Source organism: Hakea prostrata, chromosome 3 (assembly GCF_041222555.1).
Source record: "Hakea prostrata isolate BN-2017 chromosome 3, UWA_Hpros_2, whole genome shotgun sequence".
In the NCBI taxonomy this organism is placed as follows: domain Eukaryota; kingdom Viridiplantae; phylum Streptophyta; class Magnoliopsida; order Proteales; family Proteaceae; genus Hakea; species Hakea prostrata.
This window is the reverse complement of record NC_142602.1, coordinates 14,723,795-14,828,698: the sequence shown is the minus strand read 5'-3', so window position 1 is coordinate 14,828,698 and position 104,904 is coordinate 14,723,795. Positions and strand designations below refer to the sequence as shown.

Below are 104,904 nucleotides of genomic sequence, written 5' to 3'. Positions count from 1 at the left end.
GGCATTGGTCTTCATTCGAAGCATCTGTGAGGTAAACTTACAAAAAGCCAAAAAGCATACAAACTCTGAATTCCACAGGTAAATTATTACAAGTCACTGCATTAGATGTCTCGCTTTTCCACTACAGTGCCCTCGTAACACGTCACATCTATTTCAGGGCTTCCAGGCTTGCCAGAATTCTCCTTCCCCTGCCCCTGTGACACTAGTAATGTGGGTTGTTACAGATTTGGCTCAAACTTAAATGCTGTGCATTCATTGTACATTCATTGTGCTTGGCCAACAGGATTTGGATTTGATTCAACTTTAAAACTTCACTGCCGTGCATCTATTTTGTTGTCAAAAGTAGAGACTGAGATTTCTATTTCAACCATTGACAGCAGGTGTTACACGTTTACCAAACTTTAACGCGCAGCATGCAAGTCTCGCCCAACAAGACTATCAGATAATGTTGTGCAAAATGTACCGGCTGAAAACACTGCACACCCATGTTGGGAAGCTCCAGTCTCTCCATCTGGTATTTTTACCCAAGAATGGATCAATGCTTGGTGACTGCCCCCCCCCAATTTCTGGTAAGTCCCATGGTGGAAAATGAGGTCAGATTGCATTCTATGGAAGGATCAACACCAAAAATCAAGCACTTGTGCCTAACATCAACAAAACCATCCAATTTATTCCGATAAGCAACAACTTGCTTTCATGGGCATATTTCACTAATTGACTGTTCTTAGCACAGGAGGGAATTAGAGTTCCAACCTCATGTCGGCCTGTACATTTCTTCTCACTTATCCGGTAGATGGCCTACTGTTTATGTTTCCACATTCCCAGTGTATAATTAAGATGCCAAGTTATCCAAAACAATTCAAAGTTTTCATGATCAGAAAAGCATCTTATATGTCCTTGTACCATGCAACTTGTAGTTGGCCACTCAGTAATGAACATGGAGATCATCGAGCCTATCCTTTCTCAGATTCATTTAAACATTTAGAATGTGAATGCAGCATGGGTCCACAAATAAAATATTTTTGGCAACTTGGGCTCTCATTGGCAGTGGTTCCTTGAAATGACATCTTCCAGTCAATGATACTGCTGGTGGTGGTGGTTAAGCTGTTGAAGATCCATTGTCATGAACCAACCATCTTCTTCTATTAATCTTGATGAAGCTCCATAATTGATATCATTCTATCATGGACAAGACCCCACTTTGGAGCACCTGTTCTTCTTGTCGTTGCCTGCTGTAGGGAAGTAGGTCTAACTGAGAAGCCATCAACCATGTATTAGTTGACAATTAGCTGCAAATGGTTGGAATTAGGGGTCATTAAGAAATTAAGTGTCGCACTCTTTGGTTCTATCTTTGATCAAACTCCAAAATTTTCAGCTCAGATGGTGACACATCCACGAGTAGGATTTCATTGATGATTTAGACCTGAAGCTTGCTTTCAAGGATGAGACATGGTTTAATTAAATTTGATTCATTTGAAACATTAAGGCTTCCCATCCAAAATTCTTATTTACCAACACAAAAATACAAATCGTTGTATCCAATGCATAATGCTCTTCTCAAACAGTCAAAACTGTGTGCGTAATGAAGCAACAAAAAACTGTGAAAGACACCATTAGGTTATTTTTTTCTTTCTCCTCCTTTTGTCAACTAAGTTATCATAGTGATTTTATAGGATTCTCCACTTTGATAGAGAGAGGGAAAGAACATTCAACGGCTCCAAATGACCAATGCTTGATGCAGGTCTTACGTAATTTATCTTCTCATTGAATGATTGGAGAGCATTGAAGAAAACCCACTAGCATTGGAAGTGGGGGATGAATGGTGATGATGCAATTGGGGGTGTGGTGGTGAGTCTTTGTGACTTTAATCTCTTTCTCCACCTCCATACGCCTCATTTGATTAATAAAACAACATTTAATTATTTTCTATGGAGGCAAATGAGCTTTCACATCTTCTTCTTCTTATATCTTAATGATGTCAAACTCAAGCCTCTCATATATAGATATTGTCAAACTCAAGCCTCTTATTTATTTTTAGTAAATTCCAACCACCTTCATATCAATTATTGTTTAGCTATGATTTAAGAAAGGTAAAGTGAAAGTATAGTGGATGAAACATTTTCTTAAATTTGTCTTCATTTATTTACTTATAGTTCCACTAACTTTTCTTCTTTGGTGAATTGTTTTAGCAAAAAAAGTAGAACCTTTTCCAAAGGTGTTGGTATTATATAAGATATCTATAAAATTAAGTTTTCAAAATTAAGGACCCTGACAACAAAATTATAGTAGGGTTATCAATATATGATCTCCCATTAGAAATTGTGAAACATTTTTTTTTTTCTTCTTCTATTTGGGTGAAGGAAATTGCATGGAAGAGAAGTGAATATAGAAAGCAATGGATTCAATTTCTGTTCAAGGAGTCCAGCACTAAAGTAGTACAAAGTCCAGATCAGCTTTTATCGGTCTCCACCATACAATAAGGATAGGGATTATGTAGAACCCACTAAAGTTCTCCTCTCTAAATGATTTTATTTGTACTCAGATGTGGGTTCTATTATGTGATGAAGAAGCGCTCAGGTAGCCCAAACTTAACAGGTCTCGGGAGTAGCCAACTGTTGGACTGTGCCACACACATTTTTACGATTGATTGGACATACACTAGAATATGTGGCATAACCCTGTCATTGGATGCCGTATCCCCGGGTGCTAGGGTCCTTTAAAAAAGATCCTGATCCCAATGTATTCTTAAGGGCCAATTCTAGTGACAATTGTTCTAATGAAGGAAACAAAGCAAAACATGACTAAACATTATGGATCAAAGAACCCAAGAAGAAACAATGCAGGACCACAAATAATTCAACCATGAGATTTCTTAAGATTTGATTCCAAGTCCAAGAAGAGGAAGTAAATCTTTGTTTATCCCTTCTCCACCATAAATGATTGATAGTACTGGCTCAAAATGCCATTCTAATCACCAAATTACACATCAAGTTAGCCTTGAATTTCTTGGAAATTCATCTCCAAATTCTCCTTCAAAAGGAAGCATGCAAAGGCCTGGGATGGAGTCAGTACATTTGCAGGACTCCCACAAGACCTTCAATTGAGAAACTGCAACTGAAGAAGAGATGCTCGGTCTCCTCTGTTTGGATTCATAGAAAGATAAACAGGTCCAAATCATGAGGTTCCTATAGAGAAGGAAACCTTGAGTAGGAAGAGTGGGTGGTTCCTCTTTGTTTGTATTCATGGAAAGATAAACAGGTCTAAATCATGAGGTTCTTATAGAGAAGGCAACCTTGAGTAGGAAGACTGTAGGTGGTCAAGGCATGCCAGACAATGAAACTATTCATGGAATGTGATGCTTAAACCATCCCTACCTAAGGGCAGAAGCACTGTTGGATTAAACCAGGACAATCTCGTTATAGAGCAAGATACTGTCTTGATTTGAACACATAACCAACAACCAACAACCAACTTCAATCTATTGACCAAAATTCCTTGGCAATGAATTTATAGAGAAGTTACTAGTAGGGTAAGATTCTGTATATGATACATTCAGGTGATGGTTAAATGGACTACATTTTTCAATAAGAGTTCCTATATCATCCTTAGACAAATACAAATGGGAATAGAGGATGGCCTTTCCTTTTCCTTTTTACAGTAGACATCGATTGATTGATTGATGAACAAATAATTTTTTGAGTGGTCTAATTACTTATAGATAAGGTAATGTTGTTGGTTGGCTAGTTTTTCCTGTTTGGTTTTCACACTAAATAGGATTAATATAATTGTCTATTATCTTTGAGCATGCCTTTAAAAGATATGGCCATGAGGTAGGGTTGGGGGGACCTTAAATTATTGGCCTGAGAATTACCCAATTCAACACCAAGAAAAATATTACATATGCTCTCTAAAAACCCAAACCCTGCAAACCCAGATGGTGATGGAACAAGTTCCTTTCCCATTATCTGATGCTCTTAGCATATACTTCTTCACCATTTGATCAAGTTTTGAACACTGACTTCAACCTTAAGACCATTATTCAAAGCCAGATAAATATACCCTTGGTTGAAAACTGAAGGCTGACAGTATCTATTCCCTTAAAAGATAATTAATTCTCTGTAAAGTAGTATATATCATTCTAATGGATATAAATTAAGTTAAGTGCCCATTAATTTTGATGCCAAGATTATCAAATAGGGGGCTAAGATAGCAACAAGTGGTCATGAATCATCAGAACAGTAAAAGCATAGCCAAGTGCTTAAGAGCAACAAAATACTTTATAGATAATGCTTCTTACTTCATCTTGACTGGTCCTTCAATATGCTTTTCCTTTTCAAACTACAAATTGGGTAATGGGTATCCATAAGCTTTAATTTTCTTTGCTTGGCTCTAAATTGAATAACCTAAGCATTTGATCCTAAACTTTGGATAAAAGTTGTTTTATTTGCTTTTCTAATTTTCGATCTCCATTTGTCATCTAAAGGTTTTGGCTGTTTTTTAATAAAATAATCTAACCTCAGCTTCTCAGAAAAATCCTCATTCATGATGAAATAAGGCATGATTCATACACATTTACAAATTCAAGCAATTAGTTGGGTTTTACAAGTAAATGGGTTTTGTCAAAAATCCACCTAAGTTGACTTGCAAGATATGATAATATCTCAGAATCTCATTGTCAATGGAAATTCGTTAAATTTGTCACTGTAGAGATAACAATTAAGCAAATTTAATTGTATTCATTAGTTCATTAACACCAAAAAAATAATAATAATCAATAGCTGTTTGAGGTCTTCAATGTAATTTTTTTAAAAAGAAAAGGAGAATCATATTTTGAGCTACCAATTGTCCATTAGAGAAAACTATCAAGTTCTCAGAAAATATAGTTCATTATATTCCAGTATAATCTTTACATCCATGCAAATTGGAGTTGAATAATTCGTATATGTAAACATGATTCATGCCTTTACTGTTTGTCGCTCTTCTAACTACAATAGATAATCATAAAAAAAATTAGAGCCCAAGTGTAATTATGCTTAAATTGACTGGTAGACAATTAAATCTAATTGATTTAGCATTTTCTGAATCAACTTTAGCCATTGAGACAAAGGCACTTAAAACAATTTGTCATACAAATGATTTTCTAATAATCTGATTAGCTTGTTTTGTATTTTTATGTAAAGAACTATAAAATTATTTGATTTAACAAAATATTCTCTTTAAAAATCCTCTTCACATTGGTAATCTAACTCTTTGTAACCTAATTAGAGTTTGACCTACTTGTGGAATCTTTTTATCTTTTGGGGGGTGATGCATGTGTAGGGCAAGTGCTGCCATTCTGATAAGTTGAAGCCTTTGATATATTCTCCAACAGCTTTCTAGGGTTCCATGCATTTTAATCACTGCTTAATTCATGCTTATCCAAATGGGTAGGAGTGCACTTAATTTTAATTAATTTTATAGATTAATTCAAACACTCTAATCAATTTTTTAATGCAGATTTAATTATCTTATCTTTAAACTGTGTTTAATTTGGGAGAAAGAGAAAAGGAAGGAAAACCAACGAATTAGATCTTGAAGGTAAAATGACCTTTTTAGACTTTCAACTGATTTATCCAGAAAAAGAAAAGAAAAAAAACTTTCAAGTGGGCCCCACTTCCTGTGGATTCTTCTTAAACTTCCACTATGTCTATCTTCTATGGGGACTTAGGGTTAGGAGATATTTATCTTTATATCATTTTATTTTAATACAAACATGTGGTGGGGGTTCATCGAAAACGTGGCTCAGTTTGCAAAGACCAACGCTTCCACATAGGAGGTCAGTGTTCGAATTCCCTCGGGCCAGGGCGAAGCCTTGCCTATATTAATTATATGAAAAAGCGCCTTGAGGATTTAGTCGAGCAAGCTGGTTTGGATGAAGCTCATTTTAAAATTTTTTTTTGTAGAAAGTTATTGAAGTAATGTAATTAGCTTTTAGTAATTTATGAAGTTAATCTCGTAATTAACCCTTAATTAATTAGGTTTTGTTGTCTACATCAGAATGCCGCGCGCGTGAGAGAGGGAGAGGGATTTCGTATCCATTGCCGCAATCATAGTGGGCCCCTACACACGTCGCAATTAAGAAATAAAAAACATATCAGATGGCTCTTATCGTATCTTATCGTGTTCGGACTTTAGATCTTAGTGGGCCCCACATGCTTCCACTGTTTGGCCCCACCTGGTCCGCATTTCTCTTCCTCCCCTGCTAAACCAACCAGCTGCGCCTGCGCCTGCGCCGATGTATTTAACAAGTCTAAAATTCAGGACCAATGAAAATGAGACACGTGTCCGCCGGATGAAGCTCCTTTTTTTTTTTTCAGCTTCAGCGCAGTATCGTTGTAAAGTCCGGTCATTCATTCAATCAAAGGTACCGTGGGTCCCACCTGCACCCTCTATAGCGCGTGCTTGTGGGCCCCACTTTGGCTGAGCTGTAATCAACAAAGAGCTTGTGTCGGAATGTATAGTGGCGGCTTATTATTATTGTTATTAATTTTTTTGCTTCTTTTAACGTCCTTCTGGAGCCAATTATCGGGCACTGCCACGTATGCTATTTTGAACAAGAGCCAAACCATATTAGACACGTGTCTGAAAAAAGAGTAAAGACAGCTAATATACTGTTCTGTGGGACTCTATTAATTGTAAATGTCCGTACTCCTGGACCGCTAAAGCCTCGTGGCAGCGTTTCTGCTCTGCTTCGGAAAAATGGATAGATTTTTTTTTTTTAATTCTTTTTCTTGAGTTTGAATTCATTTTTAGGAGGAAGAGAAATTGAAGAAGAAAAGTTATATAAATAATTTGATAAATCTTTTGATATTTTCCAGCTCCGTAGAAGAAATCCAGACAGAGGAGGCCGTAGAGTGTAGATTGAACTGTGTGTATGTATAAAACAAAGCTAACAGCTGAGAAGATAGTAGAGGTGAAGGTTGCTAATGGTTCCAGACAATTTGGGTCCTGGAAAGAAGTTGAGGTGATTTTAGGATAGGATTCTTGGGTCTTGTCCAGAAAATGGAAGGGGGTTTCTGGTGAAGGTAAATTTCTGAAATTTTTATAACCCATCTTGCTTCTCTTTTTGTGTCTTTTCTGTTCTGATTTGTATTGTTTCCTGGCTTTGAGTGATTCTGTTTGTTGCTGAGTAAGACTCATCTCAGTGGATAGTTGGCTGTAATGAGCTGAACGGAATTGATTCTCTTTCCATCTTTGAAGTTTGTAGAGTTGTATCATGTGTGGCTTGATTCAGTGTTCTGAGCTTCTTGTCCCTAGGAATTTCTCCCCCTCTTTTTTTTATCCTTTTTGGTTGGGTTCTGTTCACATAGTCATTTCTACGCGAAAAGTGGCTTTTTTGAGTGTTTGGAGTCAATGAATTCTCATATTTAGCTCTTGTGTTGAAGCTGAGTTGCTTTCAACTGAAGAATTCCCCTTTTGAGGCGTTTATTTGATGTTATTTTTCTTCTTTAGATACAGGAAAAGCTTCTATCTGGGTTCGATTTTTCATTATTTGGTGGTGCTCTGTGTTTCTACCGGAAAAAGTGAAGGTGGTTCTGTGTGTGGAGGAGGGTAACTAAAGACAATGGTCTCGAGATCATACTCGAATCTGTTGGAGCTCGCCTCCGGTGAGTCTCCATCGTTTGGTCGAATGAGCCGTCGATTACCTCGTATAATGACAGTTGCAGGTATAATGTCAAACCTTGATGATGACCCAGCTGATAGTGTCTGTTCTGATCCTTCTTCCTCCTCGGCACCCAAAGACCGTATAATCATAGTGGCTAATCAACTTCCAATTAAGGCTCAAAGAAAACCAGATAACAAAGGCTGGACTTTCACTTGGGATTCAGATTCACTTCTTCTTCAGCTGAAAGACGGTTTCGGAGAAGATGAAGTTGAGGTCCTTTATGTGGGTTGCCTTAAGGAAGACATTCACTCCAGCGAACAGGATGATGTGTCTCAAACTCTGCTTGAGAATTTCAAATCTGTTCCAGCATTTATCCCACCTGACCTTTTCAGTAGATTCTATCATGGGTTCTGTAAGCAACATCTATGGCCTCTGTTCCATTACATGTTACCCTTATCACCAGACCTTGGCGGTCGTTTCGATCGGTCTCTATGGCAGGCTTATGTCTCAGTTAATAAAATATTTGCTGATAGGATTTTAGAAGTGATTAACCCAGAAGATGATTATGTCTGGGTCCATGATTATCACCTTATGGTGTTGCCTACCTTCTTGAGGAAGAGGTTCAACCGTGTGAAGCTTGGATTCTTCCTCCACAGTCCATTTCCCTCATCGGAGATCTACAAAACGTTGCCCGTCAGGGAAGAACTCTTGAGAGCCTTATTAAACTCTGATCTGATTGGATTCCATACATTTGACTATGCCCGTCATTTCCTATCATGTTGTAGTAGGATGCTTGGGCTCAGCTACGAATCCAAGAGAGGCTATATAGGCCTTGAGTACTATGGCCGAACTGTTAGTATAAAAATCCTTCCTGTTGGCATCCACATGGGTCAGCTGCAGTCAGTCCTGAGCCTTCCGGAAACTGAAGCTAAGGTTGCCGAGCTCATAAAGCAGTTCACAGGGAGGGGAAGAATAATGATGCTTGGTGTAGATGACATGGACATATTCAAGGGGATTACACTGAAGCTCTTAGCTTTGGAGCAGTTGCTTCTGCAACACCTAGAGTGCCGTGGCAAGGTGGTTTTGGTACAGATAGCCAATCCAGCTAGGGGAAGAGGAAAAGATGTGCAAGATGTTCAGTCGGAGACTTACTCAACTGTGAAGCGGATTAATGAGACATTTGGCCGACCTGGTTATGAACCAGTCATCTTGATTGATGAACCACTTAAGTTCTTTGAGAAAGTTGCATACTATGTTGTTGCTGAGTGTTGCCTGGTCACTGCTGTTAGGGATGGGATGAATCTTATACCATACGAATACATCGTTGGCCGTCAAGGGAATGAGAAATTGGATAATGCTTTAGGATCAAGTCTATCCTCCATAAAGAAGAGCATGCTTGTTGTATCAGAGTTCATTGGGTGCTCTCCTTCTTTGAGTGGTGCTATAAGAGTTAATCCATGGAATATAGATGCAGTAGCCGATGCAATGGACTGTGCCTTGGGGATGGCAGATTCTGAGAAGCAGCTTCGGCATGAAAAACATTATAAGTATGTTAGTACTCATGATGTAGGGTATTGGGCACACAGCTTCTTACAAGATTTGGAGAGGACATGTAAGGATCATGTTAGGCGTAGATGTTGGGGCATTGGATTTGGATTGGGGTTTAGGGTTGTAGCCCTTGATCCAAATTTCAGGAAGCTCTCAATGGAGCACATTGTGTCTGCCTATAGAAGAGCTAGAACTAGAGCCATTCTTCTAGACTATGATGGCACTTTGATGCCTCAGGCTTCCATAGATAAGAGCCCAAGCTCTAGATCAATTGAGATCTTAAACAGCTTGTGTAGAGATAAGAACAATGTCGTATTTCTTGTCAGTGCTAGAAGCCGCCAGACTCTGAGTGAGTGGTTTTCGCCCTGTGAGAAGCTGGGAATTGCTGCTGAGCATGGGTACTTCCTCAGGTGTGTGAACAAAATTTATATAAAATTCTGTTGTATTTCAGGCTTTTGTTTACAATATGAATTAAGTAGGCCTTCTTTGAAGGTTAACGAGTTATTTGTTTCAGACTAAGCCGAGATGCAGAGTGGGAAACATGTGTACCAGTAGCTGATTGTAGTTGGAAGCAGATTGCAGAACCTGTCATGAAGCGTTACACCGAAACAACTGATGGTTCAACTATTGAAGACAAGGAAACAGGGTTAGTGTGGTGCTATGAGGATGCTGATCCTGATTTTGGATCTTGCCAAGCTAAGGAACTTCTTGATCATCTTGAGAGTGTCCTTGCAAATGAACCAGTATCTGTAAAGAGTGGGCAGAATATTGTAGAAGTTAAGCCACAGGTTTGAGGTCACCTTCTGATTTAATTAAAATAATTTGCGACCATTTGGGATTCTGACCATGAACTAATCCTGATTTGTTTGCATATACACAGGGGGTGAGCAAGGGGCTTGTGGCAGAACGCTTACTTTCCACCATGCAGGAGAGAGGAATGGATCCAGATTTTGTTCTCTGCATAGGTGATGATCGATCTGATGAAGACATGTTTGAAGTGATTACTAGAAATATGGCTGGATCATCTTTAGCTTCAATAGCGCAAGTTTTTGCCTGTACTGTTGGTCGCAAACCCAGTAAGGCCAAGTATTATTTGGATGATACAGGAGAAATTGTTAGATTGATGCAGGGGTTGGCCTCTGTATCTGATCAAGCACTTGGGGATTCATAACACCACAAATCAACGGCAACAAACCAAGGTGCATTGATTCTTCTTTTCATTACCAACTTGAAGTTGGGTAATTGAATCATCCTTTGAATTTCGTGTGCATCATAGTTGTTGTAAATTGTAGTGTTAACAAGAGAATCTGTTTCTTTGAGTATTTCACCAGTGTTTCATGTCATCCAACAGAACCTCTGTAAATAGTTGTTCATATCATAAAATATTGCGTATGTTCTTTTGTTGGCATTGCAGCTTCTAGACCTGGGGCAGGAAGATATCATTGAAAGCAAAAAAATTTCCTTACCATCAGAATTGAAATGCCTCTTGATATTCCATGGCCATCTTTGTAATACATGTCTTTAATTTATATTGAATTTATGCCTGACACTTGCATGCTTCTGTTTTTTCTGTTTCTTTGGTGACTGAGATGTGTCCTTACTGTGCTTCGTAACCCTTCTGATTGTCCAGCCACATGAATCTTCAAACAGGTCTTCTTCTGCAGTTTTGGTTCATGGATAGGGTGCTGTTAATACATGTCTAGTGGTTGCTTATACCTTTAGTTGTTTAATGTCAATTTACTAGACATAAGCAATGACTTACCATGCTTGTCATAAACCAAAGTAGTACTAGTCATTCTAGTCCATACTCAACTCCATGTATGATCATTTCAAGGTTGTGTTGTTCGGGTTACTTCTCTTTGGATGACTCAACCAGTGAGGGGAAATATTTGATATTAGCAGAGGGGAGGAAAAAGAAACACAAGGGGGGCAATATCTGCATTCCTTGTAAAATACATTCCACTTCAGAGAAATGTCTTGGATTTCCCATGCAATGAAACTCAAAAGATGATTTTCTATGTAAATTATGTTTCACTTTCCAGGTAAGCATTTGTATTTCCTTTGCATCCAGTTGCAGTTACCCACAAAAAGGGATGTGAAATTGAACCATTAGAGTGGGATTTGGGTCTAGGGTTGGCAGCAAAAAGTAGCACATTTGCTTCTTGATGATCTTTTGTTCCTTGAAAAATAAATTGATGGATGTGTTAATGAATGCGTGCTGGGATTGAACGTTCTCTCAGAGTCAGGAACATAGTCCTCCTGTTGGCAGATCCTTGCGTGTTTGGTTTCTTAAGAAGTGATTTTGAAGGAATACACTTAAAAGGGGATAAGCTTATGTCTTACTGATTTTACAACTAATTGAAAGGAACTGCATGAACACCTGGCTTGCTTTATGTGTTAAAAACCCCCAGATTTGACCAGCGAAAGAGACCTTTCTTCAAGAAAGTCTGATCTTATGTTCCTATAAATATCTATTAGCTAGGCATTTCGTTCGTTGGTAAGCAATGGAGACTAAAAAGTTGTTTCTTTTTTCGCTTTAATAAAGCAAACCATAAAGAGTGACTGATCATGTTTCCAAACTTGGAGCATGCTGGAATTAGTCAAGCCAATCAAATCTGGGTTTGTACAGTTTATAATGTTTACGTAGAATCTGGGTGATTTTCTAGCAGATTCCCTGTGGGAATGGATCAACGCACTGGGTCCAACGAAAAATTAATGTGAAACAAGGAATTAAAGAGATTACATTGCTTATGGAAGCATTATCTGAAAGACTCGTGTTGATCATACTTAGCAGATTGCCAGGACTACATCGAGGTTGATTTAATCTGACAACCAGCAGTTGATTCTATCCTTAATGGCAAGGTGGAGTGTCCCTTCCAATGCCTTGTAAATCTAATGAAGTAGCCTAACACGGATGACCTTCTCCCAACAGGAAGAAACAATGGGTGAATTGCAAGAAGTGGGGAACCTGAGGTTTAAGGGATGTATTGCAATTTGCAACTGACTTTTCGGATGAACTTTATATTAACGAGATTCTGGAAAAACAAATTTCTATAATGAGAAGTTTTGGATTAACAGATCCAAAGTTGAGAAAAAAAAAATTCTAAACCCATGTAGCATTACAAAACAAAAAAGATGACCTCTATACTTGGATCACTAATGACAATGTAGACTTAACTTTCCAACTACCGACTATAGAAGAGCTGGAAACTAATATCAGCTCTCCTCATATCAGGGAAAAAGCCAATGATGCATACATTCAGGAACACACACCACACACAACCTGCGAATTAGGTGGAACTAGAACAGCCCAACAATAAATTTAGCCAGACCTACCAACACTCAAGAGGGAAAGGAAACGGTGGGGTGTTCGGGAAGGAAAAAGAAGACAATCTAGACATTCTACTCGAATGCATCATCATCGTCATCAGGGAGAGGCTGTGCTGCAGCAGCCACCAACTCAGCTTCATGCCTACAAAATCCACCAACAGTTCATGTTAGCATACAGTAATAATCATAGTAACTTCAAGGGAAGGAGTTACAATAGTACATGCAGTTAATAAACCACAAAAATAATTCATTAGCAACATTCAATTTGATAACTGCACTGTTTTTTAAGTCATTCTATCAACAGGTTGGGCTTAATCTACCACCATTTAGAGTCTGAGTGTTGTGTCAAAATAGGATCAAATATTCAGAATCTATAATTAAGTTGTTGGAAATGGCCTTCAAGCAAAAACCGCACTTAAACAGATGAATGTAACGTGGTTTCTTATCTTGTAGATTTGTCAAAATGAATCCCACTATGATTTCCGAAAGAAATGCATGAGACAAATCCAAAGAACAAGCCTATTTTTGATTATATAGATGTCTCACAGACAACCAACCAGCTTCATGTGCTGATCCTCTGGAAAAGAATATGGGCCACACTTGTGAATGGGGCTGCAACCCTAAAACCAAGAGAAATTCTAAATGCAGACACAATACAGGCATTATATTTGTAAAATTAATAGTGTTTCTTTATATCCACATGATGGTTTTGGTTGTCAAGACATTAACAATCAAATTAGATAGAACCAATGTACAGAAAAAAGGAGTAGATACTCACTGTTCTTGTGTTGCCATGTCTATTTGAACTTCAGGTGGAGCAAGAGCTGGAGACTCGACAAAGTGGAGGTTAGCATCTCTGCAATCCATATTGAATTATATTATATCTTGGCCATAATATTTGACAAGTGGAAATGGACCAACCTATAATTGGGGGGGGGGGGGGGGGGGACTATAGTAATAAAAATAGTAGCTGTGGTAGAAAAAAAGGGCACATTATTTTGACATTACCCAGCAAGTTTTCTAGCAAGATAGAGGAAAGGTTTCTCAAAGTTGTAGTTGCTTTTTGCTGAAATCTCGTAATATTGGAGATTCTTCTTCCTGTGGAATGTAACCTGCTTTGCTTTCACTTGTCTGTTCTTGACATCAACTTTATTTCCACATAAAACAATTGGAATATTCTCACACACCCTATAATCAGGAGCAGATAAACCAATGGTCAGAAAATTGACAGTACATCTTGAGTGCGAGAACTTATGAGACAATGGTGTGCTTCTAGGTTTACCTGCACAGATCCCGGTGCCATGTAGGAACATTTTTGTATGTTAACCGAGCTGTGACATCGAACATAATAATGGCACATTGTCCGTGTATACTACAAGGGCAAAAATTAAATTAGGAAATGATGGATGAAAACAAGAAAAATTTAACTTGAATGAACATTGCTTTGGGTTGGGGAAGTTCTAGGAAGAATACTAAGGAACCACACACAAAAATTCCACTCATGTTCCAGACCTACTTCCTTTACTGATGACTACTGAAGGGTGTGAACTCTAAAAGACTGCATATAATACTTTGAACTTCAATCTATTATAACATTCATTCTAACAGGAATAGCAGTAAGAGATTCTAAAGTCCAAGGGATTTCAACTCCGAGAAATTCAACCAGAGCCACAGTATATGATAAACGAGGAATATCCAATTAAAAAAGTTCTGTTCGGAAAGACAGCGGGTTGCTTGGACGGGACTTCTTTTAAGAAAATGGATACTCAGTAAACAAAATTGCAACCACTTTTTCCCTTCACAAGCAATGCAATGCCTAATACACATTTGACAAGCAGATAGACCATTGTTTTGGGCATGCAACATGTTTTCTATCCCACATCAAGTTCAAAAAGTTTCAAATCAAATACAATACAGAAAGTGAGAAAGCTTAATCAGAACATTCTAAGCGACAGCCATTCATCATATTCAGAAAAGAAAATTTTCAGTGAAAATAAGGAACTAAAAAAATTAATCTGGCGGCGAGGTACCATATCTAACAACAGAAATTCTCAAAGCTATTTCCACATAACATTAAGAACCTGCACAGAATCCACATACAACATAGAATTTTCACCGTAAACTAGTAGTAGCAAGGATTCATAAGCATGACTCCAATAACTTACTAATATCCGTCTCTCAGTCCACCAAATTTCTCTTGGCCAGCAGTGTCCCAACAATAAAACCGGATCTTTCCACAGTTGGTGAAGAAGTCCAACGGATGAACTTCGACACCAATCGTCGCTGCATTTTCACGAAAAGATCATGAGACCAATATTTACTCAGACTAAAGACTAACAAAATTATCGAATCACTCGAAGACTTACGCTCATATTTTTTCTCAAATTCTCCAGTAAGATGACGTTTAACAAAAGTCGTCTTTCCTGCATCGACATTGGACTCGCTTTGTTAGCTCAAAATTCAAACCAAAACAACAATGCCAACTCAAATAAATTCAGAAATTCAGAAAATCCCATCGAATCTTGATTTAAGAAACCAAACCGAAATAAATACAAGACAAAGGAAAAAGTAGATCCTGGATAGTAAAATCCACGGTTACCTGTACCGCCGTCACCAACGATGACTAGCTTGAAGCTTGGATAATCGACGGTTTGCTGGTTCGGAAGCGCCTGAAGATAGAGCACAAAAACAGAAAATCATCCAAACGATGAAACTGAAAACCCTAATTTGAAAACCCTAACGAACATCGAGAGTAGAAACGTTACCATTCGATTTCTATCCTGTTCTTGTTCTTCTTCTTGGGAATCAGTAATGTGAAAAAGACACTGCTGGAGACGCGTCTCTTGCTTCTGGAGATTTGAATTGAAGGAGAGAGATTGGACGAGCAAAGTATATAAAGAGGTAGGTTGTTGGAGCGCCTAGATTTCAGCTTGCAATTGACGCGACTTTATATGCCGTCCGATTAGAATCTTTACTCGCTAGCCTTTGTTAAACTCCATAAACTCTCAACCCCGGTCTGAAGACTCGCAACCCAGTTTGGCACGTTAAACCCGGTCCATGTAGAAAAAACGCTACTGGTCGCGTTAATCTTACGCCTAGACAAACGATGGGTTACGCGACCTGTTCAGCGATCTCTTTTTTCTTTTTCTTTTTTAAATAAACGACTTTTTTTTTTCTTTCCAATTTTATGACTTTTTGTTTGTGTAACAAGGAGAAAAATCTAGATCATTTAAAGAAGAGAATACTTTCTTATAAAAAAATATATATAGAAGAGAATTCTTTCTATCTTACCAAAAAAAAAAAAGAGAGGATACTTTAACGTTTCTTATGTTTGGTTGGGATGAAAGTAAAAGTTGAAAAGTTACTCCCTATTTCCTGGAAACCAAATATTAATAAAATGAAGATACTCTTCAATGCAAATTTTTTTATTTTGGGGGGTTATTTTTCAGTAATGTAAGATTTATTGATTGATTATTTCATGAACAACATATAATTATTTTAGTGTTCAAGTTTTAACCAGTAAAGCTTATAAGCTAATTGGAAGACTCAATTTGGTTTCCTATGTATTTGGCGGACTTGACACAGTGAGAGTCGAGGGGAAGATTATACACATGGACCCAGACTTCCATCTCCTTTAAAGAGGGAATGGATTTACTCTTTCAGGGTATACAACATTGGATTGGCAATAGAAGGACCACATTTAGCATTTGGATTGGCAAAGGTACTCGGTGTGCAGCGACTAAGGTTGTTTGGCAATGATGCAATGCTTCAATGACCAGCTTTTGATCAATTGGCTTTGGGTATCCATAGTGCGACAATCCCTACACTTTCCTCATTCATCGGTTCTTCTTTCAGTTTTATTCCTCGTTCAAAGAATAAAGAGGCAAATTTTCTTGCTTGTAGGGCTTGTTCCTTGCGTCTCTATTGGATTTGGAGGTTACAAAGCCTTTTATTATTCATGTGAGTTTCGCTCAAGATGCGTACTAGATACTTTTATTGAATAATTTTGTTCATTGGCAAAAAAAATAAAGAAATAGCAAAGCTTCGTTCTTTGGTGTGGGTTGAAGAATCTCCAAAAGTTTTAGGATAACATAAAGTTTGCATTTCTCCGAAGAAAATATCTATGAAGATTCTTTCAGCTTCTAGTATTCTATTTGAAAACTTGAATTGATAAATGCAAAGCAATGACATTAATCTTTGAAAGACAAGTTAAACCTTCCCTTCAAAAGAAGCAGTTTTACAAAAGTACGTACATCAAAGTTAGGATATTGCTAATATGAATTATCTGAAAATAGATGTTACTTACTGTTAATGACTAAAATAGTTATTCTACCCTGACCGGTCCGACCAACGGATTCAATACAGTTGTCTCGACCATAGTGTTAATGGACGGTCCAACCATCGTGTCAAGAGTACCTGATCAGGATAAACTTATATAATCTGCCAACTTCCTAGAAAGGATAAGTCAGGTAAAAGACTCTTTCTAGTGTTACTTTTCTAACACAACTCTTTTTAGTGTTATATTCAGAGTCTAACTCTGATATCTAAAACTATATAAGCACCTCAGGCAGGCTTTATATAGTAAGTATTCATACTCTGTGTGATCAATTACTTGAATTCTCTATTGAGTAGTTGAAATCATATCATTGTTACTGACTTGCTTGTCGGAGACATACCTCGACCATCCAAGGTCGAGCACGTATTTTGCAGGATCTTGACAGGGAAGGATGAACAGGATTTCGTATCAATACTTACTATGAATTTAATTCTTTGTTTCTTATAGAATATGAACCTTTGTTCTTAAGATAAAAACTAAAAGAGATCATTTGCCATGCCGTGCACGAACCTGCTGCAGGGTCTTTCTTCTTTTATCCCCATGCCAATTTTTGGTAGCTTTGAAAGGATTCTTAATTCTCTCTGCAGGTTTTCATTGTTTCATGGGTTGAATCATCCAATCCTGATTACTGAACTGATGACCATTCATATATATATATATATATGCACCTGCCATTAATGCCTTGCCTTCTTCGGGTCAATGGAATTAAGTCAGGATTGAAGAGTGGGCGATCATTCAAACACTCAAAATAATCAGAATAATAATAGGAACGATGCAAGTTAACTGGGGTAGCATAAGGAGGTCGACCTCTCTTCTCTTGACTCGCTTGACGCGTTATCTTAATTATATATATAGGTGTCTTACCATGCATGCATGTAGTCCACACGCACCCAACTGTACGTAGCAGCTATTATATCTTCCTCTGCTTGTATCCACTGGTTCACATATCATTTGCATTGAACTTCCACCATTAATGTTGCCATGGAACCCATGAAAGTTCAGTTCACATCATCATCATCATCTCAACTGGGTAGGCCATTTTTCCTACAGTGGTTGAATCGATTGGAAGTGATGACCTAGCTTGTTTCCTTTGTTTCACACTTAGCTTCCAAGTCTAGCTAGCTAACGTCTTTCTTACATCTCCCAAACTTGTTGCATGGGGCTTTCTAGATATGTGGATGAGATTGAGATCAAACTGAACTAACTCTCTCTCACTGATCTTAGCTAACAAGCAGGTAAGGATAGATCATGTCATTCATGAAGAATCTTGTAAGAGTCATACGTTCATATGGACCTTGGAAATTGACCCTTTCTTCCTTAGTCTTCCTTTGACCCGGGAGAGGAAGAAAAGGATCACTTAGTTCATATTGTGTGAACATGACATTCAACCGGATAAAATTCCTCCAATTTGTTCAACTTGCATATTTTGGCTTGTAAATAAGCATACTTGATTGTAGTATCTCAACTCTCAAGAGATGTATACATACAAAGATATATAATATAAAGTCTACTACTCACAAATAATAATCAATAGCTAGTTATTATAGAATAAAAGAGGGATTAGAGGAAATAAAGAAATTAGAGGGGATAGATAAAAATGAAAAGGAGTTCAAATCCTCTGTAGTACTCAAGTGAGCAGTCATCTAGCAACCAGCTTCATTGTAACACTACGTGTTCTCTATGAGTTTCCAACTCTTAGATTATGATATTTAAAATTGGTTCGATCAATTTGATTCATTAGTCCAACCAAATCGTGAATAATCCAATGGTTGAAAATTCATAGAGGACACACGGCGTTCATTAAGAGCTGGTTGTTGGATGGCCGCTCACTTGGGTGTTGCAACGGATTTGAATTGAATGCAGAGTGGCATGAGTTGTTACACCAAGACAACTAGTTTACGAATATTCTAATTGCGCGCTTAGCTAGAGGAGAAAAAATTGAATCTAAAAGAAATTTGAATAAATAACTTCCAAAGATATTTATGAATTTTTTTTAAGAGAAATGAACTATTCCATTTTTTTACTAGTTCAGAATGTTAGAAATATTCTTGCAACATAATTTTCAAATTTTCTAGATATCAAGTGGAAATGGCCTTTTTTTATTTTTATTTTAATTATGTTATTCTCATAAATTTTCACTCATAATATGGTAGCTTTAATGGTTCTATGATATTTATTAAAAAAAGACAAAATTACAAGGACACAGCAAGATAATTGGCCAAAAGAATCGACACCTAAAAAATATGTCAAATTGGTAATGACATCCCAAAATGTTTCTTAAATAAATTTATATAACATTACATTTAGACAAAAAATTATATTTAATCATGATTATATAATATTATAATTCTTAAATTATTCTTAATCTCTAATGACCTTTCAGCATTGTCTTTACTAAAATAGAATCCTAAATTTAATTTTCTTTCTTCCTCCATAATTTTTTTTTAACTTTCTTTTGTCATTTTATATTATTTATTTTCCCATTCAAAAATTCTTCTACGATCACCAACATATTTTTATTTGTGGATTGATAAAGCTACTCATTCTCTTTTCCTTCATGTTTCTGACCCTCAAAGAGAATATGTCTCTCCTGATATTATTTATTTATTATTTAATTAAAGGAAATAGGTTATCCAAGCATTTTGTGAGGCAATATACATTATTCTTTTACAGAATAATATTGTTTTACAATACAAAATTGGAATTTGTCGGTTGCTTAAAAAACCCTCTTGCAATAAAATATTAATTACATTACAAAATAAAAAAAATCAATAAAGAAAAAAAATACCCTTAATTATCTCTAAAGAAATGAACTAATCTCTCAATTAATCCACAAGCTTCTATGAAAAAAGAGCATGGAAACAACCAGTTCCATAGGATATCCACCTATTCTTCAACCTTGATATAAATATTATTTTATACTATGAACATGAACAAGGTAACTAGTGATTTAGTAACTCAATTAATTTAAGACATGCATCCAGCTTAATGGTCTCAATATCTTTCCCTTGTCAGGGCTTTGAATATTATCTTTAAATATTATTTTTGGTCGAATTTAAATATTGTACTTAGTGGCACACGCGGTCAACGTTCTAACAAATTACAACAGATTTTATATCTGGCTAACATAAAAAAATGTTACTATCTTCTATTAAAAAACAAAGTAGAAGATATTTTTTGCATTGCCTATGGACTTCTAAGGCTAAAGTATATAGGTGTTTAAATTCTTTTTAACCCTAATTAATTTTCTATTTTTTTATTTAAAAAAAATATATATATACATTGTCACTCTCAAGTCTTAAAAAACTATTTAGATATTTGTATGAAAAGTGGATATACCGTATTAATATTTTCAGATATAGACGTTGAAGCATATAAAATTACTATCTTCACCCTTATGCCCCTCCACCTCTGTTTAGTGTAAATATATAATTTTGCTAATGGTGTAGTGACAACATTGACAATGCAATTATCTTTAACTCAAAAATTATTTGAAAAAAAAAGAAGAAGAAGATTTTTATGGTCTCCAGACTGTAGGCTCAAGAGAAACATTAAATTATAGAAAGTCTGCTCTTGATATTGACATTGATATCAATTAAAGGAAGTAAACAAAGACTTTTAATTTTTTGAAATTAGCTTAAAAACAGAGGTTTTGCAAGCCACGTTGTGTGAATCTGGTTGCAAGACGTAATGCTTCAATTAAGACATAAACCTACAAGGAACAGAGAAGACCAGTCAAATTCAATGGCTCATCAAGAGCAGCTACAATAGAACTGAATTTTCCTTTTCTGATTTACAGATACCCACCTGCCCGTTTCTTCTCCTTTCTTTTCATTTCTTTTTAAATCATAACTAACTTGAATCTTATCATTTCAGAATACCTGAACTCATAGAGTCAGGTTTGACATTTTTCCCTTCTCGTCTGCTCTGCTCTGCTCCTTTTCCGTTCTTGTTCATCAACATCAGATTCATCATAAGAGGGAGAAGAAACAGAGGAAAGGGATGAGTGATAATCGTGGTGTCATTGTGCAGAAAGCATTGAACAGCTTGGGAAAGGGGTTTGATATAACCTCTGATTTCAGACTCAAGTTCTGCAAAGGAAAAGAAAGGATAGTTTTGATCAATGATGAAGAGAAGAGAGACCTCACGGTTCCAGGATTTGGCGTCTTCGATAATGTTTCTGTTGATATCAAATGCGATAAAGGTGATCGGAGCCGATGTCAATCTGATTTTCTTGGGTTCAACCAGGTAATGGGTCTTCTCTAATTAATCTCCCTTATATCCCATTTAGAGCAGAAAGGCTTAAAAGCTTTCTTCCTCGTGATTCCTGAATCGGTTCCTTGATAATCCCTTTTAATTCATAGATGAATGAAGCCATAATTGGCCTGGGAATTTGCAGGGGAAGATTTTTGTTTGGGTTTTCTTCCATGATCAAGTACTTTGTGAAAGAAAACCAGTCGTCTCTGAATTTCTATTGTTCCAAGATCATTTTTTGCCATTAATGGTGGGTCTGTAGTGGTTGGTAGGACTAGGAAATGATCTTCGACGACTGCGAGATCAGTATATTCCAGAATTATTTGTGCTGAAATATTGCCAGTTACATGTTTTCACGTTTTCTAGATACCCAGATATCTCCTCCTATTTAATAATTCAGAAATCGTTCTTCATGCACAAAAATGTCAGAAGGCTTCAAGCAAGGAATGCTCAGTTGGGGAAGACTATACCTCATAGTTATGTCATGAATTCAATTCATCTTAGGTTTTATCAATCAATCGTTTTAAAAGAAAAAAAAAAAAGGAAGAAGAAGATATTTTAATTATACTAACTGTCTTATTCTTAAAAATTATTTTAACTGTGATTAAAATATAATTTTCTTAATCAATTAATGAAAATTCTTACAATTATGTGTTACAGATGTCAGAGTACTTAAACCAGAAGTGTTCAGTAACAGGGAAGATCCCTTCAGGACTATTTGATGCAATGTTTGGGTATAGTGGGAGTTCTTGGGCTTCTGATGCCTCTGTTACCAAAAGCTTGGCTTTTGATGGTTATTTCATTAATCTCTTCAACCTTCACATTGATCGATATCCTCTCATTCTTTCTGATGAAGTAACAAAAGCAATTCCAGCCACTTGGGACCCAACTGCCCTTGCAAGGTAATTAATGTCTAATTCCTTCTTAATTGACTGCATTAATCAAGATATATGCTTGGCACTTACAGACAAGCCACCTTAATTCACTTCTATCTGAAATTTTCTTCTTTCAAACCTCCCATTTGTCCATGTAAGCTTAACCCAATGTAGGCGTTCAGATTCATGAACCAAAGTTATAGCTGACACTGACTTCAGCAAGCAAGCAGATCAAGCCCTCTGACCAAGCCAAGCAAATCCACCAGACAGTTCTTCCCTTGTTTTGACTAATTAATAGGTTCACAATATCCATTAATTGACCCAAGATTAAATGACCAATACAAAGGCACTTAACGGTATACTTAGTCGATGGATTATCTAGCCATTGACATTTGATGTTGTGTTTTTTTCTTTTTTCTTTTTGGATCTGAGGTTTGTCCAGACTAGTTTACACTTGAATCTTCTGCTATCTGGATAAGGATTTGTGTTCTTCTCATACTTTTTAAAAAAAATTATAATAATGGTTGCAGGTTCATTGAGAATTATGGGACCCACGTAATCGTAGGGCTGGAAATGGGGGGTTTGGATGTGGTGGTGGTTAGGCAAGATAAATCTTCGAATTTGCAAGCATCAGAGCTGAAGAGGCACTTGGATGACCTTGGAGATCAATTGTTTACAGGAACATGCCCCCTACCTTTCTCACCAAACCAGGCCAAGGAGTCTTCACGCCCTTACAAGATTAAGGTACTAATTATACATATTTTGATCCCTTAATCTTCATGAAATGTTCATTATTTATTTAAACATGTAATGGGTGACTTGCATGCAGGCTCCAGAAGCATTCAATGTGTTCAACCAGCAACAACATATGCTTATAGATAGCTTCTCCTCAGTAACAGCAAAGGATGTAGGTGATCTTATAGTAATTAATACATATAAGGAGCTAGGATATATATATATATAGAGAGAGAGAGAGAGAGATTATAGTGTGTTCTAAATCCTAATCCTGATTAGCATATTGATTAATTAAGAGAAATGAAATTGTAGGGCATTATGGTGATATGCTCAAAGAGGGGAGGAGATCCTACATCACATAGCCACTGTGAGTGGCTTCTAACAGTTCCACAAAGACCAGAAGCCATCAATTTCAAATTCATACCCATATGCTCTCTACTCAAAAATGTTCCTGGCAAAGGTCTCCTCTCACATGCCATCAACCTATATCTTCGATGTAAGTTCTTACTTCCACTTCAATGGCCGGCCCATCATGGGCCCATTATTCAGATGGACCTGTTTACTGCTTTTCTAGTTCCAACTTCAACTCATGCTCTGATCATGCCTGCAGACAAGCCCCCGGTTGGAGAATTACAGTACCTTCTGGATTTCCAGTCTTACAAATCATGGGCTCCCAGTCTAAATGAACTTCCATTGGGCCCAGCCACAAATAGAGGTTCAAACCCAACTCTCCAGCTCAACATAATGGGCCCAAAGCTATATGTCAATACAGATCAGGTACTCTTTTTTTGGGTAGATTTTCCAATGAAATTGAAGACTTGGGATCCTTTACCTCTCAGGGTAGAGATTTATGCTCATCTTACGCTTCTTTACAACATAATAGAGGTAACACTATGTAGATTCCACCTTTAATGTGTGGTACAAAAGTGTGAGGGAGAGCATAGATTTCTACTCTGATGGGTAGAGGATCCAGACTTGAAGTAAAACAATTTTGAGATATCATTATTCTCTTTTGCAACAAATAATTCAAATCAAACACTTTGATTGCTAGGTTACCGTGGGAAGGAGTCCGGTCACCGGAATGCGGTTGTATCTCGAGGGCATGAAATGTAACAGGTAGCTTTGTCCTTCATCTTTATTTAGAGCATATTGCACTGACATCCCCAAAATGGAAGCCTTAAAACACTGACACCCCACTTTATGTTTAAAAAGCACAGAGATCTCAAAATTGAATTTTCATTGGATTTATTTGTCAAATTTATCACTGAAAACAGTTAAATCATTGTTTATTTTAAAAAATATTCCTATGGTATCAAAAAGATTTTCAGTGACAAATTGGACAAATATATCCAATGAAAATTCAATTTTGGGGTCTATGATCTTTTTAAACATAAAGTGAGTCAGTTTTTTAAGGTCTCTATTTAAGAGTACAATGCAATTTACTCTAAAATTTAAATAATAGTAATGGTCTCAAATGGTGTGAGTTGTTAATTTTAGGTATTGAAAGGACCCAACTCGATTTTAGGACTCATTAAAGAAACCCTAATGTAAAATCTTCTTTTAGGTATTGCACAACTGATCTTGAAATTTCTCCTGCTCGATCAGGTTAGCTATACACCTGCAACACTTGACAAGCACACCAATGATGCTTCAAAACAAGTTAGGAGAGTCATTCAGATGGCAAAGTTCAAGCGATATCGACGACGAGAGGTTTTTCGAGCCGATCCAATGGAAGAAATTCTCACACGTTTGTACAGCACCAGTAAGATTTAATCCAGAATGGGTTACAAGAGAAGATACAGTGTTCATAGTAACCGGTGCACAGCTTCTAGTGAAGCAACACGAGTGTAAAGACATACTTCACCTTTCCCTCTTGTTCTCTGAGGTCTCAAATGCTATTGTTGCAAGATCGGTATGGCAGCAAGGTCCTTCTAATCACTCTCAGAAGTCAAGATTCTTCTCCACTGTAAGCACACCCTTTCTTGGCAATATGGAAAAACTAAAAGAGAAGCCGATGGTGATTGATTCCGGCGTGTTTCCGACCGGCCCGCCGGTGCAAACTCAGAAACTTACCAAGTTTGTGGATGTAGCAGAGTTATGCAAAGGGCCTCAAGATTTTCCCGGTTATTGGATAGTCACTGGTGCTAAACTGGACGTGGAGAAGGGGAAGATTTGTTTGCATGTCAAGTTTTCTCTCTTGTGTTTTACAGAAAATCCTTAAAAGCTTTCCTTCACGAGTCCGGATCACCTTTACGTTAGGGGGAGACATATATTCCTTTAGTGATAAGATCTACTTCGAACACTGACAAAATAAATCAGAGGAGAGATCGAAATTGATCAGATCACATATTATTGAAAGAGACATCATCTTTTGGTGATATGAGCTTATGATTGGATTCTCATCCCACTTAATGCTTGATCTAATCAAGATGGAGATATGAGAAATTTTTTCTCTCTACTGTAATTATAGAGAGATTGCTAATGCACATGAATAGGTATGAAATTCAAAATAGGTAATATGGAAGTTGTAAAGCATGTTTTGGCTGTAAATCTCTTGTGATAGACAACTCAAAAACAAAATTGGTTCAAGGGTGCACTTGTTGGGCTACAAGGAAGACTACATGATATGGCATTGCAGAAATTTTGAACAATGTATACTTATAAAATAGTATAAATAGGCTTTGTGTTTTAATTTTTGACATCAAATTCAATTATTTATTTATTTTTTTCATCTTTTTCTTTTTGTGTTTGAATTAGTAGTTCCATTATTATAATGGTAGTCTTAATTCCTTGGGCCAGAATATCTAGTTTGTGTCGGCTCGAATTGTATGACTTATTTACAATTTATGATTTTTCATTTTTAGGAAAAGAACTGGTTTACTTTTCGTGTCTGATAAAGCTTCTTACAAAATAACTTAGGCATGATTTGTAGTTCTTTAAAATAAGAAGCACATCTCAAATTACAACAAAGAGGGACATTCAGTCGTAAATCTCATTCATACACAACTTCTAACTCCTGTCTTCATAGGTGTGTCTCTTTTCCTATAAGTCAAGAAAAATAGTTAAAATTACTCTTGTGAACAAAACTTACCAAAAGTCAATTTGTTCCATAGGCGTTCTCTAAGTGTTCTTAGCACAAGTTTTACCAAACCTTCAAAATTGTTTACAAATCATCATTTTTTGAGTAAAATGCAAAAAAACAATTCTCACAAAGAACGTCATTCTAAAAAATATCGCTACTAAATGCGCACCATAAAGATTGACCCTACCATTGAGAGAATTTGGAACATATAAAACACCTTTTGTCCTAAGGCTTATAAACTTTTTCCTGAGAGTCCCAGCCATTCTCTCTTTTTAGCTAAACTGGGCCAGTAGATACCTGTTTCATTCAAAAACTGATTGATGGATGTCTCAACATGAATATCAAGGAAAGTCACTTACTAGATAAATCACATAACAGTTGAAGCATCAAAGTCATACAGCATAGCATATGTGACCCATAAAATTGATCGATGAGTGGACAAGTTTCCTAAAAAACTTTTGTATGGAGAATTGAACTTGACAGGCGAATATTACGGTTCCACCAAGTCACCCCAATAATCACCGACAAATTAAGCGAAATTGGCATTTATGGTCAAAACAAAATTTCAATTTTGATCGAGATTTTGATCCGATGGATTAAAGTGTTTGACATGACGGTAAATGCGGAGACTGAAGCAAGGTCCCAAACTAAGGAAGAAACTAGAGAATCCATTATCTGGACCGATTCCATCTCCAATCTGAGTTTTATCATTCTTGGTTGAACCGGTCGTGTTGAGTGCAATTAGCCATCACCGACTCACCAATCCCGAATCAGAACTGCTTTTAATGTTCATATCTGTCTTGTCTCGAAATTGGTGGATCTGTTTTAATGTGGCCCATTATTTATTAAGGCCCAACTCCCCAAAAGAATTCCTATAAAAATGAGAAAAAAAATTCATATAAAAGAAGAACCAAAGAAAAGAATTATACCAAGTATAGATTCCTACAAAGAAAGAGAAAAAAGGGGGAAAAATATATATAACAAAAGCCAGTTAAAAAATCAACACATAATGAATTTATGAGGTAATAAGCATAAAATCAACAATTAATTTATTTATGGGTAATAAAAAATGAGACCATCAAAAGTTGTATGAATAGGACACGTGGCTATGTGTGATTTTGATTAACGGTTGCTAATGGGAAATACATAAGTTTCAACACTCTCAAGGTGGGGTTGAGGGTGGATTGAGGTGAACTGTTTTCGAAATATGTGATGGAAAAATATGAAAAGAGAGAACCTCGTGCAACATCATCAGCTATGAAACTGGTTTTGACTTTAACTATTTGTAACCCATTATTGACCCTCACCATAAAATTCTTTTTTTAAAAAAATAATAATATATCATTCTATACTATTTAGTTATTTATTTTTTTTTCTTTCTTAGAAAAAATTCTCATTAATAACAAAACCACGAAGAAGGTTACATCTAAGATTATAAAAAAGTAAGACCAATATAAAAAGGGGAGAAGGGAGTAGAGATGCATAAATCATTCTTGAGTTTTAGTTGCAACTTTTGCTAACACATCTGCAACAAAGTTAGCCTCTTGATGAACATGAAACAAAGTGACTTTCTCTAAAGTTTGTAGTCGGGTGAAGGATGTCCAAAACCAGTGCCAAAACCTTTCATGAGGGACAGGTGGTGGTAATAAAAAAGGATGCTAGGGCTTGATAACCAGTTTCCAATACAATCTTTGAGAGCTATAGTTGAGAAGCCCACCATAGAGCCCTTCGAACCGCCAAGGCTTTCGTGACTATCGCTACTGCTTGTACATAACAGAAGACAACATGATTATCCTTGTTGCGTGCAATTCCTCCAATACCTAAGAGGTGAATGTCGGAATAAGACGAGCCATCGACATTAATCTTGATGGTGTATTCCCTTACTTTTATTAAAAAATTGTACTATGATTGAGTCAAATAGGAGTTAGTCAAATCCAGACTTAATCAGACAATCAACCCTTACCTTTACAGACTACTCTTCAACAAATTGCTTCAGTGTTGCGCAACTGTGCAGCCTACGGTGTAGATTGAAACTTTTGGTTGAGATGATATCTAAACCACTTGTTTCGCTTCGTTTCGTGTAAGTAATTTTTTTCTTCTCGACCACAAGTTTCAATCTAAACTGTAGGCCGCATGGTACATGCTGCGTAATAAATGCATAACATCGAGTATAGCTCCTACTCTCCAACCCTGACCTGCCTCTCAAGGCTAGAATTTTAACTTAGGAGACACTACAAACATCAAGGCCAAACTTTCCTAGAAACATAACTCTAACCCTATAATTATACAATAAGGTATCTGATATCCTTGAGGCCAACCACATAAAATAAATCATGGTACCTATAATGGTAATGATTTCTGCACCCAAAAAAAAGAAAAAAGAAAAAAAAAATTAATGGTATGATTTCATCTCAGATGATTAGTGAAATATGATGGGAAGATGACCCATCTCATCGTGCTAATTATAGGATCAGGATTGAGGACCCTGTTCTCCTTGAGAACATCAAAGAAGTTAGATATTTTGTCAATACAATCATATCAGATATTTGCACAGTAGTAATCAAGTGTTGTTCAAGACACTCCAATTATTAATTATAGGAATCCAAGTATCCAACCACACAATACTGTGAGTAAAATCACTGACAAATTGGATTTCAGATGATTGGTTCCCAGAGTTTGTACAGAAGATATGATCCAAACTTCTCAGATCATTATCGATCACCTTCAACTGATATAATGTTGACAGCATCAATCAATCCCTATCTCAATTTACTTCAAAGTTCAAACCAAATTTCAAATTGCCACGCCATATTAATCCTGGCAAAAGGCTCGGACACACGGCAGATAAGCAAGATAACTTCAAACGGGTGGAGATTAATTCCTTCAGTTGCAGAATCCGTATATTGAGCAGAGCTTGAGTGGTGTACCTGCTCCAGGTGTTTGGTTTTGAAAGCTTCCTTCCTCTTCTTCCTTCTTCAATTTATTCAGTGCTGTTCTCTCTCTCTCTCTCTGTGTTTCAGCCTTCAGGTGGTAACAGTAGCTGTTCTTATCTATCACTGTTTCAGGGAAGAGATGGAAGAGCAAGGTATCAAATCATCCCCTGAAGCATTTCCCATGAATGCAGGAAATGGGCCTTACAGCTACTTCAAAAACTCAATCTTTCAGGTATGTATGTCGACTGCATGTAAGCTTCAGGTCTCCCTAGTCATTATCACTGAATGTCTTCTGTTTTAACTTTTGTAACAGAGAGAAATTACAAACGCTTCCAAAGCTAGCTTAGATGATGCAGTTGCCAAGAATCTCACCACTTTTATCGATACTGTGTTCTGCATAACTGATTTGGGTTGTTCTGTCGGACCCAATACATTCATAGCGATGCAAAACATCGTGGAAGCCATTAAGCTCAAGTATCGATCAGAAGGCCTGAGCACCCACCAGATCCCAGAATTTCAGGTGTTCTTCAACGATCATGTCTCAAATGATTTCAACACACTCTTTACTTCTCTTCCTGTGGACCGGCCGTACTATGCAGCAGCTGTGCCAGGATCTTTCCATGGTCGCTTGTTTCCCAAAGCCTCTCTCCATCTGGTGCACTCATCCTCTGCGCTTCACTGGCTCTCTAAGGTGCCTGATGAGGTGTTGGATAAGAACTCACCGGCATGGAACAAAGGAAAAATCCATTATGGAAGTTCACCAAAGGAAGTCGTAGAAGCTTATTCAGCTCAGTTTGCAGAGGATATTGAATCCTTCATGTTGGCCAGAGCTGAAGAGATCGTCCCTGGGGGGCTTATGATACTGAGCATGCAAGGTACCCCAGATGGGATTCCTTCTTCACGAACAGGGATTTTTGTTCTTTCAGATCTTCTGTCATCTTGCCTAATGGATATGGCCAAATTGGTAAGTCATTATAACTCATGATCATCATCTCATTATTTTCTGAGCAGAATTGAGTTAAGCTTGGTTAATTAACCCCCAAAATTAATGTTTGATCTTATCTGTAGGGATTAGTGAGTGAAGCTGAGGTAGATTCCTTCAATGTACCAGTATACCATCCACGTTTCTCAGAATTGGAAGCATTGTTGACAGGAAATAAGTATTTTAGCCTTGAAGGAATGGAGTTAATAAATCTCCAACTGTTGACGGGAAATGTTAAGCCCACTCCAGAAATGACTGCAATGCATTACAGAGCTGCAATGGAAAGCCAAATCAAGGAACATTTTGGAAGTGATATAACTGCTGAGCTATTTTCCAGGTTCGCTGAGAAAATTGCAGAAGATAACTTCTTCATGAATGAAGGTTACAATAACTTTATCACGCGATTGTTTATCGTTCTCAAGCGCAAGATGAACTGATTGAATGATGCAATTGGTTCCTTATGTACCTTTTTTTTTTTTTTTTTTTTGGTTATAATAAGTTCCTAATAATATGGGAATTTTCCTCCTTTACATATACAAGTTTTTTCTTAAAAATATAAGAGGATTAGAAGGGCTGAGGGTTCCTTCTTCTTTTTATTTATTTTTGGATATGAGGTGGCCAGCTTACGCGCATCACGATTACATCCTCAAGAGAGTTTTTATATAATTAATGCTGCCGAATGGGTGCGAAACCAAGACCTCCTCTAAGGAGGTTGGGCCTTTAATTGCTTTACTTACCCATCATTGACAAGGCTGAGGGTTCTTTTCCCTACAATTCCCTACAATTACCTCTTAGGATTGTGTTTTGTGCCATTTAAGTAATTCAACGGTTACCCAATTCAAATTAAATTTGAATTTTATTTAAATCCACCCATAAATTTGAATTTTATTTAAACTCTAGTTTGTTGGGTGATAGTTGGATTACTTAAATGCCACATGGCACAATCCTATGAGGTAATTGTAGCGAATTGTAGGGAAAGAAATTACAGAAGATGTGGATTCGGGCTGAGGGTGTGAATTTGTGATGGATTAATTAGGGATACAAACGCATTTAATTGCTTGGGAGTAGCTTTGCCCCCAATAGTCTGCCGCCCATATTTGATTTGGGGTTCAGAGCAAATCTAGACTGTTGAATTAAGTGTTTATTTATCTACTATAGTGTAGACCCCAAATTATATTTGGACCATGCACTGCTGGGAGCGTGCTGCTCCCAAGCATGATCGTAGGGATATGGTCAATCTATTTAGGATATGACTAATTAGGGACAACAACAATGTCAGCGGACTTTGTTTTGGTCCAAACACGGAAAATCATGGCAGGACAGAGATGAATTTGGCCCATCAAGATTCAAGATCAAGGACAATAATCTTAATCCTTTGAATCAGGGTCAAAGTGAAAATGGACTTAGCTATGAGCATTAAGGGCTGAGATTGAATATCACCAAATGGACACAAATAGTACCATTACTGAATTGAATTGAATCCATTTACAAACTAGTGGAATCAAACCAATAAAGTCTAATAGAATAATTTAAATATAGAAAGCTGAATGGTTTTATACATTGAATATGAATGCCAACAGACCTAGCTAGATAACCTTTTTTGTTGTACAAGTACATACATGAAAAAGATTCTCTATCCTCTTTGATCTTGTTTTAGCTAAACAGTCTCACAAGCTTGTCTCCATCACTAACCCTAATTTTATCTAGATGTCTTAATTGTAATATTTTTCTAGTAAAAGTCTTTATTGTAAAGGAATCGTATGAGTGTAGATGATTACTTGATTTGCACCAACATCATACATTATTGCTCTCTCCAAATCTCTATAAGGTTAAATGTAGATGGATATATCTAGAAGAAATCAAGATGAAGCATTTATTTCTATACTAAAAGAGTTTTGAGTGATTTGACAATCGAATAAAAATCTTACCAAAAAAAGACAATAAAATAAATTTTAAGCTGGAACTTGTAACCTTCTCTAATTTAAGCTGGAACCTACAAGAGCCGAAAGCATATTTTTCTCTTTAAACAACTTCTTCGGCTGGAAATGGACCAGACAACTACACCAATAATTCAATCTATTACATATGCATGCATGTATGTATAGAAACTCTATTTTAGAATGAGGCTGACCTACTTGTCACCTTAGGGTAGCCAAGTATATTCATAATAATTATGATAGCAAAGATTTGGAACAATCTGATACAAATGATAATAGGGGGGTAAACGGATCGGATAATGGTAATATCATATCCGCATCCTATTATATTCAGACGGATTTGGATAATATCCTATCGGTTTTGGATGATAATTGGATAATTATTTTCTTAAGTAGATTCTGCTAAATAGGCATGTATATAGATTGAATATAGGTTTTTGACTACCTGTTGACATCTTTACTATTTTATTTGTGAGGATAGGTTTGAAATTTAAGAATTTAGCAACTTTGGTAGTTATATTTGTAGAAAGTTTATAAAATAGTCAAAAATCTCAAGTAAAAAATTATAAAATAAAAAAAAATAAATCCAAATAAGTAACTTAATCGGACGGATTCGAATACTGTAAACAGATGCCAATGCGAATTTGGGAGCAGATTTCAGTTTTCCAATTACACCGCTAATGATAACTATACAAATAGTAACTACAACAATTAATAAAACTGTTGCGAAATATAAGGTTTGACTAATTCAAAATTGTTTGAGCATATAAAGCCAAGGCCTTCTAAGAAAGTACTAAGCCGTTGAAACCAAGCACGTACAGCTTGTTTGAGACCATATAGAGATTTGTGGAGTCTACAAATATAATCTGGTTTATCTGGATCAACATAATCTTGGGGTTGACGCATATAAAACTCTTCCATTAGGGTTCCATTTAAGAATGCATTACTCACATCTAGTTGGCAAAAATTCCACTTGTTGGTGACTGCCACAGAGAGGACTGTTCGCACTGTTGTGACTTTCACAATTGAACTAAAGGTCTTAATAGTCAATACCTTCTTGTTCAAAATAACCCTTGGCTATTAGGTAAGCCCATTTAGAACCAACCACATTTGCATTAGGGTTTGGTGGGACCAAGAAATAAATAAGACACATCCCACGATCAAGAGCAAAAAGAAATAAAAACAAAAAAAAAAAAAAAAAAATTCAATATTTAATTTATAAAAAAAAAAGTCTACAAAACATCTGAGAGAAACAAAGACATTCCACAGGGATGAGAAAAATCTTTGTGTTGATCATCATGTCTATGTGCCATTTCAGGGTATTTCGGTTGCTTTCAACAGGAGACTGAGGAACCCAGGCATTATATCCTAGGTTCTCAACCCCAATATGTTGTTGGTTATCATGCTCAGCAAAATCTGGATCGTTAAGAGAGGAGTTTGCCTTAATTGACATCGATTCTTAAATCTACTTTTACAATTTTGAAAACCTAATAACCGAATTTAAATCTGCAACTTTGCTGAATTTCTCTTGCTTCTGCAATTTCTTCTTCTTTTGATATGGATCGAAAAAGAGGAGTTCAAAAATCTGGATCGCTAAGAGATGGAACCAGCTTAATCAATATTTGAATTTTCTTTTGCTGCCGATGCTGGACAGTTAGGTCGGTTGTTCAAGACAAAGAAACCAAAAGATGAAAACAGAAGAAGAAGAAGAAATTGCAGAAGCAGAGATCTAGGGGTTGCTAGGTCGATTGTTCAAGACAGAGAAACCGAAACAAAGATCGTGGGATATACAAATGAAAAGAAGAAGAAATTGAAGAAGCTGATTTTTGCCGACATTTTGCAGCACACAAAGAATGGTTTTATTATATCCTTTGAGCCTAGTGGTTTTCATACCATGTCCAGATTTTGTGAATGGGCTTTCCTGTTGTAACCCAACACAGATTATAATATACTTCGTCACTAATGGTCCAGTGGATGACTACTTGAAATTTAGTAATGGTCGTATTAGGTGGAGTAGGGAATTAAGAAGCAAAAATGATCTTGAAATGTGAGACCTTTGGAGTTCCATTTCTGAGTTTGCTAATGTTTGTGACATGGACTTACCACCAAAATGTGTGACTGGGTGTTGTGTTCATTCCTTTTTTAATGAGGGTTGAATAGATATTTCATGCATGGTTGGATTCGTTCATTTAGGGGTGTCAATAAAACCCTGTTGACTCAGTTCGGTCTAATTCTAGTTTGATTTTTTCAACCCGAAAAGTAGAGTTGAGTTACAAAATAATGAGCTCTTACAAGACTAGGTCATTACATTTGGTACAACCAACAAGCTTAAACAAAGAGGTTGTCATGGGTTCGGTTCTATTTGGTGGCAATATCATTATCAATTTTGTCTCCCACTAAAATTTATATAGGGCTAGGGTCAAGCTTAATCAGGGCCAACCCAACCCTATCATGATTAATTAGGGAGGGTCAGGCCTTGTCAGGGTCGGATTAGGGTTGAACCCTCACAGGATTGGTTTGGGTTTGGGTTTTAATTTTGATCTCTAGGGCAGAGTTAAAGTTCAAGGCTAGACTAGCCCAACACAACCCGTTGACTCCACATAAATTATAATATACTTCATCACTAATTATCCATGCGTCGTCAATATTATTATGTATGAGTAATTTTCATTTAGACTCTGAGGTTTGGTTCAAGTCATTTTCAATTTATATAAAATAATTTTACATTTGTCTCCCCTCATACCATTCAAGAATAATCAATTAAAGGTGCATCATCATTTTTGGCATTAGAGTAAACTTCAAACTTTACCAGTTAGAGAAAGAAAATTATATATTTATAAAGATATTTTTATGATATGTTTTTAATAATCTTTCTTAAATAATACCCAAGAAAAAAAAAATGTAAAATGTCGTTTTCTTGAATTAAAAATGACTTGGATTGTACTAGAAAGAACCAAATGAAAATTACGCAAATTTATTTATTGTCATTGACCCTTGCCACTTATAAATTTAATAATACTCTTGATTATATGGAGTAGGGAAGAAGCAAAAAATCTTGTAATGTACATGAACATCCACCAAAATGCGTTAAGATGAACACGTACGTACGTGCAAAAATTTAAATAAAAAATTCTACCCGAAAGTGTTGGTATATGATCTTAAAGGCGCGACAGGAATTGGTTGCTTTTTTATGAATTTTATTGGATTTCTCATCAGCAGCATTCAGATTGATAGACCACAAAAGGTGAAGATTATAAAAATCTAAAGCAGTTGTCACCTGTTATTTTCACAGCAATTTTAGTGAAATTTAGAAGTCTCGATTCAAATTAAGTATTATTAGCAAGTTGTACACTTGTACTACATTAAATTTAAATATATTACTATTATCAGATTACGTAACTTCATCAGTAATCACATTTGTAATTAATGATAATTAAACATAACATGGCCAATGAACTGTTCGATACTTTTTATCTTGATTTTTGTGGACATCGATGAGAAATCTTTGGGAACTGAGAACCGAATCAATCGTTCATTATTAAAATCCCCATGAGCTTCTTTGTTCAGATGTAGTGCTTTCTGCCCTGTTGATCACAAGAGATGGAAGAAGAAGAAGGGAACATTGTCAAACCATCTTTTGAAGTATTCTCCATGAATGGAGGAGATGGTCCTTACAGCTACACCAAGAACTCTGCTTTCCAGGTCTGTATGCTTCACTTTTGCTTGTTTCTTCTTTTCCAATATTGGGTTGATGATCTGATCATCAAATATATATGGTCTTTTCTTGAACAGAGACTTATAACAAACGTTTCAAAAGCAAAGACAGAAGAGGCAATTGCTGAGAAGCTTGACATGAATTCCCCTTCTTTCGCCAATATTAGCACCTTCCGTATAGCTGATCTGGGCTGTTCTGTTGGACCCAATACATTCATAGCCATGCAAAATATTATTGAAGCCATCAAGCTCAAATATTCAAGCCTAAGCAATATCACTCATCAGATCCCAGAATTTCAGGTGTTGTTCAATGACCAGGTTTCAAATGATTTCAACACTCTCTTTGCCTCTCTTCCTCTCGATAGGCCATACTTTGCAGCAGGTGTGCCAGGTTCTTTTCATGGTCGTTTATTCCCCAAAGCCTCTCTGCATCTGGTATACTCATCATCTTCTGTTCACTGGCTCTCCAAGGTGCCAAATGAGGTGTTAGACAAGGAATCTCCGGCATGGAATAAAGGGAAGATCTTCTATGGATGCTCATCAAAGGAAGTAGATGAGGCATATTCAGCTCAATTTGCCAAGGACATAGAGTCCTTGTTGTTGGCTAGAGCCCAAGAACTGGTACCTGGAGGGCTGATGGTACTGACCATGCAAGGTGTCCCCAATGGAATTCCCTCTTCCCAAGCAGCTCCTCTTGTTCTGATGGATCTTCTGGCCTCTTGCCTGATGGATATGGCCAAATTGGTAAGTCATTAATGTTAAAGGAGATCACATAACTGCCTCATGATATGAATATCTGATGTAAAGCCATATGGTTAATTATAGATGAAGCTTTGATAGAAACCAAAATGGTTGATTTTTATTTACAACATACAGGAGTTGGTCAGCGAGGCTAAGGTGGATTCCTTCAATGTGCCCATGTACGACCCACATTTGTTAGAATTGGAGGGGTTGTTGAAAGCAAATGACAATTTTAGCATTGAAGAAATCGAATCGGAAAGTGTGGATTTCTTGGCCGGAGGAATTGAGCTCAATCCACAAATGATTGCAATGCATTGCAGAGCAGCATTGGAAGGACTGATCAAAGAACATTTTGGAAGTGATATAATAGACGAGTTATTCGATCGGTTTATTGTCAAAATTGCTAAAGGTACCTTCTTCACGAATGAAGGCAACAAGAATTTTATCTCATCCCGATTTTCTGTCATTCTGAAACGTAAATAAGATGTAAAAATGGGTGGGTTTGGTTTTATTTTTGTTTGTTTTCTCCTTGGCCTTGATTGTGTGTTATTAAGGAAATCAAAACCAATTTGTTAAAGATCATTGGTTTGCCTTTGATTTGGTTTTGGCTTAAGTTAATGGCTTGTAATGATTTGGATTTTATTTCATGTTACTAGTTTGGGTTTCATTTGTAACTATTTTAATTTTTTATTTATTTTCGACTATAAAAAGGTTGTATATTTCCATTTATTACCCCCCAAAAAAAATTGTATATTTCCCTCTTGTTGGCAAAAAAAAAAAAAAAAAGTGCTTGAGACCTCGCACCTACTCCACAGAACCTCTGCCTTAGGGGCCCATTGGATGCATGGTCGCCCCTTAAGGCGACCGTTGCGGTGGGCTGAACAAGATCACTAAAGCCCAACCCAATCCACATCATTAACAAAGCCCAACAAAAGCATCGCTAGGCCAGTATATGCAGTTTGGGACTTATTTGCGAGCTCAAAGTTGTTAAATAGGAGGTCAGAGTTCGAATCCCTTCGACGCCAAGGGCGACGTCCCGTTTTATATTATGTACTACGCTCATCTCCAGTATATAAGTGGCCACTCCCAGGTGTCTGCGTGGGGTAGTTCCTGCATAAATATGGATCCAACACCTTAGAGGTGGGTCCCATATCCTCATAAAAGGTTGAGATTTATCCCCATCCATATCAAGCTGGATTGCTGATCGATCTTTCTTCCCCAATTCTTAATCCAGCTACTTTTTTCATACTAGTTAGAACTTGCACATGCAAACGTGTGGCTAAACTCCAAAAAGAAAATAACAATATAGAGTAGGAATAATGAAAATTAACATTATAACCAATATAATTCTCAAGAAACTAAACTAAAATTAAATATAAAGTAATAAAAAACTAAGAAATTAAATATAAAATCTTGAATAAATTGGGAATTTAAGTAAATCTAATCTAGCTGATTTTTCTTTATTTTGATCTCGGTGTATTTACTGTTTTTTTTTTTTGGGTTTAAGTGTATTTATTTTTTTCATATTCTTTTAGGTGGACCCATTGTTTCATCTCATCATTTTCTTTTTATATGACATCTGCAACAATTGGATATTAGTATCTGTTGTTATGTTAAATTAATTTTTCTTGGGGTATGACCCACCACAAGAGCTAGCTAATGGGGTCTTCACGTGTTGCTCATGCGTTGCACTCTTGCACGGGCCTGGCTTACCCCTATCAATGCTTAGTTATAGTTCAAATGTTTAATGTTTTTATAGTAGAGGTTTCATCTCATATTAATAAATCTACAGATTAATGTTTTTAGTATAAAAAAGTGATTCTCTAGATTTGATGAATCCAAAAATTCACACAACCACTCTTCAAGGTCGTTTGCATGCAGCAGCTCTCCTAGGTTAACGTGCAGGTTCTTCTAAAGCCGTATACACTAAAAGACATTAATAATTTCAATTGTAAAAAGCAATTCTAATAACTACAGGAACTGAATTCTTACAAATAGGAGACTTCGTAGGAATTATGAATATCAAACCTTTTGACTCTGCTACAACACCATCTGCTTATCAATCTGTGTCAAATACATTCAGTGTTGAACACTCATTTGTCCTTATCTTGCCCATTTGGACATTGACTTATTAGTGAAAATAATGCTAAAAAAAAAAAATAGTAAAAAAAAACCCCCCCCCTTAGAAAACAAAGCTCCACTGACCAACCCGGCCGGCCCGGAACAAAAACCCCCAATCCAACTGCAGAGAAAAGGCATAATCTAAGAAGAAAGGTGATGAAGAGGAAAGTAGTGAGCCACCTCCTACCACTTTTGAGCTGTCACACAGTGCCCTACCACTTTTGTCCGCTGTGCTTTTCATTTTTCCTTTTTATTAATAATTATGCTCAACTTTCACGACAAAGTTTTATCAATTTTCTTCTTTGAACTAGGATGCTCAACCGAAGTGCGAAATATCGTTCGGTTGGTCGGATTTGCTATCCAGCTAATCAAGCAATATTCGGCGAGATTTTGCTTATAGTTCGGTAAGTTTTGTCCTCTATTTTGGAGGGTATTTTTGGTCATTTTGAGCCCAGATTTGATGTCTATCCTAATTTAATGCTAATATGTGGTAAATTTAAATTATTTTTTATAAATTATTTTATTTAAATTATCTTATTTAGCCACATTTAACATGTTACCTTCTGAGACTTAAATCATTCGAACATAATTGGAATGATTATATATTCATTCTGAAGATTCTATTACAAAATCCCTTTATAATTTAAATTATTTCATGTATATACTCTTCTTTAATTACATTTGGCATGTTGACTTTTGAAGCCTAAATCGTTAGAATATAATTGGTAAGATTGCTCATTAATCTTGAAGATTTTACTATAAAATGTCTTCCTAATTTAAATTATTTTCAGAAATTATTTTATGTAGATTCTCTTCCTAATTACATTTAGCACATTACTTTTTGAGTCTTGAATCATTGGGATAAAATTTGTAAGATTGTCCATTGATTCTAAAGATTTTGCTGTAGAATTGCGAGAGAAATCGCCTAAAAATTAAAAGAAATAACATAAAAATCACAAAAAGAGAGGAAAATATTGATATTTTCTATATATTGCAAGAAATGGAGAGATATTGTCGAAAAATTGGTGATATCCTACAGTATTGAATTTCTGTGTTGGGTTCGTTTTGCCCAGCACCGAAATACAATTTTTCTTACCTTGTGCTCAACGACTCAAGTTCTAAGAAATAAATAGCGCATGTCTTCATCTTCTAAATCTAGATTCATAAATCTAGAGATTTCAAATCTTTGATTCATGTAACCAAACAGGCCCTAAAATATTATTGTTTGTGATTTGGTATTGATTTGAGTTAATATGACTTGTAATGGGTCGAATTTGATCATATTATTGGTTATTTTTTTCTTTTTTTATTTTTCCATCAGTTTAACTATGAAAGGGATGTATGTTACTCTCTCTTTGGCAGAGGAAAAGAAAATGTAAAAACCATTCTAACATCACCTCTTAAAACACTTTGTAATTGATAAACAGATCTAAAATTTGCCTTACCTAGCCAATTCTTTATATATATATGCTAGCAAGAAATTGCACGAGTAAATGCACATCGCTCTTTGTGCAAATCACAGATGCATAAGAAAAAGTATTTGAAAATAAATGTAAAAATAATTAATGAAAAGTGGGTTTAGTCATTTTTATTTTTCTATATCCGTCTCTAATAATAATTCTTGAAAAATGAAATTGCTTATTCTTACTATTAATTTCAATATGCATCCACACTCATAAAAGAAACAAGGGTAATTTTCATTTCGACCCCCCTAAGGGATCCAAATCATTTTTAGTTTTAAAAAAATGTCCTTTTGCATATGCCTTCCCTATAATATCCAAAAGTACCAAGTACATATTTTCAATTTTATAACCAAAATACCCTTACATCCTTTCTAGTTGTACCATTGTTAGGATTGTACACATATATACAAAAGATGTCACAATGACAAAATGAATTTGTGGGGCTTAAGTATAAATAGAGAATTTCTAATTTACGTCATGAGGGCTTTTGATTTTCAATTTTACATTTTTAAATCCACATAGCTTTCTATTCTCAGTCTTCTCCTCTCTTCTCCTCTCCATGGAGATTTACAGAGAACAAGGTTTTTCACTTAAGAGGCTAAGTTTGATCAACACAAAAAATTCTTATCTTCTCGACCCAATGAAGTCTAGATTTATTGAGGAACGGAAACATGCACCAAATAATGGTAATGGGAGTAGCAAACACGATTGAAATTGAACTATTTGGACTACTCTAAGGCACCATGGAAACTTTTCCTCCTATTTAAGAACCTATTATTGCTTGCAGTAGTAACAACAGAAATTGCAGAGAAATCCATTTCATTTAATAAACTATCTTGATATAAACTCAATGTTGTTGCTGTTGTAGTAGCAGTGGTAGTGATTGCACTATGATCCCTTACATAATTTTGAGAAAGATTGTGGTTTTTACTTTGGAAACCCAAGATAGAAGACTAGTAATATGATGGATCTAGTTTAATGGGTATTACAAAGTTGAGAGTTGTGGAAGAAGGTTGTCAAACAAATGACATGAAAATGCCTAGAAGAGATGGTCTGTATCTTCTAACCTGCAAATTGATTCTAAAGAAGCTTTGGTTCTATTTGTGATGCCTCCAATGGGAAGAATGTTGTTAGCAATGCTTTTCACATTAGATTACCTCATGTTGAAATTGGTCACTTCCCTAAGACCTCTGAACTTGATTCCTACAATCTCATAGGCTTCGATTGCCTCTTCTTACACCCCTAGTTACTGAGATTATATCAACAACTCAGTTTGATATACCAAGAGAATATCATGATGAAGAACAATAAGAATTAATAAATACTCACTGAAGATTCTCTAATAAAGATCATTGTTACTTGCAACTCTACATATCCCTTATATATTGAAGCTCCGATGAAGAACCTACTACTTTTTCTATAAAGAATGATAAAAGTTTAATATTTTTTGCAAACCCGAAGGTAAGAGCTCTACTACAAACTCAACAAACTCATGTTGTTTAAGTTCTTCATCTCCTCCAGCTTCTTTTCATAGTTAGAAACCTTGAAGTAGAAACAAAAATAACCAACTTCTATGAGAACCAAGAAAACCAGAAAAAATTGAAGGAAAAAAAAATCTGAATAAAACTACTCACCAAAAAATTTGTGGTAGTGGTTGGAACACAGTACTTCAAAGTTGCAATACCGTACACTCTTGCTATTTTCTGTTCCTTATCATAATTACCTGCAAATCATTTAAATAAGAACCCAATCAAGAATATGATAGACAAAAATTGTTCAAGGATCTTGAATGTTGAAAGAAAAAGAAAATGAATGATGAGCATTGTCAGATCCAATGCTTTGTTCCCATCATTTTCCACACTACTATCACCTCCATCAGCACCATCAATCAAAGATGACAAAAACACAATTTTAAACTCAAGGATCTAGAAATTTTGCCATTGTTGTTAAGGAATATCTTGACCTATCAAGGCCCATTAGAGGGCTTTCAAACCATACACCTTCATTGATTTTGGAATTCAGAGAGATGAGAGGGGGAAAGGAGAGTGCTTAGGAGTCACTCTTCGTGTGAAATTTAGAAAAAACCCCTCTTCATTGTGTGTCTCACTATCGGCTGTCGAAGACTTCTCTTCTTCACGAAATTTAGAAAAGTCCCGAAGACGTGTAGCATTCAAAGATCACACAGAATATTTAGATACTTTACCGAAAATGTCAATTCCATCAACAAACTGAATAAACCACCAAGTAACAAAAAAGGTGATTGCTACAGGAAAAAGGACCACACTGCACTCACAGAAACGAACTTTTTGTAGAATGGAAATTTGACGAGAGAAACAAGGTAATGTTTAACAAATACCAACTTGTGAAGTGATTACTTATTACCATCCAATCATGAACTTTTTGGAGATCCAACTCTGAAAAACAACAAAAAAAGCCAACCAAGCATAAGAAAAGAAAATCTCAGGCGTGTATCGTTGGGGAAGAAGACAAAGTGAGATTGATCCCTGCAATTCCAGCCAATCTCTCAGAATTTTGTGAAGAGAGTGGAGAGAGCCGTGAGCCTTGCCGAGGATGAGAGTATCGTTGTAATTCGAGGCTTCTCTAAATTTCGTGAAGAAGAGGAGACATGGACAGCCAATAGTGAGAGACACAGTGAAGAGGGGCTTTTTTTTGAATTTCACATTGAGAGTGACTTTGAGAGACGGAAAAACCGCAGAGGTTTCAGGGTTTTTTTTTGAATTTGGGGAAAAGAGAGGAGAGAGAAATATATGGATGGGTTTAAAATTTGATGACTGTTGAATTACATAATGCCACGTGGCACAATTTTAAGAGGAAATTACAGGAAATTGCACGGAAAGGAATTACAAAGATGTGGGAGCAAAAAAAAATACTAAAAAAAAAAAAAATTAAAACTCCAACGGAGAACCCACTACTTTTACTTTTTCTGTAAAGAAAGATAAAAATTTAATATTTTTTGCAAGCCTATAAACAGCAGAAGGTGGCAGCTCTACTACAAACTCATGTTTCATGTTGGTATTAAACAAACTCATGTTGCTTAAGTTATTCATCTCCTCCAACTCACAAAAGTAGCCAACTTCACCTTAAATCACCAGAGCTTCGCTTCTTCTGCTCTTACCAAAACAAACCTGCGCTTCTTCTCTCTAGCTATGTCAGGAAGCTTCGCAATTCAAACTCCACTGTCTTCCTTGTCTGTTCTTATACACAAAACCACTCCCCTTTATGTAGGAACAAGAGCAATTAGTTCCACTATTAATGTTCTGAAGCTTCAAAATCCAGGTTTGCGGTTAGTTAACTGTACTGCTACTAGGCGAAGGATTAGATACGAAGATGAAGACGAGGACAAAGACTACGTTCACAATTCCGACATCGCTGCTATGTTGGAATCACATGGTAAGCAAACCAGAAAAGAGGGTCTTCTGGTGCGATCAATCCTGGATGATCAAGAAGAAGTAAGTCTTAAATCTTTAACATCAATTTGCAGCTTTGCTGCTGCTGTTTTTTTTTTTTTTTTGTTGGGTTCTTGGGGGGGGGGGGGGTGCAAATTAAAAACATGAAACCATACTTTGACATGGCTGGCCGAGGATGACACACGTTTAGAAGCATTTCCATGCATCAGGAACCTCTCAACGGTCCTCTGGTAACTGAATATACATATTGTCTTTATAAACTCGTGCCCGGAGCTATTTGCTTCTCAGGTAATGCTTCTTCTGCGTTCTTGTTTACAGGAAACAATGGCGGAAGATGAAGCCAACTTCAAACCAATTTCTCCAGTATTTTCTATGAATGGGGGAGATGGCCCTTACAGCTACACGAATAACTCTACTTTTCAGGTCTGTATGCTTCAAACTCATCTTAATCACTTCTTGAGTTATCAGTCAATTGGGTCGATGATCTGATCACCAAATATACATGATGTTTTGTTTCACAGAGACATATAACAAACGCTTCAAAAGAAAATACGGATGAGGCAATTAAGAAGCTTGACATAAAATCCCCTTCTTTCAACAAGATTAGCACCTTCTGTATGGCTGATTTGGGCTGTTCCGTCGGAGCCAACACACTCATAGCCATGCAAAACATTATTGAAGCCATCAAGCTCAAATATTCAAGCCTAAGCACCACTCATCAAATCCCAGAGTTTCAAGTATTCTTCAATGACCAGGTCTCAAATGATTTCAACACACTCTTTGCTTCTCTTCCTCTCGACAGGCCATACTTTGCAGGAGGTGTGCCGGGTTCTTTTCATGGTCGTTTATTCCCCAAGGCCTCTCTGCATCTGGTATACTCAGCATCTGCTGTTCACTTCCTCTCCAAGGTGCCAGACGAGGTGTTAGACAAGGAATCTCCGGCATGGAATAAAGGGAAGATCTACTATGGAAGCTCAGCAAAGGAAGTGGTTGAGGCCTATTCAGCTCAATTCGCAAAGGACATGGAGACCTTCTTGTTGGCTAGAGCCCAAGAACTGGTACCTGGAGGGCTGATGATACTGATCATGCAAGGTGTCCCAAATGGTTTTTCCCCTTCCCAAACAACTCCTGCCGTTCTAATGGATAGTCTGTCATCTTGTCTAATGGATATGGTCAAATTGGTACGTCAAGAACCCACTAACTATAATCGATTCTTGTTGTTTATTTTCATTTTTTAGTTCTTCGATCTATATATTAAAATTGAAGTTTAGTTGATCCAAAATGGTTTATCTTATTTGTAATATATAGGGGTTGGTGAGTGAAGCTAAGGTGGATTCCTTCAATGTGCCGATGTACCACCCAGAATTCCTAGAAATGGAGAGGTTGTTGAAAGGAAATGGTTGTTTTAGCATTGAAGGAATGGAGCTGGAAAGTCTAGATCTCATGGCAGCTGGAGAAACTGATCTTAGTCCGGAAAGGATATCATTGCACCTCAGAGCACCATTCGAAGGAATGATCAAAGAGCATTTTGAAAGTGATATCATAGACGAGCTATTCAATAGGTTCACTGTGAAGTTGACAGAAGATAACTTCTTCATGGAAGAAGGCTACAAGAACTACATCACACGATTGTCTGTCATTCTCAAGCGCAAGAATGACTTAACAGGCAATGCCAGCAGCTAGCTCCACCATTTCTCTCTCTTCTCCTCCTCTCCTGCTCTTCCCACCTTGTTCCCATCCCTCCTCTGCTCGAAGCTGAACTTCAGACCGAATTTTTTTTCTTTTTTCTTTTCTGTTTTGTCTTCTCCTTCTCTGTTTCGAAAACCATATCTGTTTTCGAACTCTCCTCTCCTGTCTCTTCGGTCTCCGTCTTTCCCGTCTACGGCTTCTGCTCCTCACCCATCTCCATCTCTGTCTTCGTTATTCTCGCCTCCAATCTCCGTCTCTCCCTTCTTTGGTTCCATCACCAGATCTGGGGTTTTTCCCTTAGATCTGTTTGTTCTTATCAATCTGTCTCTTCTCTTCCCAATCCTTTAAAAAAAATAAAAAAAAATTCTGGTTGCAGGGAGATTTGGTGCACAACGCAGAACAACCCAGATCTAGAGTCCAAGTTCTTTTGCGGCAGGCTTTACAGGTACGCCTCTACAACAGTGACAGATGGCAAGCCAGACCTTCTCCGCATATTGTTGCTCCCTATGCGACAACCGCTCTGCCCTTGTGTGTTTTTGTGTCCGCCCTTGTGGCGTTTATGGTGTGTTTTGTGTCCGCCTTTATGACGTGTTTTGTATCCGCCCTTGTGATGTGTAAATTTCTGCATTTGTGGTGTGTTCCTCTCTATGTGGGTGTTGGTGCTTAATTGCTGCTATATTGGTTACAATTGTTCTAAGGGTTTTTTGGGCTTGACCCATCCTTTAGCCTAGATGACCCTATTTATTGCATGTAAGACAGTTTTGGTCATTTCCGCTCCTTGGTTTGGACCGAACCTTGTGTTTTCATGCACCTACTGTTGTATTTTCTTTTCTTTTGTGAGTCTGTATTTTTCTTAGCTCATGAATGAAGTGTTATTTACCCAAAAAAAAAAAATTTGTGGAAAAGAATCTCAAATTTGTTTAACTCTTGTAATTTTCTACTCTATCTTAAGCATTGTCAAAAGGATAATTTGGTAATCCTAATGGAAACTAATTTGGCAAGTTTCTTGCTATTTTCATCTGTGAAGATTTTTTTTTTGGGTTGATACATGAAAACAAAAATAATAGGAATTACAGCTATGAAATCTGCCATTCCCATGGTTCTTCCTTTCCTAATGCTGATTTTGCTAAATGTCTAGCCCTCTTTAGGAGCTCATGATTCTCATCTATTTCAATGAAGATGTCCTCTATCTTGGAAGCTTTGGTATGAACTTTCTCATCGGCTCCTAGTTTGTTAAGATTAAGTCGAGCTACAGATTGCAATTTAGCACAAGTCTCAGTCCCGATGCTAACCCTTTTGCTAGAGCTGCAATAAACCGGCTTCCCACATATTTACGGCTCCAGCAATAGATTATATTCCCCTCTTGAGTTAATCCCAGCCAGCATCCCACTTCCTTGGTCGAGCATTGTACTGTTCTTGCACAAAATAATATTGTGAGATTCCCTTGCACTATTCATTGCATTTTATAGAAATTTATCCCCCTATCTTCTCTAATTGTAGATACTAGGGGATTAGTGTTTGAAAACCCAAGAGGATTCAAATGTAGTTTTTGACACCAGGTATTTATATAAGTCAACACTCTTTTAGGATCGGCCAGATCATTCCTGAAAATTATTGCATTGCGCATCCGCCACTCACTAGAGTAGGTAATACTTATAATGGAGACTATCCACCTTAACATAGTTTTGTCAAGATTTGAGTTATAGACAGATCTAGGCAAAAATAAGAGATATTAAAAAATGACAACAGTTCTATTCTTAGTCTTATGGGTCCCACCGTCCAGATTCGCTACGTCCATTCACCAAGTGAACAAAAGATGTTAACTTGATTCAGTGCTGCAACCACAAAACACACAACAATCTGTATTTGAATTTCATTTAGTTAGTATTACATTAACTGAGATCCTTGTATGCAGAAGACGCCAGAAAAAAATTAACAAATCTAAAATGAAGCTTGAGTTTTCATAAAAACAATCAGCAGCTTTTATATAAAAAAGAGAAAAGCTATGGATTATGATTTAAAAGCAACTGTTGAAGATTATGATCATCACATGCACCTACCCTATCTCTCAATGTAATGCAGAACGGGGTGGATAGCGATGAGATCATGAGGAGGAAGACCATTCTTCATGGTCGTTTGCAGAAGCTCTCTTAGACCTGTATACACTAAGAGACAATAATAATTTCGATTGTGTAATCTATTTTACCTTATTGATATGACACATATGCATTTAAAGATTCTGAAGAACCTTATAAAAGCAAATAAGAAGGTGAGAAACAGCGAACTTTGTCGTTTCGCCGTTTGGAGAAATCATAAAATATAGCAAAATTCAAAAACTCATGGACCACTTCAGATGGCATTTACCCAAAAAATTCTTATCCCTTCTGTTTATCAATTATTCTCTTCATTATGTCTTTTTCTAATAATCAAGCTCAATTTCCAAGAGAAAATTTTATCTATTTTCTTCTTTGAATAATCATACTCAACTCAAGTTTTAAGAAACAAATGGCGTTAAGTTATCATCTTCTATCTCTCTCGTCTTCTATCTCTCAGATGATTTTATTTTTCAATTTCTGATACATCTATGTATACAAACCGGAAGAACGAGAAACACAAATTTTTTTAGTCCTCTATCTAAGGAGCTTCTGCAACTTTAAGTAAAATTTTAAATTTTGTAAACGAAAATGGCAGATTGATTTTTCTCTGCTTGGGTTGCTTCACAGAGGAGCCCATCACATTAGAGAGATAGAAGACAAAGGCAAAGAAGGAAAAGAAGAGGATGAGGCAGCAACTGCTAGGGATTTTTCAAAGGTGAAGATTTTGGCGAGTGGAGCTAAGGTTCAGTAATTGTCTATAGTTGATTTCTTTTAATATTCATGAAAAACAAATGTAAATGTAAATGTCGTTTTCTTGAGTTAAAAATGACTTGAATTGAACTAGAAGAACCAAATGAAAATTATGCAAATATTATCCAAAAAATTGTTTAAATGTAACATGAACTTCCACCAAAGATTTTAAATAAAAAATTCTACTCAAAAGTGTCGGTATATCTCAAAGGCGCGACAGGAATTAGTTGCTTTTTGATGGATTTCATTGGATTCCTCGTCAACAGCATTCAGAACACGAAAGGTGAAGATTATAAAATTCTTAAGCAATTGTCACCTGTTATTTTTAACAGCAATTTTAGTGAAATGTAGGAGTCTTAGATTCAAATTAAGTATTATTAGTGTTGCTTTTGAATCGCACTGGATCTTGAGTTAGTTCAAAGATAACATGAGTTGATCTTAAACCAGATGTTTACACGAATAACACAAAATCTTGTAGTGAGGAGTTAGCGCTCAAAGAGCATTCAATGCTGACAGTCTTTGCAGGAGAGTAAATGTTGTTGTTTTTTTCATTTGATCTGTGTTCTTTTTTTCATCATTAACCTTTATACTTAGGATCCATGATCTCCTCGTGGAGAAGATTCTTTTGCTCCCTTAGACTGACATAGCCCAATAAGGAGTCCAGATTGATATAACGCCTAGCTTGCTGAAGAAACCAAGACATATATCTTCTTCGAGAAGCTTGAGGTGTAACACACCTGGCTTTAGATATTATCCAGAATATCTGCTCACATTATTCCTTGATTTGATGTGCAATTAATGCAGAGATATCTTGATGATTGACGTTAAATTCTCAAGATAATGGAGTAGTGCATTAGATGTCGATTTTTTTTTTTTTTTTTTTTTTTTTGACCCAAACGTGTCGAGAAGTTTGTCAGCACAAGCTCGGGCTTATGCCCTGTTGGATTACCATGGTTCTGAATATGCATATTGTCTTTATAAACTCGTGCCCGGAGCTATTTGCTTCTGATTAGGTAATGCTTCTTCTGCGTTCTTGTTTACAGGAAACAATGGCGGAAGATGAAGCCGACTTCAAATCAAAGTCTCACGTATTTTCTATGAATGGGGGAGATGGCCCTTACAGCTACACCAATAACTCTACTATTCAGGTCTGTATGCTAGCTTCAAACTCATCTTAATCACTTCTTGAGTTATCAATCGATTGGGTTGATGATATGATCACCAAATATATATATATTTATATGATGTTTTGTTTCACAGAAACATATAACAAACGCTTCGAAAGCAAATACGGATGAGGCAATTAAGAAGCTTGACATAAAATCACCTTCTTTCAACAATATTAGCACCTTCTGTATAGCTGATTTGGGCTGTTCCGTCGGAGCCAATACACTCATAGCCATGCAAAACATTATTGACGCCATCAAGCTCAAATATTCAACCCTAAGCACCACTCATCAAATCCCAGAATTTCAAGTATTCTTCAATGACCAGGTCTCAAATGATTTCAACACACTCTTTGCTTCTCTTCCTCTCGACAGGCCATACCTTGCAGCAGGTGTGCCGGGTTCTTTTCATGGTCGTTTATTCCCCAAGGCCTCTCTACATCTGGTATACTCATCATCTGCTGTTCACTGGCTCTCCAAGGTGCCAGACGAGGTGTTAGACAAGGAATCTCCCGCATGGAATAAAGGTAAGATCTACTATGGAAGCTCAGCAAAGGAAGTGGTTGAGGCCTATTCAGCTCAATTCGCAAAGGACATGGAGACCTTCTTGTTGGCTAGAGCCCAAGAACTGGTACCTGGAGGGCTGATGATACTGATCATGCAAGGTGTCCCAAATGGTTTTTCTCGTTCCCAAACAGTTTTTTCCGTTCTAATGGATAGTCTGTCATCTTGTCTAATGGATATGGTCAAATTGGTACGTCAAGAATCCACTAACTACAATCGAGTCTTGTTTTTTATTTTCATTTTTTAGTTCTTCGATCTATATATTCAAATTGAAGTTTAGTTGAATACAAAATGGTTTATCTTATTTGTAATATATAGGGGTTGGTGAGTGAAGCTAAGATGGATTCCTTCAATTTGCCCAAGTACTACCCAGAATTCCTAGAAATGGAGAGGTTGTTGAAAGGAAATGGTTGTTTTAGCATTGAAGGAATGGAGCTAGCAAGTCTAGATCTCTTGGCAGCTGGAGAAACTGAGCTTAGTCCAGAAAGCATATCATTGCACCTCAGAGCACCATTCGAAGGAATGATCAAAGAACATTTTGAAAGTGATATCGTAGACGAGCTATTCAATAGGTTCACTGTGAAGTTGACAGAAGATACCTTCTTCATGGAAGAAGGCTACAAGAACTACATCACACGATTGTCTGTCATTCTCAAGCGCAAGAATGAATGAACAAGCAATGCCAGCAGCTAGCTCCACCGGCTGTCTTTACAGAGTTAAACTAAAATATTGAATATAGTAACTTTGTGGGAAAGAATTTCAAATTACTCTTGTAATTTTCTACTCTATTTTAAGCATTGTCAAAAGGATAATTTGGTAATCCTAATGGAAAATAATTTGGCAAGTTTCTTGCCATTTTCATGTGCGAAGAATTTATTTTTTTTGGTTGATACAAGAAAACAAAAATAATAGTAATTACAGCTATGAAATCTGCCATTCCCATGGTTCTTCTTTTCCTAATGCTGATTCCGCTAAATGTCTAGCCCTCTTTAGGAGCTCATGATTCTCATCTGTTTCTATCGAGATGTCTTCTATCTTTGACAAAGGATCTTGGATTGCTTCCAAAGGCCATGAAATTTGCAGCTTTGATATACACTTTCTAATCTGCTACCAGTTTGTTAAGATTAAGTCGATCTGCGGATTGTAATTTAGCGTAATTCTCACTCCCGATGCTAACCCTTTTGCTAGAGCTGCAATAAACCAGCTTCCCACATATTTTACTGCTCCAGCAATAGATTATATTCCACTCCTGAGTTAATCCCCAGTAGCATCCACTTCCTTGGTCGAGCATTGTATTGTTCTTGCACAAAATAATATTGTGAGATTCCCTGACACTATTAATTGTATTTTATAGAAATTCATCCCCCTATCTTCTTTAATTGTAGATACTAGGGGGTTAGTGTTTGAAAACCCAGGAGGATTTAAATGTAGTTCTTGACACTAAATATTTGTATAAGTCAACACTCTTTTAGGATCAGCTAGGTCGTTCCTGAAAATTATTGCATTGCGTATCCGCCACACACTATAGCAGATAATACTTATAATGGAGACTATCCACCTTAACATAGGTTTGTCAAGATTTGAGTTATAGAACAGATCTAGGCAAAAATAAGAGATATTAGAAAATGGCAACAGTTCTGTTCTTAGTTCTTGACACTAAATATTTGTATAAGTCAACACTCTTTTAGGATCAGCTAGGTCGTTCCTGAAAATTATTGCATTGCGTATCCGCCACACACTATAGCAGATAATACTTATAATGGAGACTATCCACCTTAACATAGGTTTGTCAAGATTTGAGTTATAGAACAGATCTAGGCAAAAATAAGAGATATTAGAAAATGGCAACAGTTCTGTTCTTAGTCTTATGGGTCCCACCGTCTAGATCCGCTGTGTCCATTCACAAGTGAAGAAAAGATCTCAACTTGATTCAATGCTGCAACCACAAAACACACAGCAATTTGTATTTGAATTCCATTTAGTGAGTATTGCATTAACTATTTAACTGAGATCCTTGCATGCAGAAGACGCAAGAAAAAGTCAACAAATCATGAATGAATCTTGAGTTTCTATAAAAACAATCAGCAGCTTTTATATACACAAGCGATGGATTATGATTCGAAAGCAATTGTTGAAGATTATGATCATCACATGCACCTACCCTATCTCTCAGTGTAATGCAGAACGAGGTGGACAGCGATGAGATCATGGGGAGGAAGACCATTCTTCATGGTCGTTTGCAGCAGCTCTCCTGGACCTGTATACACTAACAGACAATAATAATTTCAATTGTGTAATCTATTTACTTTTTTTTTTTTTTTGGTATAATAATCTATTTACTTCATTGATATGACATATATGCATTTAAAGATTCTAGAGAACCTTATAAATGCAACTAAGAAGGTGAGGAACAGCGAACTTAGTCGTTTCGCCGTTTGGAGAAATCACAAAAAATAGCAAAATTCAAAAACTCATGGTCATGGACCCACTTCAGATGGCATTTACCCAAAAATCTTATCACTTCTGTCTATCAATCACCCTCTTCGTTTGTCTTTTTCTAATAGTCAAGCTCAATTTCCAAGAGAAAATTTTATCTATTTTCTTCTTTGAATAATCATACTCTAAGTTTTAAGAAACAAATGGCGTTATCATCTTCTCTCTCTTTTTGACTTCGTCTTCTATCTCTCTGATGATTTTCTTTTCTAATTTCTGATACATTTATATATACAAACCCGAAGAACCAAAAACACAAATTTTTTAGTCCTCTATCTAGCTGCAACTTCAAGTTAAATTTTGATAGAATTTTTCGTAAACGAAAATGGTAGCTTGATTTTCGTTTGTTTGTGTTGCCTCATAGAGAAGCCCACCACATCAAAGAGATAGAAGCCAAAGGTAGAAAAGAAATAAAAGAAGATGAGACAGTAATTACGAGGGATTTTTCAAAGGCGTACGAGGGGAGCTAAGGTTCAGTAATTGTTTTTAGTTGATTTTTTTAATATCAAAAAAAACAAATGTAAATGTCGTTTTCTTAAATTAAAAATAACTTGACTTGAACTAGAAGAATTAAAATTATGCAAATTTATCCAAAAAAAAATCTTTAAATGTAACATGAACTTCCACCAAAATGCGATAAGATGAACGAGTTTATTTCTTCGAAAGATTTTAAATAAAAAATTATACTCGAAAGTATTAGTGTAGGATAAGACCAATTAAAGTTGAGGACAAGGTCAATCAGGGCCAGGGCCAAGATAAGGTCAATCAGGACAAGGGATAAAGCCAATTAGGGCCAGGGACAGGCCAATCAGGGTCGGCGTCAAGGCCAATCAAGGTCAGGGATAGGGCCAATCAAGGTTAGCATTTTTTTTTATTATTTTATGAATTTACATTTCATATTTTAGGTCTAAGGATATGACCAATTAAGGCTAGGGACAAGGCCATGATAAGGTTAAGGCCAAGGACAGGGCCAATCAGGGTTAGGGCAGGGACATGACCAATCAGGGCCAATCAGGGTCAAGTTCAATCAAGGCCAACTCATCCCAACCAGGCCCAATTATGACCAATTAGGGCGGGAATAGGCTTGGTTTGCCCTTGAGGGGTTAGGGCTAGGGACAAATAATCCTTAGCCTTAAACTAGGGTCAGGGCATGAATGGGCTTAGATTAGAACAATATAGGGTTGGCTTGGGATTGCAAAAGCCCAGCCCAACCCAGCCCTACATACAGGCGTTGAATATGTGTGTGTGTGCACGTGAGAGAGAAGTACTCTATATTTTGGTAGCAGAAGCTCTATCAACCATACTATTCTTTTAGCAATCACTCCTTTCCCCCTTTCTTCATCAATACTAATTTCCTCGACAAAAAAAAAAATTATAAGCTTCCACAAAAATGGGCCCTATGGTACTTATGGATCTCACATAATTTGTAGTTGTAAGGTCATCGGAAGAGCACAGACGTCAGGGGAGATGTTTTACACTCAAAAAAGAAATGTTAACAACCTCCGCCCTTGGGGCCCATTGGTCCCACAGTTACCAAATGGGGTCACCATTGTGGTGGGGCAGGCACTAGCTAAATAGAAAATTGTGATTGAAGCCATGAAGTATCATTAAGAAAACCCATAAGAAACATCGCTTGGCCAATAAGCAGTTTGGGAGCTATCTCCAAGCTCAAAGTCGCCACTCCTCCCATGGGTCCGGGAGGGGATGGATCAGAACCCTCCATAGGACTCCGAGGTGGGGTCTCATATAGTCATATTCTCATTAAAGGTCGAGATTTGTCCCCACCATCTAGCTGGATTGCTGATCCATCAGGGATTTTTAAGAAAGGATCCAACTTTCCACCTTAGATCACCAGAACTTCGTTTTTTCTGTTCTTACCAAAACAAACCTACGCTTCTTCAATTCTCTCTGGCTATGTTGAAACACGGAGAAACTTCGCTAATCAAACTCCATGTCTTCCTTGTATGTTCTTATACACATAACCGCTCACCTTTATGTAGCAACAACACCAATTAGTTCCAGTACTATTAACTGTACTGCCACTAGGCGAAGGATTAGATACGAAGACTACTACGGTCACAATTCCGACATCGTTGTACATATGTTGGAATCACATGGTAAGCAAACTAGACAATAGGGTCTTCTAGTCCGGGGCAGACCCAGGATGCAACAATGGGTGTCGAAGAATGAAAATCATATAACCTTCTTGTTGAGAAAACACTAATAATTTTTTGCCATACATATTGTGTAGGCCTTTATAAGACCTATTGGAAATCCCACATTTAATTTTTTTTATTATATTAAATAATAGACCTACATATATTTTGTGGGCCCATATATATATTTAAAAAATAATAAATTATTAAAACTAATGTCTGGTAAGAAATGCAAACTAATGATAATTACTTATCTTACTAACTATAAATATCTTATTCACAATACAAAATAAAATAATAAAAATTGCAGAAGAAACAAAGAAAGATAATATTTAAAATCAAATAAAAAAAATAAAAAAGGAGAAAAAGATAAACATAAATAAATTGAAAAAGAGAAAAGGTACCCAATTGTAGAGCAGATTTTTTCCAAATTTTCTTAACCCAAGCTTATAGAAAGGGAAGACAATAAATAGGAAAAAAAAAAGAAGAAAAGAGAAGAGACAAGAGAGAGAATAAATAGAGATTGAGAAGTTAGTTTCTAATTAAGAATAACATTTTGAATACTTAATAAGATTTTTTTTCCAAAGAAAAGAATAAATAGCAATAAAAGATAAGAGAGAAGAGAATAAATAGGAATTGAGAAGTTAGTTTTTAATTAGAAATGACATTTACACCCATTATTTTGTCTTTAAAAATTGTTCTCAATATTAAAGGGCCAAATAGTGACATTTCACACGTGGGAAGAAAAAAATCCAAAAAAATTAAGGTAATTATTATAAAAATTAGAAATTTTTTTAGAGAATTCGTATAAGATTTTTAAAAATCCGGCGGCGGGAATTTTGTTCGCGGATTTTTGTCCGCGCGTGTGCGTAGATCTTCCGTGCAGGCATGTAATGGTGACACATGACAAAAGAAAAATCCAGCGGTTTAAAAATGTGGATATAATCGTAAAAGGGATTTCTTAATATTTTAGTTTTTCAAATTTACAAAATAAGTCCTTTTAACTTATCTAATTCACCAAAGAAATCATATTTTTAAATTTGGGTTTCATGCGTTTGCATAGTTGCACCCCTCTATGGGTCCGCCCTTGCTTCTGGATGATCAAGAAATAAGAAGTAAGCCTTAAATCTTCAAGGTCTTATTTTTTTGGGGGTGCAAATGCATGAAACCATACTTTGACATCGCTGGCCGAAGTTGACACGTTTAGAAGCATGGTTCCATGCATCAGGAACCTCTCCACGGTCCTCTGGGAACTGAATATACATTTTGTCTTTATAAACTCCTGTCCGGAGCTATTTGCTTCTCAGGTAATGCTTCTTCTGCGTTCTTGTTTAGTTGTTTACAGGAAACAATGGCGGAAGATGAAGCCAACTTCAAACCAAAGTCTCCAAATATATATATATATGATGTTTTGGTTCACAGAGACAGATAACAAACGCTTCGAAAGCAAATACGGATGAGGGAATTAAGAAGCTTGACATAAAATCCCCTTCTTTCAACAATATTAGCACCTTCTGTATAGCTGATTTGGGCTGTTCCGTCGGAGCCAATACACTCATAGCCATGCAAAACATTATTGAAGCCATCAAGCTCAAATATTCAAGCCTAAGCACCACTCATCAAATCCCAGAGTTTCAAGTATTCTTCAATGACCAGGTCTCAAATGATTTCAACACACTCTTTGCTTCTCTTCCTCTCGACAGGCCATACTTTGCAGGAGGTGTGCCGGGTTCTTTTCAAGGTCGTTTATTCCCCAAGGCCTCTCTCCATCTGGTATACTCATCGACTGCTCTTCACTGGCTCTCCAAGGTGCCAGACGAGGTGTTAGACAAGGAATCTCCAGCATGGAATAAAGGTAAGATCTACTATGGAAGCTCAGCAAAGGAAGTGATTGACGCCTATTCAGCTCAATTCGCCAAGGACATGGAGACCTTCTTGTTGGCTAGAGCCCAAGAACTGGTACCGGGAGGGCTGATGATACTGATCATGCAAGGTGTCCCAAATGGTTTTCCCCCTTCCCAAATAGCTTTTGCCGTTCTAATGGATACTCTGTCATCTTGTCTAATGGATATGGTCAAATTGGTACGTAAGAACCCACTAATTATCATCGATTCCTGTTTTTTATGAGAAAATTTTATATTGTAAAAAGTTTGTCTGGCAGATATGAAATGACCATAATACCCTTATGGGGTCATTATCCTTATGTGACATGACTTTGACGGCTAAAGAGACTTGACCAATTTTAGGCCCTACTAAGGGGACGGTTATAACATAAATATTTCTTTTTATTAACATTTTTTATTTAGTTCTTCGATCTATTCAAATTGAAGTTTAGTTGAAACTTGAAACTAAAATGGTTTATCTTATTTGTAATATATAGGGGTCAGTGAGTGAAGCTAAGGTGGATTCCTTCAATGTGCCCGTATACTTTCCAGAATTCCTAGAAATGGAGAAGCTGTTGAAAGGACATGGTTGTTTTAGCATTGAAGGAATGGAGCTGGTAAGTCTAGATCTCATGGCAACTGGAGAAACTGATCTTAGTCCAGAAAGGATATCATTGCACCTCAGAGCACCATTCGAAGGAATGATCAAAGAGCATTTTGAAAGTGATAACATAGACGAGCTATTCAATAGGTTCACTGTGAAGTTGACAGAAGATAACTTCTTCATGGAAGAAGGCTACAAGAACTACATCACACGATTGTCTGTCATTCTCAAGCGCAAGAATGACTTAACATGCAATGCCAGCAGCTAGCTCCACCGTTTCTTTCTCTTCTCCTCCTCTCCTCCTCTTCCCACCTTGTTCCCATCGCTCCTCTGCTCGAAGCTGAACTTCAGATCGAATTTTTTTCTTTCTTTCTGTTTTGCCTTCTCCTTCTCTGTTTTGAAAACCATATCTGTTTCCGAACTCTCCTCTTCTGTCTCTCCGCTCTCCGTCTTTCCCGTCTACAGCTTCTGCTCCTCACCCATCTCCATCTCTGTCTTCGTTATTCTCGCCTCCATTCTCTGTCTCTCCCTTCTCTGGTTCCATTACCAGATCTGGGGTTTTTCCCTTAGATCTATTGTTCTTACCAATCTGTCTCTTCTCTTCCCAATCCTTTTTGGATAAAAAAAATAATAAAAAAATAAAAAATTTCTGGTTGCAAGGAGATTTGGTGCACAACGCAGAACAACCCAAATCTAGATTCCAAGTTCTTTTACTGCGGGCTTTACAGGTACGCCTCTACAACAGTGACAGATGGCAGGCCAGACCTTCTCCGCATATTGTATTCCCTACGCGACAACCGCTCCGCCCTTGTGTATTTTTGTGTCCGCCCTTGTGGCGTTTATGGTGTGTTTTGTGTCCGCCTTTATGGCGTGTTTTGTGTCCGCCCTTGTGACGTGTAAATTTCTGCATTTGTGGTGTGTTCCTCTCTATGTGGGTGTTGGTGCTTAATTGCTGCTATATTGGTTACAACTGTTCTAAGGGTTTTTGGGCTTGACCCATCCTTTAGCCTAGATGACCTTGTCTATTGCATGTTAGACAGTTCTAGTCATTTCCGCTCTTTGGTTTGGACCGAACCTTGTGTTTTCATACACCTACTGTTGTATTTTCGTTTCTTTTGTGGGTCTGTATTTTTCTTAGCTCATGAATGAAGTGTTATTTATTAAAAAAAAAAAAAAACTTTGTGAAAAAGAATCTCAAATTTGTTTAACTCTTGTAATTTTCTACTCTATTTTAAGCATTGTCAAAAGGATAATTTGGTAATCCTAATAGAAACTAATTTGGCAAGTTTCTTGCTATTTTCATCTGTGAAGATTTTTTTTTTTTTTTTTGTTGATACAAGAAAACAAAAATAATAGGAATTACAGCTATGAAATCTGCCATTCCCATGGTTCTTCCTTTCTTAATGTTGATTCCGCTAAATGTCTAGCCCTCTTTAGGAGCTCATGATTCTCAGTGTTTGAAAACCCAAGAGGATTTAAATGTAGTTCTTGACACCAGGTATTTATATAAGTCAACACTCTTTTAGGATCGGCCAGATCATTCCTGAAAATTATTGCATTTCGCATCCGCCACTCACTATAGCAGGTAATACTTATAATGGAGACTATCCACCTTAACATAGGTTTGTCAAGATTTGAGTTATAGACAAATCTAGGCAAAAATAAGAAATATTAAAAAATGACAACAGTTCTGTTCTTAGTCTTATGGGTCCCACTGTCCAGATTCTCTGCGTCCATTTACCAAGTGAACAAAAGATGTCAACTTGATTCAGTGCTGCAACCACAAAATACACAACAATCTGTATTTGAATTCCATTTAGTTAGTATTACATTAACTTAGATCCTTGTATGCAGAAGACGCCAGAAAAAATTAAAAAATCTAAAATGAAGCTTGAGTTTTCATAAAAACCAATCAGCAGCTTTTATATAAAAAAGAGAAAAGCGATGGATTATGATTAAAAAGCAACTGTTGAAGATTATGATCATCACATGCACCTACCCTATCTCTCAATGTAATGCAGAACGGGGTGGATAGCGATGAGATCATGGGGAGGAAGATCATTCTTCATGGTCGTTTGCAGGAGCTCTCTTAGACCTGTATACACTAAGAAACAATAATAATTTCGATTGTGTAATCTACTTTACCTTATTGATATGACACATATGCATTTAAAGATTCTGAAGAACCTTATAAAAGCAAATAAGAAGGTGAGGAACAGCGAACTTTGTCGTTTCGCCGTTTGGAGAAATCATAAAATATAGCAAAATTCAAAAACTCATGGACCACTTCAGATGGCATTTACCCAAAAAATTCTTATCCCTTCTGTTTATCAATTATCCTCTTCATTCATTTGTCTTTTTCTAATAATCAAGCTCAATTTCCAAGAGAAAATTTTATCTATTTTCTTCTTTAAATAATCATACTCAACTCAAGTTTCAAGAAACAAATGGCGTTAAGTTATCATCTTCTATCTCTCTTTTTGACTTCGTCTTCTATCTCTCAGATGATTTTATTTTTCAAATTCTGATACATCTGTATACAAACCGAAAGAACGAGGAACACAAATTTTTTTAGGTCCTCTATCTAGGAGCTTCTGCAACTTTAAGTAAAGTTTGGATAGAATTTCTTTTAAACGAAAATGGCAGCTTGATTTTTCTCTACTTGTGTTGCTTCACAGAAGAGTCCATCGCATTAGAGAGATTAAAGACAAAGGCAAAGAAGGAAAAGAAGAGGATGAGACAGCAACTGCGAGGGATTTTTCAAAGGTGAAGATTTTGACGAGTAGAGTTAAGATTCGGTAATTGTCTTTAGTTGATTATTTTAATACTTGAGAAAAGCAAATGTAAAATATTGTTTTCTTGAGTTAAAAAGGACTTGAATTGAACTAGAAAAACCAAATGAAAATTATGCAAATTTTATCCAAAAAATTCTTTAAATGTAACATGAACTTCCACCAAAATGCGTTAAGATGAACGAGTTCATTTCCTCCAAAGATTTTAAATAAAATATTCTACTCGAAAGTGTCGGTGTATCTCAAAGGCGTGACAGGAATTGGTTGTTTTTTTATGGATTTCATTGGATTCCTCGTCAGCAGCATTCAGACCACGAAAGATGAAGATTATAAAATTCTTAAGCAGTTGTCACCTATTATTTTTAACAGCAATTTTAGTGAACTTAAAGTTAAATTTTAATAGAATTTTTTGTAAACGAAAATGGCAGCTTGATTTTTCTTTGCTTGTGTTGCCTCACAGAGGAGCCCATCACATTAGAGAGAAAAAAACAAAGGCCAGAGAAGGAGAAGAAGAGGATGAGGCAGCAACTGCGAGGGATTTTTCAAAGGCGAAGATTTTGGCGAGTGGAGCTAAGGTTCAGTAATTGTCTTTAGTTGATTTTTTTTTAATACTCAAGAAAAGAAAATGTAAAATGTCGTTTTCTTGAGTTAAAAATGACTTGAATTGAACTACAAGAAACAAATAAGAATTACGCAAATTTTATCCAAAAAATTCTTTAAATGTAACACGAACTTCCACCAAAATGCGTTAAGATGAACGATCTCATTTCCTCCAAAGATTTTAAATAAAAAATTCTACTCGAAAGTGTCGGTGTATCTCAAAGGTGCTACAGGAATTGGTTGTTTTTTTATGGATTTCATTGGATTCCTCGTCAGCAGCATTCAGACCACGAAAGGTGAAGATTATAAAATTCTTAAGTAGTTGTCACTAGTTATTTTTTAACAACAATTTTAGTGAAATATAGGAGTCTTAGATTCAAATTAAGTATTATTAGTGTTGCTTTTGAATCTGCACTGGATTTGAGTTAGTTCAAAGATAACTTGAACTGAATCTTAAAACAGATGTTTACACGAATAACACAAAATCTTGTAGTGAGGAGTTAGCGCTCAAAGAGCATTCAATGCTACAGTCATTGCAGGAGAGTAAATGATGTTGTTTTTTTCATTTGATCTGCGTTATTTTTTTCATCATTTACCTTTATACTTTGGATCCATGATCTCCTCGTGGAGAAGATTCTTTTGCTCCCGTAGACTAATATAGCCCAATAGAGAATCTAGATTGAATATAATGCTTAGCTTGCTGAAGAAACCAAGACCTATATCTTCTTGGAGAAGTTTGAGGTGTAACACACCTAGCTTTAGATATTATCCAAAATATCTGCTCACATTATTCCTTGATTTGACGTACAATTAATGCAGAATGATATCTTGGTGATTGACATTAAATTCAAGATAATGAAGTAGTACATTAAATGTCGAATTTAATACTCATGACGTTGTTCTTTTCCAAGAAGTAACATCTTTGACGATTTGTAATTTTTATCTTTTTTTTATCTTGACCCAAACGTGTCGCGAAGTTTGTCAGCACAAGCTCAGGCTTATGCCCTATTGGATTACCATGGTTCTGCTTCTGCAGGATAACCATAATTCCACAAAATTATCTACCTAACAAAGCTGGACATTAACCAAACAGATTTGCTGACATGAATAATTAAAATGATAAAAGAATGCTGGCTGGTTGTGATCAAGAAGAAGTAAGTCTTAGATTGTCAAGGTCAATTTGCAGCTTTGCTACTGTTTCTGTTTTCTTTTTTTGTTTTTGGTTTTGGGGGGTGCAACCATACTTTGACATGGCCGGCCGATGTTGACACACGTTTAGAAGCATGGTTCCATGCATCAGGAACCTCTCCACAGTCCTCTGGGAACTGAATATACATATTGTACGTCTTTATAAACTCCTACCCGGAGCTATTTGCTTTTGATCAGCTGGTAATGCTTCTTCTGCGTTCTTGTTTACAGGAAACAATGGCCGAAGATGAGGCCAACTTCAAATCAAAGTCTCACGTAATTTCTATGAATGGGGGAGATGGCCCTTACAGCTACACCAATAACTCTACTATTCAGGTCTGTATGCTAGCTTCAAACTCATCTTAATCACTTCTTGAGTTATCAATCAATTGGGTTGATGATATGATCACCAAATATATATATTTATATGATGTTTTGTTTCACAGAAACATATAACAAACGCTTCGAAAGCAAATACGGATGAGGCAATTAAGAAGCTTGACATAAAATCACCTTCTTTCAACAATATTAGCACCTTCTGTATAGCTGATTTGGGCTGTTCCGTCGGAGCCAATACACTCATAGCCATGCAAAACATTATTGACGCCATCAAGCTCAAATATTCAACCCTAAGCACCACTCATCAAATCCCAGAGTTTCAAGTATTCTTCAATGACCAGGTCTCAAATGATTTCAACACACTCTTTGCTTCTCTTCCTCTCGACAGGCCATACCTTGCAGCAGGTGTGCCGGGTTCTTTTCATGGTCGTTTATTCCCCAAGGCCTCTCTACATCTGGTATACTCATCATCTGCTGTTCACTGGCTCTCCAAGGTGCCAGACGAGGTGTTAGACAAGGAATCTCCGGCATGGAATAAAGGGAAGATCTACTATGGAAGCTCAGCAAAGGAAGTGATTGAAGCCTATTCAGCTCAATTCGCCAAGGACATGGAGACCTTCTTGTTGGCTAGAGCCCAAGAAGTGGTACCTGGAGGGCTGATGATACTGATCATGCAAGGTGTCCCAAATGGTTTCCCCCCTTCCCAAATAGCTTTTGCCGTTCTAATGGATACTCTGTCATCTTGTCTAATGGATATGGTCAAATTGGTACGTCAAGAACCCACTAATTATCATCGATTCCTGTTTTTTATGAGAAAATTTTACATTGGTTGTGTCCCTTTGGTAGTTAAAAGTATGTCTGGCAGACATGAAATGACCATAATACCTTATGGGTCATTAGCCTTATCACTTATGTGACATGATTTTGACGGTTAAAGAGACTTGACCAATTTTAGGCCCTACTAAGGGGACGGTAACATAAATATTTCTTTTTATTAACATTTTTCATTTAGTTCTTCGATCTATTCAAATTGAAGTTTAGTTGAATCCAAAATGGTTTATCTTATTTATAATATATAGGGGTCAGTGAGTGAAGCTAAGGTGGATTCCTTCAATGTGCCCGTGTACTTTCCAGAATTCCTAGAAATGGAGAAGCTGTTGAAAGGACATGGTTGTTTTAGCATTGAAGGAATGGAGCTGGTAAGTCTAGATCTCTTGGCAGTTGGAGAAACTGAGCTTAGTCCAGAAAGGATGTCATTGCACCTCAGAGCACCATTCGAAGGAATGATCAAAGAACATTTTGGAAGTGATATTATGGACGAGCTATTCAATAGGTTCACTGTGAAGTTGACAGAAGATACCTTCTTCAGGGAAGAAGGCTACAAAAACTACATCACTCGATTGTCTATCATTCTCAAGCGCAAGAATGACTGACCAAGCAATGCGCAATGCTAGCTAGCTCCACTGGCTACCTTTACGGAGTTAAAATAAAAGATTGAATCTAATAACTTTGTAGCAAAGAATCCCAAATTTGTTCACTCTTGTAATTTTCTGCTTCATTTTTACCATTGTCAAGAGGATAATTTGGTAATCCTAATGGAAAATAATTTGGCAAGTTTCTTGCTATTTTCATCCGTGAAGATTATGATCATCACATGCTCCTACCCTGTCTCTCAATGTAATGCAGAACGGGGTGGACAGGGATGAGATGGGGAGGAAGACGACTCTTCATGGTCGTTTGCAGCAGCTCTTCTAGGTTGTTGCAGAACGTTCGGGTTCTTCCAGACCTGTATACACTAAGATTGTGTAATCTACTTTATTGATATGACTTCTATGTATTTAGGGCCTGTTTGGTTACATGAATCCAGAGATTTCAAATCTCTAGATTCATGAATCTGCGAGTTATACCCGTTTGGTTGTAAAAATCTCTAGAGTCATGAAATCTAGAGATTCACCTTTTTACACTAAAAACGTGAATCTGTAGATTTATGGGTAAAGGGTGAAATCCAGAGATTTCAAAAACACTATACATTTGCACATTCATAAAAATCATGTCGATCAAATAGTTTTTTAGGATGAATCCATAGATTTCATTCCACAACCAAACATCTAATTTTATAAATTATAACTCTATAAATTTAAAATCTATAGATTTGAAATCTCTAGAAATTTGAAATCTCCAAACTCATGTAACCAAGCAGGCCCTTAAAGATTCTAAAGAACCTTAGAAAAACAATTCTAAAAGCAACTAAGAAATCCCTACCACTTTATCCATCAACCATCGTCCTTTCATTCGTCTTTTTCTTAATAACCATGCTCAACTTCTAAGACACAATTTTACCTGGTTTCTTCTTTGAACAATCATGCTCAACAGTTCAAGTTCCAAGAAACAAATGGCGTATTCATCTTCTATCTCTCCTTCTATCTTCATCTTCTATCTCTTGGACGATTTTTTTTTCCTATTTTCTAGTACATGTGTATATACAAACCAGAAGAACGAGAAACAAAAAATTTTGAGGTCCTCTATCTAGGAGCTTCTACAACTTCAAGTTAAATTTTGATAAGATTTTTCGTAAACAAAAATAGCAGTTAGATTTTTCTTTGCCTCCATTGCTGCACAGAGGAGCCCATTGCATCAGAGAGATAGAAGATGAAGGCAAAGAAGGAAACCAAGAGGATGAGGCAGCAACAACTAGGGATTTCTCAATGGCGAAACTTCCAGACAATGTAGCTCAGGTTCAGTAAAATATCGGCGATTTTCCCAATTATTTCGGGCGATCTTCTAGCGACTTTGAGCAGTGCCTTTTTTCTTCACTACTTGCCAAACCAACCAAAATATGGCAAATTTGGGTCGAATATCGATGATATATTTTACCATGAGTACAACTAACCCAAGACCAACCATACATGAAAGGTATTTTTTTTTTGGATAAAAGACCAGATAAAAGTAAAATGTACAATATGGATAGATACGTGAAATGTAATCAAACTAAGATATTAAGAAGCAAAGTAAAATCCGAAACCAACTCTACTGAATTGAAAACCAAATCAAACAAAAATTATTCTACATCAAAATGTAATACAGAATCTGGATTTCAAAATTAAGAAATCCTGATGCTCATCACATGCTCCGCAGCTCCAGCACCATGCATGTTTGACTGTACGAGCTCGATTTACGTTGTTCAAATAGAAGCAAGTCCACTGCTGAGCTCTGGTGCCACAACAGCGCTCATGATCGTGCCACTCAAGTCTAGAAGCCTGTGACATGCCATTGGCTAAAAACAAAACATAAACACAATACATCCAGCATTGCTGATATGGACTGCTACATTAATAGTCATGCAAAATATTTTTGAAGCTATCAAGTGCAAGTATCAGTCAGAAAGCTGAGCTCTCCCGGATTTTTTTTTCGAGTTTACTTTACTGACCTTGTCTCAAATGATGTCAACAAACTATTTGCTTCTCTTCCTCTTGATATAGGCAATACCTTGCAGCAGGTGTTCTGGTTTTTTGTACAGTCGTTTATTACGAAGGCCTATCTCCATTAGTATTTGAAAGCAAAGGTGTTGGAGAAGGAGTTTCCTGCATGGACCAAAGGGAAGTCTACCATGAAAGCTCACCAAAAGACGATCTCAATTTGCCAAGAACATTGGGTCCTTCTTGTTGGCAAGAGTTGAACTGTTCTTAGTACTTGAAGGGATAAAGAAAGCAAAAAAGGTGGAAGAAGCAGCATCCTTTCGGATCCTTATGGCTCTTTTATTGCAGCTGATCAGGTTCGTGATGGTTTGGGATTATACATATATAAAAATTTAGGGATTTATATATTTTTTTTTGGGTAGAGGGATTTGATATTTTTGATTCCATTACAACGGATTTATTTAGATACTTAATTATTTGTTGAAACGAAAATCCATAGAATGAGAATTTAACTCAAACAGTTTTTGCCGTTCTAATGGATAGTCTGTCATATTGTCTATAATGGATATGGTCAAATTGGTAATTCAAGAACCCACTAACAATCATCGATTCTTGTTTTCTATGAGAAAAATTTACGTGGTTGGGTCCCTTTGGCTTCAGCTAAAACTGTTGAAGCCAAAACTGTATGGTTAACAACATGTGAAATGAAATATGTGAATTCATCTATAATTTTTGTGAATACACAAATGTTTAGCATTTTTATAATAGAAATGAAATCTCTGAATTTCACTTCATACCCATAAATCTACAGATTCACGTTTATAGTGTAAAATATTGAGTTTCTAGATTTCATGAATCCAGAGATTTTCACAACTAAACGGGTATAAATTTCGCATTCATGAATCTCTGGATTCATGTAACCAAATAGGCCAAACAAAATTAGAATAACTTAACAGTCAAATGCAATGTTAAGCTACTAGCGACAGGCTTAAATGTCGCATGTTTTGGGCAAAAAAAAAAAAAAAGAGACGTGGCACTCGCACCTAACCTCCATTTTCAAAGAGGGAGAAAAAGAAGAGTTTGGATGATCTCCTCTGACAGCTGTTGACCATGAAATACAGGAGAGTCCATAGGATTAGGGTGATGAATTTTTATTATTTTTTATTTATGGGTGGTACATAATTTATGTTGTAAGGTGGTTGGGAGAGCACAAACGTTAAGGGAGATGATTCACACTCGAAAAAACAAAATGTTAATAATCTCCACTCTTAGGGCCCATTGGTGGCCCAATTGCCCAATGGGGTCACATTGTGGTGGGCAAGCACTAGGTAAATAGAAAAATGTGATTGAAGCCCGGTCCATGAAATATCATTAAGAAAACCCATAAGAAACATCGCTTGGCCAATAAGCAGTTTGGGAGCTATCTCCAAGCTCAAAGTCACCAATCCTCCCATGGGTCCCGGAGGGGATGGATCAGAACCCTCCATTGGACTCAGAGGTGGGTTTAATATTCTCATAAAAAAAAAAGTCGAGATTTGTCCCCACCATCTAGCTGGATTGCTGACATGGTTGGCATAGGAACCTCTCCACGGTCCTCTGGGAACTGAATATTCATATTGTCTTTATAAAATCCTCCCTAGAGCTATTTGTTTCTCAGGTAATGCTTCTTCTGGGTTCTTAATTGTTTACAGGAAACAATGGCGGAAGAGGAAGCCAACTTCAAGTCAAAGTCTCACGTATTTTCTATGAATGGGGGAGATGGCCCTTACAGCTACACGAATAACTCTACTGTTCAGGTCTGTATGCTTCAAACTCATCTTAATCACTTCTTGAGTTATCAATCAATTGGGTTGATGATCTGATCACCAAATATATATGTGTATATGATGTTTTGTTTCACAGAAACATATAACAAACGCTTCGAAAGCAAATACGGATGAGGCAATTAAGAAGCTTGACATAAAATCACCTTCTTTCAACAATATTAGCACCTTCTGTATAGCTGATTTGGGCTGTTCCGTCGGAGCCAATACACTCATAGCCATGCAAAACATTATTGACGCCATCAAGCTCAAATATTCAACCCTAAGCACCACTCATCAAATCCCAGAATTTCAAGTATTCTTCAATGACCAGGTCTCAAATGATTTCAACACACTCTTTGCTTCTCTTCCTCTCGACAGGCCATACCTTGCAGCAGGTGTGCCGGGTTCTTTTCATGGTCGTTTATTCCCCAAGGCCTCTCTACATCTGGTATACTCATCATCTGCTGTTCACTGGCTCTCCAAGGTGCCAGACGAGGTGTTAGACAAGGAATCTCCGGCATGGAATAAAGGGAAGATCTACTATGGAAGCTCATCAAAGGAAGTAGATGAGGCATATTCAGCTCAATTTGCAAAGGATATGGAAACCTTCTTGATGGCTAGAGCCCAGGAGCTGGTACCTGGAGGGCTGATGATACTGATCATGCAAAGTGTCCCAATTGGAGTTCCCCCCTCCCAAACAGCATCTGTTTTTCTAATAGATCTTCTGGAATCTTGCCTAAATGATATGGCCAAAATGGTAAGTCAGGTAACCTATTAGTTATGAACTTATGATCAATTATTGTTAGATAGTAGGGTAAATATCACTTACCTCCCCTCTTAGTTAATCAAATGATACTTTGGATAATATCACTTACCTCCCATGATCCCATCTTACCTATTAAAATTATCAAAGACCTCCATTCTATTAGTTTTTTCTATTAAGTTCTTAGTTTTACTGTCAAATATTTTCTTAAACCCCCAAATTACCCTTGATTTAAAAAGATATTTTAGTTAATTTAAAACCTCAAATTATAAAAGTCCTAAATTACCCCCACTTAATATTATTATTAAGACCTCAAAATACCTTTAATTAGTTTAATAGTTAAACCTTAAATTATCCTGAATTAATTTTATTCCAGGATCCTAAAATACCCTTATGTCTTTTAATCTAGATATCTTTCTTTCATTAGGCGGGATAAAAAAAATTTTAATAAAATAATAAAATAAAGAAATGAAAACTAAGAAAGACATTCATATTTTTTTATTTTGTTTTATTCCAATGAAAAATAAACATGTAAATTAAAGAACACAAGGATATTTTGAGATTTTAATAATAAAATTAATTGAGGGGTAATTTAGGGTTTTAATTACGAAAGTATTTTAAGGTATTTTAGGTTTTAACAATAATATTAATTGGGGGTAGATTAGGATTTTAACCACTATAGTAATTGAAAGTAATTAGGATTTAAACTAAAACATAATTTTAAGTAAGGGTAATTTGGTGTTTAAAAAATACTTAACTTAAAAAAATAGAACTTAAACGGAAAAAATTAACAGAATTGAGGTATTTGATAACTTTGCCGGCTAAGAGGGAAGATAAGTGATATTATCGAACTAAAAGGGGAGATAGGTGATATTCACTCTAAATAGTATTTTATTATTATTTGGTTTTTCTATTCAAATTGAAGTTCAGTTGAGCCCAAAATAGTTTTTGATCTTGTTTATAATATATAGGGTTTGATCAATGAAGCCAAGGTGGATTCCTTCAATTTGCCCATGTACCACCCAGAATTGCTAGAATTGGAGATGTTGTTGAAAGGATTTGGTTGTTTTAGCATTGAAGAGATGGAGCTGATGAGTCTGGATCTCTCGGCAACTGGAGAAATTGATCTTAATCCACAAATGATTGCATTGCAGTCCAGAGCAGCATTAGAAGGATTGATCATCGAACACTTTGGAAGTGATATTATAGACGAGCTATTCCATAGGTTCACTGTCAAGATTACAGAAGACGCCTTCTTCTTGAATGAAGGCTACAAGAATCTTATCTCAAGACTGTCTATCATTCTCAAGCGCACCAATGATTAATCAAGTGGTGCTCAACTGCTCGTCTTTACAAAGTTAATGAACTATTGAATAAATAATTCTAAAGGATTGGCTCAGTTGTCAAAGACCAACATCTCATAAGTAAGATATCAAGAGTTCAAACCTTCTTGGTAATGAGACTCTAGCGTCCAACACCATATATATAAAAGTTGTCCTATGCCCCTTAGGATCAGTCAAACCGCTTAACCTGGCCCAGATACCTCAGTTCCAAAAATAAAATAGCAAATTGCACTAGCTCCCCAAAATGGAGGCTTTAAAGCATTGACACCTCACTTTATGTTTGAAAAACACAGACACCACATTCATTAAACACACTAGTTCATTCTGTTAGTGAAACCATTAACCCACTATTTATTTTTCTTTAATTCCAAAAATGCCCTTACCAAAATCTGAGGAGAAAAAAATGGTCCATTAGATGGTTGACACGTGTTTTACTTCTCCTCACTTGGCTTTCCTCTACTTCACCCACCCTCTCCACCTTCAGCTCCAACAGCGCCAACGATGCCACCACCACCATTATCGCCTCCTTCCTCTTCGAAGAATAGAAGGTGGAGAGGGTGAATGGAACTCTACACGCATTCATGAAATTCCATTCGCGAATGGAAAAAGGATACACGTACAATCCAAGGTGGCTATCTAGCCTCATCAATGCCATTTTCGTCACATCCAACGCCTGAAACCTCACCCCTATCTTCTTCTTCTTCACTATCACCATCTCTACCTCCTCTTTCATGGCTTTTGCACCTTCCAGCTCCTCCACACCAATCTTCCTCATCTTTGCATCCATACCCTCCACCGCTTTCTCACCTTCCTTGAGGATCTCTAAGGATTCTATCCACTTCAACTCTTTCAAACGATATTGTCAAACCCTAAAGTGAGGGTACTCTACAAATCAATTTAGGCGGAGAAATGCTCTTCAGAGGAAGAATGGCAGTGTCGTTAGGATGTAGTTGCTTGGGTTTTGTTGCAGGCAAGGCGGTTGCAGCCACCTCCGCATCGACTCTCGGCTTCGCTCCTGCTACCTCTCCGGCCGCTAAGCTGCCTATGCTCTGATAAGCCTGCTTCTTCCACAACAGGGAGCCGACCGCCCATGGGGCATCACTAAGCCCAAAACAGTTTCTTCTACGAAGAGGAAGAAGGAGGCGTTAATGGTGGTGGCGGCGGCGGTGGCATCACTAGTATTGCCGGAGCCGAAGGTGCAGAGGGCGAAGCAAAGGAGAGCCGAGTGAGGAGAGAGAATAGATTGGGGATAAAAACATAGCTTTAGTGTTGGAAAAATAATGAACATAGGATTAAAATAAAACACATGTCAACCATTTCAAGTCCGAGACCCTGAGTTACCCCATGTGCCACCCCAAATGCATCAGAAACTACCAAGTTTAAGTATCAATTAGAAAGCCTGGGCTCTAAAATCCCAGAATTTAAGTTTTCTTCAATGATCTTGTCTCAAATGATTCCCACATACTCTTCGCCTCTCTTCCTCTTGACTGGCAATATTTTGCAGCAAGTGTGCCACCCTTCATTAATGCATCAATTTATCATATATCTGCACTCCACTGGCTGTCTAAACTGCCCAAAGAGGTGTTGGACAAAGAACTTCCTGCATGGAACAAAGGGAAATCCTACTATCAAGCTCACCAAAACAAGATCTCAATTTGCCTTGTTGGTCCTTGTTGGAAAGAGCTGAAGAGCTCGTGCTTGGATGGTGGATGATACATAAATTTATTCAAGCAACTACATCTCTCCTATAGATTATTTAGAACCGAAAAAGAATTGATGTGTAGTTCATATTTTATTCCAATTCTTTTCTCAAAGATGACTTTGTTTCTCTCACTCTTTTCCAGATTGACCTCATGTCTTATGTCATTCGTAGTATTAAAATTTGTTTTTTAATATATTAAACTGTTTTCTCTTACGTACCATGCTTATGCATTTTTTTTTATATTTTTCTATGGAAATTAGAAACAATTTCCATTACAAATATGATATGCCAACCAAAGCTAAAAGATATACCTAATTTAAAGAATACTCAGCAAATTTGATGATTTTCCTATCTAACAAAGAAGTTTATTTTTCTATTAACTTTACCTCACCTCAGCAAATCAATATTATATTTTTAAATAAATAATTTGGTGGAAACCAAATTTATTTTACATACAAATATTTTAAACTCATTATCTCTTGCCTTAGATCATTGAGGACGTATGCTTCATCATAGCAAATACTCCAAAATGATAATCAATAAGTTTCTTGAAAAGTTTTAACTCTAAAAAAATAATAAAATAAACAAAGAAACGGTTGGATGAGATTGACCCGCCGGCCGCAACCATGAATCAAACGCTTGGCATCACAAAAGCAATTCTTACAGAATGAATTCTCCACCTTATTAATGATTTCTGGAATTACTGCTAAAGATTATATTCCACCCTGTTTGCAATGATGTCGGTGGAACACACAAATCAAGTCACTTTTCCCTCTTTACTCTGAAACTTGAAACTATTTTTCACTTACTTGGAAAGTGAACTCAAACAAAAGTTTCTAACGGTGGCTTATAGATTCAAGTCTCAAGCCGAAATCCTATATAAGAACCAACTTAGTTTGTGGATTGCCACAGAGAGAGAAAGAGAGAGAGAGAGAGAGAGAGAGATGGGAGAACAAGAGATCATATCATCACTCAAGGCTTTATCAATGAAAGGAGGGAATGGCCCTTACAGCTATACAAAGAACTCCCACTATCAGGTATGATTTAAGCAGTAGACGGAAATGATTTTTTCTAATAATTTTGCTAAAGTGATGATGAGAAACTTGGGTTATGGGTTGGTTTGTTTGCAGAGAGATGCATTGAACAATATAGAGGAGATGATCAATGAGGCAATTGCAGAGAATCTTGACATCAAACAGCTCTTCTCTGTTTCATCTGATACATTTTGCATTGCAGATTTGGGCTGTTCAGTTGGACCCAATACTTTTACTTCCATCTTAAACATAATAAAAGCCACAGAGCTCAAGTACAATTCTGAAGGCTTGAGTTCAAAGCTTCCTGATTTCCATGTGTTCTTCAATGACCATGCAGCCAATGATTTCAACACTCTCTTCAACTCTCTTCCTCCAGATAGAAAATACTTCGCCGCTGGAGTACCGGGTTCTTTCTACAATCGTTTGTTTCCAAAGGCATCTCTTCACTTTGTGCACTCTTCTTTTGCTCTCCACTATCTCTCTAAACTACCGAATGAGCTTACAGACATGGACTCTCCTGCATGGAACAAAGGGAAGATCAGTTATCCAAGCTCCTCAGAGGAAGTTATAGAGGCTTATGCATCTCAATTCTCCAAGGATTTTGAATCCTTCCTGAATGCTAGAGCAGAAGAGATTGTGTGTGGAGGTATGATGGTGCTCATCATGACTGGTATTCCAGATGGGTCATCTCGCTTCCAAGCCATTACTGCAAGCCTTGATATTCTAGGATATTGCCTCATGGATATGACCAAGATGGTAAAGTAACCAATTCATAATAAAGCCATAATCAGAGACGTAAAATTTGGATTACTTTCTATCTTTCTGCTCATTTACTTCACAGATTTCTCTTGTAGCTTGATTTCCTTCACTGTAAATTTTACAGGGATTAGTGAGTGAAGCTAAGGTGGATTCCTTCAATTTCCCTGTATATAGCCCATTTCGCCAGGAGGTTGAGGAGTTGCTTGGAAGACACAGATGTTTCAGCATTGAGAGATTCGAACTGGTGGCAAGAACACGAGATGTCGCAGTACCTGACATTCCAACTTTAACAAAGCATGTAAGAGCTATTACAGAGGATATGATCAAGCAACACTTCGGAAGTGAGATCATAGATGAACTATATGATCGGGTCTCTCACAAATTAGAGGAGTTTCCCCAGTTCTCCGAAGCTATTTACAAGAGATCAACTCAATTATTTGTGGTTCTCAAGCGCCAAGCAATGGATTGATGATGGATGCTATTGGCTTCTCTTCTGCACTTTCTTTGCTTTGACTTGCTTTATTAATGTCTCAATCTCTGCTACTATGCACACACCTTATGATGTATCAGAAGTCAAGACAAACACTAGCAACAACTACAGTTATTGTAAGTCATTGACGATTCACTGGTGTATGCTGATCTAATCTACTTCATTCTTTTCCCTTTCTTATAAATCATCTGATCTTATGAGAAGTAAAGGGCTGTAGGTCACGGTCCTACATTTTGATGATGGATGAAAAGTGTTTGGTTTGATCCGCACTGGTCCAGATAAAACTGTCTGTTTTGGTCAGGCCAACCAGTTCTGCTTCAATTTGATACCTTTAGTTAGTACCCAATGTTACATTTGCATTCTTCTATGGTTGATCGAAAGTTCATATCTTGACGGTCCATGAAGAAAGATATTATTTCTTATTTTCTTGGTAACAATTCATGAAGATAAAGCCAGTACATGAATAAATCATAATGGTACACTCTGTTAGACATAAACTGCATTCTTACAATATGCATACCTTATTTCAAACAAGAATCCAATCTCACATGTTACAATGTTAATAAGAAACTGGTTGAAAAGTCGGCAATGTCTATCCATGTACATAAATATATAGAAGACAACACCAACCCAAATGGTGGAAACTCAAATGTTGATCTTAGCACCAGCAACTAGAAACTCAATATTCAGCAGTTTGATCAAGCTTTTAGTTCCCTATTTACACTAAAATTACCTACCGTAGTTCAATCAAAACCCTACCGATCCACACGCCAGAATGATTTCTACAGCAAAAATAAGCAACATCAGAAATTTAACAAAGGGGTACCATGCTTTTTAACTAAGCCTCAGATCTGAAAAATGGCATTCCAGTGACCTGATGATACTGCTTTTGTCCTTCTTGATCTTTATCAGCTTATCATAGACACACCAGGGAAAACTCAAGTAATGTTCCTGATTTATTCCCCCATTGTAACATCCCCAGTAATCAGGATGGTATGTTACATGATACCAAGCTGATGCCTTCGCAAATACTTTATCAGGAGTTGAGCCTGACTCGAACCCTTTATCAAACCACCTCCTTGCCTTCTTCTTCAGAGACTTGACAGCCAATCCAATTGCATCCGGATCCCATTTCTTCGAGAATGACTTTACTGTTTTTGTGGTGCTCTGATTGAGTATCTGTGCCTCAGTTTTGATCCCATAATGATTCATCAGGCTTCTCAACTCAGAATCATACTCACCTTTGTAATAATAAGCATCGTCGATGAAATCCTCAAACCCTTCAAACTCCATGTCAGGGTCATAAGATCTCCTTGCCACCTCTTGAGTAAATTTTGAAAAGGATGTGTGTGATGCTCTGGATTTTATCTCTCTGTAGAGTTTCCCAATCACTCTCCTTGATTCGTAGGTTGGCTTGTCAAGCTTTTCCATGAAATCCGGATATTCTCTGACATGTAGATCATCTGGAATTTCAGCTGGTACACCAGTCTTTGGGAAATCAACAGCAATTGAAAAAAGCCTTGCGAGCTTCATACATTTATTGCTTTCTGCCTTGTTTGGTTCCGTATCAGCCCATACTGTATGAGCATTTGCAATGATTCCAAGGCTTTCATTCACTATGTAGTTCGTGAAGTATTCCTGAACTTGCTGTAACAAGAAAAGGCAAAAAAAAGCATCCCACCATGGAATTTTCAGTTCAACATCATGATGAAGAATTAGTGCATCTAAGACCATTGATCTTAGAAGTACAAAATTACTGTAATAAAAAATTAGTAGTTCCAAACATTCTTCACTATCTAATTGTCTAAACTTCATGGGAAGCACTAAATAAATGAATTAGTCAAAATCAGAATCAATACAGAAAAGTTTCAAATTAACATCATGCATTTTAATGTGCAAGACTAGTACCTCAATTGTAACCTCATAGTCCAAGGAAACAGCTTCCAATGGGACGTACTCCATTGGTTGGATTTGACAAGGTGGAATAAGTGCAGTGTCCCAAGTAACAAAGTACATATCTCCATCTAGATCACTTCCTGAACATTCATTTGGGTGTGGTCTAAAATCAAAGTTTGAAAAACATTAGAAACCAGTTTCAACAGGGAATGCAAAGATATATATACACAGCATTTACACCAAAATAATGGCAAACTATTTGAGCAGAAAAGAGGAAAGAAGACATAACCCCTTTTGTTCTGAAAGCAATTGATTAGGAGCTTCTGCTATGTAAGTATTCAAACCATCCATGTGTTAAAGTTCTATAACAAAACTGAAGCTTCAAGAAGAGACAGCCAGAGAAGGAGGCCTCAACCACCAACATAAAGATAAAATTCCGATAAATTAACATCCTAGATGGTACAACCTATGTATGCACAAGCATCTGTTCAATGCAGGACAATCTTAGTGCTGAATTGAGATCACAGAAAATCAGAGACTCTGTCAAAGCTCAAAGGTATGGAAGAAAAAGGCATTTGAAATCTCACCTTGCTCCTTTTTGTGGGAAAACAATGCAGTCCACCATATGGTTCAATGCTGGGACATCAATGGCTTGCAAAACACGCACATCACCAGGATGCAAGCATGGGTTTTTAGCAACAGTTACGTTTCCCTGAATAACAATTTTATTCTGGTCTGATTCATTTCCACCAAACATGTGCCATTTGCTTGAAACTTGAATGAATACTTGCCCATATTCCAAAGTTCCAGTTTCGTCCAGGCATCCCATTAATGATCTTCCATTTGGAATAAATATCCTCGTCTTTGTCCGCAGTTCATGCAGCTTCGTTGCCTGGAATGTTTGTAGCATCATCAAAAGGTATGGTTCAGCACCAGGTTCATAACCACACATCAACATCTCCTTGAGAATATTACTGTTTTCACCTGAAGACATCTGCTCAAGTGCTTCTAGTGCACTCAACCGGTCAGTTAAAATAGCATCCAGTTTGTCTACAACATGCTTTTGCTTCTCTAGAAAAATATCATCTTTCACACCAAGAGTCGACAAAAGAGTAATTATCTGACGATTGAGAAAGCAAGGCTGATACTTGCTCCATACCAGAACATCTAGTTTTGTGTCTTCTGATGTATACTTCCACATGCTCTTCCTCAAGGATAACTTCATTGTTGATGTAGGATCTACAGCCACAACACCCTTGTAGCCACCATATCTTATTTGGAAGGCAGATGGAGTAGAACCTTTTAGACCGCATTTATTTGCAACTCTTGCCGCGAAATCAGCAGAAATTTTGCCTATTCCATCTGAGAAAACATATTGCATCTGACCTCTTTGCAGCTCTATGTCAGAGATATTTTCAAATTCATGCTTAGCAACATTAAGGGTTGCTGTGGAAGAACTGAATGATTGACCCAATCTAGCAGCATACTTTGCCACATTTCTTATCGCACGAAAATCACCCATCCAATCTCTTATACTTGCAGCTGTAAGCCCATCGTCTGTTTTTGCAAACATCCATGCTGAATTATCACGCAACTGACTTGATGAAAACGCAAGAAAATCAAATCTCTTTTCACCAACAACCAAGCCACTTCTTAAAATAGAAAGTATTCTCTTATAAATCCCTGTACGCCTTTCTTCACTAGCAGATGATGTACCTGGAGACAGATCTGTTGAATACATTTTACCGAAATCTTCATCAACAAATGATACACGAATAAAATTATCAATGTAATTAAAGTACTTGCGTAGCACACGATTTGAAACAATAACCTCTGGACCATGAAAGTACACTTTACTAGGTGTTATTTGAACCCTGCGGACATACACCAAGCTGTATCCCAAGGAAACAGAACGAGATCTAGACAGACGATTGGATTTACGGTATCCTTTATATTGCTCAAGGAGCCACTTGACAGGATTATAGCAACATTCCTTTAAATCATACAGCTTATCCAAGGCATGCTCTATGTACTTAACCGGATAGTGTGCAGGATGAACCAGCTTGTAAAAATCAGCATCAAGTGTTGGCCCTGCAAGGCACCCATTCTGAACCAAGGAACACACCTTAAACAGAATTTTAAATGGAAATCTCTGCAGCTCAGGAACATCAGGAGGGCCAACAATGGGGACTACATCCATATTACGGGAGAAAGCTGATCCACTCTTCAAAACGAACTGACCATCATCTTCTTTATAGTAGAAAAAATGTTCTTTAAAATCCAGAAGCTCGCAGCTGCATGAAAGTTCTAAGCACATGGCAGAAGATTGCCCAATACAAAATGAATGTGTGAAATCCGTTGCTCTATCCCACTGATCATTTGAATTATCCGTAAAATAATCTAAAGCAGGATCTTCATAAGAAAGCCCTGAAGAGTGTATAGCTTTTTCATAGATCATAGGAACACCAACCACCTAAAAGTTGCATGTCAGCTGTCTTGAATCAAAAGCTCGGTGAAAGATTACAAATGTTCAGAGCAGTTACATTATTGATGTACAGCTTTCAAGCAGTAGAATTTTGAGTTGAAAGCTTGTACCAATTAGAACTATTGAATTTCAAATTGCAAACTTAAAAAAGTGTTTGTCTAATCCATCGTCACATATAAAATTTACATATGGATCATAATTTAAACACAGAAGAATTTTTTTATTTTTCATATAATTAATAGAAGGAACCAACAAGAATACAATTCCAAAAATTGGAAATTTGAACACTGATTATCAACCAAAATTTTTTGTTTGCTTCAGACTTTATAGATGTCCATTCAGGGGCATGCAAACAAAAAGGGTAGTTTTCAGATAACATGAGAAATAAGTGAAAAGGATTCATAATAGCTTTAGAACTATAGCATCTTCATAATAAATTTCAAAAGAAGATCCCACAGGTTGTTAATATAATGGAATTTTTAATTTATCAATTACACTTTATTATTATATAGATGCCAGGGTTACTTAATAAAAGTTAGAATTCATCTGGATTGATTTCCATAATATTTGTACATAGTTTTGAAAAATTATCATGGTGCACAAGTCCAACTAGTCAAGTGCTGCTGATCAGACTCAGTCCCAAAAGCTCTTCCAGTAATCGTTTGTTGCACTCATTGGGCCATTCAAGAAACTTTGGAGTTGTGCTTTATTCATCCAACATATAAAAACAACAAATAGAGAAAGCTAATAGGAAATAGTGGGGAAAGCCCTGAAAATCCATCAGAGGAATGGGTAAAAGTAGAGACACCACAACAGGTGACCCCAATAAAACATTGCCAAAACCCCATATTTTTTTCCACAGAACATGTCTGTTGACCATTCAAGCACCCTTTCAACAGTCACATCCATTGGTCGCTTGATGCCTACTCGGAAAGATATAACTGTCTAACAACCTTTTACAAAATCAAAAATAAATTATGAAAAATCAATTTATAGGGCATTTAAAGCTCCAACATGATATCCTAAAATGATAGAACCAAGAAGAACTGTATAGTTGCATCGCACAAACAAATGGAGCTTTTGTGCAGCCTGCTTTGCATGTATAGTTCAGCTGAACCAGTTCTTTAGGTGATAAAGTATACATTAACAATTAGACCAATAAATTAGCCCCAGCCAATCATTGTAGATGGACTTTTAAGATTTATCATTAATCACAAACATGACTAAAGTACCCACATAAAATTAACTTCAATGTAGGGACACACCAATAAATTTTGTACTAACGACAAAAAATTTCTTGGAGTATGAAATCAGGCGGACAGAATTCATGTTGCAAAGGTAAGATCACATCCAAATTTTTGGTACGAAACACCATAGTTTACATGAAATTGAATCGTGATATGACCCCAGCTCCTAAACCACTAGATCATTAGGCAGGAAGACAAATTACAGAGGAATATGTCGAAACATAAGAGACTACAACCATTTCAGGAACAATGACAACTTTACTCCATACAGAAAACAAAATCAGGATAAGAAAGAAATAAACATCAACAAAGGAACTGCTAGTTTCAAGGGGGTATACCTGAATTAGGAGAAACTTAGGTCCAGTTTGACCATGTGGACTGCGAAGCTGAATTTGCCAGATTTGCTCATAAGAGAGTTCAAGCTTATATCTCACTCCACCATAAGACAAGAAGAAGTATATCTGCCGCAATTCAAAACCAAAATTCACCATAACATCGTCCGCAGACCAGAGAACAGAGAGTTGGTCATCTGAAACCTGACAGCCAAAATGCAGTCTCGCATGCTCCAAAATGAAAATCGAAGGCCTTGGCTTGGGTACTAAATCACATCGCATAACCCAGACCTTTAAACGGTAACCACCATACCTCAGACCCAGTGGCAGCTTTACCAAGGCGGTTATATGTTCAGCACTTGTAGCAGTTGTAAACTGCACAACAGCAAAAGCAGCCGCCCGCCTCCGTGGTTTTCGCTTCTGGTTTCTGATTTTTAGTGCATAAACAGTTCCATTGCCAGTGTAACGTTCCAGAAATTCCTTAACTGCTTCTGCAGTAACATGAGGAGGGAACCCAGAAAGTTGAATCGTTTGCCTCATTTCTTCCAAGTAAATCAAACTCCGTTTCGTTCTGCTAAGCTAAATACAAGGTTAAGTCAAAGCCACTAAATATAGAGAAAAGATAAATAAAAACACACAGAAATAAAACTCTCAAATGCCATTTCTGTCTTCTGCAAGTAAATAGCCAACTCACCCTGCTACTACAACTTTTGTAGTCACAGATAATAAAGTAAACACAAGATGAAACAAGAACTGAAAGTAAGAAACCAAAAGGTATAGTGAATCAACAAACCTCACAAAGAAACAGAGAAGTGCTCAGAAAGTTATAGAAATAGTTCAGCAGTGAAGCTTATGAGGTAATGCTAAAATGCGAAGGAGATCATCAGAGAATCCTTGGCTGGTGCTCTCAGTGCTGTGCTTGAAAATGGAAATCACAGCACAAACATGTATATGAAGAAACCCACTCATTTGCTTCTGGTCTTACCCTCTCAACTAAGTTTCCTCTATTTGGAAAAGAAGAAGAACCGGGGTTAACTGAACAGCAGCGATGAGAAGCCCCAAAAGTGTCTATGTTTCCCATGAACAACCGTTGGATCAGAATCTTTCATGATGTGCGCCCAGTACGTTATCTGTAAGGCTCCTTTATGCGACACGTAGCCACGTTTCTAACTCATTCTACTTTTTATGGTCCCACCTTTTGACTCTAAGTCAACTAAAGTCGTCTCTCCTTATCCCAAAAATAAAAAATATAAAAAAAAAGTGCTCCTTTAATGGTTCGATTTCAGGGCAAGCGATAGCAAATCAGTTAAGTTTATTAATCCCTTAATCTTATTCGTTCCAATTTTCTTGGGCGGACTTTCTTTCCTCATTTAATTTTTTTTCAATCTAAGGGTACTTTTGCATTTTTATTATCTGTAACAAATTATACAAAACTCTCCGGCAAACAATTAAATTTATGCTTTTTAAATTTATTTTAGGATAAACTCCTCTATGCCTAATACCATCAATTTTAAACATAAAAAGACATATTTACCCCCAATAAATATTAAATTATATTTTAAAAAATATACAAAAATTGAGAGGATCTAAACATAATAGAATTAACTCCAAGGACTGTAAATGTAATTGTTTGGAAATATAGAGGATGTAGATATAATTTGTTCTTTTATATATCTTATGGGTGGGGGATTACAACATACACTACTCACTATAAGTGTAGACCTGTTCGGCAGCTTGGATCAAGCAGACTCATATATACATAACATCCATAGCATAGTTGAGTCAAATCCTACCAATTTACAAACTTAAATAGTTTCTACCATTCCAAACATACAGTACCATGCTTTTCAAGTAAGCCTCAGACCAGTTGCAAACTTGTTTTCCAATGACTTCCTAACATCCAACAATGACCATCTGATGCTACCTTTGTCCTTGATCTTTATCAGCTTGTCATATATGCACCATGGGAAACTCAGGTAATGGTCCCGTTTCATTCCCTCGTTGTAACTTCCCCAGTAATCAGGATGATAGGTTACATGATACCATGCTGATGCCTTGGCAAATGCCTTGTTGGGTGGTGAGCTTGGCCCTAGTCCATCATCGAACCACTTCCTTGCTTCCTTCTTTAAAGAACGAACCGCCAATCCAATTGCCTCTGCATCCCGTTTCTTTGTGAAGGATTTTGCCATCTTCATGATACTCCCACTGAGGATCTCTGACTCAGTTTTGATCCCATAATAATCCATAAGGTTACCCAACTTTGAATCATATTCACCTTTGTAGTAATAAGCATCCTCAATGAAATCCTCAAAACCTTCAAACTCCATGTCGCGGTCATAACATCTCCTTGCCACCTCCTGAGTAAATTTTGTGAAGGATGTGTGTGATGCTCTGGATTTTATCTCCCTGTACAGTTTCCCAATCACGCTCTCTGAGTCGTAGGTTGGCTTGTTAAGCTTTTCCATGAAATCCGGATATTCCCTGACATATAGATGATCTGGAATTACAGCTGGTACACCAGTCTTTGGGAAATCAACCGCAATTGAGAAGAGCCTTGCAAGCTCCACACACTTACTACTCTCTGCCCTGTCTAGTTCCTTGTCGGCCCATACTGTGTGAGCATTTGCAATTATTCCAAGGCTTTCATTCACTATATAGTTTGTGAAGTACTCCTCGACTTCCTATGACATAAAAGGTATATATACTGCACGTTCAGTTCAACATCATGATAAAGAATATATGAAAGAATGTAAGAACATTGATCCGACAAGTAAAACTGAATGCAACTGATGATTAGAAACAAATCTTGAGATAGGTATTGTCAAAAGAATATAGCCTAAATGGAGGTTTAAAATTAAATCATATGAATGTTATGTACATCTCAAGCAGAGACCTTCGGTAGTAAGAAATTTCAGCACAACTGTTTTTTGGGCAACAAATAGTAGCTAGTACTATCAAGGATAATTCTCAGAGAACATGGTACTAGAACCAGAGTTCAGCAAATGGTACTAGATTGAACAATTCTGGTCAATCCCAGTTCAACCCAATCCAAATCAGACCGATCCTATATGAAAGATACAGTATAAGGGCTTTTTAGCATATCTATTCGGGTAGGTCCAATTCAGGTCTTCAAATTACAAGCATGGAAGCTCACATAGCTTCAGCATAATAATCAGGAAGAGAATGCTCAAGATTTATTCTTTTTTCAAAAATGAGTATGAAACTAGAAGTACATACAAAGAAATATGGGAAAAGAAAAAAACTTCGATAAAAGCAACTATATGAGAAATATTTTAAGTTCCAGAATTACATCTTGTATCATAATGTGCAAGACTAGTACCTCAATGGTAACGTCATGGTCCAACGAAATTGTTTTTGCACCCACATACTCCATGGGCTGGATCTGACTAGGTGGAATAAGTGCAGGGTCCCAACTTACAAAGTATATATCTCCATCTAAATCACTTCCTGAACATTCATTGGGGTGTGGCCTACAAACACAGTTCAAATGACAATGGAAACCAGTTTCAGACAATGAAAAGTTGAGATGCTGCACATAACATTTACACCAAAGGAATGAAACATGTGCAAACTACTTTGAGGAGAGAGAGACAGAGAAGGAAACGGTCCAAAACCTTTTCTGTTGTAAAATAAAAATTAGTCTAGTAAAGGTAAACTACGAGGAAATAAAATAAAATAAAAATGTGAAATACCTAACCTTTGTCCTTTTTGGGGAAAAACAACACAATCCACCATATGGTTCAATGATGGGACATCAATGGCCTGCAAAACACGCACATCACCAGGATGCAAGCAAGGGTTTTTGGCAACAACTACCTTCCCTGTGATAATTCTTTTGTGGCCTGATTCGTTTCCATCAAACATGCCCCCAATACTAGAAACTTGAACAAATACTTGCCCATACTCCAAGGTTCGGGTTTCATCCAGACATCCCATCAGTGATCTCCCATTTGGAACAAATATCCTTGTCTTCGTCCGTAGTTCGTGCAGCTTTGCTGCCCGGAATGTTTGTAGCATCACTGAAAGGAATGGTTCAGCATTGGGCTCATAACCACACTTCAACATTTCCCTGAGAACATTACAGTTTTCACCAGGAGACATCAGCTCAAGTGCTTCTAGTGCCCTCAATGAATCAGTTAGAATGGCATCTAGTTCATCTACTGCCTGCTTTTGTTTCGCTTGAAAAATATGATCACTCACACCAAGTGTTGACAAAAGAGTAATTAGCTGACGATTGAGGAAGCAAGGCTGATACTTGCTCCATGCCAGAACATCCAGTTTTATGTTTTCTGATTCATACTTACACATACTATTCCTCAAGGATAATTTCATTGTTGATGTAGGATCTACAGCCACAACACCCTTGTAGCCACCATACCTTATTTGAAAGGCTGAAGGAGGAGAACTTTGTAAGCCACATTTTAGTGCAACTCTCCTGGCAAAATCGGGAGAGATTTTTCCAATCCCATCTGAGAAGACATATTTTAACTCTCCTCTTTCCAGCTCTATGTCAGGGATACTCTCAACTTCATTCTTTAAAACAGTAAGAGTTTCTGTTGAAGAACTGAAAGACTGTCCCAATCTAGCAGCATACTTCGCAACATTTCTTATGAGACGAAAGTCACCCATCCAATCTCTTATCCATGCTGCTGTAAGCCCATCATCTGTTTTTGCAAACATCCATGCACTATTATCACGCAACTGGCTCGATGAAAAGGCAAGAAAATCGAACCTCTTATCTCCAATAACCAAGCCATTTTTCAATGTAGAAAGAATTCTTTTATAAATTCCAGTACGCCTTTCTTCACTCGCACGTGGAGATAAATCTGTTGCATGCATTTTATCCAAATCCTCGTCGACAAAAGACACACGAATAAAATTGTCAATATGGTTAGGGTAGTTGCGTAGCACACGATTCGACACATTCACCTCCGGACCACAAAAGTACACTTTACATGGGGTTATTTGAACTCTGCGTACATATACCAAGCCAGTATCCAAGGAAATTGAAGGAGAATTAGGCACACGATTGGATTTACGGTATTTCCAATATTGCTCATGGAGCCAATTCACAGGTTCATAGCAGCACTCCTTCAAATGATACAGCTTCTCCAAGGCATGCTCTATGTACTTAATTTCGTGGAATGAAGGATGAACCAACTTGAAAAACTCAGCATCAAGTGTTGGCCCTGCAAGGCACCCATTCTGAACCAATGCACACACCTTAAAAAGAATTTCATATGGAAATTTGTGCAACTCAGGAACATCAGGAGGGCCAACGATGGGGACTAAATCCAAATTATGAGAGAAAGCTGAATCCGCTCCTCATAATGAACTGATCTTCATCTTCTTTATAGTATACAAAATGTTCCTTGAAATCCAGAAGTGCACAGTTGTAATCAAGTTCCAAACACAAGGCAGATGATTGCCCAAGACAAGAGAAGGCAGTGAAATCTGTCGCTCTATCCCACTGATCATTTGTGGAATCTTTAAAGTAGTTAAAAACAGGATCTTCATATAAAAATGCTGAATAGTTTACAGCTTTCTCATAGACCAGAGGAACTCCAACTACCTAAAAGTTGAAGAAGTTGTTTCAGCTGTGTCCACTCAAATGCTTTGTGAAAGACTAAAAATGTTAAAAGCAATGACCTTTTATTCTAGGATTACACGATTTTGCAGTAAAAGAGGTGGATTGCAAGCAAAAGAAATTTTAGTTGATAGCATGAGCCAGGCTGTAGACCATAAATTTTAATTTATCAGCAACTATATAATAATCGTGACCAAAAAAGCTTTTATAAACTTTCTATGTGATTCAGAATTTTAGATGTCATTTTGCACATGTAAATTTATACAAAAAGAGCTAGTTTTAGAGAAGATGATAAAGAAAGAGAAGAAAAAGGGGGGGGGGGGGGGTTCTGTCTTTTAATTACTGTTTCTTAATGACCCAAAAAAAAAAAGAAAGAATAACAGATCATAATCAAATGAACGATGTAATTTGTAAATTACATCTCATGCCTCAGTCACAATGTAGCAGACATGTTTACTTTCGAATCCTTAATAATACTTAAAATATAAGTTAGCATTCATCTGGAATCATTTACATTCTATTTTTATATATTAAAATATTAAAAAATATATAAATAAATAAATAAACTAAACTATCACTGTGAAAAAATTATTCTAAGTTTTTAATGTCTGGACTGAACACTGGTTGGAGCAGTGGATTTCTCACTGATGCAAAGAAACCAGCTCTCTTTGTTAGACTCCATCTAGGGAAGAACAATACAAAACAGAGTAGTATATGAGAAATGAAAGACTAAGAAATATGGTGGATCTTGTCAATGTGCCTAGCTTATTTGATCCTTCCAAATCAAAATATTGGGTAAGACATTGGCGAAAAGAAAAAGACGTAAAATATCATAAATAGATACCAGCTTAATTATCAGATATGATGGATGGCATCTCAAAATTATAGATTAATGGATAGCTGTAGTATTGCATCACAAATGCAAAAAGCCTGGCCTGCATGGGACGGTAAATGAATTGTGAATCATCAACTACATGAACCAGAAATAGGCCCAGCCAAATCATTGTAGGTGGGATTTTAGGATTTTCTATTGATTGCAGACGTGACTTGAATATCCACTCAAAAAATCAGTATAAGTGTTGCCTGTGTGGGTGAACAATAAGTTCCTGTATTAGTGACAAAAAAACAAAGTAATGGTGTCTGGAATGAGGCAAAGAGAACTCTTGACTCCAAATTTAAGATTACATCCAAAGGTAATCAACCAGTTTTTTTTTTATCTCTCTTCATGTGGATAATCACTAAAAAACTCCATAATACTTCTAGCGTGCTTGGTAAATAGTAAATCTAAAGATCATGGTTTTGTTGGTAGGGGCTGGCACATCATAGTAACAGGATTACAACTATTGCAAGAACAAAGGCATATTCAATCCATCCAAGCAATAATAAAAAAAAAATTTCAAGTAGCAATAAGTAGCTATAACAAAATTACTTCGGAGGTCGCTTACCTGAATTAGGAGAAACTTGTTTCTATTTTGACCAGGTGGACGACGAAGCTGGATTTGCCAGATATCCTCATAAGAGAGTTCAAGCTTATAATCAACTCCACAATGAGACAAAAAGAAGTAAATCTTCCGCAGCTCAAAACCAAAGTTCACCATAACATCATGTCCTGACCAGAGACCATAGAATTGGTCACCTGAAACCTGACAACCAAAATGCAGTCTCGTATGCTCCAAAGTGAGAATTGAGGGCCTTGGTTTTGGTACTATATCACGTTCTACATCCCAAACCTTCAGATAAGTAGTTCCATAATACAAGCGCCGATTTACCAAGGAGGTTATAATATCAGCACTTCCAGCAGTTGTAAATTGCACAATAGCAAAAGCAAAAGTTCGCCTCCCTGATCTTTGATTCTGGGTCCTGATTTTCAGTGCATAAACAGTACCACTTCCAGTATAACGCTCCAGAAATTCTTTAACTAACTCTGCAGTAACATCATGGGGGAAACCTGAAAGTTGAATCGTCCTCCCCATATTCTCCAATTAAATTACACTGCAACTTGCAATTGTTTAATGATCAATAATATAACTGAGGGGCAATAACGCATGAGATTCAACAAGAATAAGAATGGCTATCTTCTTTTAGAAGAATAAAAACTAAAAACATCATTAAGCAACAGAAACAAGTAGAAATTATCAAGCCCATGTCTTAGAGACTCTGCAACTACTACTTAATTTCACTGCCATATACCTAACAATGCAAAAACAATATACATTTTCTTTTATTTTTCTTAGTCGGAGTCCAAGGAACAAATTACTTGTGGTTCATCCAAAAAAAGAAATTACATTCAAAACAAGAGAAACAAAGGGTACAAGAAAAAGGAAAGAATACTTAACAATCACAAAATTAAACAATATCAGAACTAAGAAACATAAAGAACCTTCATACCCAACTCAAATTCTTAAAGAGAAGAAAAAAACTCACAGTTGAGACGATCAATCAACTCACCCCAGAGAATAATCCAAAGCTAGAAGGTTTCTCCAAGTCACACAAAGCTTACAAGTGCTCTCATGACTACAAATATTGCTAGAGCTAGGAAGTAGTACTAATAAAGAAAGGACGAAATCAGAGAATCCATGATCACTTCTCTCAAAGGCAAGCTTATAACAGTCCCTGAAAATGACGAGTGAACTTCCAAGTTCCAACTCAGACGCTCGGACCCAAGACCAAGAGTAGCTGAACAGCTTTGGGGTCAAGCCGGTGGGCCCAATTCAGTGAGAAAATGTAAATACGATGATCAGATCAGCACCCAAGAAATTTCCTAATTTTGTTTCTCCAGCACAACTTTGTTCGGCTTGAAAAGTGCAGTCATTGGATCAAGATTTCAATCAAGATAAAAAATCTCGACGGTTAAAAATAAACAGCCGAGATTTCATATCTCGATCCAATGACTGTATTTTCTGCTGAACGTGGCATACGCATTTACTGCAAAGGAGTGAAGCTCGATCCAGCCATTTCGTGTTCATCATTATCTATTTTTTCCGTACAGACTTCTTGGATTACTCTTCTCCGTTTTTTTCCTCTCCCTCTCTCTTTTTCTCTCTTTTTCTCTCTTTTTTCTCGCTTTTTGAGTCAATGAAAGTCGCGTCTCCTGTAATCTACTAATAACAAGAGCATATGAATGACTGAATGGTGCCTTGGGGGCTAAGTAAAATATTGGAGTTGATTCCCAAAAAAAAAAAAATTGGAATTGATAAGTAGCATAAAAAGTTGGTTCAATTTGTATAGACTAATGTTTCATAGTGAATCTTACGAATGTTGAATCATCGGGTCTAACCTATATAGGCCTATCGGTATAAAAAGGTTGGATTTTCAATAACCTATTTAGTGTTTAGCATGATTTGGTCTCGGACCATAGAGATCCTGAACATTTCTGATTTTGCTTGAGAGCAGCGCAGCTCCCAGCAGTCAAAGCCCTAAATTCATTTTGGAGTTCAGGTTTGCTCTGGCCCCGAAAGTGTATTTGGACCAGGTGCTATTGAGAGCGGCACTGTTCCCAAGCAAGATCCGAGCATTTCAAATTCAGCTTACACCAAAAAAAGTAGTGGGCTTTGCAAATGACTATTATTTAATAAGATTGCTACTTAATCCACTAATTTGTGGAGTTGATGCCTTTGATTGTGAGCTTTTGGTATGTGAAGCATCAGGGAAACTATATATGTTCATTACACCACCACATCAAAATCCACTAGGAGGATAGAACTCTACCTAAAATAGTGAAAGAATCAAATAAGGGATATTTCGACAACATATCAACCATCATGATTCATGACTTGACAAAATAAAACTTCGAAGGATGGGATTGAAATCATTAAATCTGTGGACTTTCTTTGGTCCTAACTGTCCAGAGTAGACTGATTCGCCAGATGTGCTCATAAGAGAGTTCAGGCTTATGTTCAACTCCAACATCAATCAAGAAGTATATCTTCCGCAGTTCAAAACCAAAATTTACAGAGAACACAGAATTGGTTTTGGCTTCTGATTTCTGATTCTTAGTGAATAAACATTTCCAATTTTCCATTGTCAGTGTGACGTTCCAGTAATTCCTTTAACTGCTTCTTCTGCAGTAACTTGGGAGGAAACCCAGAGAGCAAACTCCAATTTCGTTCTGCAAAATACCAGAGGTAAGTTGTAGCCACTAAATATAAAAGCACACAGAAATAGAAACTCCCGAATGCCATTTTAATCCTCTGGGAGAATTTCCAGTGTCTGAACTCTCAAATCTCCCCCAAAAAAAAAAACAAATTTACAGTTTATTGTCCATTGATGGTATAATTTGAAAAGAATATATAATTTCGTTGAAAAATTATATTAGAGTGGAAAAACAATATTACATCTTTCTTTAGTTAATCCCTTTGATGATTAAAATGAAAATAAGGAACTGGGATTTCTTCCAAATCGATCATTGCAAATTTTAATCTTAAAACTCATAAGCTTTCATTCAACCGGTTCATTTCTTCCTGTACAATTGGTGCCATCATAACTTCGCGGTTTTGATTCTCCAAATTACTTTGCCATCCTGCAATTTCAAGGAGGAACTGGAATTAAAAGAATAAAAAAACTAGAAAACCAATTAAAGTATGAAGAAAGAACTGCTTAGGTAATTAGGAACCTATTGACATGTTGAATCCACGATTTTTGAGCTCTCTGTACTCTTGACACAATGCGCAGGGCTCACAGAAACAATGAACAACACAATCTTTACAAGGCTTCTCTTCCAATGAGTACTGATACCGCATCTTTGTGCGATAGAAAGATGAATAGATGCAAGGACAACAAGTTCCAGTGCAGATAAGCTTGTAAAGTGCTCCACTTGATCCACATGCTGAGTGACTTGTTTGTTAATAAAGAAGTTTAAGAAAAAGAATCAAGTTCTATTTGGGTTTTTCAGATTTATATTGGTAATACTTACAAGATGATCCTCTGTCTACAATCTCAGCAATCTGGCCAAATGTGATGCATGGACACCAACATGTTACACAACCTGTGTGTGAGATACTACATTACATTTGCATCAATTAATAATCAAAATATAGAGAAAGGAGTTGCAGAAATGGAAGCAAAGAATAAGAGTTCAGAAATCAATCAAAACTAGCTACTTACAGTCGTGGATATCAAAAACACAATCAAAGAGATTTGTGGACCAAGGAACCTGACCCTGGGGTTTTTCATCAGGTTGCGAAACCCTTGCATAATGATTTATGGTAGAGGGGTACATAATGAATGTGGAAAGAAAGAGAGAAAGATGTTTTAAAGGATCAGAAGAAGAATGTCTCTGGAATTATATATTGGATTTCTGGGGAATACAAGCTTTTTCCATGGATGATAGAATCTTGATTCATGAGAGAGCCCTTACGCACACTAAGTTGCATTCATGCATAGACTAAATGATGCATTTTTATATAGTGAAGGTGGGTTTTCCTTATTCCACACAAGTCATGAGACATGGGGTCTTCAACTAGTTACAAAATGTGAAGCACACAAGGGAGAGAGCAACTTTGATGGGGATGCCATTTTAGAAGGATGAAAGAGGTCTCTTAGTTTAGGAGTTTGACTTTGTAGGTATGGGTATGGGATGGATATTCCTTGTTTGAAAACTTGCTCCATGCTATGTAAAGTAAAATATGTCAACGGTCAACCACATTCCAATTTATTATTCAGCAAAATAAAAGAACGAAGGAAAACACATTCCAGTTCTTAGATAAGGAATGTCACACAATGAAGTTCAACAGATGATGCAATGGGAGTCTTCCTGTTGAAATATAAAATCTTCCAAAAAAATAATTCATGACAGTATCAACATGATAATTTACAAATGACAAAAAATTATTACAGTTCAAAGAATCTATTACATTTGCTTTGGTTGACTACTTCTTCAACCTTAATTAGTAAGTGTGGAATCTGTATATGGGTGATTCACTGAAGGTTATTCTCTCAAATATGTATCCACAGGTGACTGAGTCATATAATATACAATTAAATGCACCATGAAAAACAGATGGTGCAGCTTCTTGATTTTTTCTGAGTGAGAATGTAATGTGACTACCGAAGTAAATGTTGAGGTGGATATGTGTCGCCAGGGACGGCCAATGAGTAGAGTTAACCAGAAATTTAAGAGGGGTATGTAAAGCTATGTTAATCGCCAATCCTTCGACAAATGCTTTGTGATATCTGGATCCTCAGGAAGTTGACTACGGATTCAGAGAAATGTATGCATAAAGTACCATAGAACAGCTGAATAAGAATACTCTGAACCATGATCGGTTGAGTATGCCACTATCATTCTGATCCTGCATTCCCAATCTTCCTTTGTTTCCAGTCCAAAATCTTCTTGACCTGCATCCAGAGCTTGGTTGAATAAATTTCAAATATAAAAACATCCTGTTACAAGTGAGTGACTGAAACATCTTAAGCATGGAAGAAGAGAGAGACCTGTAGTCCCACTTGGAGGAAGAAAAAAAATTGATCTGAGGATAGCATCATACTAGCGTGTGAGAACCTCAATGGCAAGATCTAGAGTCCCAGTTAGAGAAGAAACTGAATATTGGCAGAGCATCAAACTGAAACCTGAAGACAATGGTTACCAAGAACAACATTTGTTACACATCACATAATGCAATGCATACTTGTAGTCTATAGACAAAATTCCTCTACGAATATAATAAAGCTAATACAAGGAAACTAATATAGAGATCTCGTAATTAAAACAGTAGTTCAAAACACACAATTCCACCATAAACTGATGCCTTCTTGTTGTAGCCCCAAGTTTGATAACTTAAGGTACCATAAATTTGCAACAAAAAATAAAAGCAATAAAACTGATTTTTAAGCCATTGGTTGCTAGTATGAGCTTCTAAACAAACTGACTATGAAATGGCACTGCATGCAATTATAGAAATTTACTGGAAAATGTAGGTTTCAGAATGTTATGGTGAAAACTGCAAATACAGTTCTCCCTTTAAACCAACTTTCTGAGAATGAATGGTTATTATCTGTAATATTGAACACATTTCTGAAACTTTTTAGGAGTGAAATTTCAATTGTACTAACAACAAGGCACTCCTTGCCTAGGCATTCAGAACCTAGGCACCTTGCGGCCTTGAATTCAGACCCTCTCCAATGCCTTGGTCACCTTATCACCTTGATTACTATGACTAACTATAAGACAAAAGAGAAGAATAGAAAAAACTGCTATTAACCATTTGCTTGGCAAAATACTAACATCAAGAAGCAACAACAAGAAAGGGTGAAAAATGCCTGGTACAAGCCATCTATTCATTGTAAAAAAACATACAATTGTTGACTTTCTTCTAAAGTCAGACAATTTATTTTGTCGATTTTCATTTTCTCTTATATTTCGTCATGCTAGAGTTTTAGGTGAGAAAGGAAGGGCTTACTAACTAGATCATGATAAATTTGAATTTATGTAAGCTTAATTACTAGTAAACAAGAAGGGTGTAACTACAACCATGTCAAGCTTCTTGCAGGTTTGGCGATTTAATACCTTAATAAGAAAGACTATGCATCGTGCAGGAAAAATGACCCATAATCTGTTTCAGAATTTTCTTGCTTTAAGAGGATCATAGTCATAAGCTTCACCTGCCTTCACAAATCTACCTTTCACACGCTTTCTGGTATCTGCTCTGGCTTTTCGGGAAGCATATTTTATTTGTTTCCCAAACCTATGTATCATATAAATGAATATCTGTCAGCTGTTAAAAAAGAGCAAATAATACAAAATGAAACATCATTATGCTGATTATATAGAATCTCCAGTAAGGAGTTACTGACTCCAAAAAAGGAGGGACAGGAGGACATTATTACTGTTTCTCGAAAGAAAGGTGAGAATACATGCGAATATGTTAACATGTACTTGAAGAATTAAAAGTCTTCTAATTATGAACAAAACCAAAAATATGTGGCTAGAATGATTGAAAGACATGTTCCTAGTAAATGGCGCATATGAATTGTAATAGGACAAGAAGCATCAGTCATTTATTTCACCATACTGCAGGACCTTACTAGTGATGAAATAGGTATACAAAAAAACTGAAGATTGCATGGCAAAGAAATTCTTTAAGTATTACAGCAACAAATGGTCTTTTACTACCATATGCCAGATTCATGAATGGAGACAACATCAAGATAAGATTTTCACTGCTTGAACTAAAAGAAAGGGGGGGAAAAGGGGGGGGGGGGGCAAAGAGTAGATTAATAATGTCAGTCACATATATTGGCTTCCATTTATGGTATCTTTCTAAAGTGTGAATCAGAGCTTTTTGTAGAATACAGTGTAGAAATCTTAGCAGATAATACCTAACTACTCTAGACGGGTGATGAGAAAAGCTAGGATCCCTTGGAAAACAGTCATCTCCCAAGAAAACCATATTTTCACATTTCAGAGGTTCACAGTGGTTCATGCTAATTACCAGCAATTATGAAGTCCAAACTAATATGTCCTTAGATTTTAAAGTGTTCCCTGCAGCATTAGGAATAATTAGTCTCATCTGCGGGTACCAATCCATGAAGAGAAAAAAGTATCTAAGGTATGTTAGTAATTACACTTATACCCTAGTGCAATTACACAATGATAGTACCATTTTCCAGCATTTGATTGAGTTGCAATTCACCCGTAGTTGGTGTAATCAATGCCGATGTTAATATTGAAGTGGAAAACATTAATATTTGAAGCGGAAAACATACGTTCGTGTTTTTTTCTTTTCCTTGTATCTGAGCTTAGCTTTGTCCCTTGCCTGTGGGCTAGTGCCTTCAAAATTCAAGTCCCATGGTGATCCACCCGTTAAAAACACTGGCGAACAATGTTCATAATCAACAACACCACTTTCACTTGTGAGGCTGGACATGCTTGAATGGACTTGCCCAGTTGGAAAACATATGTTGATACTTCTGCTGCCACCAGGAATTAAAAATACTTGATCTGTTCCACTATTCACAGCCTCAACCACAGAGGCTAACCCAGCAGCACAAGAAGACTGGGTGGACGCGCAGTCATTTTGCCCTGATGATGAAGCCTGAGGAACGACATGAAATAGACTGTCAGCTAAATACATAATAAAATCAGCACTCTCCAAAACAGAATTTCCACTATAGTAATTACTAATCATGTCCCATATACAAGATTCATGTCCCATATATCTAAGAGAAACATGAAAACCAAAGAATATTTTCCACAGTCAAGATGTGATTTCTGAAACCTCGGCACAAACTTAACACTTCTGATCATTCAGGCACAAGCAGATGCATTCTATGCCTAGCATGGGTGTATATATATCTCAAAATCCAATTGTTATATCTCCACCAAAACTTCTACACAAAATCTCACATGAAAAAGAGTGATCGAAGAGCATGGAAGATATTGTAGAAGATAGTATGACAGACAAGTGGAGATTCTCAACAAAACTAAATTTGCACTAATGCTTTGCATTCTGTGATCAATTACCATGATTATTATGTGAAGTTGCAACGAACAACATGCATCACCTAGGACTTGTATCTGGTAGGATTTCGATTGGAGAGCAATTCAGTTGGGATAAACCAATGTAGTTTTTGTTATTGTAGTACTGTGATCATGAAAAAATCATTGAAGTTGGTAAGTATAACTTCATAAATCTAGTCCAATGGAAGTTATAGATAAGCCTATTTCTGATTCAACATCACAATTTGTTAATTCTAGTGATTGTGGAGCAGATTGAAGCAGAAAGCATAAGGCTAATATAACAAAAGTTTCCCATCTGAGTGGGGAGGTGAGGGTGGAAGAACAATTCCCCAAAAAGTCAGAAATTGTAAGGGCATCAATGAGGTTAACCAATGAAAACAAACGCAGAGAAAAGATCCATCATCAAACAGATGATCATTTTATTGAGAGACTGAAACTGGTGCCAAGTGCACTTCATAGTTTCTGGTGCCTAAAAGCCCATTGCTACCCGGAGATCTTGAGACAGCAGCTGGGGAAGCAAAAGGAAGAGGAATTCGCTGGCATGAGAAGTCACTTGACCAAGTCTTATTTTAGTTCAAATCAAGGAGCCAGAGACAGATTGCGAATGCATTCCCTGCCTCGTGAGGGTGCACTTTTGAGTCCCAAACTTTCTCTCTGAAGCAAATGCTGGAAGTCCAAGATGGTGGTTTGGAACATCCAAGAGGATGCCTGATCCATTTATGATAAAGAGGAATTCAAAATAGGTAAAGAGGGGTTCTTGCATCTTGGTTCACACCTTCCCACTCCATTATAATAGAAAAGAATAGGAGCTAAAAAAATTAATGACAAAAGCAATGAATGATTTAAAGTGGATGAGTTATTATCGATGCAAGCTTCAAGGAACAGCAAGATGATACCTCTATGATATCCTCACCACGGCCACCAGAATCAGCAACATTTAAGTTTTTGTCCATAAATAGGCAACCCACTGGTACGTCATCAAAAGCATGACTGGGATGACTTTGTGAGCACCCAAATATCTCACCATCGTTCTCAAAAATTAAGCCAACATTATTAATGTCAAAACTGTCACAAAGGTCACCGAGGTCACAAATTTCAAGATCCTTCAGCGAAGAGCAGACCTACAAAATTATTAGGAAGCTTAGACAATAGAATGAGATTGAATAAACCAATAATGTAAGATGAAACTCTCCTCCTTTCATTCTCTTCCCTTTTTGGTCCTACAGAACTGATATTTATAAGGAAAAGATTCATGTAGCAATCCTAACCAAACTCAACCGAGCCCATCATACAGGTCTGCAAGGTTTCCCTCTTCGCTTTTGTGTGTGTGTGTGTGTGTGTGCATGCACATGTGGGCGCTTAGGCAGGTGCTCAATTTCCTTCCCTTAGATTTCCAGTGAAACTGGAAAAAAGATGATAGTAAAACTGAATTTGAAAAGACCATTTAAAACAGATCAAAAGCCGCAAAGAAACAATGTAATTTAAGCAAATACAACAATGACCTGTCCCAAGACTGAGTTTTCACGGCGTAATGGTGATTTATCTCCTCCACACAGTCCCAACTTTTCACAACCAGGAACCTCTGCAGATGAGCCTATCCAAGATTCAGACGGAAGACAAGATTCATTCGGCTCTGCGTTTACCATTGTTCCCAGTTGTTTAGGTTCCCAAGAGTTCTCCATGATACTCTCATCCATAGACAGGATGCCTTGTGGTTTCCATAGAGTACTGTCTCCATTGTTATCTTCCGGAGGTAGTGACGAATCGAGGACGGAAGCCCATATTTTTGAGAGGTCTGCGACACTGGGACAACCTGAGTAATAATCTATTCTCTGCAGACGACGTCCGCAACCTGAGCGGCAATTCCCGTCAGTGCTGCAGCTTTGACATAGGGACAGTTTATCTTCGACGCAAAAATTGACTGCAGGTTGCGAGTTGCAATAGTTGCAGATGAGAGAACGAAGGTGCTTCTGTGAAATTGCATTAGCAGAGTGCACAATCCCATCACAGCCCAAACAAAGACGAACATTATCCGGCTTGCAGTAAACTAGTGCAGTGTCAATTCCGCAAAAATCACATAGAGGCTCCATTTATTGCCTCCAACAAATGTAACTTTACGCCCTAATCCAATGGTTGAGTTACGAAACCAATTGAAAACTACTCACAATCCTGAAATCATAAGAACAGAGTGATCAGAAGCAAAATCATTAGTAGAAAAGGAACGCTGAAGTCAAAAGAAAGAGAAGAAGATGAAAGCTCACTGATTATTATTCCGTGGGAGAAGAAGGCAAAATCTCAGAAGCGTTTTCATTTTATTCAAATGCTGTCATTAGAAGGGACCCGAACACCCCTGAATCTGAAACATAAACAATTAACACATTAAAGAAACACAAGAGGAACGATTCAATGGCCCCAACAAAAATAACACTACGAAAGGTTTCGGATTTAACTTTCTAGGTTGCAGAAAAACAAACCAAACCCTCTGCAGATGTTACTTCTTCAGAATCTGAGAGAGTCGAGAGGGAACAAAACTTTTTTTTGGTAAACATATGCCTGGTCGACCGTTTTATTATGGATTTAAGAATGCTTACGTGGCAACTTATGATAGCAAGTAAATTATTTAAACAAAACTATGCTGACGTGGTTCCCTCACTTTTTTGAAAAAGTGGAACGCTCATGATCACGCCGTTCAACTAGACGAGCCCGTAAATAACAACAGAAATGAAGGGCATGTCGGACATTAAGCATTGACTAAAACCAAATCTCAGCGGTCCATTTGGGCTTGGCCATACGCCGGGCCCGCATTACGATTTTGGCTGGGTGGGTCCCACATGCTCCCCGCAAGGAAACTGCTCCCTTCACACAGAACATTTGCCATTACTACGTCAACCATTGAAAACGGTGACGTCTGATGTCTATGCGGTGGGTGACATTTTATTGACTTTTCACTACCTTGGGAGATTGGTGCCTTGAGATATCAGCCAATGAGAGCCTCTCACGTGTTCTTTCTTATGCAGCTGTGCACTACTTCGTTTAAATGACTTACACGTGTAATATAAACAAATCTTCAATCAAAGTCACACACGTGTCCTAATATGCAAATACCAATATCGACTGAGAAACCAACACGCGTCCCAGCAATCCAATGCACAAGTCTACACGTGTCTCGAGTAGAACATTGATCTGCGCCCAGAAGCCAACACGTGTTTACTCTTAATAAGGATCTTCATGAATTAGAGAGACACGTGTCTTCAATGATTTTAATTGTAATGTAAAGAGTTTTGGCTTACATATTTTGATTCTAATGTGATGGAGAGAGTCCAAGTGCATAAATTCAAGTCAGTTACCTTCCACCACGTGTAACTAGTTGGACGGTTGTGATTAAACTGTCTCAGTAAATGGACACTTGGACCCTAAAGACTTAGTATTGGGTCCATTTCTGTTGGATGAACACGTTATATATAAAGTCACCAAACGCACCTTTTTGCAGTGGCAGCATGCTATTGGCTAGCTGCTAATAAGGCTGAAATACAGACAGCTAATCATGTTGATTTTCCCTCATTAACCTAATTTTTCTCATTAATAATCAGGAATCTAGAAGAGCTAGCTTCAGAGGGATTAGCTGGGGATGAAATGCATGGAAGCCTCTACCCAAAAAGAAGACAAAAAGGAGATGAGACGCATGAAGAAACGACATTTCCATGCTCAAGAATTCGCGACAGACACAACAAGAAATCTAATATTCTTACTTTTTAAATTTTTCATGAGAATCATGATGTATTGTCTTTTCTTTTTCGTAAGAATATGTGATAATATACCCCCAAGGCCTTTTTGAAAATTGGAGATAATCCAAATATATTTTTCAAAATAGTTTTGCATGAAATAAATTTATTCCCTCCTGTAGAATTTTCTTTTCTTGTTTTGGTAAGCTTCATGTAGAATTAAAGTTTCGAAGAAAAGTCGTTGGTTGAAAATCAATTTGATGAACCTTGCTTTTTAAACAAAAAAAATAGAAAAGATTTGACGAAACTATTAGAAATCATGCATAAAGGTAGGATGCTTCTCCATTTTTCAGAAGGATGTGGTGAAGTACATTCTACAACCACGGTTGAAATGTTGGCACTCAGGAAAGCTCTAGTATAGGCTCAATATTTGGGGCTCTCTAACTAAGGAGGATAATTGGAATGTTAATGATTTCTTGAACCAATAGGACTAGAGAATCTTATTGAAGAATCATAAGTACCATCAATGATAGCCAGGTTCACACATCTTCCTTTGATTCTATCTAGTTCAATGGCATTCATAGGGAAACAAATAATGTGATAGATACTTCAACTTCGCAGAGAGCAAGAAATCAAAAGCTTTTTTGAATTAAAGATTCCCCCAAATTCACATCCTCTGTAATTCCCCCTTCCCTGCTTCTTTTTAATTTAGCCATGTTATTTGACTGTTTAGCCTGGCTATTACCATTTTGCAAGTTTCGAAATTGAGATTAGATCAACTAGATTAATTGTTGAGTTTTTTTCATTTTGCCCACAAGTTGGGCTTCAACTCTTGTTTCCCAATTAAAGTTGTCAATATTTCAGTTTGACCGGAGAAGAAAAAGAAGAAGAAGGTAGGGATGGAGGCAATTGGCTGTTGGCTCTCTGTAGATTTAGAGAAGCTACAACCGTGACAGCCCAAAGAACCTGCCAACCCATCTTCTTCTTCTGCTATTGCTTTTATCTTCTGCTGCTGATGCTCTCTTCAGTGGTGATGGTTGAGGAGGGTCAGCCAAGACTGCGAGCTCGAAGAAGAAGAGTGGGGTCGTCTCTCGTCTTCGCTGTTTGCTTTTCCGTTTATATATTTACGGAAAAAAGAGCGCTAAATCTGGCGCCCTTGATTTTTTCCATTTTTTATTTTTATTAATGATAATAATTTTAGTTTTTCAGGTAAGATGCTCTTTTCCTTATTATCATTAGCTTTCTGGAACTACCGGATGGTGACATAGTGTGGAAAGGATTCACATCCTCTGTAATTCATTTTCCTACAATTCCTTCATTAAGATTGTGCCATGTAGTATTAAGTAATTCAACGGTTATCTAATTCAAACTAAATTTGAATTCATTTTCCTACAATTCCTTCTTAAGATTGTGCCATGTGGTATTAAGTAATTCAATGGTTACCTAATTCAAATTAAATTTGAATTTTATTTAAACGTATTCATAAATTTTAATTTTATTTAAAAAGCTTTCGAACGAATTGGGGAAACCCTTGTCCGTTTCTCTGAACAGAGTTTTATAAAATAAAATTCTTTTCTCTTTTCCTTCACTCATGGGTAAAATAGTAATTTTAAAGTCAAAGTTAATAGACAACTAACTTGAATTTTTTTATAATATTCAAAGTCCATCAAATTGGACAAACTGAAATATTAGCAACTTAAATAGGAAAACAAAAATAGAAGACTAGCTCAACTTAAGTGGGCAAAATAAAAAATAAATTTTTTTTTTTTGTCTTTTTATTACTTTTTATCCTCATGTTTAAGACGAGGATTTATAAGAACGGAGGAAGTGGACCAAAGCCAAAAGTGGGTCCCCTCTTAAATATATAGTCAGGAAATATGACAGGAGTACAATGGGCCATACCTGTGTACAAGAATTACCGAATGCAAGATGACCACCCTACCCTGCACCACACATGACACACCCCCTATGCCACCCTAGAGAGAGAAAAAGAAACTATAAGTGTGAGAACCCTAAAAATCCTAACCTAATAACCCGGCATTTCAGGTCCGTGTACCCGAAGTTCAGGATGAGGTCAACTCTTGACCATCTGAGTTGAGCCCAAAAGTTTAGAAATTGATCCTATAGACTTCAATGACGGTGATGAAGACCTGAGCACTTTGTTTGACTTCACCAGGAGAGAGAAAATTACTCCGTAAGGCATTAAAGTGACATTTTGGTGTACCCAGAAACCTATGCAAGAGGACTTCAAATCTCAAATAAAATATACCATTGAGTTGGTAATTGTGTAAGGTACCTACCCTCCGAAACTCATCGCGATCGGCCTTCGAATGAAGAAGATATGGGGGCGGTCGGATGGAGGCGGTCAGATAAATTATCTGACCGGTCCTTTTCAGTGAAGGACAAAATGGTCATTTCACCTCTTAAAGCTTTTTAACTTTCCCAATTGAACCAAATTCGGGATTTTGGTTTTCTAAAGGGAGAGAGCTCGTGGGAGAGGAGAGAGAAGAGGAGAAGAAGCTTGGGGAGGAAGAGTTTGTGTAGTTCGACGGTGCGGAATCGCGATTTGGAGGTATGATCGCGTAGAGAGGTAAGTCTGCTTCAACATACCTAATTTTGGCCCAAATTCATGAGGGTTTTGATGGGTAATTTCATTTAAATGTGATATTGGAGGGCTTAGGTTGAGGAAATAATCTTCTGACTCCGTAGAAAGATTCGCACGGCCGTTGTGCACGTCTACTTTGAACCTCGTGCGAAACCGAGCACTTTCGACCGAGTTGACTCGGTGAGCTGCCCGCCGAGTTAACCGGGTCGATTTGGGACTGAGTTGACCCGCCTTGTTGGACTAGAATTAATACCCGGTTAACCCACATTTGGTCTGTGTTCAAATTGAATCCCGAATTAAATCTTATTTATCTTGTTTATTTGCTAGGTTAATTGAGTCTTGGGCAGTCGTTAATTTTGTGAATTCTCGATTAACAGGTGAGGATAACATCGCATATATTATGTAATATCATTGTGTATTTGGATTGTGAATAATGTGGTATTGCATGATAATTCATGTTACCTTCTATAATCTCGATAGTCCTGTATCATACTGTATTTCCGATTGAATGATTAAAGGTAAATCGTATGTGATTATGTGATTGGTTACTTCACTTGATTGATGCATATGAATGTATGTGACGGTGAAATGGGGTTTACCTATCTGGTATTCCTAGCTTGGGTTATCAGCGGCTGTGGTATGGGACACTGTCCTCTGATGTCCAGAGCACTTTTCATAGTCGGTGTGGTTGTCTAGATGCATGTGGTTAAGAATCCCGTGAGTGCTACTACCCTTTCGGCAGGGGTATTGAAGCCGAGTGACCCGTGATATCAGTGGATGGGGTTCTGTGTGCATCAAACAGACCCACGGTATCATGCAGTGGTATAGTGACATGTGTTAGAACGGACCTCGTGATCGCCCAAAAGACGGCGGTTAGGCGGCGTGAGGGGACATGACGGCATCCACCCTAGCATATGTAGATTACTACAGGGTTAAGGAATGGGATCCAATAGATGCCTCCGTTGAGGATTCCATTCATAGGTGAGAACGATACCGGACCAAAAGGGCGCTTAGGCATGAGGAAAGGTATCCGGATCACATGTAGCACGAGACATAGTGACTTTGCATTGGGCTAGAGTAAATCCTTGACACGCGCCGGCCCTCGGGCCAATGGTGATGGGAGAGAGTGTTGACCAAATCCCCAGCCATGGTTGATGTGACAGGACCCAACTACCGTGGTGAACCCAATAGACGTCTCTTGTTGAGGGTGAGTGATGAGACTACCCAGAGGAGGCTGGTGTGTTATCTTAAAGCGTGTCTACTGTAGAGACTGCATGGTAGAAGTTATAATCATATCTTCATGTTCATTCTTTTATTCATCGTTGTATATGCTGATATGTGTGTGTGTACATGATGAATGCATGATGTATGATATGTTAGACTCACTGAGTTCTGTGGAACTCATCCTCTGTGAATATTGTCTTTTTTTTAGACTCTGTTGCAGGTTGTGACAACTCATATTACTTGGAGAGTCTGCGTGGCGGCGAGAATACGAAGATGCATGATGGGATGTGTACTTGTGCAGATTGTGCTTTTGGAGTCCAGCCATTCTGAGGCTTGGAGTTTCTTTTACTTGGGTTGGGTTTAGGTTGTTTCCTCCTTTTTCCATTGTTAGAACGCCGTTTGATTTTTAGACTTCCGCTGTAATAACCTTAGATTTACTTTCTTTTATATTCTTGCTCTTGGATTATGCTATATAATATTGTTGTTCTGGATTGGCCGCGAACCGAGATCCTGCGGAGAGTATCGCCCCACGGGTATTCGGGCGTGTCCGGAAACCGGCTGGGTGGGGTGTGACAGAGTGGTATCAGAGCTCTTGGTTCGCCTACAATCTTAATTATAATATTACATAGCGGAGCATCTTGAGTCACCGATGCATAAGTGACTTAGCTAAAGTAGACGTGAATAATAGGTACAACCTCTAACTTGAAATCAACAGTGATTTAGAGAAGCATAATGAAGCTAACTCGGATAATGAACAATAATGATATTAAATACACAGTGTTAGTAATCTAACAAGACACAATAATCTATATGAAACGATAAAGAGCATAAGTCATAAAATATTACAACCCCTAATGTAAAGTGAAAGAGCGTGAACAATCACGCATAAGAATAAAACAAAATCCATAATCTCTTACAAGCCGAAATATAAAGTTCGGGAATCGAAATGAACACTCAGATGTGACCAGGGATCAGTCTTAAGGTGTGTTGTAGCTTGTATTGATGAAGGAAATTAGGAGTCAAGTCACAGGCTGGAACGGTTCTCTATATGGATATAAGAAAGATCAATGGATGGCCCTCATTTGGAAGTGAGGTTGCATCAAGGAGGTGTGATTACGATGGGAAATGAGCTAAAGAAAGAAAATAAGATTTCTTGAAAATATGAAGTTTTTCTTGAAATATGAATCAAAATGTGTAGAGGAGGGATGATGTGATTTGAGCTTAATCAGGGAATGTTACTAAGTAATTTTGGAAGAACATTTGAGCATCAAACAAGGTGAGTGTGCAAAAATTTTGAATCAGGAAGTGAAATCTTGAATAAATGTAGATTTAAGATTACGTGTGCTGGATAAATCGTCGCAATTTGAATTGAGCATTTAAGTGGGAAACAAGTGGGAATTGAGTCATGAATAGTGAAAGAGTTGAATTTGGCTTTGAGTCATGAATAGTATTGGTGAGTTGTGAATAGTAAATTAGTTGAAGTAGGTGTCGATATTATCATCGACCCACCTTTGGACCTATTCAACGGTGTTGACGCTAATCACCTTGTCGCTACTGCTGAGTTTGGGAGTAACGAAATTTGAGGCGTTGAGTATCCACCCATGTAGGTCCAATTTCTGAATTTTTTTGAATTAGTAGTAGCGTGATAACCACGAGGCTCATCGACGGTCAAAAAAAAAAAAAATTGTTTGTTTTCCAAATCGGTCGTTTTCTTTCCTTATAGAATTAGCTAAAAAAATTGAGATTGGTTACTCAATTGGCTCGTTTCTTCTATACATTTGGCTAAAATTCGGTTTGTTTTGTTTCTTACTCAATTGGTTAAAAAAATTGTTTGGTTCTATGGTTGTTTCTTTTTAAAAAGGTCTTCAATTCGTTTGTTTGTTTTCTTACTCGATGGCTAAAAAAAAAATAAAAAAAAATTTGGGTTTTAGATTTGATCTTTTGGTGTGAAGAGCTAAGGGACAGGGTGTATGATTGAGTATTTCTTGGACTGGATGATTGAAATTTTGAGATGTTCAAACGATATTCTTTTGATCCGTGAATGTTGGCTTTTGCATTTTGGAATGGTGAATTTGAGGAATCGACTTTGAATGGAATGCTTGTGGCTATAACCATGAGAATGGAATGGTACCAACCCACCCACAAGTCCCCCCCCTCAAGGTGATGACCTACCACAGGTGGTTGTCACCCAAATGTGTTGAATATATTGGGTAATATGTTGAAGAATAGGACCCATGTCAACACTTTGATGCAAGGTGTGTTGGGGTGAGTCAAGGGAATGGGCCTGGCAATGAAGGGTGCTCGGAGGAATTGGGAGACTTTGGTTTGGGACCCCACAAACTGTGGAGCATTTTCTTAAGCTCCAAGTACCTTCATTCATTGTGACTAAGATTTCTAGTAGGTGGTTGAGAGAAATGGAGAAGGCATTTGACACCTAAGATGAGGGACAAGATCTGGGCGATAACTCCAACATGGCATTTCGAGGAATCATTGTCAAGGAGTATCAAAAAAGGTTTGAAGAATCTTTTCTTTGTTTTCATGAAATTGACATGGAGAAAGTAAGGGTGACATTCGGACTTATATGTTTGTTTAGCCTATTGAGAGCTATGAGTGGTGAAGGAAAGAAAGTAGAGGGGAGAAAGAAACCAGGCATAGTGAGACGGAAGAGATTTTGTGGTGGGAGGAGAGACCTAGATGACATCTGTGAAACTGATATGGAGTTTCGATGTGAACCTAGATGTGGTTTGGTGACCAAAGGATTTTTAAAAAAGTCGGTTTGTTCGATGGTACCCTAATTGGATTTCAAGGTGATCTAAAGAAGATGGTGAGAGATTTTGATCGGTGGTGTTAGACTTTGTCTTTCATGGAGATATAAGAGGGAACTTTGGGTCTTGGATGGTAAGAGGTTCAAGGAGTGGGAGTACAACCTTTTGCAAAGAGGACGAAAATTTAAGGGGGGAGGAGTGAGAACCCTAAAAATCTAACATAAAGGGAAGGAAATGAGGAGCCAAAGTTTAGAAATTGATCCTATAGACTTAATGGGTGATGAAGACTGTTTGATTCACCAGAGAGAAAATTACCCGTAAGGCATTAAAGTGACATTTGGTGTGCAAACATGCAAGAGGATTCAAATCTCAAATAAAATATACCATTGAGTTGGTAATGTGTAGGAACCCAACAGTTAATGAAGAAATATGGGGTGGATGGAGGCGTGATAAATTATAGTCCTTTTAAGGACAAATGGTCATTTCACCTCTTAAAATTTTAACTTTCCCAATTGAACAAAGGATTTTGGTTTTCTAAAGGAGAGCTCTGAGAGGAGAGAGAAGAGGAGAAGAAGCTTGGGGAGGAAGAGTTTGTGTAGTTCGACGGTGCGGAATCGCGATTTGGAGGTATGATCGCGTAGAGAGGTAAGTCTGCTTCAACATACCTAATTTTGGCCCAAATTCATGAGGGTTTTGATGGGTAATTTCATTTAAATGTGATATTGGAGGGCTTAGGTTGAGGAAATAATCTTCCGACTCCGTAGAAAGATTCGCACGGCCGTTGTGCACGTCTACTTTGAACCTCGT

General features: G+C 37.1%; 12 protein-coding genes, 1 long non-coding RNA gene and 2 pseudogenes across 18 annotated transcripts; 11 read left to right on the top strand and 4 right to left on the bottom strand.

The window, feature by feature from the left end:
- The first annotated feature begins 6,698 nt into the window (after window positions 1-6,698).
- LOC149021073 (alpha,alpha-trehalose-phosphate synthase [UDP-forming] 6-like) lies at window positions 6,699-11,657 on the top strand. 3 transcript variants are annotated; one of them, XM_089149337.1, is made up of 4 exons: window positions 6,699-7,064; window positions 7,498-9,603; window positions 9,708-9,981; window positions 10,074-11,657. In XM_089149337.1, exons 2-4 carry the CDS (start codon window positions 7,604-7,606, stop codon window positions 10,362-10,364), a joined length of 2,565 nt encoding a protein of 854 aa, XP_089005463.1. In that variant the 5' UTR covers window positions 6,699-7,064; window positions 7,498-7,603; the 3' UTR covers window positions 10,365-11,657. The 3 variants fall into 3 exon arrangements, with proteins under 3 accessions (XP_089005463.1, XP_089005461.1, XP_089005462.1); XM_089149335.1 differs by having other exon boundaries at window positions 7,492-9,603; XM_089149336.1 differs by lacking the exon at window positions 6,699-7,064 and having other exon boundaries at window positions 7,080-9,603.
- A 530-nt stretch (window positions 11,658-12,187) lies between these two features.
- On the bottom strand, window positions 12,188-15,398 carry LOC149021072 (GTP-binding nuclear protein Ran-3-like). The gene is made up of 8 exons (XM_089149338.1): window positions 15,289-15,398; window positions 15,123-15,192; window positions 14,890-14,946; window positions 14,689-14,806; window positions 13,806-13,895; window positions 13,532-13,711; window positions 13,302-13,379; window positions 12,188-12,665 (listed from the first exon to the last, which is right to left on the bottom strand). Exons 1-8 carry the CDS (start codon window positions 15,289-15,291, stop codon window positions 12,596-12,598), a joined length of 666 nt encoding a protein of 221 aa, XP_089005464.1. The 5' UTR covers window positions 15,292-15,398; the 3' UTR covers window positions 12,188-12,595.
- A 5,181-nt stretch (window positions 15,399-20,579) lies between these two features.
- Window positions 20,580-25,392, top strand: LOC149021071 (MAC/Perforin domain-containing protein). Its single transcript, XM_089147040.1, has 8 exons — window positions 20,580-21,107; window positions 21,774-22,015; window positions 22,519-22,732; window positions 22,818-22,895; window positions 23,036-23,219; window positions 23,334-23,500; window positions 23,775-23,839; window positions 24,329-25,392. The coding sequence occupies exons 1-8, from the start codon at window positions 20,862-20,864 to the stop codon at window positions 24,942-24,944; spliced, it is 1,812 nt and encodes a 603-aa protein (XP_089003166.1). The 5' UTR covers window positions 20,580-20,861; the 3' UTR covers window positions 24,945-25,392.
- Window positions 25,393-28,643: 3,251 nt separating this feature from the next.
- Window positions 28,644-30,157, top strand: LOC149021070 (loganic acid O-methyltransferase-like). Its single transcript, XM_089147039.1, has 4 exons — window positions 28,644-28,741; window positions 28,871-28,970; window positions 29,052-29,702; window positions 29,807-30,157. The coding sequence occupies exons 2-4, from the start codon at window positions 28,878-28,880 to the stop codon at window positions 30,155-30,157; spliced, it is 1,095 nt and encodes a 364-aa protein (XP_089003165.1). The 5' UTR covers window positions 28,644-28,741; window positions 28,871-28,877.
- A 4,974-nt stretch (window positions 30,158-35,131) lies between these two features.
- On the top strand, window positions 35,132-36,844 carry LOC149021069 (loganic acid O-methyltransferase-like). Its single transcript, XM_089147038.1, has 3 exons — window positions 35,132-35,359; window positions 35,450-36,115; window positions 36,248-36,844. The coding sequence occupies exons 1-3, from the start codon at window positions 35,258-35,260 to the stop codon at window positions 36,593-36,595; spliced, it is 1,116 nt and encodes a 371-aa protein (XP_089003164.1). The 5' UTR covers window positions 35,132-35,257; the 3' UTR covers window positions 36,596-36,844.
- Window positions 36,845-42,731: 5,887 nt separating this feature from the next.
- On the top strand, window positions 42,732-45,697 carry LOC149021068 (loganic acid O-methyltransferase-like). Its single transcript, XM_089147037.1, has 4 exons — window positions 42,732-43,166; window positions 43,443-43,547; window positions 43,646-44,305; window positions 44,433-45,697. Exons 1-4 carry the CDS (start codon window positions 42,864-42,866, stop codon window positions 44,805-44,807), a joined length of 1,443 nt encoding a protein of 480 aa, XP_089003163.1. The 5' UTR covers window positions 42,732-42,863; the 3' UTR covers window positions 44,808-45,697.
- Window positions 45,698-48,692: 2,995 nt separating this feature from the next.
- Window positions 48,693-50,061, top strand: LOC149021067 (loganic acid O-methyltransferase pseudogene; annotated as a pseudogene). Its single transcript, XR_016172052.1, has 3 exons — window positions 48,693-48,807; window positions 48,920-49,579; window positions 49,708-50,061. The product of XR_016172052.1 is annotated as a loganic acid O-methyltransferase pseudogene (transcript).
- Window positions 50,062-55,249: 5,188 nt separating this feature from the next.
- LOC149021066 (loganic acid O-methyltransferase pseudogene) lies at window positions 55,250-57,326 on the top strand (annotated as a pseudogene).
- A 3,874-nt stretch (window positions 57,327-61,200) lies between these two features.
- Window positions 61,201-62,877, top strand: LOC149021065 (putative S-adenosylmethionine-dependent methyltransferase At5g38100). Its single transcript, XM_089147425.1, has 4 exons — window positions 61,201-61,257; window positions 61,337-61,441; window positions 61,552-62,211; window positions 62,524-62,877. The coding sequence occupies exons 1-4, from the start codon at window positions 61,201-61,203 to the stop codon at window positions 62,875-62,877; spliced, it is 1,176 nt and encodes a 391-aa protein (XP_089003551.1).
- Window positions 62,878-66,529: 3,652 nt separating this feature from the next.
- Window positions 66,530-69,024, top strand: LOC149021064 (loganic acid O-methyltransferase-like). Its single transcript, XM_089147036.1, has 3 exons — window positions 66,530-66,656; window positions 66,763-67,422; window positions 68,400-69,024. The coding sequence occupies exons 1-3, from the start codon at window positions 66,558-66,560 to the stop codon at window positions 68,751-68,753; spliced, it is 1,113 nt and encodes a 370-aa protein (XP_089003162.1). The 5' UTR covers window positions 66,530-66,557; the 3' UTR covers window positions 68,754-69,024.
- A 2,281-nt stretch (window positions 69,025-71,305) lies between these two features.
- LOC149021063 (loganic acid O-methyltransferase-like) lies at window positions 71,306-72,946 on the top strand. Its single transcript, XM_089149334.1, has 3 exons — window positions 71,306-71,510; window positions 71,604-72,263; window positions 72,391-72,946. Exons 1-3 carry the CDS (start codon window positions 71,418-71,420, stop codon window positions 72,733-72,735), a joined length of 1,098 nt encoding a protein of 365 aa, XP_089005460.1. The 5' UTR covers window positions 71,306-71,417; the 3' UTR covers window positions 72,736-72,946.
- Window positions 72,947-73,015: 69 nt separating this feature from the next.
- On the bottom strand, window positions 73,016-79,753 carry LOC149021062 (putative RNA-dependent RNA polymerase 1). Of its 3 annotated transcripts, none has more exons than XM_089149331.1 (5): window positions 79,510-79,753; window positions 78,723-79,295; window positions 75,240-77,125; window positions 74,665-74,815; window positions 73,016-74,403 (listed from the first exon to the last, which is right to left on the bottom strand). In XM_089149331.1, exons 2-5 carry the CDS (start codon window positions 79,254-79,256, stop codon window positions 73,591-73,593), a joined length of 3,384 nt encoding a protein of 1,127 aa, XP_089005457.1. In that variant the 5' UTR covers window positions 79,257-79,295; window positions 79,510-79,753; the 3' UTR covers window positions 73,016-73,590. The 3 variants fall into 3 exon arrangements, with proteins under 3 accessions (XP_089005457.1, XP_089005459.1, XP_089005458.1); XM_089149333.1 differs by having other exon boundaries at window positions 78,723-79,290; XM_089149332.1 differs by having other exon boundaries at window positions 78,723-79,287.
- Window positions 79,754-80,344: 591 nt separating this feature from the next.
- Window positions 80,345-87,116, bottom strand: LOC149021061 (putative RNA-dependent RNA polymerase 1). The gene is given in 6 exon segments (XM_089149330.1): window positions 80,345-81,397; window positions 82,057-82,207; window positions 82,435-84,053; window positions 84,055-84,309; window positions 85,770-86,316; window positions 86,773-87,116. Coding segments are annotated over 5 exon segments (3,387 nt in total). The 5' UTR covers window positions 86,298-86,316; window positions 86,773-87,116; the 3' UTR covers window positions 80,345-80,563.
- Window positions 87,117-90,042: 2,926 nt separating this feature from the next.
- LOC149021060 (putative zinc finger protein CONSTANS-LIKE 11) lies at window positions 90,043-96,304 on the bottom strand. The gene is made up of 8 exons (XM_089149329.1): window positions 96,232-96,304; window positions 96,043-96,137; window positions 95,284-95,950; window positions 94,678-94,902; window positions 93,028-93,356; window positions 91,829-92,006; window positions 90,757-90,891; window positions 90,043-90,660 (listed from the first exon to the last, which is right to left on the bottom strand). The coding sequence occupies exons 3-6, from the start codon at window positions 95,869-95,871 to the stop codon at window positions 91,880-91,882; spliced, it is 1,269 nt and encodes a 422-aa protein (XP_089005455.1). The 5' UTR covers window positions 95,872-95,950; window positions 96,043-96,137; window positions 96,232-96,304; the 3' UTR covers window positions 90,043-90,660; window positions 90,757-90,891; window positions 91,829-91,879.
- Window positions 96,305-99,936: 3,632 nt separating this feature from the next.
- LOC149021059 (uncharacterized) lies at window positions 99,937-102,272 on the top strand. Its single transcript, XR_016172006.1, has 3 exons — window positions 99,937-100,093; window positions 100,436-100,485; window positions 101,541-102,272. It is a non-coding gene; the product is annotated as an uncharacterized LOC149021059 (long non-coding RNA).
- The last annotated feature ends 2,632 nt before the right edge of the window (window positions 102,273-104,904 follow it).

Excerpts from the sequence above, each read along its gene's own strand:
- LOC149021073 (XM_089149337.1), top strand. The coding sequence starts at position 7,604 with ATGGTCTCGAGATCATACTCGAATCTGTTGGAGCTCGCCTCCGGTGAG. Across the intron at positions 9,604-9,707 it reads GAGCATGGGTACTTCCTCAG|ACTAAGCCGAGATGCAGAGT; the intron begins GTGTGTGAACAA and ends TATTTGTTTCAG. Across the intron at positions 9,982-10,073 it reads TTGTAGAAGTTAAGCCACAG|GGGGTGAGCAAGGGGCTTGT; the intron begins GTTTGAGGTCAC and ends GCATATACACAG.
- LOC149021072 (XM_089149338.1), bottom strand. Across the intron at positions 14,807-14,889 it reads ATTTGAGAAAAAATATGAGC|CGACGATTGGTGTCGAAGTT; the intron begins GTAAGTCTTCGA and ends GTGAAAATGCAG. Across the intron at positions 13,380-13,531 it reads CTTGCTAGAAAACTTGCTGG|AGATGCTAACCTCCACTTTG; the intron begins GTAATGTCAAAA and ends TATGGATTGCAG.
- LOC149021071 (XM_089147040.1), top strand. The coding sequence starts at position 20,862 with ATGAGTGATAATCGTGGTGTCATTGTGCAGAAAGCATTGAACAGCTTG. Across the intron at positions 22,733-22,817 it reads CACGCCCTTACAAGATTAAG|GCTCCAGAAGCATTCAATGT; the intron begins GTACTAATTATA and ends ACTTGCATGCAG. Across the intron at positions 22,896-23,035 it reads CCTCAGTAACAGCAAAGGAT|GGCATTATGGTGATATGCTC; the intron begins GTAGGTGATCTT and ends ATGAAATTGTAG.
- LOC149021070 (XM_089147039.1), top strand. The coding sequence starts at position 28,878 with ATGGAAGAGCAAGGTATCAAATCATCCCCTGAAGCATTTCCCATGAAT. Across the intron at positions 28,971-29,051 it reads TCAAAAACTCAATCTTTCAG|AGAGAAATTACAAACGCTTC; the intron begins GTATGTATGTCG and ends CTTTTGTAACAG. Across the intron at positions 29,703-29,806 it reads TAATGGATATGGCCAAATTG|GGATTAGTGAGTGAAGCTGA; the intron begins GTAAGTCATTAT and ends TCTTATCTGTAG.
- LOC149021069 (XM_089147038.1), top strand. The coding sequence starts at position 35,258 with ATGGAAGAAGAAGAAGGGAACATTGTCAAACCATCTTTTGAAGTATTC. Across the intron at positions 35,360-35,449 it reads CCAAGAACTCTGCTTTCCAG|AGACTTATAACAAACGTTTC; the intron begins GTCTGTATGCTT and ends TTTCTTGAACAG. Across the intron at positions 36,116-36,247 it reads TGATGGATATGGCCAAATTG|GAGTTGGTCAGCGAGGCTAA; the intron begins GTAAGTCATTAA and ends TACAACATACAG.
- LOC149021068 (XM_089147037.1), top strand. The coding sequence starts at position 42,864 with ATGTCAGGAAGCTTCGCAATTCAAACTCCACTGTCTTCCTTGTCTGTT. Across the intron at positions 43,167-43,442 it reads TCCTGGATGATCAAGAAGAA|GAAACAATGGCGGAAGATGA; the intron begins GTAAGTCTTAAA and ends TCTTGTTTACAG. Across the intron at positions 43,548-43,645 it reads CGAATAACTCTACTTTTCAG|AGACATATAACAAACGCTTC; the intron begins GTCTGTATGCTT and ends TTTGTTTCACAG.
- LOC149021065 (XM_089147425.1), top strand. The coding sequence starts at position 61,201 with ATGGTTCCATGCATCAGGAACCTCTCCACAGTCCTCTGGGAACTGAAT. Across the intron at positions 61,258-61,336 it reads GGGAACTGAATATACATATT|GAAACAATGGCCGAAGATGA; the intron begins GTACGTCTTTAT and ends TCTTGTTTACAG. Across the intron at positions 62,212-62,523 it reads TAATGGATATGGTCAAATTG|GGGTCAGTGAGTGAAGCTAA; the intron begins GTACGTCAAGAA and ends TATAATATATAG.
- LOC149021064 (XM_089147036.1), top strand. The coding sequence starts at position 66,558 with ATGGCGGAAGAGGAAGCCAACTTCAAGTCAAAGTCTCACGTATTTTCT. Across the intron at positions 66,657-66,762 it reads CGAATAACTCTACTGTTCAG|AAACATATAACAAACGCTTC; the intron begins GTCTGTATGCTT and ends TTTGTTTCACAG. Across the intron at positions 67,423-68,399 it reads TAAATGATATGGCCAAAATG|GGTTTGATCAATGAAGCCAA; the intron begins GTAAGTCAGGTA and ends TATAATATATAG.
- LOC149021063 (XM_089149334.1), top strand. The coding sequence starts at position 71,418 with ATGGGAGAACAAGAGATCATATCATCACTCAAGGCTTTATCAATGAAA. Across the intron at positions 71,511-71,603 it reads CAAAGAACTCCCACTATCAG|AGAGATGCATTGAACAATAT; the intron begins GTATGATTTAAG and ends GTTTGTTTGCAG. Across the intron at positions 72,264-72,390 it reads TCATGGATATGACCAAGATG|GGATTAGTGAGTGAAGCTAA; the intron begins GTAAAGTAACCA and ends TAAATTTTACAG.
- LOC149021062 (XM_089149331.1), bottom strand. The coding sequence starts at position 79,256 with ATGAGGCAAACGATTCAACTTTCTGGGTTCCCTCCTCATGTTACTGCA. Across the intron at positions 77,126-78,722 it reads CTAAGTTTCTCCTAATTCAG|GTGGTTGGTGTTCCTATGAT; the intron begins GTATACCCCCTT and ends TGCAACTTTTAG. Across the intron at positions 74,816-75,239 it reads TTCCCACAAAAAGGAGCAAG|ACCACACCCAAATGAATGTT; the intron begins GTGAGATTTCAA and ends CTTTGATTTTAG.
- LOC149021060 (XM_089149329.1), bottom strand. The coding sequence starts at position 95,871 with ATGGAGCCTCTATGTGATTTTTGCGGAATTGACACTGCACTAGTTTAC. Across the intron at positions 93,357-94,677 it reads GTGGTGAGGATATCATAGAG|GCTTCATCATCAGGGCAAAA; the intron begins GTATCATCTTGC and ends GTCGTTCCTCAG. Across the intron at positions 92,007-93,027 it reads GAAAAGAAAAAAACACGAAC|GTTTGGGAAACAAATAAAAT; the intron begins GTATGTTTTCCG and ends TATGATACATAG.